Here is a 144,179-nt window from a genome sequence, read left to right as displayed (position 1 = left end):
AGACCAGGATTGTTGCTCCTACAAATATTGATCCAAATGTAATAGCTAATGCTATTTGAAAGCATTTTAGAGTGCAATTCAAGCCTATTGATGAGAATGTATACAAGAAGTTGTAAAAAAATGGTGCCTTTACCTCAAGGCTACAAGATCCCTGATTTTTCCATTTTGTCAAAGGATGATGGCAACTTAACTATGGAGCATATTAGCCGATTTACTGCTCAATGCGAGGGGGCTAGTCATAACAACTATTATCACCTACAATTATTTTTGTTGTCTTTGTCTGGGATGACCTTTACATGGTATTCTAGCCTATCCCCTAACTCTATTAATAGATGGGATGACTTGGAACATTTTTTCCATGACAGGTTTTACACTTCCCAACCATATGTATTAGTGGTTGATTTGATGAACAATTAGCAGTTAGCTAATGAAACAATCATTGATTTTCTAGAGAGATTCAAGAGAATGAGGAGCATGTGTAACATGTAGTTCCAAAAAGTAAAGTATGCCATAATAGCTATTAGCAATATCACTTCCCAATTATGAGAACGATTGATCACTCTGGACTTGGGAGGATTGCATCATCCCCTTCCTCTTGAAGAGGATTTGTCCTCAAATCTGCAGACCCTTCATCATTTGAATTAGCTACTCCTGCAAAAGGAACCAAATCAGTAATGTTAAAGGTGTTGCTAGCTCCATACTCCTCTGGGAGGTCTAGTCTATAAGCATTGTTGTTGATCCTCTCCAAGACCTGAAAAGGGCCATCACCTCTTGGGCTAAGTTTAGACTTTCTCTTAGTAGTAAATATATCCTTCCTAAGATGGATCCAAATCCAATCCCCTTCATTAAGCACCAACTCCTTACTTCCTTTATTGCCTTTAGCTGCATACATCTTTATTTGGTTCTCTATTTGGCTCCTAACCCTCTCATGTAATTTCTTCACAAACTCTGACCTAGATACCCCTTCTTTATATATAAAAGAAGTGTCAAGTGGAAGGGGAATTAGTTCCAAAGGTGTGAGAGGATTGAACCCATAGACAACCTCAAAAGGTGACTGCCTAGTAGTTCTATGAATCCCCCTATTATAGGCAAACTTCATATGAGGAAGGTACTTATCCCAAGACTTGTGATTGCCTTTTAGGAGAGCCCTTAACAATATGGATAGAGATCTATTCACTACCTCTGTCTACCCACCAGTCTATGAATGACAAGTGGTGGAGAAAAGGAGCTTAGTTCCTAGCTTAGCCCATAAAGTTTTCCAAAAATGGCTAAGGAACTTATCAGACACAATAATCTTAGGCAAACCATGAAGCCTCACAACTTCTCTAAAGAAGAGTCTTGAGATGTGACTGGCATCATCTACCTTGTGGCATGGTATGAAATGTGCCATCTTGCTAAACCTATCCACCACCACAAAGATAGAGTCTTCACCTCTTTGGGTCTTAGGAAGCCTAAGGACAAAATTGATACTAATATCTACCTAGGGTGTAGATGGAATGGGTAAGGGTGTGTATAGCCCATGAGGCATCACCCTAGACTTGGCTTGTAAACAAGCCACACACCTAGTGCAATACCTATGGACATCTTTTCTCATATGGGGCCAAAAGAATTTTTCCTTGAGGAAGACAAGAGTCTTATCAATTCCAAAATGCCCCATTAGCCCATCCTCATGGCTCTCTTTGACCAACTACTTTCTAATGGATCCTTGGGGTATACAAAGCCTTCCCTCATTGAACAAATACCCCTTAGCAATGTAGAATCAATCTTGGGTCTTGTGCCCATAGCTAGAATAAATGGGAGAGAAGTACTCATCAGAAACATACAATTCCCTTATGTTATCAAATCCTAAAATTTGAGCTCCAAGAGAAGAAAGTAATGTGTGTGTCCTAGAAAGAGCATCTGCAACCACATTGGTATTTCCCTTTTTGTATTTGATAACATATGGAAATTGCTCTAGGAACTCTATCCATTTTGCATGCCTCTTGTTTAACTTGCATTGCCTTCTAATGTACTTAAGTGATTCATGATCACTATGAATAACAAACTCCTTGAAAACAAGGTAATGTTTCCAAGTTTGGAGGGCTCTAACTAAGGCATAAAGCTCCTTATCATATATGGGGTAGTTGAGAGTGGCACCATGAAGTTTCTCACTAAAGTAAACAATAGGTGTCCACCCTGCAACAACACAGCTCCCACACCTACACCAGAGACATCACACTCTAGCTCAAAAGCTTTAGAAAAGTCAGGGAAAGCTAGAACGAGTGCCTTGGTGAGCTTTTCTTTGAGCAAAGCAAAGGCTTGCTCTTATTTCTCTCCCCATGTGAATGCCACATTCTTCTTCACCAACTCATTGAGTGGCGTAGCAAGTATAAAGAAATTAGGAACAAACCTTCTATAGAAACTTGCCAACCCATGGAATCCTAATATTTCCTACACTTTTTGGGGTAGTCCACTCTTGGATGGCCTTGATTTTCTCAGGGTACACATGGACCCCATTTTTGCTAACCACAAAACCTAAGAAGACTACACTATCGACACAAAAGGTGCATTTATCTATATTAGCAAAGAGAGTGTGTTTCCTAAGAACCAAAAGAACTTGCCTTAGATGTCCTAAGTGATCATCTAGGTCCCTACTATAGATTAAGATATCATCGAAATAAACAACTATAAACCTACCTATGAACTCCCTTAGGACATGATTCATTAGCCTCGTGAAGGTGCTTGGTGCATTAGTGAGCCCAAAAGGCATCACTAGCCACTCATACAACCCAAACTTGGTCTTGAAAGCGATTTTTCACTCATCACCTTCTTTCATCCTTATTTGGTGATAACCATTTTTAAGATTAATTTTGGAAAATATATTTGCACCATGCAACTCATCAAGCCTAGGAATGGGGTGCCTATACTTCACATTTATGTTGTTGATGGCCCTATAATTAGTACACATTCTCCACTTACCATCCTTCTTAGGCACCAACAACACAAGCATAACACAAGGACTTAGGCTCTCTTGGACCCAACCCTTCTCCAACAATTCCTTAACTTGGGATTCAATCTCTTTGGTCTCTTGAGGATTAGTCTTATAAGCTAGTCTATTAGGAAGGCTTGTTCCTGGGACTAAGTCTATTTGGAGTTCTATTCCCTAAGAGGAGGTAACCCAGGGGGTATCTCTTTGGGATACATCACCAAATTCCTGTAAGAGTTCTTCGACCTTTAGGGGAATGGTCTCAAGTGGGGGAATTGTTGAAGTGCTAAGGGAAGTCTCCCTTGTGAGGAAAAGGTAGAAAAATTGCTTGAGAAGAAGAGCTTTCTTAATATCTCATTTTGTTGAAAAATAACTCTTTTTCTTTACAACTTTCTTAGAGGAACACCTTCTCTCTTTTACCTTCTCATTGACCTTTGGAGCTAAGGCCTTACTATCCTTTTTTTTCTTTTGTTTTTCTAACTTTTCCTCATCCCTCTTGTTCTTCATTGTAAGTTGATCCTTAGCGACCTGTGAAGGTGTTTGAGGATGCAACACAAATTTAATGCTAAGATAGGTGAGGGTAATCTCATTAGTTAGGCCATTGTAAATGATCTTCCTATCAAATTTCCATGGCCTTCCTAAGAGAATATGCCTTGCCTCCATGGAAACTATACCACAATTAACTTCATCCTTATATGTCCCAATGGAGAAAGGTACCTTCACTTGTTGGTTAACTATCATTTCCCCTTGCTCATTGAACCATTGAAGTTAAGGTTTTGGGTGGGGAACGATAGTGAGGTTCAACTTGGAAACTAATCTTGTGCTACAACAATTGCAGCAAGATCCACTGTCCACATTGAGAGAACAAGTTTTATCTAAAATTTTACATCTTGTATGAAAGATATTCTCACTTTGGGATTGGGATAGATCACAAGATTGGCCTCTAAGGAGCCTTCTAACCATTAGGAGGTCACCTTCTTCATAGAGGTAGACTTCCTCCCAAGACTCTTCACCCCTTACTTCATCTTCACCTCCACTAGAGGAAGGGGAAGTAGTCTCCTCTTTACTACTATAAATGTCTTGACCACCTCATAATCATGGTTTTTTTTGGAGCATTGTGAGGCAATGTGACCTCTCCCAAGACATTTGAAGCATTTAATGTTGCTAGTCCTTGCTCGGGAACTAGTCTTAGGGGTGGATTTCTCTAAGGTCTTACCCTTATCTTCCTTGGGTTTTGAAGGTGCAGCCCCCAAAATTCCTTGGGCTTGGTCCTTCCTTGGATAAGAGTGAAAGCCATGATATTTTGAAGAAGGCTTTCTTTTAAGTTGTTGCTCCACTCTTATAAAAAGTTGGACTAGCTCATCTAGGTCAATATATGGAAGGAGTTCAACCTTGTCCCTCACTTCCATATTAAGCCCACTAAGGAACCTAGCTATGCTTGTTCTTTCCTCCTCCCTTAGTTCAGCTCTTAAAAGGATTAGTTCTATTTGTTGTCTATATTCTTCAACACTCATACTCCCTTTTCTAAGACTTTGGAGCTTGTCCATAAGCTCCCTTTCATAGTAGGAAGGAATGTGCCTCTTCCTAAGGGCACTCTTAAGATCATTCCAATATTCTACTGGAGGATCCCCATGAATCCTTCTTTCCCTAACAAGGGAAGTCCACCAATAAAGGGCATACCTTGAAAGCTAAGGATAGCCAATGGAACTTTTCTCTCTTCACTAATATGATGGCAAGAAAAGAGTTGTTCAACCTTCATTTCCCAATCTGGGTAGGCCTCAACATTATCTTTTCCATGGAAATATGGGAGGCTAATGTTAACCTCTTAAGGCCTTCTATCCTTTTCTCTTCTTTGGGAGTGATGTTTAGTATGTGACCTATGGCGCCCTCTATAATAGTCTCTAAGTTCTTCACTTAAACTCTTGCAAGAGTCATGACTACTATAGGAGACATGTTTTTCTCTTTTCATTTCTTTCTTCCTCTCTTATTTTCTCTCTTTCATCATGACTTATTTCTTCCACTTTTTTTTCCTTTTTCCTTTCTCTCTTGTTTTTCTTTCCACAATTTAAAGGATCTCAATTCATCTAATATCTTATACAAGGGGTCCTTAGGAGTAGAACCCTTACCATTAACACTAGATGAAGAATAAAGACTCGTGTTGGTTCCTAAGTTGTGGTTCTTTCTTGTTGTGGGTTTGAAAGCAAAAGATAAAAGAAACTATGGTTGAAACTAGCCAAAATAAACACTAAAAGAGGTGTGAAAAATAAGGTAAAAACTAATTGGTAAAAAGCAAGCTATTTAGGCAGTTTGACAATGGAAGGTAAAGGAAATTTAAAGCAAGCTAGACAGTTTCCTATGTGAAGGCTTGGATGACCCTTTGGAGGTCCCAACTGGCTCTTCACTTAGTCTACACCGTTTACACTAAGCTATTACACACAAATAAATGTTTGGGTGGTCTCTTGGAGACTCCCAATACGCCCCTAAAGAATGTCCAAATACATGGAATTGCAATAAAATAAAAAATTCAGCACTTAATTGTTCTATTACAACAAATTTAACAAAGCAATTAAGGTCTTCAATGCTTGTTTGTTTTCTCAAGTGTTTCACTCAAACTTTGGTGAGGCTTTGGTTTCTTCAAATCCAATGGTTCCCCTAGGATGGTTAACCTCCAAGACTCAAAAATATTCCTTCAAGCAATGCACAAATTTCCTCTTCCAATCCTTATTGTAGGCAACACTTAAACACAAAAAGAAAGAAGAAGACAAGCACGAAACCAAAAGATGAAATGAAAGCTAAACCAAAAGGAAATTTAACATCACATTAATTCAATGAGATTCAAGGAAAAATAAAGCAAAAGGACAGCACTGCAAGCCAAGGTGGAACACAAAGGAAGTCCTAGAATGGCACTAGATTAGATTAACAAATTAAAAACAAGACTCAAAGCAAAATTCTAGTTATGTCAATTTGGCAACACATCTAAAAGATAAAAAAAAATCCAAGAATTCAAATATGCTTGTAATACAACTCAAAATAAGGAACAATTTTCAAGCAAATCAAGAATCCACATTTTTTGTTGTTGTTCTGGACGTGTAATTTGACATTAATCTTTATCACCTTTTCTTGCACATTTCTTTTTCGTTTTTTATCATTATTTTTCCATTTTTTTCTTCCAGATGTCTATTTTATCCAGTTAAAATTTTAGCTCAAAACTCTAAGTATTCAAGCCATAGCGGAGTTAAGAAGACAGTGTGCCAGAACTGACAAAAACCAGAATTTCAAGCTAGAAATCAAGAGTAGTGTTTATGTTGCTTAAGGCTTGGATAGTTACAATTTCTATTTTCTTATGTGAAATTGTCTTGGATAAAACAATTCAAGAGAGCTTAAGACTTATTTTGATTCACAAATCCAGCCACAACTCAATTTCTTCATAGGCATCATATAGGAAACATAGAAAACAAAAAAAAATGTTCAACAACAAGACTACTTCTAGGAATTGATTTAGAACATATTATGAACTAAATAACATGCATGAATTAGACTCAAAATTAAAATGATAGGCTAAGAATTGCATGAATACATGAACAAATGTATCTAGAATTCAATCAACAAAATCAAAATTCAACACAAACTTAGAACATAATGTGACAATTATTATTACTAACATAACTCTAAGACAACATGAATGAAGTGATTTACACTTAGATTTTTGTGTTTTTCTTTTATAATCAATATTTTGCAATAAAATTGAGATCTAAAGGTTCAACACAAGAATATTATGACTAAAAAAAGATAGAACCTAAAATCAACACAAAAACATGATTCAAGAGTAGATCTATAAAATTTGAACCATAGAAATGCAAGAACAAGAGTAGATCTAAGATTTAATCAGTTTATTTTTTTTAATCTACTCTAAACAACACCAAACCAGCAGACAATGGAGGAGATACATGGAGAAGAAGATGAAGAACAAGGAATTAAAGTGAATTGACCGAAGAAAAAGATAGAGGAAGCAAAAGAACATCACTTAGATGAAGATGCTCTTGATACCACATGATGTAGCTCCATGTAGAGCTTGTAGGCCTTGGATCATCTTCATCAATAGAGTCCTTTGCTTCTTGAAGATCAATGGCAGTGGAATGGAGAAGGAGGAAAGGTGATTGGAGAAGCCACTTCAAGGAGAAGATGAGTCAAGAACAACCTCACCACCATAGGAAGCCATGGATAAGAGCTTGAAGGTAGTAGAAGATGAGTGGAGGGAGAGGGAGAGAAGGGGCATGACATTTATGCCTCAAATGAGGTCTGAACTTTGAAGTGTAATTTCTCAAATGATAAAAGTTGAAAAATTGCACACATAAGGCCTCTATTTATAGCCTAAGTGTCACACAAAATTGGAGAGAAATTTGAATTTCCAGTCAAATTTCACTTGAATTTGAATTTGAATTTGTGGAGTCAAATTTGGAGCCAAAATTTCACGAATTATGATTAGTGAATTTCAGCTATGGTTCAGCCCACTAATCCAAGATCAAGTCCAAGATTCTACACTAAGTGTGCTTAGGTGTCCTGAGTCATGTAAAGCATGAAGGACATGCACAAAGTATGACTATATGATGTGGCAATGGGGTGTAGCAAGCAAATGCTCACCTCCCCCTTAGCCTGGTGGAAAATTTAATTGGATTTTGCTCCTCCCAATTCAATTAAATTTCTCTCCCAACACACATATCAAATAATGCACTTAATGCATGTGAAATTACAAGACTACCCCTAATACAAAAACTAGTCTAGGTGCCCTATAATACAAGGGCTGAAAAATCCTACATTACTATGGTACCCTCCCTACACTATAGAGTCCTAAATACAAGGCCCAAAAATAATGAAACCCTAATCTAATATGTACAAAGATAAGTGGGCTCATACTTAGCTCATGGGCCCAAAATATACCCTATGACTCATGAGAATCCTAGGGTCTTCTCCTGCATCTCTGGCCCAGTCTTCTTAGAGTCTCCTAGCCATGGCTCTGGTGATGGGTCCTCCTTGGGAGGATTGCATCCCTAATGATGGTGATGGGTTAATTGAGATACTTTAGGAAGTGATAATTTAGATTTTAATTTGAATTTATAAATATTTTAATCTTAATCATCTATTATCTATTAATCTTGATTTGATGGTTGTTATTAGTTGTTCACATGTTCTCACATAAGAAAGTATTCTCATAGTAATCATAATATATATATATATATATATATATATATATATATATATATATATATATATATATATATATATATATATATATATATAGAGAGAGAGAGAGAGAGAGAGAAATGACGTATCATAATCTTATGTGAGAACGAAAATGGTTAATTTCAGTCATTAGATTAAAATGAAAGGCCAGAATTAAAACATTTTAATTTCAAATTGAAACCTCATTTAACGTTTAAATCTCTATAAGATTTACCAAAAAGAAAATAAAATATCTTAAATATTTAGTTTTTGACATCCTAAAATATGTCAAACCTATCGTCACCATGATCACCACCATCATCATGATTGTTTCCCCCATAATTTCCATGGCCCACATATAATTCTTCAAGATATTTGGTTTTTTGTTCAATAAATCTTATAGGGATTTTATGATTAAATGAGTTTCAAATTATTATCATTCTTACATAAGATGACCATTCTCACAAGTTATCTCATATGTACATGTGTGTGTGTGTGTGTGTGTGTGTATGGGATAGTATCCATTTACAAGTCTAAATATTTACACCAAATCTCATCCTTTGAGATGAATCAATCTAATGATTAGAATTATTCTACATAAAAATAAAACTTAAATATGTAAGCAACTCGTGTGACTTATTTTTCCCCTATGCCATTTAAGATCTAAACCCTATTCATTGAGCCAACATCATCCCTACCGTTGTTGGTGGCTGCCAAATGCAGCAGCGTGGCTCAATCAACAACTTTCAAAGAGATTAATGGCATATTGGAATATCAAGTAAATAAAGCATATCTTCCTTCCAGATTTGTACCACCCATGACTGTATCCCAACCAACTCTTACAAGGGTAACTACAGTTTCTCCCTCCAATCCAACCTATCTTCCTCATATGTCCCACCCATCGCATATTTCTCCAAGAAGCAATGAATGAAATTTCGTGTAACACTAATATACACACAAACATGTGCGCACACACACATATAAAAATGCTACTGCAATAACTACTCTTGGTTAAAAGATACTAACTAGTCATGGTCATGATGGTTTGAAATATTTCATAACATGATAAATTATATCTTTTAGATATTTAATTTTCTGTTTATTTAATGGTTGAGATTGACCATTCTCATTCTCATATGATATTTCTTCTCTCTCTCTCTCTCTCTCTCTCTCTCTCTTTGTGTGTGTGTGTATGAACATACAATAACTACTCTTAATTAAAAAATATCAATTATTTTCTATTTCGGGGTAAATTAGGGTGTTCACAAGTCCAAGTCTACCTTTGCCCCAACTCGGTCCAATTATATTGGATTGAATAACGCGTCGAACCAGACCCAACCCCATTAAGACTCAATCTTAAACGGGTTGGCAGGTTCTATTTTTTTGAACCAGGCCCAACTCATACCATATAATTAAATTTATTATTATATAAATTAATTATTAAATACAAAACACATTAATATTTATCTCACATAGTTTATTAAATTATTAAATCAAACCACTCATGATTTTTCTTTTTTAAAGTTGTTTTTATCTTTATCTTGATATTGTTTATGTTTTCTCATGCTAATACAAAACTTTATTTCTATCTAAAATAAAAATATCATATTGGCATTGAAATCATTAATTCTATTAATCAAATATTGTCACAATTTGATCTCTTTTGAGTGTATTTAATCATTATATACTTACAAAGCTTTAGGCAAAAATAAAGTATTGTTCCTAAACATTTATTTTAAAAAAAAATAAAAAATATTTTTCAAATATTTGTACTTGATTAACCCAACCCAACTCATAAAATTTGATCGGGTTGGGCAATAGGTTTAGCTAAACCTGACCCAACCCTGCCCATGAACACCCTTAGGGTAAACATGAACTTCGCACATCATGCGCACATGGCACGTAGCCTAATACATGACAAATGACTTAAAGATCATAAGTCGAGTATAAATTCAAGCATCCAACTGAAGCAAGAAGCACCCTAATGGCAAATCAACTTTAGACAAGCCTGATGTAACCTTCAAAATAGGATATTTAATGCAAATAGTGATAAGCCACATGGCTGATAACCCCATGTAGGTAAACACTATAAGTAGGCGTTTTGTAATTATGAAGAAACAAACCACAACATAATTCAACACTACAAGACTTCAAAGATCTCTCTCTCTCTCTAAATTCTCTCAAAAATCTCTAGATTCTCTCAAAACTCTCTAAATTCTCTCCTTTTCTCCAAACCTATTTCCTGCTACACAAGCCAAATCACATTGTGTCCTAGATAAGTGTCAATTTTACTTGATAATATTGTTTTCATGACACTTATTTGACTAGGTTTTAGTAGAAATTTCATTAGAAAACACCATGAATAAGTTATTTTGTAAAATATATTGTAAATATGTTATATTGTCAAGAGTTGTAGATATTTTATTTCAAATCAATTGTTTTGATGGCAGGTGAAAAGATTTGGTTAAGAGACTCATTTGAGGATTGGGAATGGAAGAATTCAAGCTGAATATCTCTTCATATACTCTTTGAAACATTGGATTGCTCTCATCACCATGAGTAGCTAATCTTCTGTATGTTGGGATTAGATGTAATCTATCAAACTCTTATGTAATCTTTTGATTTATTATATATATATATATATATATATATATATATATATATATATATATATATATATATATATATATATATATATATATAACCTTTGATTTTATCTGACGAATTTAGCATTGATAAGGAAACTCTTAGAAAAGACTTTTATTCTCCAGAGAATGAACCTCAAAGGAGATGGTTTTTGAGCATTTTAGGGGATAAAAAAGGAAACAAATTCGAGACAAATTTTATAAATTTTTTGAAAGAGTCAAAACTAATATCCCTTTCTTTGATTGGTTCCATGCGTATACTGTCAAAGAAAATATAGATTACCCTTGGCAACATGACATAATAGGTGATCCAACAACCAATGTTATTACCAACTGGCAGATCAAAGATGGTGAGGTAATCTAATCAAAATTACCTCCCACAACCCAATACCAACTGCCAAAGCTCAAGGACAGCAGTGATAAACCTGTCATGGCCACACCATTTAAGACAAAGGATGTCAACGAAGAAATAACCCCGAAGGATATTAGGAGCCTAATGGAACAGGCTAATTACACCAACAAATACCTTCAGGTGTTAGGGGAATCTATTAGTAAAGAAAAGGTCTTTACTAAACCAAAGGACCATGGGTCGTCATCATCAGCCATTCAAAAGGAAAAACCTTTGTTCAAACCTTTTAAGGTTAGCGAAAAAGCCAAACAGAGATTCAGGGAACTTAGAAAACAAAAATTACCTAATGAGGAGGTAGGTGATAGCAATAGTGAATTATTAAGCAAGATTAATAGTTTACTTAAAACCATCCCTGAAACCCCTTAACCTTCAGAGGAATGATCCAAAATAAGGACTAGGCATACCTCCAAACTAATTAATGCCATTAATAAGGATAGTGACAATAATTTAGAACAAGTGTCTGAAGAAGGTTCAGTATCTGAAAAGATAATTAATCCAATTAACACCAAACATTGGAAAACACCTTCCAAACTTTATTACCAAAGACCAAACACCCCTGATCTTCTACTAGAAGAAAAAGGCAAAAATAACTTTAAAAGTTTTAGTGAAAACAACATCTATGAATGGAATATAGATGCTCAAATAGAGTACAACATCATGAATACCCTTCAACATATGACCATGGTGGCTACGGCATACCAAACGTCCCATAAGTGTCTAGAAGAAACAATTGTAGACATTCTTGTGGCAGGATTCTCTGGTCAATTAAAAGGATGGTGGGATAATTATCTCACTAACGAAGAAAAGTCAAAAATCTACAACGCAATTAAAATGGATCCAAATGGGAAAGTCATTACAAATGACGATAATGAAGAAATCCCTCACACTGTCAATACCCTTATTTTTACAATCGCCCAACATTTTATTGGTGACCCATCACTTTGGAAAGATAGGTCAGCAGAATTACTATCCAACCTTAAGTGTAGGACTTTAGCAGACTTTAGGTGGTCCAAAGATACCTTCTTGACCAGAGTCTACGCCAGAGAAGATAGCCAACAACCTTTCTGGAAAGAGAAATTTCTAGCCGGTCTTCGAAGATCGTTAGGAGATAAGGTTAGAGATAAGATCCGTAGCCAAGATATTCCATAGGTAACCTTAAAAATTTGTCAAGATGACAAAATTCGGAGGCAACTGGCCAAGGAGAAAGCCTAGACTAAAAAAGATTTAGGGTCTTTCTGCGAACAATTTGGATTGCTAGCTTGCCAAAACAAAACCCCAAAAAGGAATTTCATGAGAACAAAAATTTCAATAAAAAGAGATTTCCAAACAAGAAATACTCGCACAAACTCTTAACCAGCAGAGACACCCATATGCCAAAACCGGTTATGAAACCTAGAACCAAAGTAGTATGCTACAATTATGGAAAACAAGGTCACATAAGCAAATATTGTAGGTTGAAAAAGAAATTAAGAAGCCTCAATCTAGACCCATCAATCAAAGAGCAGATTAATAATCTACTCATTGAAACATCAAAGGAAGAAACTGGGGAAGTATCTTTGGAGGAAAACCTAAACCAAATCCAACAGGATGATCAAGTATCATCCACGAAGGAGGAAGATATCCAAGAGATCAACACTTTAACAAAAGAACAGGATCTCTTGTTTGAAGCAATCAATTCCATACCTGACCCTCAGGAAAAGAAGGTTTTCCTGAATAAACTTAAAAAATCTTTGGAAGCGAAACCTAAACCAAAAGAATTTATTACTAACAACAAATTTGATGTTAGCAATATCCTCAAAATATTAGAAAATACTTCCGTTAAACCAACCACAATCCAAGATCTGCAGACGGAGATAAATAACCTTAAACAAGAAGTTAAAGAGCTTAAACAACAACAAGAAATTCATCAAATCATCCTTTCTCATTTTGAAGAACACAACAATTCGGATAATGAGGTCAAAGAAGAAAAGGATGAAGTTCAGGATGATGAGATGTTCATGGGATTAATCAACAAGATTAAAATCCAAAAGTTTTATATTAATATTAGAATCATTATAAATGCTTTTGTTTTAGATACAATGACTCTTTTTGACACAGGAGTTGATTCAAACTGTATTTTAGAAGGACTAATTCCAACAAACAAGCAAGGGATTGATTAGGAAGAGCAAAATCCCTTGGTCTTGTGTTGCTTTCTAAGTCAACAAACAAGCCGAACTTGAACGGGGAACACCTTGTCTAGTTATAAACTATAAACCTTTGAACCAAGCCTTACAATGGATCAGGTATCCTATCCCAAACAAAAAGGATTTACTCAATAGGTTAAACTCTGCAAAGATATTCTCAAAATTTGACATGAAGTCAGGATATTGGCAGATCTAGATAAAGGAAACTGATAGGTACAAGACTGCCTTCACAGTTCCCTTTGGGCAATATGAATGGAATGTTATGCCATTTTGTCTAAAGAATGCCCCTTCAGAATTCCAAAAAATTATGAATGATATTTTTAATCCATATTCAAAATTTACCATTGTTTATATTGACGATGTCTTAGTTTTTTCTCAAACCATTGAACAACATTTTAAACATCTGCATACCTTCATTAATATTATTAAACAGAATGGTCTTGCAGTCTCCTAAACCAAAATTAATCTTTTTCAAACAAAGATCTAATTCCTTGGTCATAATATCCACCAGGGAACAATAATACCAATTGACAGGTCAATTGAGTTTGCCAACAAATTCCCAAACCAAATCATAGACAAAACCCAGTTGCAAAGATTTCTAGGTTGTCTAAAATATGTCAGAGATTTTGTACCATACTTAAACAATATTGTCAAACCACTACATGATAGGTTAAGAAAAAATCCTCCTCCTTGGTCTGGTATTCATACCCAGGTAGTCAAAGAAATCAAACTCAAAGTCCAATCTATAAAATGTTTGTATCTCCCAATTCCGCAGGCATTTAAAATTGTTGAAACAGATGCATCTGACATAGGTTATGGTGGTATTCTCAAATAAAGATTCAATACCCAAGAAAATCTCATTGCATATACATCAAAACATTGGAATTCTTCGCAACAAAAATATTCAACTATTAAAAAGGAAGTTTTAGCAATTTTTTTGTGCATTTCCAAATTTCAATTTGATTTGTTAAATCAAAAGTTTCTAATCAGGGTTGATTTTAAATCAGCCAAAGATATTATACAAAAAGATGTTAAAAATCATACCTCAAAGCAGATATTTGCAAGATGGCAAGCAAAGTGTTTTTGATTTCGAAATAGAGTATCTCAAGGGCACTTCAAACTCTCTACCTGATTATCTTACCCGTGAATTCTTACAGAAAAGTTGCCATGCCACCTAAGGCATCCAGCACCTCCTTACGAGGAGGAAGGAGTTCCAGAAAAGGATTCAAGTTAGCTTTACCAGAGCCATCCTCAAAAAAGATTTCACCCTCAAAATCTGGGTCACCAACCCAATTTGGATCATCAACCCAGAAACCAAAACAACAAGATGGGTCATCTACCTAACTAGTTGCAATCAAAACTGAGCCATCCACTCAGGAACCCCTAAAAAATCAAACATTAAAATAGACCAAGGCCGACTATGTCTTCCCAATCAAGACACTTTTGGCCCTCTAAGAAATTGGCCTAACAAAGCTTCCAATGAAAACATGGGCTAACATAGCCTCAGAATCAGATGATGAATCTAAAATTGATTTAAAAACCCTTATCCAAAAAACCAAAGAATACAAAGTTGTCTGTAACATTTCAAAAGGGGAACAAACATTGACCCCAATAACCCAAAGGGCAACACCAGCCCCAAAATCCACTAACACTTATATTTACAAAAAATAAATTTTCAACTGTTTTGCAGATGGAGCCGGAGTATTGGGGATAAAATCCCTTCAAGGCCATAGCCAAGGTGTTTCCTTATGGATTCCATTTTAAACCAACGGTTATCAATAAAACCATAACATTTTATGAATTCATTTTAATAGATTCAAACTCAGTGTCTATTAAACACTTCAAAGACCCAAACGATCCTCTGTTAAGCACTCATTCCACAATCCAAATATTAAAAGTTCTGCAACCTAGACAATTTGGACCCAATTTACATGAAATCAAAAAATTTCATGTACCTTTTGATCCTAGAGGTTACACCTATTGGGATTATATGGATGCCTAAACCAAAGTGTTTTGGCATCAAAACAACAAATACAAGCATTCATGGCTCATTTACTTCAAGACTAACACAGTCTATAATTTTCCAAATTGGTTCCTTCAGTGGTGGAAATTTTTTGAGTCCAATTCCAAAAATATTCCCAGAGCAAGTTCAACATGGATTTTCTCAATTCAACAAGATGTTTAATTCTCAGGAATCACTAATTCCCGCGGATTTAAAATATTTTTCCAGTTTTTCTTTGTCTTGGATATTTTCCTAGCAATACAAATATAGCAAAATGGAAAACAACAAGCAATTTCCATCCCTTCAACGACATGCATTTGTCAAGTGGTGGAATCAGTTTGATGCATCAAAGGCAAAACCAGATAAGGTGAAAATCTGGTTTAAAGCCCATCCAAAGTTCTTGAAAGCTGCTAATCTGGAGACTTCTTTATGCCTCAATCAGAAGTCCCAACTAGATGCTTTCCTGGAGGGATCCAACTTCAAGGAACATCTCACCAAAAACTTAAAAGAAGTTTTGAAATTACTCCAAAGTCAAGAAGAAGGGAGCTCTTCCTCAAAGAAAGAAGACATCAATTCTTCAGAAAATGATGATGATTTATACCAAAATGAAGATGATTGTTTTGGTATTTCTTTGGATGATGTATAAATTTTACCAATTATTGTAGACATAGTTCCAGTTTTGTCACATGTACTCTAGCTATAGTACCCCAAAATTTTCTATAAAAGGAGTCCTCAAATCTATTGTGAGGCACCCTTTCAGATAGAGATAGTCGGATAGATTGTAAAGAGAGAAGCTCTTGGAAACACTCTTTGTAAGCTTTTCTTTCGTCGTTAGCAAATAAATTTTCAGGTTTCTTTGTTTATCTCCCTTCTCCCTCCTTACTGATTCAGTGTGGATTACCGTCGTTTCAGTTTTTTCTCTTCTTCCTCCTTAACTGATTCTGCGCAGGCTACCGCTGTTTCAGTTTTCTTTTATGGTTTTATTTACTCTTTAAGTTTTTATTTTTCTTTAACTTCATATTTTACCCGCATATCTTATCTGTTGTATATTAAATTGTTTCCTACTTCTTATATATATATATATATATATATATATATATATATATATATGTATATATATTACTTTCTGTTATTCAGTGTTAGTGATTTGATTTTTTCTCAATGCTCGAGATGACTTGATCAACCATTTCATGATCTTAGATTTAGATTTTGATTGGAAAATACTATCTAAATTTTTCCTAAATCAAATCACCTAATAGTTCTAATTGCTAGGAATAGAGTTAGAATCATTAGTTGGTAAAAATGCTAGATCTTAACACAAGGACTTTAATTGAGTAATCAAGGAATTGCTTATTAGATAGAAATCCTTAGGCTTTCCAGGATTAAGGAATTAACCTGGTATGCATCATAGAATTCAATAGCATTGAATAGCTTTGAACCATATGTGTATGATCTTTTAAGGTTATAGAAGTATAAGATAGATGAATTATAATCCTAACATCTATTCTCACTGAGTTTCAATAGACTTATTATTTTTTTATTTTAGTACTTACCAATTTCATCTTTATTGCAAACTATCAAATTATGAATTTTTGTACAAATATTAATAATTCATTGAGGAGTTTTAATTAGGATACTTGAAATTAGATAAATATCTGACTAGTCCCTCTGGATATGGCAACCCTACTTATATTGTCTACTTCGGTCAACTTGGTATGCTTGCCAAAAGACCAACAGTCCCACACCATAACAATGGCACCATTTGTGGGGAACATTGGTTCTCTAGGATGAAAGGATCCATAGTTTCTCGATCTTTGTTATGGTGAGCACGCAAAATAGAGAAGCTTCAGTAGCAGTAACGCACTCTTCACCTGTGACGGAACCCACAACCTTTCCAATGATGGAGGAGAATGTAATATTCACAAGCGTTTAATTAATTGAGCTCATAGAGATGCTGAGACAACAGAAAATAATGCTAAAAGAACATAAAAAAAACTTATCGCAAATCTGCGAACAAAAAAGGGTGATGCACAAAATGAACATTTGAAGGAATAGCGTGTAGAACACGAGCTCAACAAATTCAAATCATAAATTCCACCAAAGTCTAGAAAGAGAGAAACTTTCATTACCATCGCCACTGATATGGAGGAAGAGGTGGACTCTAACAAAGTTATTCATTTCAACATGCCATTTTCAAAACGCTTAGTGGAGCTTCAGATTCCAAAATAGTTTAGGAATTGTATGATGGATCGTCTGATCCAAACAATCACTTGTCGACATAGTCATATACAGGAGCTTCAGCCTCAATAATTTTTCACACAATCCTATTTCAGCTAAAATCTACAGCGTTGAAGTGGTTTCAATCTCTTAGGTCGAGAACCATTGATTCATGGTTGGATTTGAGGGAGAAATTTAGGTCTGTTTCTGTAACTTGTAAAGAATGACCAAAGATAGAGACTAACCTAAAGCTAATCTGGCAAGGGCCAGAGGAACCGCTCAGAGGATACATATTGCGATTTAATAAAGCAAGGAGATATGCAGACAACCTATAGCCGAGAGTCGTAGTGATGCTGGCTAAGGACAACATGAGGGAAGGATCTCCTTTCTTTGTATCCATCTTAAAAAACCCACCTAACACCTTAGAGGAGTTCCTAAAAAAGTAGAAAAGTACATCAACTATGAAAATTTCCTAGAGGCAGGAAAATTAAAAATGGTCGAAAATCTGAATGCACAAAAAGGTGCGACGTAGGCAAAAAGTGACAAATCGACTTACAAAGTCAGGTTTAAGTACGACAAACATAGTCCCTTGAATGTGTCTTGAGGAAGAACATTGAACAAAATCATGAATTTAGAATTGAAGGATGTCATTCTTCACATTCCTAAACCGTTGAGGGCCAAAAATGGCAAAAAATATCAGTCAAAATACTGTCGCTACCATCGAGCAACTGGACATGACACGAACGAGTGTAAGGTTTGATAGAGAACTAACCAAGGAGGAAGATTTTGGCTTGGGTGGGCTCAACATGGATGGACCAATCACTTGAGCAAGGAGTAAGAGATTTCAAGAAGAACTTGGCGAGAGACTAAATTCTCTCATAGAGGAAAGAGAAGAAGAAGTGAAGCTCATAAATTTTAACCAACCTTTAGAATAGGATTTATTTTATTTTTAATTGTATTTCAGGCATATTTTTGAACGTGTAATGGGCTACCATGACCTTTTATTGTTATTTTAAATTATTTTAATTGTTAGATAGGTTATTGGGCCTCAGGCCTAATTTAGGGTTATTAGTAAGAGTATAAATAGACTCCTTAAACACTTTGTTGGCAACTTCGGATGAAATTTTATATTAGACACAGTTAAGAGAGTGTCTCTCTTAGTTCTTGTGTGAAACCTTAGGTTCTTATCAAAGAATTCTATTATTTGTGGCGAATCATACTCAACTTATCTATTCTTTCTATCTCCTTTTCTAATTGTGTTTTTCCTTTTTATTTTCCCCAATTTCAAAGAGTCTCAAATAGGTTCCTTAGTTTGTTGATGCTAAAAATTAGATCCTCAAATTAGGTTTCCATTAATTAGTTCCAGAGCTTCGGTTCTTGAAATCATGTGTTATTTATCCTTTGTGTTTTCTTTTTCTTGTGTGTTTCCTCCTTCTTTTGTTCTTTCCCTTTTGTTTAACTCTATATTATTATTTCGTCTTCCATTGTTTTCTTTCTTTGAGTCTATTTTTCTTTTCTAAACTCTATCAAGTATCAATATCTTTTTATCTTCTTTTTTATATATATTATCAAAATTTCATGGAAAAAAAGGAAAGAAAGAAGTAAAAAAAGAAAAAAAATGCAGTTTTCAAATTTGGAGCCAAAATTTTGTTACAACCTAGATTTGGATCAGTCCAATCACAAGTTTACATTCAAATTTGAATTTTGTGCCAAAAAAAAAAGAAGCAAAAAAAGAAGTTTTGCATTTAGAGTCCTTTTAGTTTTCACATACCTATATTTCAAAAAAAATGTTCCTTCTAGGTTATTTACATCTTGTATAGTTCAATTCTTGGACAATTCGTTTTCTCGATTCTAGAGTCTTCTACTTTGTTGTCTTCCTTGGCATTCCTTTTGAGTATTCCTTTCGTTATTTTTTTGCTTGTCTTTAAATTCCTTAGTTTTGTCTTAGAGTATTTCTATTCTTGGCTTCTTGAGTTGAGTTTTGATTTATGACATATTTCACATTGAATACTTCTTGATTTTAAGCTTGAAGATTTTGCTTAAGAACTGAAGAGGAGCAAGAGTGGTAAAAGGCAAGAGTGCATATTATAAAAGAAAAATCCTTGAAAAAGTGATACACGAGTGAACTTGAGTGAAACACTAGGTTGAGTGGTGAGGTCCTATTTTTTTATTACTTGTGCACTAACTATCCTTGTAGGTATGGCTTCTACAAGTGGAGATGCTCCTCCACCATCTTCAAACACAGCAAGGCTCATGGCGAAGATGTTTAAACTTGGTGATCAAATCAGAAGAATGAGTTATGAAAATGAAGAAAGGATGGAGAGAATGAGGAGAGTTTGAGAAGAATACATAGGAGTAGTGAAGCTTTAAGTGTGAGGATTGAAAATATAGAGCGAAGAAGAGAGGACGGATAATCTAATTCTTCTCATGGAGAAAATGAAGGGTGTGAAAAGGATGAAGGAGGAAGGAGGAATAAGAGGTAAAGGGAGAGAAGAAATCATAGAAGATATGGAGGTAGGCAAAGAAAGGAAGGGATTGAGGCAGTGAAGGTGAAGATCCCTACTCTTAAAGGGACTTGTGATCCATAAGTGTATCTTGAGTGGGAGATAAAGGTTGAGCAAGTCTTTGCTTGCTAGAACTACAATTGTAGAAGCAAAGACTTTGAGATTGTAGAAGCAAAGACTTTGCCTTTTATGTTTTGATGATGCCATATGATCGTGATGATTTGATGCCTTATGAAAATGCGCTTCTCAAGTTTAATTCAAGACAAAAATTCAAGATACAACATCAAGAAGATCTCTAGTGTTTTAGGAAGGGAATTCAAAATTGAAACTGCAAAAGGTTTGGCCAAGAAATTTAAGCAAAAATGTCTTTTTCAATAGATTTACTCTCTGGTAATCGATTACCAGAGGATGTAATCGATTACCAGTGGCCAAAATGATTTATAACAGCTATCAGAAATTTGAATTCAAACTTTACACTGTGTAATCGATTACACATGGATGGTAATCGATTACCAGCAGTTACTGAACATTTTGATTCAAATTTTAAAGCCTGTAATCAATTACACAAGTCTTGTAATCGATTACCAGAGGATATTTTCATAAAATTATTTCCAAGGGTCATAACTTTTCAAATGGTTTTTACATGGCCATCAAAGGTCTATTTATATGTGACTCGGAACACGAATTTGCTTAGAGTTTTTCAAAACAAAAAGTCTTATCCTCTCAAAAAGCAAAATCATTTTATCCTCTTAAGAATTCCTTGGCCAATACACTTGCAATTCAATAAGGAATTAATTGAGTGTTCAATTGTACAATCTATCTCTTTCAAGAGAGATTTCTTCTTGTCTTCTTTATTTCTCAAAAGGGATTAAGAGACCGAGGGTCTCTTGTTGTAAAGAAATCTGAACACAAAGGAAGGGTTGTCCTTGTGTGGTTCAGAACTTGTAAAGGAATTTTGCAAGATAGTGGAACTCTCAAGCGGGTTGCTTGGGGACTGGACGTAGGCACAAGGGTGTGGCCGAACCAGTATAAATCTGAGTTTGGATTTTCTCTTCCCTTAAACTCCTTTATTTTTTATTGCTTATTATTTCTATTTAGTAAGATTAATTTGCATTATTATCTAGGAGTTCTTGTTTAAAAGGAATCTTTGGTTATTGGGTTAAATTAAAAGCATAATTTTTTTAATTGGGGAATAGTCTGTGATATCTTAGCCCATGGGCCCGAAATCCACCCTAAGACTCATGATAATCCTAGGGCCTTCCCTTGGATCTCTAGCCCAATCTACTTGGAGTCTTCTCTATCCAATGCATTTGCGAGGTAGGATTGCATCAGCAACTTACAAATTAATAGAGCTTTATGTGATTTGGGTGCTAGCATTAATCTGATGCCTTATTCTGTCTATAAAAAGATGGGGTTACAAGAATCCCAATCCACTTACATTTCTCTTTTGCTAGCATACATGACTTTTACGTATCCACGAGGAATAGTGGAAAATTCATTTTTCCAACTGATTTTTGTGATTATGAACATGGAGGACAATGAAGAAATCCCAATTATTTTCGGATGACCCTTCCTCTACATAAGAGGGGTTTTGATTGATCTCCAACAAGGGAAAATGATTTAGAGGTTGGGTGATGAGGAAGAAGTGTTTAAAGTATTTGATCCGTCAATTAACTCCTTTTCCCCTCCCTTACATGTAATTTTGTGAAAGCCATCAACAAGATGAAAACTATTGTGGCTAAACCTCTCCCAAGTGTGGGAAAGGAAGACCCTCCAAGGAAGAAAGTCATTCCAAAAGACCTCTGATGTAGTAAGAAAAAGGGAGATAGCATCACCATTCAAGCTCTTGGTTATGGAGTGGATGATTATACATGAGGATAAATGCAAAAAGGAAAGATCACCTTGTTTGAGGGTGGTTGATTTTCAACTCCATCACACACATCAATCTCATGACGTTAAATGAGCACTTTTCGAGAGGCAACCCGTGACTGGTATCCATTTAATAAGACAATTTGCCAGCCAGTACTATAGTCGTGGTCAACTAATGAAAACCCATGCCAAAATACATGGTCAATCTCGAGTCGTCAATGTGAATAATGGTCGTGGTCATTTTAAAAACAAAATAGTTTCAATTTCAATTTATTTTTATTTTTATTTTTATTTTAGTTTCAGCCTTTATTTTCAGTTGTATTTTATAACTTAGTTAGTTTATTTTAATTCAATCCTTCATTTTGTCTCTATTTTGTTCTTATTTAGATGCATTGAGGACATTGCATGTTTTAAGTGTGGGGAGGGGTATCATTGCTCCCCTAAATTTGAGTTGTCTATGACATATGTGAACTCTTGTATTATTCTAGTTCCATCATTGTGGTAAAATTTTCTTGTTCTTAGGTTTAGAATTTTGTGTTTTCGGTTATTTCCTTGATAAAAAAAAATTGTGTTTGTATTGGGGTTACTGGAGTTTTCTTCACGAGGGAACATTAGCATGCATGATTGTGAATTGTTCTTAGAGCTACTTTCAGAAATATGAGTATTGAGCCTTGATTCTTTTAATATGAGTGAATTGATCATTTCATTAGCATTGTTCTAATCTCTATTTTGACATGCATATCCTTGAATGAATTCTAAATTTTCTTAAAAGATGAAACTCTGGTAGGCTTTCTTGCGACCTGTGAATTATTTTGATTAGTTTTTGCCGTAGTTGATCACTTTGAGCCTGAATGATATTTCTTTGTTGGTCCTTGAACTATATTGAGTGAATATTGTGTATCTGAGGAAAAGGGGGGAACTAATGCATTCCAAGTTGTATAGTGAATAAATCCTAAGTCCTTTTCTCAAGTAAAATCAAAGACAAGAAGGGGTTGATGAAAAAAAAGGAGAAAAGAGAAAACAAAAATAAGAAAAGAAAGGAATATATATATATATATATATATATATATGAATTATTGTACCTCAAAACAAATAAAAAAAGAGAAGGGAAAAACGCATCAAAAGTTAACTGTAAAAAGAAAGGTGCGAAAATAGGTAAAAGTTCCCCTAATTTCTGAGCATTTTCATATAATTGAGTGAAGCCATTTGATTAGCCTGTTTCTTTCAGTACCTACCTTACATTACATGTGTAACGCCCTGAAATTTCGATAATTGAAAATAGATGTTTGATGTTTTTCTTGTGTTATTTGATTACTTAATTAATTTGGATGAGTTAAGGTATTGTGTGAATTATCCATATGTGATTTTCTTGATGTGGATGTTGAGTTATGTCGACATTTATTGATTTAGGTTGAAATTATGAGATTTCAAGTTTTACCTAAACCTGTTTCACTAAAACTACAATCTTGGATTCATTACCGCCTTCAAATTTGAACTCTATGCTTGCAACACAATTCTGCATATTCTGACCATTGGGATTTGCAACATAAGATGTTAAGTATGAGATATGATATTTCCACCAAAGCAATAAAATTTGTTAGAGCAGAATTTGCCTAGACGAGTGAAATTTTGCCCATGCAAATTTGAGTTGGATCAGCTCACCCAGGCAAGCCAAATTTCACTTGGGCGAGTCTTGCAAGCTACAAATACATCCAGCAGCGTAAAACAGCCATTTTCACCTGCATCTCTTCCCCTAAACCCTCGCCCAACACCCCCAACCTCCTCCTCCACCACCACTGACCACTGGTGACCACCACGAGCCGCCTTTGCTTATCGTTGGACCACCACACAGAGAAGAACAATTTAATCGGAGTAGAATATTCAAAACTCATCTCGAGGATTCGATAGAGAATGCAGTCTCCAATCCTTCCTTCACGGTTTCTTCGAGGTAACCGTGATTTCTAAGCCTTCTTCTTGTTAGTTTAAGCCTATCTTTGCATGTCTTCTGACTTAGGTACCATTATTTGATGTTTTACACTTCCTTTGAAAAAACCTTGAAACAGAGACATTGTAAAAGTTGCCTTTTTATAAAATAGAGTTTGTTTTTGTAACATTTGTTGAACCCTGGTCAAAGTGGCGTGATCAGAATTTCAAAATGACCTCTCTTTGATATGGATGTCAAAACACCCATTTAACCCTTTTTAAAATTGAATGGATATTTGACCCTAACAGTTAATATTAACCTTGTCTTTGAAATCTATACTAAATTATCTTTGATCTGGTGTATAGAGCTCTGCATTTGAATGAACGGACATGAACCTAAGAGATCTTAGAACAACACCGCAAGGAACTGACAGAGAGATATAGATAGGTGAAGGGAGTTTATTGTTTGTTTACAGCTTTTGATACCATAGTTGGGGTCAGGGAACCTAATTATGGGGATGTATGTGTTGGATCAAGTGGCCTCAGAATAATTAAGAAGGGGGGGTTGAATTAATTATTCCTAAACCTTTACTAATTAAAAAATTACTCTTCTAAGGCTTTTACTAAGTTGTTAAGAGAATAAGGAGTAGAAGAGAAATTTAACAGAAAGTAAAAGCGAAAATTAAATGCACAACGGAAATTAAAAGAGTAGGGAAGAAGGAGACAAACACACAAAAGTTTTTATACTGGTTCGACAACAACCCGCACCTACATCCAGTCCCCAAGCGACCTGCGGTCCTTGAGATTTCTTTCAACCTTGTAAAAATCCTTTTACAAGCAAAGATCCACAAGGGATGTACCCTCCCTTGTTCTCTTTGAAACCCTAGTGGATGTACCCTCCACTAGAACTGATCCACAAGAGATGTACCCTTTCTTGTTCTCAGTCAAACCCAAGTAGATGTACCCTCTACTTGTACCACAAAGGATGTACCCTCCAATGTGTTAAGACAAAGATCTCAGGCGGTTAAACCTTTGATTCTTTTCAGGAAGTTAGTCCTTTGAATACTTTTGTATAAGGGAAAGGGAAGAATCAAAAGAATTCTCAGACTGTATCGTTTTGAATTCTTTGACAAGGGAGAAGGGAGACACAAAAGAATTCAGGCGGTTAGTCCTTCGTTCTTTTGGAAAAGGGAGAAGAGAGACACAAAAAGAATTCAGGCGGTTAGTCCTTGGCGAATTCTTTTTGGCAAAGGGAGAAGAGATGAAAATAATGAATAGCACAAGTTTTCAAGGTTCAGAAAACCAGAAAACTTTGGAAAGCTTTTGGCACAAAGAAGAAGAAGAAGTTCAAAGAGATTCAAGGCTTGTAAAGGATTGTAATGAATTGATTGGATTGATTGAAAGATTGATTGATTGAATGAATGAATGAATACAAAACAAAGCCTTGCTTTTATAGACTCTTCATGTCTGGTCAAGAGGATCATTTTGAAGAGTTATAACTTTTAGAAAAACTTAAAACCAATTTGAAAAAGTCAAAAACCATTTTGAAGAGTTACATCTTTTGATTTATTTAGAAACAATCACTGGTAATCGATTACCAAATCAATGTAATCGATTACTCAAAGCTTTTATGTGAAAGGATGTGACTCTTCACATTTGAATTTGAATTTCAACATTCAAAGGCACTGGTAATCTATTACCAAAACATTGTAATCGATTACAGCTTTTTGAAATAAATTGGAACGTTGTAAATTCAGTTTGAAAACTTTTTCAAATCCATTTTGCTACTGGTAATCGATTACAATAATCTGGTAATCGATTACCAGAGAGTAAAAACTCTTTGGTAAACATGTTTTGAGAAAAATCCATGTGCTACTTAGTTTTTGAAAAACCCTTTTCATACTTATCTTGATTAAGCTTTTTCTTGATTCTTGAATAGCCTTTTCTTGATTCTTGAATCTTGAGTCTTGAACCTTGATCTCTTGAATCTTGATTCTTGAATTCAACTTTCCTCTTGAATCTTGAAGTGTTCTTTATTCTATCTTGAACATCTTGAACTCATTCTTTGATTGACCTTTGAGCTTTTTGTCATCACCTTTGTCATCATCTTTTGTTATCATCTTTGTTATCATCAAAACATCTTTGAATCACTCTTGATTCATCATGAATCTTTGCTTCTACAGTATGTTTGTCTCTGTTCATACTAGTTTTCAAGAAAAACTGTGTTTTTAACTAATAGGATGTGATATATTTGTTATTGATGTGCATGCTGGTTTTCAAGAAAAATGGTGTTTTTAACTAATGGGATGTGATATGTTTGTTATTGATGATTGAAATTATCAATGATGTTGTTGTTGCACTGATTGGAATTTTTGGGAAAAGTCTTAATTATAGAGGGGACTCTGCCCTAAATTTTATATTTGCTCTTCTATTTACTTCTTTATTAAATTCTAAATGGGCATAAGAGTTTGTTTTGAATACCATAGTTCTCCTCTTTAATTTAGAATTTTCCTTAAAAATATGAGTCTCGTGACATTATGGATTATTGTTGTATGAGGTTCATGTTGCCTGAAGACCTGGGGAATGTGAATCCCGGACATGAATTTATATGTATGTATGTGGAATGTGATTGCTTGTTATGTTGATGATGATGTTGATGTTGATAATGATACTAAGATAAGATGATGTTAATGTTGATAGTGATACTGAGATAAGATGATGTTGATGTTGATAATGATACTGAGATAAGATGATGTTGATGTTGATAATGATATTGAGATAAGATGGTGTTGATGTTCATAATGACATTGAGAGGAGATGATGTTTATGTTGATGATGTTATTGTGATGATGTATGTTGTGTCTGTACATAGGGGTTGTGGTGACCATGTTGGATATCCCTAGAGGGGGAAATAGAGTGTTTTAAAGAGTTTTAAGCATCTCTGGAGAAAGAATGGGATGGCTTAGAATCTTTAACTATCCATGGTCAGCGCATTAATGATGCTCATGTTTCATTCTTCATATTGCAAGGAAATAGTACAAACTTTGTCAGTAAGTACTCATAGTTTTTCATGAGGAAAAATACTTGTACTTAAGGGCATGTCATTCAGTTTGGAACTTCCTTGAGACTCAGGTTGATCACCATGGGGGGGTGAGTTACCTGTGCACGATAGGGTGACCTCGACATTTACTGCCTAGTTTTATTAAGTGAAAGTGTTGTCATGTGGACGCGCTTAGGCTATTTCCTAAGAAATGGTACCACATTGCATTTTAGAGTTGAGTGAGGTACATGCATCATTCTTAGCATAATTGATTTGAATTATGGAAAAGTTGATGACTAGTTTGTTAAGTGTACGTTAAACCGATGGGTTATTGAGAATTATTGTGGTTATTGTTATTGTATTCTTGTTAATCATTGTTTTTTGGTGTTTGTTGATCTTTTATAATAAACTCACTCTTGCAATTTTTGTTCCGTGTGATTGGTGTCTGTGATGATCTTGAACTTTCATTCGTGGGAGCAGATGAGCAGCAAAAGCTGACTTGGAGGGAAGTCTTTTGTTGGAGCCACCAAGCCGACGTGATAACATTAGAGTTTATTTTGTGGGAGAGTTGTGTTTTGTTATGAACTCTTCCTTAGTTGGTTCCTTGACTCTTTTTGATTGGGCATGTAAGTCCCAAATTTAGATATATGGAAAATTTGAATTATGTTCTGACATTTGAAAGATGTGTAGTGGTGTAATATATATGTATGTGTGTGTGTGTATGTGTGTGTGTGTATGTATGTATGTATGTATGTATGTGTGTATGTATTTGTTCACGTGTTTGTGTGTTGTTTGATTAATGTACATCACAAAAAATTTACCATCGTTTTCATAATCAAATTAATGGAGCTTTCACTTAAAAATTGAAATGTCACATTTTATAGTAAGTGATATCGTAGCGACGAGGCGGGTCGTTACAACATGTCTGGTCCCATTACAATATAACATGTTTGGTCCCATTACAATATAACATGTCTCACTTATTTTGAATTTTTGGATTTATTTAAGTTGAGTTGATTGATTTACAGAATTGCGGACTTGCTCATTAAATTGTGATCTTGAGTAGCTATTTTTCTATATAACATTATAAACACTGAGAGATGTTGAGAAGAATGAACTTGACACTTTTTAAGACTATTTGCATGTTAATTATAAGCCTAATGGATTTCTGAATAAATTTTTGATGCCCCATTGTGAGTTTTTACTTGTTAAATAAATGGGAATTTCTTTTGCATGAATTCTGACTTTAGAAAAATTGTTTTCATTAGGAACTAGAATAATTGCTTGAGGACAAGCAATGCTCAAGTATGGGGAGGTCTTTAAATGCATTGGGGAATGGAATTGGGGCAGTATTGATTTCCCCAAAAAATTGATTCATTCCGTTCACTGCTAGATTCGGTTTTGATTGCACAAATAATTTAGCAAAATATGAAGCATGCGCCATAGGGATTCAAGCAGCCTTGGAATCTAAAGCTAAAATCCTTAAAGTATATGGAGACTTTGTATTAGTCATCCACCAATTGAATGGAGAAGGAGAAAGTCGAGATTCAAAATTAATCCCTTATCATGCTTATATTAAAGAACTGGCAAAAAAGTTTGGCAAGATAACCTTTCATCGTATTCCTCACGAGGATAATCAGTTAGTTGATGCATTAGCCATGTTGTCCTCAATGTTCAAGATAATTCCTGATAGGCATATGTCACTTATCAGGATGCAAAGTCAGGATCATCTTGCTTATTGCCAAGTAATTGGAGAAGAACTTGATGGGAAGCCATGGTATCATGACATCAAGTGTTATATCAAGAATAAAGAATATCCTTCAGGTAGTTTCAATAACAAAAGAACTTTAAGGAGACTTGCAATGATTTTTTTCCTGAATGGAGATGTGCTTTATAAGAAAAATAATGACACGGTACTCCTTAAGTGTGTTGACTCAACTGAGGCAAAGAAGATTCTTAAAGAAATTCATGAAGAGTCCTATGGAACCCATGCAAATGGGCATGCAATGGCTCAAAAGATATTAAGAGCTGGATATTATTGGCTAACAATGGATAATGATTGTTGTGAACATGTGAGGAAATGCCATAAGTGTCAAACTTATGCCAACAATATTCATGCACCACTTATATCCTTGATAGCTCCATGGCCATTTTCAATGTGGGGAATAGATGTCATTGGACCCATTGAACTAAGGGCCTCAAATGGGCATCGCTTCATCCTTGTTACTATTTCACCAAGTGGGTGGAGGCTGCTTCATATGCTAATGTGACAGGAAATGTGGTGGTCAAATTCATAAAAAAAAGGAGTGGATTTGTCGATATGGCTTGCCCAGTAAGATTATCACTGATAATACGACAAATTTGAAAAATAAAATAATGAAAGAGCTATGTAATAATTTCAAAATTCAGCATCATAATTTGTCACCTTATCGCTAAAAAAAAACAGGGCAGTTGAAGCAGTAAATAAAAATATCAAAAAGATCATTCAAAAGATGGTAGTGACTTATAAAGATTGGCATGAAATGCTCCCTTTTGCACTACACAGTTATTGTACCTTTATCCGCACATCAACAGGGGCAACTCCATTCTCTCTTGTAAATGGAATGGAAGCAGTACTCCCAATCAAAGTGGAGATTCCTTCATTAAGAGTGTTGATGGAGAGAAAGCTAGAAAAGGTTGAATGGGTTCAAACTCGATATGACCAATTAAACCTAATCAAGGAAAAGAGATTGATCACCTTGTGTCATGGTCAGTTGTACCAAAAAAGGATGAAATGAGCTTATGATAAAAAAAGTATGTCCTTAGGAATTTCAAGAAAGAGATTATGTACTCAATAAAATCTTACCCATTCAGAAAGACCACAAAGGGAAATGGACTACAAATTATGAAGGACCCTATGTAAAAAAAAAAAGGCTTTTTCAAAAGGAGCTCTAATCCTCACAAATATGGATGGTGAAGATTTATCAATGCATGTAAACTCTATACAATTAAAAGGTATTATGCCTAGAGAGAGAGAGAGAGAGAGAGAAACAAACAAGCAAACAAACAAACAAACAAAAAGCTCGCTACACTGAAAACTTGAAAAGGTGACCTAAGCAAAAATTAGAGTAACCCGCTAGGTTGAAAACTCAAAAAGAGCAACCAAAGCAAAAGTTAGGGTTTAAAAAAAGCTCACTAGGCTAAAAACCTAGAAAGGTGGCCTAGGCAAAAATTAGAGCAACCTGCTAACTTGAAAACTCGAAAAAAAAATAACCTAGGAAAATGTTAGGGTTTAAAAAAGAGCTCACTAGGCTGAAAACCTAAAAAGGTGGCCTAGGCAAAAATTAGAGCTACCCGCTAGGGTGAAAACTCAAAAAAAGCAACCTAGGCAAAAGTTAAGGTTTAAAAAAAGCTCGCTAGGATGAAAACCTAAAAAGGCGATCAAGGCAATAATTAGAGAAACCCGCTAGGTTGGAAACTCGAAAAGAGAAACCGAGGCAAAAGTTAAGGTTAAAAAAATAGCGTGCTAGGTTGAAAACCTGAAAAAGGTGGCCTAGGCAAAAATTAGAGTAACCCACTAAAAGGAGGAACCTACATGGCACCGAAGGGACTACAAGGACCAAATCAAAAACCCCAATGCACAATAGAGAATCATAGGGGAATAATAATATAAGAAGAATACAAGGAAAGAATATAAAGAACGGAAATTTACCACACTGTCATGCACAATGGCACTCCATCACGCTCAACTGGTGAAGCAATTTTTGATGACCTATGTCTTCTCATTACGGAACCCCAAGAAGAAGAAGAGGAGCAACCTGGGTGGCATCAAAAGTATTGCAAGGAGCAAAACAAATATCCCAATGCACAGTAAAGAATCATAGGGGAATAAAAATATAAGAAGAAGACAAGGAAAGAATATAATGAATGGAAATTTACCACACCATCATGCACAGCGACACTCTACCACACTCAAATAGCGAAGCGATTTCCGATGACCTCTATCTTCTCATTACAGAACCCCTCTTCTCCCGGCTTCTTCACTCTTGTTCGACCCAAACAGCGATGGAGCCACTGACGTAGCCTCATACTGCCACAACAACTCCTTTCCCATTCCCTATCTCACATCTTCCTTGACAAGAACGATCCTCGCCACCACTACATCATGATGGCACAGCTTTTTCCTCCTTCACTTGTGCCTCATCACACCACCATGACGAGTCGTCATGACTACGTTGCCATTGTACAACTCTCCCACCTTTCTAATACCTTGTTCATCTCCCTTGCATGGCCCTTATTAACGGAATTCGTAATAGAAATGGACACTCGCCGCCACCACACTGCGCCACAATAGTGTGGCTTCTCGCATCTACCAGATGGAGAGTTGCTTCAATGTTTGTGATATTTAGGTTTAGCATTTAGGTTTTAGTTTATCTTGGATGGTTCCTTGTTTTATTCTCATGCATTTGATTTTTTTTGCAATAGGTCTAGCCCAATTGATTTTTTGCCCCAAGTGTAATTCGTGTGAAATCCATAAAAGAAATAGATATTCATTAATTAGAGCCGATTTATTAATAATAATGCTTTAAAAAGGAAAGAAAAATATAATGGTCGTATGAAACAAAATTCTAACATAAACTTATTGTAAAGGAGATTTTTTATAAGATAATTGTAAAACCTATTATAAAAACAAGGATTGTATTATAATCTTAAATAAAAGGTAATAAATATGTAAATGATCATCCTTTTTTTACGAGTAAATAATTAATCATACATTAAATAATCATTTAATATTAGAGTAATTCAATTTCAAGGATTAGTTTTTATTTTGATAATGGTGATTGATTTCAATTTCTATAATTAGAGTTATTTAAATTTAAAAAATTTCTTTCTTTAATTAAAAGGGGATAATTAGATGTGATATCTTTTTGTCCCTTAAACTCTTCAAGGACACAAGTTGACAGCTTGATGTGCTGAAAATTATTTCTCAGTTAATCTATGTTATCATAAATTTTTAAACACATATATTCCATAAAAAAAAAATAAGTTAGAACTATTAAAAGATATTGGTCATTTGGACCTATCCTTATAATCCTTAAAGCTCTGAGGCACAAGTTGTGACAATTTGATGTCTCATTTTTCTCCTCTAAAATAAACATGTTGAAACCATACTAACTTCCTTAAGGAATTAACTTTGGTTGACACCTCTATCCAGTCTATTTTTAGGGCGTATGAGTTGTGACAACTCAGAAACCCTAAAATAACAAAAATAAAATAACTACGCACATATCACAAAATCAAGAACTACATGGACTCTGATTCTCCATTGTATCAAGACATAAGTAGAACTAGGGAACCACCCCTGTTGAGTTTAATAAGATAAAACATAAAGTCTCGCCAAATATAAATATTGGAATAAATTAATTCTCATTTTTTATTATAGCTCTTAACTGCATTTCAGGTGAGATAAAATATTTTAAAAATTATTAATAAATTGATTAGTTAATTATAGGTAATCGTCTTAGGACCGACGTCATAGGGTGCTAACACCTTCCTTAAGCATAATTGACTACAAACCCAAATCTAGTTTTTGAAGATTGTTTTTCTTTTAAATGGATTTTCCAATGTTTTCCTTACAAAATATATTGGTGGTGACTCTACATTTTTTTAAACGCATGGTTTTGAATTTGCGTCCTATTCCCGTCGTGATCCCGGTTGCGACAAGCTACATGTAGGAACCCCGAGGAATGGGTTCCCAAACCGGGGTAAAATCTTAAAAAGTTTCACTTGCCCAGCTACATGTAGGCACACTAGGAAATGGGTTCCCAAACTAGGGTAACATCTTAAAAAGTTCTACTTGTTTAGCTACATGTAGGCGCCCCAGGAAATGGGTTTCCAAACCGGGGTAAAATCTTAAAAAGTCCTACCATTTCAGCTACATGTAGGCACCCCGAGAAATGGGTTCCTAAACCGAGGTATAATCTTAAAATGATCTACAAAATTTGTAGACTCCCTGAGAAATGGATTCCCAAAGTGAGGTAAGAACTTAAAAAATATGAACTTTGCGAAATTTACAGATACACCAAAAAATAGGTTTCCAAACCGAGATAAGTATTGCAAATACAAAAACAATCTACAAAGTTTGAAAACTCTATGGTAATCACATTCAGAAATCAATGAAAATCACTCTAAAGAGATTTGCACAAATGGACAAATGCCTATAAGCGAAAGGCAAAAACAAGGAAAATGCGTATGTCAAAACAATATTTAAAGTTGGCAAAACAAAGAAGTATAATGGAAAAAGCTCTCATTCATTCAATGTCAACAAATTACATCGGCTACAAATCAAGCCTTACATAAAATAATCCTATGTTTACAACAACAGCAACTAAAACACCTATCTAGTATAAAACTCAAAAGAAATTCACAAAGGGAAAGCAAAATATAGAGAGGATGAAGATCATCTCAAAAAACAGCAACCCACATAAGCTTTCCTAATGGGAGCAAGCCAAAGACTAAATTTGGAGGAGAGCTTTTGAGATGATTAAAGACACCAAAATTTGGTGAAGAGACCTCTGTTGGTGATTGAACGTTAAGTCACTCATGTCATTTTGAGAAGAATCAAGCAAACAACCTCCAACCTCACATTTGCCATTCTAGCACTTTGAAGGCAACAAACATGTGTGTCAAAATGACTAGAGTGACTAATGGAAGGAAAAAAAGGTTGAGCATCAAAAAGAGGGAGAAATGAACAAAAGGGTTTTTTAACAGAGAAAACCTGAGGAAAGGGATGATGCACAAAAGAGGAAAATAATATTGTATTTATTGAAGAAAAAGGAATAAAAGAGTCAAATTAATAAAAAAAAATGGACCCAAAGAATTGCGCCAGTTATGAAAACGAAGAGAGAACGTGGGAAAATGCAAAAAAAAAAACACGAAAAAAGATGATGGAACACAATAAACTAAGAAGGGGGTAAATTGGTTTTCAAAACAAAATGTACCTTTTAAAAAATAGTTGCAAAAAAAACTTTTGTATGGATCATATCACAAACACATATGAATCGAATGTAATCAATACTTAATCAATCATTCCTTAAACATGATCCTTCATTAACATCCTTTCTTTCACAATTATAAATCTTGAATCTTTATGAAAAAACTTGATTATTACTTGAATGAGAGAAAAAGATCAGATCAAGAGAAGAAAGATAGAGTCTTTTTATACTGATTCACTCTTTATTACTAGAGAAGTTAATCCAGTTATCTAATCCAAAACCAAAATTAGATTTTTACTATGCATCAAGAATCCTTAAAAGCAATCATAACCAATCTACAATTCCCACCCTGGAAAAAGAGACTAAGGCACCCAATGTGACATCCTGGAAATTTCTACCCGGAATTTTTGTAAACGGTGCATTTTGTATGATTTATATATATAAGTATTATTCAGTGTATATGCATATATGTTCCTGGTAGAAGTAGGAATAGTGGGGGCAAGATACGTGGGTTAGGCTGATTAAGGAAGAGAAATCCATAACTGGAAGGTTATAGGTTAATTCTCAATTAATTAGTCTAAAAATCATCGTTTTGCGTGTAACTTAAAATTTAACAAAACCAACCTCTGAACCACGCTCGGGGTTTTATTCTGAGCGTTTTGATATATATATTGCTTATTTTCGAAAACTGGCCTCGACGGGTGCAGAGAAACGCGAGGGACTGGGACCAAAGAAATGGCACGCAAACCGAGGCAAGATTTTGGCATTTCAAAAGGTCAGATTTTTCTCTTCATGTGGCTGAGCATGAGTCACATCAAGAGAAAAGTGGGCCTTTTGCTCCACTCAAATGGAGACATGTGGCATAGCTTAAAATAAAATAATAGGAAAAGAGAAAACCTTTTTTAAAACCAAAAAGCAACTCTCTCTCTCCTCACTCAGCCCACATTTCATAAGCTTTCTCCCTCTCCCTCACGTTGCTTTTTCTTTCTTCTTCATCCTCCATTGAAACTCCATTAAAGCTCCAACCTTTGGTGCCCATTTCTGCTCCAAATCGCGAAAGGAAGGCATTTTCGGAGTCGTGAAGCGCATCTCTACGTGTGGGACTTCGAAATTTCAGGTTTGGGTAGACTTCTTTCTCACTTGATTTTCGTGGGTATTGGGTTTTGGGAGATATGATAGGTAGTTTTGCTAGGTTTCTGCTTCATGATAGTTATTTGTGAAGAGATTTGTTGAAAGCATGTTGAACTTGCCATGTTTGGACGAGCTAAGCTTACCCATTCAGTTTTAGGGTTTTTATGATGATGCTTGTGATGTTTATGTGCTGAAATTGCTTATGGAAAACTGTTAGAGATGAAGGGTAGAGTTAACCTAGGGTTAAAAAGTGAGAATATGGTGTTATGAGTGGAAAAAGAGTGAGGCTTTGAGAGTTGGAAAGCTAAATCTGGATTCAGTGGTAAATAGAGGTTAAAATGAATTAATCCTAGTTTGAAATGTCATTTAGGACTTATGAGAAAGCTTGGGTTGTGCAAGAGAGAAAAACAAATGACCAAAGTGAAGGCAAGAGCCATTTCTAGGGTAAAATTGGGTGTTGAGGAGTCAAATTTTGATTCGGTGGAATTTTAGGTGTAAATCCAGTTTGAGCAAGTTTAAATTGATGTTATAGACTTGTGTGAGGTGAGAGTTTGCTCCAAATTTACCTCATTCTCAATTTCACTTATCAAACCTTGAAAATCCATTAAATTGAGGGGTTTTGGATACCTAGATTTTGTGTTGCTTGGGTCTGAAGCTTGTCCTTGGTTTAGACATGATTGGTGCATGATTTGGGACTTGTAGGATTCAATTTGGGCAAAATTGGATGAGGGAAAGAGTGGTTTTCGAAATCTGCACTTTATGCAGAATTTTGTTGTTGAAATGTGCAGCAGAATTTTGTATAAGTGCAGAAAAATGCTTATGTATGGCTGGTTGTGAAAAGGGTAGTACATATGGGGTTCTGGACATTTTCTAGCAGATCCCAACGGTCAAAATGTATACTTATGTACTAGAGACTTCCAGTAAAATATTTGAGTCGATCCAACGGTTAACGAATTGGAACGAAGGAAATGTTACTGGGGTATTTGTATGTGAAAAGCTATGATTTTGAGTTGTGTTTTGGGCAAAGTTTTCTGCCTTTGCCCTGTTTTGCTTGGTTTTGTTAGTCCATGATGATTGGATGTGGAATTACCTGGATGTTGTGGAAGCTTGGGAGGATTGATGGGGACCCGACGTTGAGAGGAACGAGGATAAGGGCTACGTGGGAGTACATGAGCTCAGTTGGAGGTGGGCAACAGGGGATGGTGGGTTATACGTGATTTGTGGATGTGGAGAATCGTTTTGCACCATCGCCCGACCGCCACCTAGTACCACATGTGATGGGTACCCCATGATCCTACAAGCTTGAAATGAGGAAGTGTAGAAGGGTGAAACTTCCTGCTTTTATTCGTTGACCACAGAGTGGTACCTGGAGATATGTCGCGGGGGTCAGGAGACCTTGGGGACGTCAGGTGGGGTGCTATTTCCCAAAACCAAGCTTGACCAATCCCAACCCAACCCGGGCATAGTCAGTCAGTGAGAACCTGTGATGTACCTAAACAGGCGAGCTCCTGGCAGTCAACAGATAAAAGGAACAAAGACCACAAAGCAAGGAGGCTTGTGTGGTGGCTGGCCAGCTGTGAACTTTGATTGATATATGGGATATGGCCTCTGGTAATCGATTACCAAGGGTGGGTAATCGATTACAAGGCTTAAAAATGAAGACAGGAGGCTAAGATGGTCTCTGGTAATCGATTACCAAGGGAGTGTAATCGATTACCAGGCTTGAAAACGAGGTCAGGAAGCTAGGAAGGCTTCTGGTAATCAATTACCAAGGGGTGTAATCGATTACCAGGCTTAGAAATGAAGGCAGCATGTTGTGGAGGCCTCTGGTAATCGATTACCAGGCTGTGTAATCGATTACACAAAGGAACATGCCACTGGTAATCGATTACCAGTTATGTGTAATCGATTACACAGTGCATTTTTGCAGGTTTCATGTCCTGAGGCTGTGTAATTCGAGTTTAGCCTCTGGTAATCGATTACCAAGGCTGTGTAATCGATTACCAGAGATGAAAAGCCTAAAGATACCCCTTTTACTTGCATGTAGTGGTTATGAGACACATTGTGTTGCGGCGTAGTTAGATTTTCGTGAAAGAGTCTACCCCTTTCTTTTCTTTCTTGTAGATCGTGATGGCGGCGCAGCTAATCCATGATCGAGTGGAGATGGAGTGCCTAGAGGGAGCTTGGGAGACCCTCGAAGGCAACACGAGGTGCCTATTTCGGGGCACGATTCGATTTACGGCTACTTCATTGGTGCATCCAGATGAACCCGCGCGCACGCTTCAGCGTACTGTGGAGTGGATACTACCCACGCCTACACCATACCGTCTCGTGGAGCCAGTCCAAGTGATCAAGGTGACGTCATCCTAGGAAGACCCTGAGGAGGATCCTGAGGAGCTACCTCCTGAGCCTGCTGTGGATGCTCTTGACTTTCTAGAGGGTGATGAGGACCCACTCCCTGAGGTGGATTCTCCCGAGGACGTCATGTCGGCATCTGAGGCAGACTCTACGGAGGATAGTGGCCCTGGAGAGATGGCGATCAGTGGAGGCTCTTCATCATAGTAGACAGCTCATTGGATTAGTTTTATATACTTTTGAGGGTGGGTGTATCTAGGACTGACTGTTAGGTTTACTCTTTTGTTTTTGTATGGGTAGACCTATTGTATAGGAATTTGATGATTGTATACATGTGGCTGAAGCCACCACTGTGGACACCTTTGCTCTGGATGACACTATGTATTTTGTAAAACTCCCATATTTTGGACAACTATTAAATGATGAATGTACTTATGTTTAACCTTGTTATTTGAAAAGAAAGCATTAGCAAACTTTATTTGCAAAAGAGTTTACCGACCGTATTTTATTTTATTATTTTCACGTGACGACCTAAAGTAATGGCTGGTATACTCTGCCTTTTGAAACAGCAAATAGTTTAGAGATTACGAGCGGTAAGAAAGAAATGATTCCGAATAGAGTTGTGAACTGGCCATTCAGGACTCTATAGTGAGGATTTTCCTTCTGAACCTAATTATTGTGAAAAGAGAAAGAAATGAAAAAGAAAAAGAAGAAAAAAAAAATTTACCATGGTTTCTGTTATTTAAATCATTACTATTAAACCAGTCATTATTTTGGGGATGCCACACCCAACACTAGGGTTCTTTGTGAATACTAAGAGAACCTTACTCTTAGCCCAAACTAGAAAACCCTATTCTAGCATGCCCTAAGTGATTCATGCATAACCAAAAAGATGTGTACAACTATACACAGAAAAGCAAGTAAAGAGAGATACAACCTGATCAATCTTTTCCACAAAACCCTTACTAGATTGAGGAGGTGTTCTTCTTCAACTCAAGAGACACAACTCACTTCCAAGAAAAGATCTTCATAATCAAACGATTAAGAAAAGCTCTTTTCTTCTCTTCTCATTCAGAGGCTAATGAGTTATTTTTGAGATATTAAGTATTCTCTTTATGTATTTTGGAGGGAACTCAAGCTAGCTATTTATAGAGAAAATAGTTATAACCTCTTGTAATCGATTAAATCTACAAAGTAATCGATTAGTTGAACAAAGTAATTGATTAAAGTGTTCTTCCCAACATCTAGAAATAACTCAAGAACAATGTATTCGATCAAATGCTCTAAGTAATCGATTAAAGTGTTCTTGTTCACTTCTCAACAACTAAACAAGAGAGAAGTAATTGATTAATCCACTTGGTAATCGATTAAAGCAGAGACTCCTGAATAAATTTTCATTGTCTCAAACAACAATGAAATTGATTAAACCGATACGAGACTCAACTCTTCAAGCTTCAGACAACATGTCATAATAGATTACGATGGACCTGTAATCAATTAAAACAAAGAGTTTTTGCCTCTTGAAGAAACTTTTCTTCACACTAACCATGATGATGAATGATGCAATATAGATATCATATGTACTAAGATGCAACATACAAGATAAAAACCAATACAAATGCCACTCAAGGGAATTAGGCATGTAAAAGTCAAAACATCTTCAAAACTTCTTCAAGCTTTTCCTTGAAAGGTTGTTTACCATGTGGCTCATATTGCTCCTTCTATCTCTAACAATGTCATCACAATAAATGGCATGGAAGTTTGGAAGGTAAAGCAACATACACATATGCATCGTACTACCACTCATTATGATATCAATATTACACACTTATTTTCCTCGTACGTCACTATCACCTTCATAGAGTATAATAATCATGTCTAGAGTTGTACTAATCCTATTAATTTGGTTCTTATCTCTTTAGAAATATAAGACCATTATCTACAACTTCAATTTTGACCTCAAAATCCTTTTCAATCATTTAGAAACCTAAAATTAGAAAATACACAAACTAATCGCATAATTCTGACAACTTAACCTTTACTCACTAAAATTTCAATATCTAGAGTTATATAAATCATTTTTGAGTGAAATAAAATCCCTTAACTAGAAAACATCCAAGGCTACAACTCTTATGAATAACACAAAGTATAATTATATCATTTAAGTACAAGTTTTTGTGTTCTAAGTTAAAATTTTCTATCAGAAAATCAGCATGTGTGTTCAACATCAATTATCAAATTTAATTTCAAGAATATCAAAATGACAAAACATACAACAATCAAATTATAACAAAACAAAGTGTTTCAGGGTATTCGAAACCCATCCAAGAAAATAAACTTGTTATAATCATAAACCTAAGATCATACAATCTACTTGTGGCTCATTACCACTCATACAACAAAAGAAAAAAAGAGAATCCACTCCTCCTAACCTCAAATGAAGCAATTCTTCAACAAGGAAAATGAAGACGATCTCGTGACCACTCCCAAGAATGCATTAACCCAATGGCTCTGTCCACCACGATTTCCATGACAATTGTTACTATGGCAAAAACCTGGTTGTGATTTAAAACACAATCTCAAGCCGTCTAAATTCCTTGAGTTTGAAAATTCAAAGGGAAATATAAAAATATTGACTGAAGGGCTTTGCACCTAATGCTAATCCCAATTAATTCTTTGGTGCATATAAGGCTTGTTCGTTTCCTTTATATATAATGGAAGAAAGGGCTTAATAAGGTTATTTTGTCCAATGTGGGACTTATAGCGTTTTTCATGATCAAATGACCTACTTTGGAGTTGATCTTCTCTAAGATAGAAGCTGATTTTGGTTTCTAAGGTGTATGAATGAATTGTAGCCTTTTTAGCAAGTTTTTCAACGATGCAAAAAACACGTCAAACGGATAAATATAAATTAAAGATATGACATGATCTATCTAGGGTTGTCTTCATAAAACTAACACTAGACTTAGACAACTTTTCAAGCATTTTAACTATAAGAAGTTAATATAATATTCTTCTAACACCAAATATAATATAATATAATAAAGACGACGACAACAACAACAACAACAACAACAATAATAATATAATAATATATACACAAAACACGCGTATATATGAACACACACACTATCACAACACCAGTACATGCTTAGGACAAAACAAATAATAATAACAAATATTTACAAAAAAATATAACAGAAGGGTTCTAATATGAGTTCTCCTTATGATATATTCTTAGTACTCAAAACTTGGGGTGTTACACATAGAACCAAATTCATACTCGATAAGCCGGCATTGCCTCTCTAAGACAATATTGACTTAGGGGCAACTGTTCCGGGGTAAATATCAATTTTATACTCGATAAGTCGACATTGCCTCTCTGAGACAATATCGAATCAAGGGAAATTGTTTCAGAGTAAATATCAACTTCACACATCATGAGCATGTGACACGTAGCCTACTACATGACAAACGACTTAAAGATCGTAAGTCAGAAATAAATCCAAGTAGCCGAGTGAAGCAAGAAGCGCCCTAGTGGCAAATTGACTTTGGACAAGCTCTATGTAACCTTCATAATAAGATATTTAACACAAATACTTGTGATAAGCCACATGGTCGATAACATCACGTAGGCAAATACTATAAATAGGTGTTATGTAATTACAAAAAAACAAAACACAACATAATTCAACACTACCAGACTTCAAAGATCTACCTATAAATTCTCTCAAAACTCTCTAAATTCTCTCTGATTCTCTCTTTTTCTCCAAACCTATTTCATGTTGCACAAGCCAAATCACACTTTGTGTCCCACACTATAACATTTTCATTTCGTTTTATCAAACTTAGAGTAGTCAAAATACCTAGGATGTTAGTTTAAATAAGTTTATCATAATTTCTATCTAATTCTAAATTTTAATACAATAATTTATTTGTACTTGAAACTGCCTAATTAAGACTTGATAAATTAATCCAATTTGTAAGTCTATACATGGTTAACTAATAAAATTATAGAAATACAAAATTAAATTAAAGCATATTTTAAGATATACGTTTCAAAATAAATAATATCAACATAAAAAAAATGTAATAAATATAAGAAAAATTACACAAACACCCATAAGATTTGACAAAATTACACAAACATTCCCTCTATTTTTAACTCCTACAAAAACACCCCTAAAACTTCAACAAATATTACATTAGGCTCCTCTTACTAGTTAACACCATTAAATGTTTTAACAGAAATGATTCATGTGTATCTCACGTGGTCTGTAATAAATTTTGTTTCCTAAAATGTCTTCTCCTTCAAATTGTTTCAAGAGCATGGAACCAAATTTTATTCAATCGTACACAACTCTCTTTCTTCAATTGTTCCAATGCATGTCCCAAAACCCATGGCACACAGTAGACATCAATGGTGGTGTGTCCCCTAATTTTGCGTTGGAATACTCTATGGAAGCATCATTGATTAGGACCTTTCTTTTTGCAATGTTTTTGTTTAATTTAATGGAACAAAATTTCTCATTGGAATCTAAACACCTACGCTAGTATCGATCAAGGTTAGGACTTAGAGTAGGGCACTTGGTGGGTACCACTTCAAGCATTGGCATCTGTTCTACTTCCCTCCCATGTTGTGCTTCTTCTCTTCCGCCCCCATGGCAAATGCATGACATACCGCCAACAGATCCGGCTACACCATGTCGTTTGAAGTTTGAAAGCGATAGTGAAAGAGTTAAATGAGAAGGGCATCATGGGAATAACATAAAAAGATAATGACTTTTTAAATTTTATTGGATAAATATTCATTTTCATCCTTAAATTTATTAGGCATTACAAATAGGTATCTGAAAGACAAGAAATTAAAATTTTGCTCTTAAATTTATAAAAAGTACGATAAATTATTTATACCATTAATTTTTTTCATTAATTCAAACGATTGTGTCTACGTGATATTTTCGATGATGATGATGTGACAATTCATAGTTGTCACATGTTATCTGTATGAATATCATGTGTCAAAAAATTAACTTTTAACTTTTTATTTGATCTGTGAACTTAATCATATTCTGTTATTTTAGCTCCTAAACGAGGTTTTAGGTTTGAAGTAATATGAATGAGATTTTAGGTTGGGACATCAGGATATGATATTTATAGATTAAAATATAAAAAAAGTAAAAATAAAAATCACAACTGTACGTTCTTCAGTTTGTCATAACTCATAACTCACTGCATCCACATCACACCACTTACTACTTAGCATATATATGGCTCGTATAAAATTAAAACCAATCCAAATTCATGACTCTGGCTTCTGCCATTTCACCTCTGACAACTCCACGAAGTGGTGCAAGGAAGAGTTCTTAAAGTTGTGGCCATAGCATAGCAGGGTCAGGGTGGGTTTAGCTTTAGCAGGGTTTCCCATGCCAGGCTGGCACAGTTTTGGTTATGCCAGCGCCACAACTTGCTCTTCCAAAATCTGCTTCATCACAGTCACATAGAACCATTATCTACAACTAGTTCAACCCACAAGCCAGAATCATTCATACATACAAACACCAAATCCTTCATTTTATATTATTATCAAAGCACCCACATAAGTAGACAAAATATATCCTATCATTATATATTTCTGACTTTGCGTAGATGCAAATCTTTTCCTATAATTCAATTTTTTTTTTTTTGAAGAAGCCTATAATTCAATGTTTTTATTTTAAATGCTACTTCTTTACATAACAATCTAGGATGAGATTTTGTTGAACTAGGCCCGGCATCCTACTTCAAATGTGTGGTTGTGCTTCAAACATGTGTTGAAACTTAGGATTGAAAAAAAAATATTCATAAGAATTGTATATATAAGCAGGTATCAAAAGTTTATAATACTCAGACTGCTCAACCAACTGAACTAATGAATTGAAAAGCCTTTGTTCAAATAAATAAAGTCTTTTTCAACAAAATATATATATATATATATATATATATATATATATATATATATATATATATGAATATCTAACTATTGGGGCTAGAAAATATCCATGATGTGAAAAAATTATGCTTAAGATCCATTTTGAAGTGGGTGGATGTGTGGAAGGATAATGAGTAATCTCACACTCTTCTTAACCTTAGACCTCCCCAAAGTGATGATGGGATACCTGATGAGAAAGACAAAGAGAATGATAAAGTCAATTGTAAAGTAAGTGTAGAAAAAAAAATTGAATTTATGTATATAAAATTTATAATAGTAAGTAATGATTAGCATTAATATATTATAATTTTATTGTGTAGTGAAATTCTATGTAAATTATTGTTGACTCCAAGATCATATAGATCTCTTATTTAATGAAAACAAACGTGAAAATGCATAGATGAATATATTTAAAAAGCTTATAATGTTTATTAAATTTGCAAAATGATCAGACAAGAAGAATATACAATTTTATGTAAAGGAAAATTATGTCTATTGTGTTAAAATCACATCATTCAATGAAAGATAGTGTTTTTGTTGTAATTTTATTAATAAACTTTATCAAACACTAAATAAGCACTAAATCACATTACGTCAGATTATCAAGAGGTTTTAAGAAATACCTGGATTCATAGAGCTTGATCAACACGCAGGAGAATCTTACAGCGATCACGAACAATTGATTTAATCACCTTCCTCAACCAAATCACCTTCTTTTTTATGGGACATTCGTTTTCTCTTCAAATGGGGAGAGGAGAAATTGTTTCTTGATTTGGTGTCTTGGGGACCATAACCATGTCTTAGGTTTTAACCTATTAGGGTTCTCATTATTCCCTAATGGGTCAAACTAGTTTTCGTTCATTAAGCCCATATCAATTTTCTGTTCGCAGTCTAATGGGCTCATTGAATTAGATCACTTTATATTGAACTCATCTAAATGTAAATAACTAATATAAATATTATAATATAATATGTAGCCCATATTAATTAATTAGGAATTATAAAATTCCTAACAATCTCCCACTTGGGCTTCATATTAACCTTAGACATTTATATCACAAAATTCTTTAGGCGTGCAACCGTATGTTATTTACTTTTAGACTCCTTTTATACAATCTGGTCCATCTTATATAGCAACAGGAAACCACTGCAGTTTTCATCACAATTCAGCGTGACTAAGTCACAACGATCATCACTGTTACTCATACTCAACGACATACATCAAATATGGATAAGCGGCATGAAAATTACATACAATGTGATCTTAATCATGTTTATTTCCAACTAGTCCAAACTTTATTCTTTTATAGAGATCAATCCAAGTGCAACACAAATATTGCACACAAAACAAGCTCAAAATAGAATGATAAACATCAACTTTATTTTTGCAGAAAATCCAAACAATACTAATATTTGGAAAACATAAGATATAAAATATAAATGAGACTCCCACTAAACTAAGGCATTGTTAGGAACTATACCCATATGAGCAGTGTGCTCATGAAAAACTCTAGGTACCAAACCAAACATACCATGGTACTATCACAAATTTATATCAACCACATGAATATCATAAACTATTAGCCTATCACCGATTCATGAAGAAAAAACAGTTGGCAAAAAAAACAATAAATTATTCTTATAAGACAAAAGACCATTGCCTTATTACTGATTCATATAAACAATAAATATATATATATATATATATATATATATATATATATATATGAAATTGTGTCACGTACAAAATACCAACGCTGAATACACAGAAGAGTTTTTGAAAACCTTATATGTATAAAAACAAAATACCAACGCTGAACACATACAAAATACCAACGTGGACACGTACAAAATGCCAACTTTGTATTCGACGTAAAGAGTTTTCGAAAATCTTATATGTACAAAACAAAAAACAAAAAAAACTTTCTTGCTCACGAAATATATAATGTTCAAGAAAAAAACAACGTTGGATATGTAGAACCTTTATCCCAAATAGAATAATATATAAGCACATGCAACACAAACAAAAATTGTGTACAAACCCGTAAATCAAATGCAGAGGCCTTTTATTCATTTGAAATAAAAAAACTTTACAATCATAACACAGAAATTTATGGATTTTACAATTTCATTGATCGAAATAGTTTCTTCCCTAAATAAAATTAGGGTTCGTATAACTAAAATGATCCAGATATAATACATATCAAACAACTTTAAATCCCAATAATCTAACAATAATGGTGGCTCTGGTACCACTTGTTGTAATTTTATTAATAAACCTTATCAAATACCAAATAAGCACCAAATCACATTACGTCAGATTATCGAGAGGTTTTAAGGAATACTTGGATCCATAGAGCTTGATCAACATGCAACAGAATCTTACAGCGGTCACGAACAATTGGTTTAATGACCCTCCTTAACCAAATCCCCTAATGGGTCAAACTGATTTCCGCTTATTAAGTCCATATCAATTTTCTGTTGGCAGTTTAATGGGCTCATTGAATTAGATCATTTTATATTGAATTCATCTAAATGTAAATAACTAATATAAATATTATAATATAATGTAACCCATATTAATTAATTAAGAATTATAAAATTTGTAAGAGTTTTAGCATAAGGATCCGAGTACAAATGGATGGTCACATAAATCTTTTTCTACTAATCCTTTGATCCTAGATAATCTGAATCAATGCTTCTTTGCATGCTTTAAGGGGGTAGAGCTTAAGTCTAACTCGGTTGAAAAGAAATTTCTTAAGTTACCTTGACAAATATTATCTCTTGTCATTTAGTTCAAGTATTCAATATCTTGAATGATAACTTAGAATTTATTGTTATACCTTATGTAAATCTTAGAGTGTGAAACTTGAAGAAACTTCTTTTTATTCATAACTAGAAAAAAAAATTAATTAAAAGAATACTCGAATTTTAAGTTTTGAGAGACTTTTAAAGAAACTGAGTCATGAGGATATTTTCTTGTTATGTAGAATAATTTGATACGGTAAAAATTTGATTGCATATTAAGAACTGAAAGTATAACTCTAATATTTTAGAATGGAACAAGATAAATATGCGTTTTTTTCCTCCTTAATCTTTTACTTATTCATTTATTAAGGGTTAAGTTGTGATGTTAATTATCTAAAATTAGCTAGAAATTGTTTTGTAGCAGTATTTTTTATTAAAAATTATCTAAAATTACTTATTTGTATTTTGAGACTGTTGATAAAATTTGAAGGCTTTTGTCCATCGTCTGGAGTCCGAACAGTAACAATTAACAAAAAGATTTTGTCATCACAAAAAAGTTTTTAAAAATACAATAAATTTTCCTTCTCCCATTATTCTGTTGCCATTTCAATTATTCTGATAAACAGGTAAATCAAAATTACATAATAAGATCAGTATGAAATTCCAGATAATTGAAAAAAGCATTAAAATGAGAGTATTAAAAATATGTAGATAACATTAACAGATAATTTTCCTTCTCCCATTATTCTGTTGCCATTTCAATTATACTGATAAACAGGTAAATCAAAATTACATAATAAGATCAGTATGAAATTCCAGATAATTGAAAAAAGCATTAAAATGAGAGTATAAAAAATATGTAGATAACATTAACCTTCAACATCAAAATTATTACCAAATTGTGTGTGCCGCTTTTGATTTTATTATTTTAATTATTGAAAATCATATATATTTGATTGTTTTGTTTTCGGTTAATCGTACAAATCACTGTACATATAGTTAAAATATTTTATTCTTGGAAACCAGAACGACTCAAGCTGGCCAGAAATTACAGCAACAGAAGGACAGCAGGTTCAGACAGAAAGCCTTTACTTTTTTTGTTCCTCTATTTTGGGTATTTTACTGTGGCTTTGATATCTTGGTAATATGACAAATTGTAATAATTTAAACAATTAGTTAAACTTTCAATTACTTAAATATATCAATGATAAATTTAAAATTAATGATAGAAATTTGGGTAAAAAAAATATTAGTAATAAAAATTTAATTCTAATTGACTACTTATCATATATGTAGTGCGAGTTTAATTTCGGTAGTCCTTCAAGTTCATAGTAAGTAACAAAAACCTGTCTTTTATCCTCTTAAAAAAGTAACAAAAACAGTTTGAATTTTTATTTTTTACAATCATCGTAATCAGAATATTGGATTTCTCAATTAGATCCCAAGACATTTAAAGAAACTTTAATCCTTTCAATTGTCTATAAACTAATTCTCAATTTAAAACTTAATTATATTCAAAATTGATCCTCTTAAGAATGCATTATGAAAAAAAAAATTAAACTTAAATCTTTCCTACATATATTTTCAATTGAACTACATTTATGATAAAAGCAGTACCTGAATTGTCTTGTCAATTATATTTGGGTTAACAATTTAATTCAGCTTTCCTAAAGACACTGTGTGACGACTTCTTCTGTTCTTCATGCCTCAACATCAACAAAACTGCCAAGTCTCATCTTCTATATAGCCATAGGTAGCAGCTATATGCGCAAGTTCTGCCGATTCTTTAAGTAAGAATGAAATCACAACACACTACTTTCCTAACATTTTTTTTAATGTTTTTATTATTTTATAAAATTCTATACTAATTTTTATTTTTTAAAAGAAGTGTATCTTTGAGTTTTTCCACTCTCAAAAGTCAAAAATATCCACAATAAGATGAGTAGCTGCTACTTTACTGTAGTTTAATTTTGGTTTTATTACCCTTTTTCTTTTAATTATAATAACTTTCCAATTGGTTCTTATAGGTTAAATATTTTTATTTTGATCTTTATAATTGCATTCGCATAAAATAAATCAATTTTATAAATTATCATGCAAATCAAAATTTAATTACTACTTCATTACACTATTTTATTTTAAAATATATATTATATTATTTAAAACATAAAGAAATGTTCATTGTCAAATACTCCCTACCTTATGAAATTTATGTACATAAAAATAAACCAAATAATTTAATAATTAATTTGATTAACTTCATATTCTAAAAAAATATATATTAACTTACCTACTATATCGCATATGTATATTAGACTTAATTATAAATTTAGTTCTTAAATTATTTTAAATCTATTAATTTGATCCCAGATTTTAAAATGCTTAAATTTGTCTTTAGTTTTTAAAATTGTCTCAAATTGGACCCTCTGTCAAATAGGTGTGGATGATATTAGGATGGAAATTTTGGCAGTTTCATTTATAAATAGTGGCGGTGTTGACAGTTTCATATACATATAGTGAGGGCTAAAAATGGCCACTATATTTTTTTTCTTATTTTTAAAAACCACGAAGAAAAAAAATCCAACTCCTCGCTCCTCTACCTGTGCTCCGAAGTGTCCTCCCCCTCCATCACAAATTGCGACGACGCCATCTCGCTGGACCTACAGCTCTCCATCAACATGCGTTCATTGACGGCGGTGATGATGTGTCGTGGCGATCATGAAGGCACAAAAACAACACAAGGAAGCATAAACAAAGAAGAGAAGAAACCCATATAGGATTTGAAATGAAAAGGGAAAAGGAAGTGGATCTAAGGAAAAGGGTTTCGAGACGCCTGCGCCCCCACCGTCGAGTCGATTTGATTTAGGATGTGCTTCTCCTCTGCTTGCCATGTGTTCCGATGCGACGCGACGATCTCCACCACGCACGTGTTCGCCTTCGAGTCTTCTTCCGCCGCGACTTCATTTTAATTAAGCATGTTGTTTGTAAATGAAACGGTCAGAATTTACGTATCGTACAACAATGTCAATTTGATTAAGGAACCAAAATGAGATAATTTTAATTAAAAATCAAAAGAATAAATGAAACATGTAAAAATTTAACAACCAAATTAATGCACTTAAAATAACTTTAAAATTGATAATTAAGTCTCACTTAACTTCTTGTAAGGTAAACTAGGGATTTCTTAATACGTGGGACCCAATTCATTGATTAAAAGTTTATTTCCTGTGATAAAGCCACGTGTACGGTCAGTATGGTTCAGGAGAGTACAGAGGCGGGGCAGGGTTAGCAGAGAGGTACCTCTGGCTTTGAGGGAACATGCTGAGTCACCTTTTTCATTGATTGCTTTTTAACTTTTTCTTTACTATTACACCGAAAATTGAAGGTCTTTTAATTTTTTTCGTCGCTACCAAACAACAGTTGCAACAAATGTAGGTAGAAAACTCCAATTATGCTGGGTCTCTGACACGTGTACTCCATCCAGTGTTACTCCCTATACTCAAACAAGATGGGAGAAATAGAGAGACATGGAAGAGATTTGTTTCTTTTAATGAAACACATTGATTTTGCAGAAATAATAATACGAAGTGTGAACAATGGGATGGGGAATTTGAGAGATTAAAGGGGATCATTCTCCTTTACAATCTTCTGTGTAAATCGAAAGAGGGGGACCATTTGGATTTTGGAGGATGCAATGCAATTTTGTTTACTAGACATCGACTTATGATGAGTTTTTGAATCAACTTGAATGGAATCTATGATACCTAGGATTTGCACATACCAAAGCACCTCCAAAAGGTTGATTATTAACAATGGACTTCATGATCTAATCAATCACGACTTTTTATTTTTTTGATGCTAATATCAACTTTTAAGATTAATTTTCAGCAAGAGTTTATTGAATAAATAATTTTTAATTAAATTTTTTATTTTCAATTATTTAAAAGTAGTTTTAAAAATAGTTAAATGTTAAAAAAACAAAGGATTTTTTTTTCAAAGAGTAATGTTATATCTTGTACAAATCCTCTTAGAAAATTTGTTATTACTCTAAAAAAAAATATTAGATGACAAAATAAACATATTTGATGTATTAAAAATATAAAACGCATTCAAGACTCAATAAACAAAGTAGAAGGACTAGTAAAGATTTAAAATTATTGTTCTCCAAATTATGATTTGTGGTTGATATACGGTTGTGTCACATTCGATCATATTTACATTTAATTTTTTCGTGACACTTTTTGTTTTATGTATATAACTTACATGTTCCTTCATTAGAAGTAGTTGTGTGGGGGGCTCATACCAATTTAAACCCTCTCCAAAAATTTAAATACACTTTTTTATGTTATTTTTATAAATTAAAAAGTCTAACTCTTTCTTTTCTCATTTTATTCATGAATCAAGAGGTTCGTTGTTGAATATATGTGAATAAATTAAGTAAGACTATATGAAACTTCATTAATAATTATAAATGAGTGAATATGAAGTGGATACATTAATTATGGTTATTAACTGGTCACCTCTAATTAGGGGTGAAAATGAGACAAGCCAAGCTTTACTAGATTTGAGCTCGGCTTAAGTTGAATACGTAAGGCTTGAGCTTGACTCATTACCTGTCATAGACTTTTTTTTAAGGCTCGGCTCGGCTTACATAAAAGTCTGGCTTGGGCCAAGAGTCTATTTAAAAGTTTGCTTAAAGACGTCTTTGATTAATTAATTATTTTAAAACCTAGTGAAATACTAACTAAAAAAAGAAACTTATAAAATTTCGTATAAGTAATGTATAAATCCAAAAATAATTGATAAACAAAATCATATTGAATTCAAGTCGTTAAAGTACCAAGTATATCAAAAGAAAATAAAAAAAGCATAATATTAAAAAATGTATGGATTAGAGATGATTTACACTAATATAGCCAAACAAAAATTATTATTAGTTACATTAACAATTTTTAATCCAATTTTTTGAATATATAATTATATTAAATATTTTTTTAAAAAATATATCTATAATAATTTCATCTTAGTCTACTCACGCCATATCTTATATACTATTGATCGATGTCGTACCGAATCAAATAAACATTAAAAATGCAGTATTTAGAAAGTGATCCTAGATCGTCTCCCAACGAGCAATGGTCAACCAAACGTTCATAACAGATAGTAATAAAACAATAACGAATTGGGGGGTTGTTTGTTTTTGTAAATTAAATAGCAAACAAATTTGAATTAGAAAATAACAGAATTAAAATATATTTCCCCTTGATTCACAAGCAATTCTCTTATCCTAGGTTACGAGAATTTATCCTTAATCAGTTCAACCACTTAATCCAACCCTAAATTAAATTACTAAGAGAAAATTAACATAAGGTTGTCATTATGTGATTAAACAACACATACACCAATTAATCATGAACGAAACTGATCATTAAACATGAACGTAAATTAAGCGCAGAGACAATTAATCAAGCACTAAGCATGCATGGATTAATAGCAACAAATACAAAGTAATTGGTGAAGAGAAAAAACTGATCAGTATTCAATAGTAATAACAAAACCTCAAAGAGAGCTGTGTTTGATCCTCAAGAGAAAACAATGTTGGAGACTTAGCCTTCCATTAATTAGTAGAAACAAAACTATAGATTGAAGCTAAAACGAAATTGTAGAAAATGAATTTTATTCTATGTGAACAGTGTGCATGAACAATAATAAAAACTGGAATTCTAAAATCCTAGAATTATTTTCCTCTCCGAAAAAAAAACTCCCTAAACTAAAACCTTGGTGTTATTATATAGGTCCTCAGCCCCAAAGCTCACAAATCTATTTTAAGTCCAAGCCCATAAACGAAATAAAATAAAATCTGGACAAGATAAGATAAGATTGGATGAAATAAAATCTGAACGAAATAAAATCTTGATGGAATAAAATCTGGATAAAATAAAATCTAGATAGAATAAAATTTGGATAAGATAAGATTTGATAAAATAAATTTATTATTATTATTATTATTATTATTAGTTAAACAAGCCGGCTTGTCAAGCTTAATAAGCTTCAGTTTGAGCTTGACCTTTTTATCTAAAAAGATTTTTTAAAAAGTTTGAGTTTGACCTTTATAGTAAACAAATCGAGCCGAGCCGAGCCTTACATAGACCGAGTCAAAGGCCATCGACAAATTACTCGGCTCATTTTCACCCCTATCTCTAATGTAGTAATATTCCATCAATACCACAAAAATAATTATAGGCTCAACTATTCTATAGATGATGTTTGCAATTGAAAATTAATTAAATGGAAGAACTATAGAAAAAAAATACTAATAAACACTCTTCATTTTTTTAATTACCATAATGGTAATAAAGTTAGAATTTGGAACCTTTTACAATATACTCAAAACTTTCCACTATTGAGCCAACCTTAATAGTTCATAGGCACTCCTTGTTTATAGGCACTCCTTGTTTAACTGAAATAATGATATATAACACATCGAGTAAGGAGAGATTAATTTATATATGACTTATGCTTATTTTTGCATTGACAATAATTTTATATAAAATATTGTTTTCATCAGTTCAACCATTAAATTTATTCTTTAAATTATTTGTATTAAATATTGTAAAAAAATTTAAAAAATAAGAAGATAATTAAATCTTGCATTATTTTATATGCGTAAAAAGGAATTGAGTATTTTTTTTATTAATCTATATTTTTTAATATATAACTTATATGATAATAACTTTTTAATCTAACAATTACTTTTAGTATAAAGTTATTCAATAAAAATTATTAAATAGTTTAAGATGGAGTATAACACAGAAAGGTAGGTGTTGTTTCCCTCACACTCCACGCCCATTCTCAAGAAGGTATTTTACAAGCATCAAATTCATATTTTTTCCTATAAATTCAGCGTGTTTTGTTTTCTGAGTTACACACACTAGTTCTTATGTAAAACATTTTATAGAAGTTATCACTTTATAATTTTCTCTTTATTTTGAATCATATGAATTAAAGACAGTATTAGAAAGTTTATAACATTCTCGCTTTCTGTTCAATCAGTTTCTTAATAATTTTCTCTAATCAGTTCCTTAATAATTTTCTCTTTATTTCACTATTGTGATGAAGATTTTATTTTTGTAGTTATTAAATAGAATTTTAAAAATTAAATTTATAATGTTAGTTCATTTAGAGCGTTTAGTTTTGGAGGAAATTTTAATTTGTATATTACATTTTATCGCGGTTCTATGATTTTGGAATATGATATTTTTTTTTATTTCAATAAGACTATGTTGCATAAAAGTGACTATTACTTTCTATATTATAAAGTAGTATTGTGTCTAAGTTTATGGAAATGAGTTTGTATAATTAAGTTAAGAAATTTGTTCGTCGTAATATATATATATATATATATATATATTAGGATGTCGTAAAATATATATTAAAACTAAGACATTTAACAATATTTCGATCTGTATATAATTACCTGAATGGAAACTATTTTGAAATAAAGAAAGTATTTGATAAAGGTTTACGTAGTTGATTTTTTTTTTTTTTTGAGGGACCTGTTGTGTTTAAGTAGTTAACTATTTAGTCTTTACAAATAAGTACAAATACTTGAAGCCTGAAGGGTTTTTTTTTTTTTTGTAATACAAATACTTGAAGGTTGAACTTGTTGCTCAAACTAATTTTACCTGCTTGAATAATTGTCTTCTAAAAACTACCTGTAGTTAAAAAATAAAAATAAAAGTTACAAATAATTTTTTGTAAGGTCATCATCATATTAAAGTCAGCTTTAATAAATAGTACAAAATGTTGTTGAATGATGTAAGTGATAAATCAATAATGATACCAATTGATCCTTACGCACATATCCATATGAATGTACGAGTGTGTTCTGCATCCTACTTTACCTTTTTAATCATTCAATGATTTGTACATACAATTGAACTAAAATTTAGTGTCCTAGTATTAGATTGTACGTATCTAATCAAATGACGAAACAAAATGTTAAATTTAAATTCACATTTAGTTACTTACATGGAGCTATATAGTGATATTTTAAAATTACCTTGTATCTATGTTCTATGTAACTATATATATGTTTAAAGTAGATATCTAACAGAAGAAAAAGGGAAAGGTTTAATTAGAGGTGTAGAGAAGTAAAGGATATTGAAAATGGTAGGATCGATTGGTACCATAACTAGTTCTGTTGTTTAAAATTATAATATACACCAGATCCCTTTGCAACGGCTGGTTCTCATGGCATTCGAATGAAGTCATGAGGTAAAGCTTTAATGATTAAGTCAGCATTTTAATACTTCTCACAGAAATTACTATGATTTATCTTTTCTATATAAGATGGCTATAGTCTATAGAAATGGTTGTTCAAAATGCGGTGCGTAAGACCCGTAAAATACACATTTACAATATAATGGCAATGTTAATTTGATGAGTATTGTTAAAAAAATTCTTATACAATAATTAGAACGAAATTTGAATTTATAACTTTATAATGAGATATTAGGAGTTGTAAAGTTAACTTTTGTAGTTAAAAAAGGAGGTTTAAGGATTGAAGGGAGAAGAAATGATAAGTGATGAATTTAAATTCTTTCCATTAATATTTTAACCAAAATTAACAAATAAAATTATAAAAAAATATTAATGCAATAGTATTTTTTAGTTTTTTTTTTAGTTTTTTGCAAATCTTTTAATATAATCTTAACATATAGGTAGATGCAACATAAATACATTTAATTGAAAAATTATTAAATATTTGAGATCACTACTTTATCTATTGTCATAACCAATAACCGCATTGTCATAACCAATAACCGCATGACATGTGAACTATCTCATAATTTCTCTTTTTAGAGAGGATTTAAACTTTATTTTGCCAATTAAGTCATGAAAGACTAACATTTTCTGGTGGAGACAACCCCATTAATAAATTGGCTAGCATTATGATATTATGAAGTTCTACATAGATGCTTTGAATGGGAAAGAAGACAAGGAAAAAAAGAAAAAGATAGAAAGCATAAAAATCAAGGACAGATCAAGGAGATGGGGGAAACTGGAGTTGAGATCAGCCACAAATATCCCACCAATCTTTTCATAGGGGAAACCAAACCAAAGAGAGAGAAAAAAAGAACAAGGGAGACAGCACAAATACTCTAGAAAGTATCAAAAAAAGATGAGGCAAAGCATAAGATGTTCCATCAAGCTGAGTCAAGATGGGGTCCCTTCCAAAAGAGAGAGAGGCCTCCCAATTGTCTAACCAAACTCGTGAAAATAACTCAGGCCACTCTGATCAACTTAGTTCATTTTTATTTTTTTTTAATGTAGTGGTGGATTGATCTGACTCTTATATACATTACATGGCTTCCTTTTTCAGACCTCATCAACCTTGTCCCCCACCCACCCACCCACCCCCCCCCTATTGAACTCATGTGTACCTCAACATTCGTAGAAGGATGGATTTCTATGCATAATATTTGGTGTCCAATAGTCAATTTTCCAAACTTCTATCCAACATAGGGGCCCACGTTCCACCATTATATTCTTTTAGAACAACCATTTTTTTTCTCATTTCCTAGCTCGGAGGAGTGAGGTGCAAACATTTTTATTTGATTGTTAACCTCAGCTAATCAACAAAAATATCTATTCATACTCATGGGCCAATTTATAAGAGAAAAAATTGAAAGAGAAAATTAGATATAATAGACGATACAATTTATTAAATAGAAAGAGATAGAAAAATGAAGAGTATTAATTAAGTGTATTAACTATATAAATATTCATATATGATCACTTTTTAATAACTTACGTACCAAGAATATATAGTATAGTTAAGATATAATTAGGCTCCTTAAACGTATAAACATATTAGGTTTGATATTTTATTTAGTGTATTAAAAAATACAATATTGAAAGAGACATATCGAAAAAAGAATACACTTGATTCACGCATAAGAATGTTTTTAAGGACACACAGGAAAATATATAAACTGAGCCATTGGTAAAATTAAATATTAATTTAAGGTTCTTTGTTTAGCTAAACAAATAAATTTAAGCATATAGTTAGACTTTCATGTGTGATCTTTATGGGTATAAAACTATTATTAGTTTTACAATTTTACTTTACTTTATATCGTGCGGGTATATTAAATATTAAATCAATAAATAAATTTTATTTAAGGAGAAATTTGATAAGAAATAAATAAATAAATTTGTAAATAAGGCAACAGGTCAAGTTCAAATTTTGAAATTTTTAACTAAGTCGTACTTTTTTGTAAGACAACTAAGTCATACCTAAGCTTTAAATTTGATTCATTTAAATAAATGAATTAAACTTAAGTAACCTCTTTTTTTTTTTCACAAGTACATCTAGTATTCTCCACTCAAATTAACTTATTTTCACCTTTATTCACGCCTAATAGAAACTAGATTTAAATATGATTTTAATTTATTTAAATATAATTAAATTTTAATTTATTATTACAAAAATATTTTTATAATTCTAATCATTATAAAATTTAGTTTTTTTTATGGTTAACTATGTCACTCGGGAATAATAACACTTTATTAAAAAAAAAATTTGATAACGTGTCAAATATTTTTTATTTATAAAAATGGAAGACATGTCATAAAATATTTAGAATAACTCACCTAATTTATTCGTCAATTTGAATTAGATCCCTTAATATTTCATGTATTTAATTATGTCAAATAAATAATTATTAAGAAGTGACATATAGTATCACATGTCTACCTCCATATTTAGATATATGTTACCTCACTAACAAATTAGTTATAGAAATCTAATAATTTTGTTGGTAAAGAATTAATTGAAGTAAAAAAATATTTAAATGGATTAAAAATATGTTTTATATGTGTGTAATCGAAGTAAAAAAAAATTATATTTATTAAAAATATTTTATAATTCCTTTAAAAATATATATTTTATAAGAATTTTTTGTGTGTGTAATATTTGCATAAATAATTATATTTAGCTCACAAAAAAATATAACTAACGATTCAAATTTGCAAATCATCATATGCGAGAATGACTTATTCCATTTCACCAATCTCTTTAGGTTAAATTTAAGTATTTTGGAAATTCTCAATAATTTTTTTAATTAGAAACTTTTAATTTTAAAACAAAATAATTCGAGTATGTCATTCTATGAAATTATATATACAAATAATTATTTAATCAATAATGATTTACATAACTTGATAATGATTTATGTTCTTTAATCAAATAATTTAGGGTTCGAATTTTGACATTAAATATGAAACATGTCATGTTAAAAGAAAATATATATCTTATGTATATTCGTAGTTCTTGACGAAGATTTCTTTTTGTTAAAGATTAATTTATTTTCGACGGAAATTACTTCGTAATCATGGTTAGAAAAAAATACAAATAAGTATTTATCTAACTAAATTAATTACATGATAAAAAAATTACTTTTTCCGGTTCTATAACGCTAGAAATTGGTCTACAAACAAAGAGGAAACAAAACCCAAAAGAAAAAAGAAAGAAAGAAGAAAATACAATGATAAGAAACAAATCACCGAGGATTCGTTTTAATCTTTGGGGTACCAAATATAAGGCTTCACCCTTACGACCCCGACATCCTACAAATGTGGAATTAGTCCGTACAACCAATCATGAATCCCTTTATTTACGAGCTAAATTCTAAATTAGTCCTCTAAGATTGCATGAAGATTAAAATTCTAAATTAATCCGTCCTGTCATTTTAGTCTTAGATTTTAAACTTTTTTTTTATTAATTTCTTACTTTATAAAAGTTATTTCTTTTAGTCTTTTTTTTATACATAAAATGACAGTACAAATATAACAAAGTAAAAGAAACTTTTCACAAAGTTAAATTTATTAAAAGATTCGTAAAATTAACAATAGCCGACTAATTTAAAGATTAATATTCATTCGGATCCTGAACTGGCTAGGCCTAGGCACGCACAAAACTTTGAAGGGGGTTACTAGGCACACCAAGCATAAATACTTGTGTACCCACCAATTATATGAAGTAACAAAAATGTCCTTCATTTAAATTTTAAAAACCTCACCTTCTCCCTCCTGTCCGTATGACATCGTACTGTGCCTCCTTTCTTTCTCCTTTGTTTTCTGCTTCCTGCCGCGCCATTGATGTTGTTTGCATTCATTCTTGCCATTAGTCGGTCACCACCACCGCCGTCGCGTGTTCGTTGTTGCCATAAGCACCTCTCATCCTTTATCTTGTAAAAAATGGGTGCGTGTGTGAGTTGTTTAGATTCGAAATTTGTATAACTCATACGGATTATCAATCCAAAAGAGTTATACTAATTGATAATTCGTATGCATTTTATGGATTGTTAATCCATATATTTATGTATTTAATTTTTTTATTTTAATAATTAATAATATAATAATAGAATTACTTTTTTATAAATAAAAAGAAATATTTTTTTTGGTAAATTTTCTTGATAATAAAAAAATATTGTTGTATATTTTTGTGTGTTTATATTTAATTAATTATATTTTTTTGAAATTGTTTTTAAGAAAATATTTAACTATTTTGTTTATTTAAAAATGAATGTATAAATATTATTCTTATTTCTTTATTTGTAAATTGTAAGTAGTTTATTTGTATTTGACATGTAACTAAATTATTTTTTTATTCATATAGTGGTGTATATTTTAGTACACTCATAGTATTAAATATTTATATAAATAGTGGTTGGAAGTATAAAAAAAAATTTGTTTAAGAAAACTAAAATTTGTTGTGATAGTAATTTGTTAAAAAATGAAATAGTGATTTGTTAGAAATCAAAACCAAAATTATACTTACATTTTGACCATTAATTTAAATTTACTTCATTAGTGTTGTGAAGTTTATATATTTTGGAAAAAAAATTTCCATATGCATTTAAAATTTATAAAAGTAATACAAAGGTAATTTTAAAAATAATTTTTTTTATTTAAGAATTATAAAATAGTAATTAATTGTAGTATTGTTTGAATCAAGACTTTAATTGTTATGATTATTTAAATATGCAGATTATAGTTAGAACAAAAGGTTTGGGTTGGACTTTAGGTAGGGTTATAGGAAGAGCTCTAGGGAGAGAAGTAAATCGTGATTTGGATGAAGCTCTCCAGCGGCGAAGGCCCACAACATCTGCATATAGGCAAAGGGAAGCTGCACCTGTTGCTGAGGATGTTCACCACGTGTATCATGCAGCTGATGAGGTTTATGAATAGCCTGAAGAAGCAGCTGTTGATGATGTAGTTCCTTATGTAGATGGTTTTCTGGGTGGAACCCATGACACATCAGTTCTGATTGGCTATGTTCATCATGTTGCAGTGACTATTTGGAAGGAGAGATATTTATATTTTTAAACAAATAATATTTTTATAAGTATTTGTTATTATTGTTGAAATGATTTAAATTTTGATTTTCAGGAACGTCCTGAGTTGAAGTTATCCTCTCATGGAAGGAAGGTTGAGAAATTTGGTAGGCCTACTCCAGAGATTGAAGGATTAGTAGCTGTCACAGGATTAAGTCCCATGATCGCATGTTCCTTGGGCACTGGCGATTGGGGACTTATATCAACTTTTGTGGAGAGGTGGCATAAGGAAACTAGTAGTTTTCATCTTCCAGTAGGAGAGGTGACTATCACCTTTGATGATGTGGCATCGTTGCTTCATCTGCCCATCATAGGCGCCTTTCATAGCTTCAAGGTTCTTCATATGGACGAAGTTGTGTTGCTGTTAGTTGAATTGCTTGAAGTTAGTGCAAATGAAGCAAACGTTGAGACAATACAATGTCATGGGGCATATGTTTGGCTATTATGGTTGTGAGACATCTATCGTAGCAAATGTGATACAACAAAGTGGATTATAGCAGCTGGAGCATATATGTTGCATCTGGTAGGTTGCACTCTCTTTGCTAACAAAAGTGTGGTATTCTTGGATGCCTTTCGTGACCTCACCCAGAGTGGAAGCTATGCATGGGGATCTGCCGCCCTAGTCCATATGTATGAAAATTTGAATGATGCATCTAAGAGCAGTGCCAAACAACTTGCAGGATATATCACACTTTTACAGGTAATTATAATTGAATTTAATTTCTAAGTTTTGTTATGTATTTTATGTTGACTATTGTTTTGAATTTTTTTTTTTGTTTTCAAAATATGTGTAGTGTTGGATCTACGAACATTTTTCTTTTGTTGTTGTGTATTGTTGCTGAAGATTATCATGAGAGGAAACCATGTGCCTGCCGTTGAAGTCTGGGAAGGCATTACCAGTGTTGACATATCAGGAGCGACTGAATAGATTGACGTCTGATGTTGAGTACTGGATTCCTTATGATGACCATCGTGCATATAGAGAATTCAAGCTGATTTCACTATTTTCCAGACGCATCCGATGGGGTCCATCTGTTGTCATACACCGACCAGAGAGGATTGTGCGACAGTTTGGGTATGTACAGACCATTCCTCCACTCCTTGCTTCATCAACATTTTGCATAGAAGATATTGGTGATAAATGGATTCAGTTTTCTTAATACCTTGCACCAGTGGGTCAGATATGTGTTGCGGCTGGACAGTGTGTAGCAAACTACATGGAGTGGTTCTACATTATTTCTCATCCGTTCATGAGTCTGACATAGGCTGGGGATCCACCTAGACATCCACCTGTGGTTCACGATGACACATTTATTGAAATATATATTCCTCAACACCTAATGACGGCAAAAGCTATGGAGGAAGCACCTGCAGATGCACTTGGTCATGTAGAGAAGCCTCGACATGCAGTGGTAAAATATATTTTCAATTGACTCTATTATTCATTTTATTTGAACATGCACTAAGTATAAACCTTTTCCATTGTTGTCAATGTCATAGGAGGCTTGCCAAACAATAGCTGAAAGGTTGGAATGGTTGCTCAACCTAAGGATAGTGACAAACGGTACAAAAGCATACATTGTCATGGAAGACTGCTTAAGGATCTCCCAATGTGTGATGCGGAACACAATGTATACGTGTAGTCACAATGAAGGCAGCATATGGAAGACGCATGAAGACCTTTAGAATTTATTAGGTTTTATATGATTTTTTATGCAATATAATTAGACAATGTTTGTTATTTTATTATTTGAGAACCTTTTTTTTATTTTCGTAACTACACAATGTTTATTATTTAATAACTCATGAAACCCTAGACCCTAGGTCATGAATTAAACTATAAATCCTATATTAGTTACGTAACAATAAACCATAAGTATTGAATCAACACTAAACCCTAACTTGTGACACAACACTAAACCCTCGGTATTCAAACATCCAAAAACCCTACTTAGTAACATACCATTAACCCTAAGTAGAGAGGTAACACTAACCCCTAATTAGTTACAGTACCACTAAACCTCACGTATTCAAGTAACACTAAACCCTAATAACACACGTAACACTAAACCTTAGGTATTATAGTAACCCTAAACCATTTGAAAGTTAAGTAAAATAGATAATTATATAAACGTCCAATGAAACATGTGTATATTATCTTATTACATGACAATTATATAAGTTACTAAATGTTCAATATTCACTTAAATCAACAAAGTCTATTTTCAACATCAACAAATTTTTGTACTGTTGCATTCTACTAATATATGGTGTTGACCACTGCTTTGCCTGAGGATGACAATGTATAGACCATAACAAAGCTATTGGCGATAAGGGACAAAAGTATCTTAGAAATACCTATTACATATGGACATACACATTCAAATTATTATAACACAATTTAATACATAAATTAAACAAATAGGATGATCATGCATTTACCTTAACAAAATGATTGTCATGCACATGACTGATACATATTACGCGATGTACAAAACAATTTGTTGGTGGTTGACTTCTAAGAGGAAAAAAATTTCATGCTTTGTTGGAGAGAAGAGAAAGAGAAACAAGGATGACATTATACCTTGATGCAATCACATATCCCATGTTGGTTATATTCATTCACTTATCCACGATAACCTGCATGTAACAGTTATGATTACATTTATTTAAACCAAATTTAATCCAATAAACATACAAAAATTATATACCATGGATAATCCATCAACAAGTAGGGACTGCTTTAATTCCTCAAATCTCTCTCTGTCACCAAGCAGGTTAATATACTCATCAGACCATTTGGCAAATTCTTTAAGCAAATGGTTATGCACCAAAGACCATGAATATTCACCTATACCTAATAAGGCATCAATGATATGATATCTACAGTTACCATCAGCTTTGACATCAATAATGTTTTCGATGGAATCATGAGTGCATGGATGAAATTGATCCAACATCGGCATAGTCCTTCTTGGAATTGCTTGCTTAGAGGATGATGCATTATGTTTGACTGAAGAATTACTATTTTGCACAAAATATAATGCATCAACATACTCCCAGTAAGACAGATCACACTTTGTTGATCTTTGATGTTTGGTCATCGTTTTTTTCCGAGCACCTTTTGTTTTTACCTTTTCTAGAGGAAGACACATAGAGTTTACATCAGGGTAGGTAATTTCCCAAAGTTTACTCTTTAGAGTAACTTTGCCACAAGCATCAAGTTGTTCAAACCGGTTGGATATGGTTTCCATCTCTTCGGTTATATTGACTTCGGGCTCAGATAACCCTTGGTTTGAAAACTTAGCCTTCACCAAAACATATGGATTACACCCAAAGGTATGCTACCGACAACATATCTAGCTAACTCGCATGCACAAGGAAGACCATGAGTAGTTCTCGTTACACATCCACAATAAGAACTGCCAATACCAGTATAACTCACACGCTCATACTCAGTAGTAATCTGGTTTAAAGCATACCTTGATACCATGCCAAGTAGTTTCTTGTATAAGGTAACTTTAAAAACATGCCCAACCACATGTGTACTTGTCTCAAAAGATGCCTTAATTTCAGTGTGTTGCAGCATGATCATGTTGTTCATGGCTTTCCAAACACTACATAGGTATCCAAGGCTATTATGTAGTAGTCTTTTTAAGACCCAATGAGCATATTCAACCCTGCATATGAAATACACAAAAAAATAAACAAAGACAACTATTTTTAACCATTAAGTCCTAAACAACCCTAAGCAAAAAAGAGTTTCAATTTTCATACTTGTTAGTTGTTTGTGTTTCCTAAGTGCATATCACTTTATTCGTCCAAGCTTTAACAAATCTTTCTTTGTGGGGAATTATCCATGTTTGGTTGACATAGTGTTAGTCGTCTTATACGACTAACTTTTGTATAGAAAACATTTTCTAAAACTTGTATAGTTCCCCAATTTATAGTTATTTTGTAGGAATTTGTATATAAATCTTGTTTTGTTTGAATAGTTGTCTTTAGAGTATCTCCTATGTGATTTAATGATAAAATTTGCACAATTTCAGGTCAAAAGGAGTTAAAAGGAGCAGTTGCGCTAAGCGGACACTGTTGGCTCAGCGCGCATCCACCACTAAGAGTAGCTTCAGCGCGCTTAGCGTGACAAGGGAATCTGGAAGAGCACGAAAATCAAGGTCGCCCGCTAAGCGCAAGATCAGCTTGCTAAGCGAGACGTTTGTCTCTTGCCAGGCTTAGCGCACGACTGGCGCCAAGCCCAAATCCAGTTACTCACGCTAAGCGCGAGGGTGGCGTTAAGCACGAAGTCGCGATTTCAGAGCCTATTTAAGCCTGATTTGTCAGAATTAGGGTACATCACACAGACACAACAAATTTGGAGACCAGAGCTACATACTTTTGCACAGAATCTGAGAGAGACTCTGGAGGCAACAAAGAGGAGCAGCTGTGCAAAGAAGCCTAGGGTTCTACATTTTTAGAGAGATTAGTGAGTGTTAGAGTGATTGTGAGGTGATAAGAAGAGGAGGAGGGATCCCCCTTCTTGTGTAAGCAACGATTATTCTGTGCTCTCTATCTCATTTGTGTTAGGGTTTCTGTGTATGGCTGGCTAACCACCCTAGTTGGGGATTTATAAGGAACAATTGATGTAATTATCTTTAATATCTAATTAATTGTGTTTTGTGTGTTCAATGCTTCTTTCAATGCTTAATTACTGCATGTTCTTGGCTTGATCACCCACTTGTGTGTACTATTAGGTGACTTTAGCATTGGAAAATGTACTGTTGCCTTAGAACTTGATAGAAGCAGGACTAAATAACTACATTACTAGGGATGGATTGTGGGGTTTTGGTTTTCTGAATATGCTGTGATGATAATGCTGTTTAAGTTAAGCCTAGTCTTACAAGAGGGATCTGCGGATGAAGCTTAGGTTAAATTAGTCTAAACTTACGAGGGATCGAAGTTTAGTACTTCAGGCTACAGTATAGAACACAAGAATATGATTAATTGGAGAAATATCCTCATATGCATCAACTCGTTTATTAGAAAGACCCAACACTTTTTACCTATTACTGTCAACTTTTACTTACTTGTATTTATTGTTTTTACCATAGAATTAGTTTATTTTTGTTTTTAACCATCAATTATCAATGTTTGTTCCAACAATGCCTTACTTCTGAATAAAACTCTGTCTAATAAGCAAGTTCCCTGAGTTCGATACTCGGATCACTCTATTTTAATTTTAAATACTTGACAACTCGGTGCGTTTTCCAGTATTTCATTTCCCTTGAATATATTTGTTAAAAATTGGAGAAAAAGAAACCATATGGGAAAATGAACACATAGTCAACAAACATTGGCCATGATGAACAAGCAATTTCAAACTTCTTAAGGCACTCATCAACTCTTCCTCAGAAGGACAATCAACCAAACTCCCCCAGACTTTCATGACATAATCCGATGCATTTTTTTGCCCAACTAGGGATTTACACTTTGCCTTCACATTCTTATCAACGTGAAACCAACACAACAAGTTGGTGCACTCAGGAAATACAGTTTTCATTGCATTCATTAATGCTAGATCTTTGTCGATAACATTAACTCCAAGGAGGGCATCATGTCTGAGAAAAAGACCTCGAAAATGTCCTAGAGCCCAAACAACATTATTTAGACTTTCTTCCTCCAAATAGGCAAAACCAATAGAGAATGTCATCCCAGTTGGTGTGACACCAACAAAATCAAGTAATGGGAGTTTGTACCTGTTTGTTTTGTAGGTACTATCTATCAAAAATACTAAATTACAGGCATTGCACAACTTCACTGCATCAGGATGACACCAAAAGATATCACGTTCAACATCTTCATCCTTCAATCTATGCCAATAAATATATTGATCCAATTCAAAAAGCTTAATTAGTTGTTGCATTTCAGTATTACTACCTCTTATGAAAGAACGGTATGCACTTCTTTCATCATATATTTGCTTAATTGTTGTATGACTATTGGCATTGTGCTCCTTTAACATTAGTAAAATATTTCTTGGTTTCACCATTGACTATTTTATATCAACAATAATAATTTTTTCATCCTTAGTCAATCGACCAACATATGGATGTCCAACTAATAACTTGGTCAATTCATGGTTGTGACTCCCACACATTAACTTCATCATACATCCTTGGCCTCCAACCACTAGTTTCCCACGCAACTAAAAGGACACCCACATTTTCTACTACCAGTATCTTTTCTTACCAAATCTTTCTTCCTAGCCATATACTGACTACTCCTTTCACAATCAATTAAGACAAATGATGCCCTTTCTCTCATATCAGTCTTTGTGTCTAACCTCATAATCACTGTCACAAAACCAATTTCATAAGCAACAGCTCGAGCCCAATTCAATACCTCATCACGGGTAACAAACACCTACAATGCAATCCAAACATCTTTATTCTTCAAGAGACATTCATTAACTTACTTTAACAATAAAAAATCATATTAATACATGAGAAGTATTTAAGGCATTAGAACAATCAATGTGTTCTGATTTCACACTAGCTTCATTTTTATTTTGTTCATTCATATCAACTTCTGCAGACATTATATTGTCATGCATCTACTGATCTTCGTCCATCTTAACAAAACACCGAAAAGTTTCAATGACAAACAAATGACTCCTAACCACAACATAGATATTCTATCACACAATTTTTTATATTTTTTAAATGCATTTAATAATATAAAATATTAAAATTGATAACCATATATATTAAAAAACCAATAACATCATGTTTTTCTACTTAAAATTCATAACCATATAATACATAAAAATTGATAACCTAACCATATATACTAAAATAAATAATATTATTGAACTTAATTGTAATTCATCAAATTATAAGCACTAAAAACAACCAATTTTAAAGTACAACGACTCAAATAAATTATAAGTCTAAATTATTTTACGATTAATACCACTTCCAAAATATAAAAACAAATACTTACGAATTAATTATCAAACTATACTTATTTAAAAATATTTAAATAACAATATTGATTACATTTAAAATAAACAATAATTTCTTTTTTAAAAAAACTAAAACAATAAAATAAATTAACTTACAGATTAACAACGTAAGTTACTTACGAATTGATAATCTGTAAGTACCATACAGATTGACAATTCGTAAGGTTCTTACGGATTAACTATCATACAGATTGACAATTTGTAAGGTTTTTACGAATTGATAATCTGTAAGTTATATAAAACTTACGAATTATTAATCCATAAATATTATATAACTTACAGATTCATAATTCGTAAGTTTTATACGCAAAAAAAAAAACTATCAAAGACAAGTTGCAACTTACCTCTTCCATTAACAACTACTCTAACCACCACCACAACCACCACTTATCTACATACCTCCGTTACACTTACCTCAACCAAAGCGAACACAATGGACCTCTCCTTTGACGAGAATGAATGAACACGACAAAACCAACAAAATGAATGAATGAACGAGTCAACAAGGTGAAAGAAAAAGCTAAAAGGAAGAACACACAAGGGTATTTTTGGAATATTATAATATTGCTAGGTGCACAAGCAATATGCTTGGTGCACAAAGCAACAATCAACTTTCAAACCAATTAGGGACATAATTTTGGTCTATTTCTAAAATGGCCTCATATCTATTCACACCCGTCTTTTGCTCTTACAACTCCTATTGTTTTGGTTTTTTTTTAATTCTCAAAATATCCCTCTTCTATTTTACCTTTTAAAGATTTTACATAAATTAGTTTCTATAGTAATGTTTTAATATACCTACCTTTGTTAGTAATGTACCAACCTATTCTATTTGTTTTGTTATTAAATTTACATAAACAACCTCACTTCTTACCTCCCTCCAATCCAAGTATTACAAATAGTAGATATTGAAGAGTTATAAAGTTAACTTGATAGTTGAATAGAGAAGGAGAGAGTTTGAGTTTCTCCCATAATTAACATTTACCGATAAAAATAACAAAAAATCAGTAGAATAGTATTTAAGTGATCATACACTCAAGGTAAACATAATGTGTTGTCATGAAAGAAGAGGGGCATGACGAATGATTAAGAATTTTAAATCAAGCCTTACATCCACCGGAGGTGTAATGCTTGATTTAAAATTTTTATGTTGTTGCACAACCTTGAAATCCACCATTGCACCCTTCAAAGAAAGGGAAATGGATTACTTGCATTCACACAATCGTAAATGTGGATTGTTTGATTTAATCCGATGGTTAATATTTTAAATATTTTTTTAAGTTGAATTTGCTAAAATAGTTTGTGAACCGTTGGATCTTCATCAGACGGTTCTTATCGCATGTGTGATTATGTGCTTCCCCCAACTGCAAGAAATCCGGATCCTAAAGCTACAACGCATGAAGAAATTAGAAAGCACCACCTATGTAGTTGCATGGCACCGTTAATTTTGGTCAGACATTAAGTTACTTCTACATTTCACTGCACCGTTTAGCTATACATCCATTAGGAGTTTTATTATATTTTATAAAGATCAATTGCCAGTAAAAGGCAGTAGCATGTATCAATTCAATTACGTGAATTAGTGAGTGAAATTAATTGATTGTGTAAAGCAATTTTTATTTTCTCTAGCGTATACGCTGTGCAAGTATGTACGATATTCATTATCTTGTCCCACTAATAAGCGAAGATGGAAACTAAGCCGTTAATGTCGGAGCACTGGATAAATTAGCACTTGTTTCCTTGATTGTCAATGGAATTTTTGTTTTATTGAGATTTGAGAGGCATGAGGGCAAAAATAAAAACTGCTATTTATAATAACTGGATAGGAGTGAGGGAGGGAGGGGAGAGATAAAATTATTTAAGTAAATTGAATAACAAAATAAGGTGGTATACTTAGTAATTAAGGCAGGTATGTTTAACAATTACCTAATTTTGCTCCATTTCTAATATACAAGCTAACACAATGAGATGAAATAGACAAGGAAACCGAAAATAGGAAGATGAGCATTAAGGGAACGAACAGAAGAATGAAATGAAATTTCCCCTGATTGTTTAAAAGAGTGAGATAAATAAATAAATGGTAGAAAAATAATTTATAATATTCATAAATTTCATTTAATCAACATTTAAAACATCAGACCCCGCCCTAAAGAAAAACATGAGAAAAAGGGTTTTTCCAGTTTCCGAATCTCCCCCCTCCAACCAAACAACCAACTTGCCACCACTAAAAACCAAATACGTAGTAGTTTGTTTAAGTACAAAATTCGTAGAATGTAATGGCATCGTAATGAACATAAAATTACATATCGAAGAGCTCTTAATCAACAATCTAAGAAGTCATCTTCATCGACAAATACGAACATGTGTAACTTACACAGGAGTTAGGACCCATAACCATTTAACTACCTGAGATATAAATAAATTATTCGTACACCATATTATCAAAATTACAGTAACTTTTATTTGTTTTCCAAAATTGGTTGACCCTCTAAAAAATGAATCAATTCAAGCCTATATCCTATATTATTGTCACAACTTTTTTTTCTTTTAGTAAGTGATTGTCATAAAATTTTTTTATCATGTACTTCGACAAAAGCTGATTATTCACCTTCCTTATTTCCCTTGTACGTGTTTATCAGTTGCGTCTGTACATCATGAGAAACTGGTAAATGTTCCTTGTATTCCATGGTGAATTCACCTTTGCCCTGCAGTTATTAAAGAACAACCAGGAAATTAAAAACCAAATACAAATTAACAGCAAAACACGAAATATTCTCGAGTGCATGACACTCACCTGTGTCATTGAGCGAAGAGCTGTAGAGTATCCAAACATATTGTTAAGAGGGACCTGAAATAATTAATAACGGCAACCTATTTAGCAATGACAAATAGACAGGTTATAGCTATAGGTTCACCGTTCACGCACTACATTAATACTTCAACATGATAGATCAAATAAAACCAATCTATAATCATTGCACAGGAGATTTCTAATCATCCAAAATAACAAATTTACAAGCAGGTTATAATCCCAATTAACCCCCATAATTGCACCTTAACATTAGAGCATGCTCTCATCTGTACTTTAAAGTTCTAGCAATAAATCAATTGTGTTTGCAGTTGCAGATCCAAACCCAAAATGTATTAGTGATTGTTGAGGCTTAATAGCAGAAACTATTAAGGCTAATTGACATATTTAGCTTTCACACAGGATCATCCAGCATCACATCAAGAACAAACTCGTATTTTCATGAAGCGAGCTTGCCTAATAGCATATTTACTGTCGAAAATGTAGTTTTTGACCAAGCCATTTAATAGCATTGTGTGATCCATATAACCACCAACCTCATCTAGTGGGATAAGGCTACTGTTGTTTCTCCATAGGTCAACCATAACTAACTACAAAAGTCGTTAAAAATTAAAATACTTTTAAGAGATTAGTTAGGTACTTACATGAGCAGTAATAACAGAATCATCTCCTTCCTGATCATTTCCAACAATCACACCTTTTCTCCTTTATATGAGTTATAAAACTATGTCAGAGAATTCTGAAAATTTACCACAATATCCAGTTAAAAAAGTAAAGAACTCTCACTTGTTGATGTCACCAGCAACAGCTCCCTGAAATTCTGTTGGTACTTTCAGCTCAACAAGCATAACAGGTTCTAATATAACCGGTCTGGAAGCTGCATAACACTGTTACAAAAGCACCACAAATTATCAAAGAATTATTAGTCAATCACTGAAGGAATCAATAGATGAAGACTGGGAGTGATGGGTATATGTGCGATGTCTTTATAAAATGAAATATGGATAACAGAAATGAAAAGGACCTGTCTAAAAGCATAGATAGAAGCCAACTTAAACGCAAGTTCACTGGAATCAACAGCATGGGCAGCACCATCTGTCAAGACAACTCGAAGATTTTCAACTGGATGTCCAATTAAGGCACCACTGTATGGAAGAGAGAAATTGAGTTTTTCATACCAAATATAAGTTTAATCATACAAGCAAGACCAAATTGTATAAACTAAAAAAAATAAAAAATCTAGATCATTACATTGATAGAGGACAAAAGTTAGAAGTAAAATATTAAGCAATGATTAATTTTTTACTCACGAGTTGGCAGCTTCTTTGAAACCTTTCTCAATTGCAGGGATAAAATTTGATGGAATAGCTTGACCCACAAGCAAGTTTTCAAATGCAAACTTAGTTGATGACCCTGCAGGAAGTGGTTCAATATACCTGCAAACACATTGAATACAATATATATCATTAAGAAATAAATGGGGATTAGGGAAGCAGTGCAACCACAACTATCTTCTTCCAAATCGAACAGTAAAAAAAATTTATGACATGATAACTGTTAGGAATCTCTTTCTGAGATTGGAAGACTGAAATCCTAACAAAGAAAACTTTTCCTCACAAAAGAATAGAATACTGAAACTTCCTGTTTATTGAACAAAGAACTAAGAACACAATAGAACCAAGGTAAACATGTTTACCCCCAAAAGGAGCACACTCTCCTTTTCTCACTGGAACTCTCAGTTAAAATGATTTTCCAAAAAGATCCCCTCCCATCTACAACAGAGGGACTATACAAAGGAATACATTCTTCCTAACAAACCTAATAACAAACTGTAACAGATTCCTATCAAAAGCTAAATAACAAACTAATAACAGATATAACACTCTTAATCAGTTACAAAAAAGACCTAGTCAATTATAAGTATTTGTCCCTTTATATCCTATATTGGACCCTTTCTTCCTTCTATAATAAACTTGTAGAGGTTTATCATAGTTAGAGTGCATCCCGAAACCATTCCCAACAATAACATATATATGATCATATGTTCATGAGTAAAACACCATAAACAAATGACTCAGTTGAGACTAAGATATATTTGATAATAATACTTGTGTGTCTCACCCACACAAAGCTGAAATGTATTTATATATTAAGAGTCAAAATACACACTGTCTCTAAATGACAGATAACTACAACAGAGAGAAAAGACATCAAAATATAAAAAACTACATACATAAATCTAACATTCCACCTCAAGCTGGAGCATACAAATTGTATGCTCCAAGCTTGGAACATATGAACTGGATCCAAGATCCTTTCACAGATTTGGTCAAATTATCTGCAAGCTGACAATTTGAGCCAACAAATTCAGTACTAATCTCCTTGGACAACAGTTTCTTCCTAACAAAGTGACAATCTATATGTTTGGTTCTTTCATGAAACACTCGATTGGAAGCAATGTGAAGAGCTCCATGGTTGTCACAATCAGTGTTGTCAACAGCGGATCACGAAAAGCTGAAAATCTGCTATAGATTATAGCGGATAGCGTCGCGGCCAAACAGCGGAAGTTGCATAGCGGTTGAAATAGAATATATATAACAATTAAATATGTATAAAAAAAAGCATGCTCTATGTAAGTTCATTCTCCTCTGCCCCTTTCCCATATAATCAAAAAATGCTATAAATAGCTGAAAGCTAATTAGCTAAACAAGTCCTAGTGAGGCAAATAATCAAAAAAGCTAAAAGCTAATTAGCTAAACAAGTCTCAATAAAGCATATAATAAAAAAAAGCTAAAACCATCAAGAAAACATCCATTCATTCTGCTCTGCCCCTGCCCCAGCATCAAGAAAACAGAGGAAGAAGTTAAAATGCTGGATGAAGAAGAAAGAAAAAACAGAGGAAGAGAAAGAACTATTAAACAAAAGAAAGAAAATTTTTTTGTTACCTTACCTGTAAAAAAACAGAGGCTGGATGAAGAAGGCTACGTGGAAATTAAGAATCAGAGGAAATGAGAGGTTCTAGAATGTTCTGGAAAAAACTTAGGTGAAGTAGAAGTAGACTGAAGTTAAAATGCTACTGTTCCCAAGTCCATAAGTAAAAGGTAAAAAGAATAGAGTAAAAAGTAAAATGAGTTTTAACTTTTAACAAAGTCAATAAGTGACTACTGTTGGGTCCTAGTGTGCATTTTGCAAGCCCAAAGCAACTGCAATCTACACTGACCCGATTCTGCATCCGCTCCGACCCAGTTTCCTCTTTCAGCAGTCAGCACGATGAACCCTAAACGCGCCGTCGCTGTCGCCGTTGATGCAGTTTCTCTCTGGATTCTTCCTCGTTGGTAATTGACGACTTAACAGCTGCAACCCAACGTGGTTCCACGACGCGTAAGGCGCCGGTGATTGTGATTTACATGGAGTTCGCAACGTGACACCGTTGCGATTGCGTTTTCTACAAAACCCGCTACACTATAGCGTGATAGTGCTGCGATAGCCACTATTTGACAACGGTGGTCACAATACAACTTCATTTGTTTAACTTTACAAAACTTCAACTCTTGAAGAAGTTGTTTGATCCAAACCAACTCACAAGTGCAATAGTGTTTAGTTTCTTGCCCTTCCAAGAGATAATATTGCTTCCAATGGATACACAATATCCAGTAGTGGACCTTCTGTTTATAGGGCATCCAACCCAATCAACATCACAATTCCCAAATATTTGGGTATTTCCTTTGTCCTCCTATAACAATCCTTGTCCTGGAGCCTTTTTTAATGTACTTGAGAATGCAAGTCACAGCCTTCCAATGATCAAGATGAGGAGCCAACATGAATTGACTAACCACAGTAACTGAAAAGGAGATGCCTGGTCTTGTAATTGCGAGATAAATGAGTTTTCCAACTAGTTTTCTGTATCTTCCTAGATCTGAGTGTGGTTCACCTTGGTCTGCCATTAACTTTTGATTCGGGTCCATAGGACTATCAATGGGTCTTCAATTTTATTAGATTTCAACTTAAAACCAATTGGCACTAAGTGAAGTTGTCCAACAGATATATAAGCTGCACCCTAAGAACTGAGGCAGGCGATATGGGACTTCCTAACAAATTTGTCATGCCTGTTTCTTCTAAAATATCAAGAGCATACATCCTTTGAAAAACCACAATACCTTCATTTGATTGAGCTACCTCAATACCCAGAAAGTATTTAAGACTCCCAAGGTCTTTAATCTGAAAATGACTAGACAAGTATTCATTCAGTTAGGAAATCTTAGCATTATCATTTCCTGTGATGACTATATCATCCACATAAACAAGATAGACACATTTTCCAGGAGATGTATGGCAATAAAAAATTGAATGACATGCTTCATTTTGTTTCAGCGCAAAACTGTGAACATAACTGAATTTTCCAAACCATGTTCGTGGAGATTGTTTGAGCTTGTAGAGGGACCAACGAAGCTTACAAACTAGACCAGATCCCCCCTGAGCAACAAACTCAAGAGGATGCTCCATGTAAATCTCCTCATCTAGTTCACCATGAAGAAAGGCCTTTTTAATATCTAGCTGATGTAAGGGCCAATGACTAATGGCAGCCATGGCACAAAAGAGCTGAATAGTAGTGATTTTGGTCATAGGAGAGAAAGTATCACCATAGTCAACACCATATATCTAGGTATATCCTTTGGCTACTAATCGAGCCTTAAGATGATCAACTTCACCATTAGGACCAACTTTAATAACATATACCCATCTACAACCAACTGTCTTCTTCCCAAGAGGAAGAGGAACCAATTGCCATGTACCACTGTGTTCAAGAGCCTCCATTTCAACAATCATGGCTTGTTGCCATTTAGGATGATCAAGTGCTTTATGAACAAGGGCCTGACAAGTCTATCAAACAGCTTGGCTCTTTGGATTATTTTCAGCATCTCACTTCTCAACTAAATTCAGCATCTCACTTCGGCATCTCCTGATGACAACTAATAATGCCTGAGAAGTGAGATGCTCTAATTCAGCATCTCACTTCTCAACTAAATTCCAAATTCTCTTTCAAACAGCTTGGCTCTTTGGATTATTTTCTTGGAATTGAAGTTAAAACAGTTCCTGACAAGTCTATATTACTCACTCAGAGTAAATATATTGGAGATTTGCTGCAGAAAACTTGCATGACAGAGGCACAATCTATCTCATCTCCTATGGCTTCCAGCTGCAAACTCACCAAAATTGGCTCGGATCTGTTTTCTGACCCCACTCTATACAGATCTGTGATAGGTGCTTTCCAATACTTAATTATCACTAGACCTGAATTAAGCTATTCAGTCAACAAGGTTTGCCAATTCATGGCCAATCTCTTAGAATCTCACTGGGTTGCTGTAAAAAGAATCCTAAGGTACTTAAAGGGAACTGTTTTACATGGTCTTCATCTCAGACCGGCTATCTTGGGTCAATCCTATTTTATTAGAGTTCTCTGTGATGCTGACTGGGAATCTCATGTTGATGACAGAAGATTAACTTCTGTGGCTGCAGTTTATCTTGGCCCTCATCTCATATCTTGGTGGTCCTGTAAGCAGCAAGTTGTTGCCAGATCCAGCACTGAGGCAGAATATCGTAGCTTAGCTCAGATCACTGCAAAAATCTCATGGACTCAGACACTCTTAACTGAACTAAAAGTTCCATTCAGCACTCCTATTGTATCCTGTGACAATCAAAGTGCAGTTGCCATTGCTCACAATCTAGTCTTCCATGCAAAAACAAAGCATATGGAGCTTGATCTTTTCTTTGTTCGTGCGAAGGTTTTGACCAAGCAGCTTATAGTTCAGCATGTCCAGGCTCTTGATCAACGGGCAGATGCACTTACCAAGCCACTGTCTCCCACCAGATCTGCTTTTCTGAGGACCAAACTAATGTTGAGGCTTCTTCAAAGTCTCAACCACCTTGAGTTTGAGGGGGGGTACTAGAGCAATGTACAGAGAGTTGCAGTATTCAACTGCACTCTTAGTTAATGGGAGTTACTTAGAAGTTAGTTATGAGTTAGTTAGTTGTTATAACTAACTTTTCAGGTCTATAAATACCAGACTGTACTACACTGTGAAGTGGCTTAATATCATTTTTCATTCTCTGTTGATTCTCTCTTTTCTCTCAAAATATCTTTCTTATGATTCTGTTAGAATTATAATAGCAGGGCAGTCGCTAGGCAAAGGAAAAGAAAAGATGGGAAATGGAAGCTGAAATGATTTTTATTTTTAACTGCAGAGTTATAGTTGTGTAATGGTGTTGTACAGCTGTGCAGCACTTTTCTTTCATTTACATATATAATTAAGATTTTAATTTAAAAAATGATAAAGTTACTCATACAAATAATTTAACTTATTTTTTTAGATAATTGTAAAATGAAACAATCCATTGATTAACAACTCAGGGGGTCTAGCTCAATTGGTTGACCAGTGTGTGAGTTGTTGTAAACCCCCCAATACATGTCTTCAATTCCGACTGATAAAAAAAATCCATTGATTAAGTTGTGATCGAAAAATTCTATTATTAACATATTTTTTAAGTTCTAGTATACCCCTTATGTACCAATACTTTGTAAGGTTGCATCCATACCGTGAACTAAAGAATATTGTGAACCCAGTAACTATGGCCGAAACAAATTGAAAGCATGCAATATTTTTAGTAGCCCTAAAACCTTACTAATTTACTGCTTCAGATAAACATCAGTTTAGAAAACCTATTTATACATGGCAAAGAAAGTACAAGAAATACGAGAGTGATCTGCATGTGTTAAAAAATATTCAGACACAAGAAAAATAGAAAATCAACATCAAGTGAGCACAGCTTGCCATTTTCCAAAAATCCAAACCAACAAATCCCTCAAAAATAGCGCAGCCATTAGACAAGCACCACAAAGAAGCTAAGAGGGCACTAATCAGTTTGAAACTTGGAATGTTTATACACAGGGACATATCTGTCAAGGGAAATAAGTAAAGGTTTCAAAGTACTCTATTCTAAAAAAAGAACATGAAAAAAGAATAACTTTTTTCTGATCTTAATGAGCACATGAAAAAAGAACAAAAAATAAGTAACGTTTCAAAGTCCTCTATTCTAAAAAAAAGAATAATACTCCCATAGTTTGTCAAGAAGAGTTCACAGTTCAAACATGTAAGATGTTAGAAGCTAAGTTCTCCAGAAGAGTTCACAGTTTGTCAAGAAGAGATCCACATAATCAGATAACTTGTAAGCTGGTCTGTGATATTGTCAACACAATATATATTTAAATTAGAGATGTGATGCACATACAACATTATTTTTTGGGTCTATCTCTCTCCCTAATTATGACCAAGGTAGTCAAAATCATGATTTTACTCAAGATCGGGAAGGGGAGTAAGGATCGTAATTGGGAAATCATAACACAGATAGTAAGATCCTACAAAATTATGAAATTCATATATATGCACCTAAAATCATATATGTGTGCATATATAAACTAAAATGAATCAGAATATGACACTTGAAAGACATAATTAAACTTCAATTCAACATCAGGTGCAAAAAAAAAACAGTACAATATGCATATATAATCATATATATGTAATCATATAGTAACCCCATCTAGTTACAAAACAGCAATCCCATTCCCATTCCCATCCTGGTTTCAAAACAATATGCCTTTCCTTTTTTTTTTGGAAGGCAGAAAATATATATTATTAATAAGAAACACAGCAGTACCAGAGGTACTGGTGAAATATAAACAAATACAAGACACCTATGGTGCCACCCTCCAAAAACAAAGAAAAAACCCAATCAGGACCCCACCACATAAGATAAAGATACCCAACCCAGATTAACCAAAAGACTTCGCAAGATTGGAAGACCAATGGTTAAAAGGAGTATTGAAATCTTTCTCTCTAACTTTTAGCCAGGACCATGCTAGGAGTAAAGCATCATCCATCACTTTGGATGAGTCAAAAGGATTGCCCTGGAAAATCACAATATGCCTTTCCTAGCTACAAACAGATGAGTGGGAACAGAAGAGTGCTGAAAGAGATGAGAGGAAGTGCTGAACTGAAAAAAAAAAGAAGAGAGAACTAGGAAGAGTATTGTGGGTGCTGATGCATGAAAGAGAAAACAGGGGAGAAAGTGAAAGGGATCGTGGGTGCTGAAATTGGAAAGAGAGAAACAGAGGAGTAAGTGAAGGGAGTCTCGTTTTTGTGAGAAGAAATTGAGAGGAGTAAAAGGAAATTAAGGGAAGAAATTGGGGGAATTGGAGCGGTAGTTTTTGTTTTAGGAAGGGAAAATGGAGCACAGTAAAATTTTGGGTAAAAGTGGGCAGTAATTTTTGTGTTTGGGTGGAGTGTTTGGTTTTAAGGGAAAAGGGGGCATAGTAAAAACCACTCAGAATAGGAGGAAGGAGGTGGGCCGCTAGGGTTTTTTGGGCTGCAAATTTCCGGGTTTTTATACCAGGTCACAATCCTGACCCACATTCAAGCCAAATAGGAATTTGCAAACAAGCACCGTGCAGCTGCAAGCATCGATCTTCCACAGCAATCCAGCACGATCTGGCAAAAATAAGATCTATACCAGACACGGATGCGTACGGGTTAAAGAAAATCGTAAAAGCGTACGATCTTACGCTCCAACTCGTGATTTTGACTACCATGATTATGACATGTAAGAAATGATGTGTAGGAGAGAGATAAACACAAAAAAGTATTGTTGTAAAAACTATTTTATGAATTATTGTACAAATAACATTTCTCTTTAAATTATACTTCTTGTGATTCAAGTCGTACAATTTGATCAGATACACAGGCAATGCCTGCCAGAACTATGGTGTTTTAGCAACTCAATGGTTTCTGGACAAATTTCATGATTCTAAACTATAACATGGGTAGCAATGCATTTTGGCTCAAATTTGTGCAACCCAACTGAAAAAACTGGGGTGCGTACATGCATGTATACATAAATTTATCTTGAAGGAAAGATAATATTTACAGCAAATAAAATAAGAATGACTAATCAATACTTACCCAATTACCCGTCCATATTGACCTTGTCCTCCACTTTGCTTCTTATGCAAATAGTCAAAATCAGCACGTTGAGTAACAGTTTCTCTGAAGTTAACACGGGGTTTTCCAACTGAAGCATCAACCTTAACAGGTAAAGACAACAGAATGAAACTCCAAATGAAGCAAACATTGGCCAGCTTCCAACAAGAAAGAAAATAAACATGTGGAGGATGAAAATGGTACCTTATACTCTCTCCTAATGCGTTCAACATAGATATCTAAATGCAGTTCCCCCATTCCAGAAATGATTGTCTAACCACAGAAATTACTAATCAAGATACAAACAATAATGTTTTACTTAAAAGAGAATGATAAAAAAATTAAAGATAACCTGCCCACTCTCCGGGTCCAAGCCAACACGAAATGTAGGATCTTCTTTTTGGAAGCGATTCAAAGCTTTTGAAAACTGTAAGCAATTCACAGAGAAATCCAATTAGGTGATACAACGTTTTTCAAATCTAGGGCAGGGGTTGACATGTTACATAAAATAAATTACTCACTTGCCCTCCAGAATCTTTAGAAACCGGCTGTACGGCTAATGACATCACTGGCTCAGGAACATTCATAGAAGTCATTGTGTATTTAACTGAACCGTCAGTAAAAGTATCTCCTGATGACCAAGACAAATGTTAAACAAATATGTATAATCAAAATGAAACAAAAATATGAGCAGAAATAAATAATGAATGAAAAGAGACTGCCCCAACAACACATCTTCAGCCTATATAACCCAGAAAGCACTAGAAGATTTAGTTAAAATCATAACACTAACTGGCATTACCTGATGTAGACAATAGATCCTTCCAAAAAGGAAAAGAAAACAAAAGAATAAATGAAACAACCTATAGTGAAGGAACATCCATTATTTAGAATTCGTAAACATGTAATTTGTCAGAATCCCACTGTATATTTTATTTCCTTTTATAGATAGGATTTAAATCCCATAATTAGGAGATTTGATTAGCTGCATATTTTGTATTTATGACCAGGAATCATTGACCCTTAATTATAGGAATCGACAGTGGGTACAATGATCAGCATTAGTTTAGGAGTTTCCTTTTTTAGATCACCTTGTATTCTATTTAAGAGCACATGCTCTTCTATCAATATAATCAGAAAATTATTCTTTGACATAATTCAATGTGTTTATCATTCTGCATTCTGACAGGGGGAGGCACCCTAAGTGATCGAACACCAAGCTCAAATTGAAAAATATTATCAAATTAAATATTTAACAATTTAATTATTAATAATTAATAATAGTAAACATTTCCAAGTTGTAGAGCAATATGGAATTTTCCAGCCATCTACAGCCAGAAACTACAGCTATTTGTTTGGTGTTCTTGGTGGAAAAACATTGCAAAGGCTATATGCCTACAACAAGAATAAGAAGCAGAATTAGCTTTTGCAGTGTGTGGTTTACAGGGTTCTACTGCACATTGTTGGAGAGGAATGCCTACATTTTAAGTACATCTCCTAGTCTTTACATGTCATGAGATTGGGTTATTTATGGGCATCCACTGGATATCTTTTCATGGTTGTTAAAGGGAATGAGGATGTGAAAGTTCATTAATTTCAGCATGCAAGCCAGAAAGGTTTCACAGTTTTTCAGCATTTTTTAGCCACTTTGCTCCTTTTCTTCTTTTACAATACATCTGTTGTATTTTCTTCTGTTTTCTTTTTCAGCCTCACAAGTGAAATTCTCCAATAAAAAATATAATCCCTCTTTTAATGATATATAAATCACCAGCAAAAGATTCTTGGCAAACACCTACCCACCCAAAATAAATTACAATACAGGAGCAATATCAAATTCAAAAAATGCATAGGTTCAAGAAAAGACAAAAGAATAACCTGATGCACATTCGACACCAAATACAGCAACTATTTGCCCAGCATGAGCCTCTTGAATGTCCTACAGATTGTGAGAGAACCCAATTAGAAATTGTAAGAAAATGGCAGACAATAACTGAATATATTCAAATTCTTCAGAATGTATTTAGTCAAGAAACAAAGCCATAGCAGTTTATGTTCAATAAAAATAATAGTATATGACCTACCTAAGTACCTCATTTTACCTCTAACTCCCTTCTAAAAATAAAAAAGCATCTTATTATACCTCTTACTACCTTTAAAAAATAATTAAAAACAAAAAAAAAACTGTTTCCAGGGGCATTCAACTTCATAGGAATACTGAAACTCAAAAAACAAACCTCCATCTCATCAGAATGCATCCGAACCAAACGAGGAACCTGCATACACAAGAAAGGATTCAGCCACAAATTCACTATAATAGTATAATCTTGGAATGCAATACAATAATAGACATGGCATGGCACCTGATCTTACTAGTGAAATACTGTACTGCATTTATTATGTATCCTGCCTCATACTTAGCTAATAAAAAACTTAAACTAGTACCAATCTTTGTTGCACTGTTTAGTTTTTCATAACACCTATTGTTTCCCTGTGTTTTGATATACATAAAATTTCAAGACGTATAATAAGTGATGTACAAAATGCCCTCCAGCAAGAACATGCAGCAAGCTTCATTGTGAGATATGTGGTTAAATTAAATAAGATACCTTTTTTGAGCAGGATGAGTTTCTTCAAAAATTAGTTCAAAATGCTAGTATGGCAGTATCTAGTAAAAGTTTGAATCCATGCACTTAGTCTTGAAGATTTAAATCTATGAACTAACAGGATTTTCCATGAAAAAGAGGCTATACTGATGTTGTTGAAACAACAAAAAATGCATATTTGGACTAACATTACCGTAGAATGCTCTTCAAGAAAATATCATGAATAAAATATTGAATGGAGTTATACCTAGCTTGGATTGAAAATGAACAAACGAAGAGTAAAAACAAAATAGGACTATAGAACATAGACACAGAATGAGGTCCACAAGGCCAAACATTCATATGAAAAAGACTAATACATTCAAGCTAGAACAGTTAAGAGCTACAGAAACTTACCTTGATCTTCTTGCCAGTGTTTACATTAATAATAAAATCACCCTTCCGAATCACACCCTCGTAAATTCTTCAGCCAAAAAACAGCCATTAGCTTATGTGTTTGTGTAATGTAGGTTAACATATTCAAAATAGAAGATCAACATATAAAAAAGATGAAAAATGGTTTCAAATGGGATTAACAGCCTCCTAAGGTGAGGATTACCTTAGATATGTTAACTGACCAAACCGCCCTTCCTCCAACTTGAAAGCCAATGCCACAAGTGGCCCATCAGGACTTCCACGCAACTCAACCTAGATAAGAATAGAATGTTACAATAACCCAAAATATAGCAAGACAAACAAGGGTAACTGAAACATACAAGCATATCACAAATCAATATGATTGTATCTCTCTGGATCATGAGTTTGCAAGAATCAACCTCATAATATCCACAAATATTATTTCATTCCAGCAGAGATTTTGGAAAGAATGCAGGCAGGTTGCATCAAACCCAGCTGAGATTTGGCACAACCTGAATGCAAAAGTTGCTTCTACTCTTTCTAAACTCATCCGAAGCTCATATGTATGCAACCAACCCACCTTGTTAGTTGTTACCATACCTTTGAATACCCAACTCTATCCTGAAATCATAAACCTTATTTTTTATATTGAGAAAGAATTTTTTTTAGCAAGAGAGGATCCTAAACATTTCTAATTTAGTCTTCTCTTAAAAAACATTTATTTATATTTTCAAATTTTAAAGCAATTTGACTATTACTGTGATTTAAATCTTGGTTATGTCAATTCGGATATTGGTGTTTCATTTTCTTCCCTGGCTAGTGACTTACAATAGTACAATGCATGTATTATTGTGTTTAATATTGATATTTTTCACTTTTTGAATGATTTATGCTTCATTATGTAGAACTCACATTCAAAGCAATTTTTATCATTTAAATAGGATATCTTATAACTCATGATTAAAAAATATGACCTTCAAATTCAAAACTTCAAATGCAATTTATGACAATCACAATAGCGATATACTATTAAAGCAAGACAGATAAACTTTCAAAGAATCACGTACCTTGTCCTCATTCTTAGCTTGGTCAAGGGCATAATTACTAACTTCTATTGGACATGGCAGATAACTAATTACACCATCCAGAAGCGGCTGTACCCCCTGTACCAGTAACAAAAGATTAAAAATATGAGATAGAAGGCAATGATGCAAACAACTGAACAAGATGAGTCTGATGAAATCTTGAAAGTTTAAGCTGGGATCATATTCAGATATTTGAGGGGTCGAGAATTGGGACTTAAGAGCAAGGTTGCTTTCCTAGATGCACAGATGATGAAAAGATTAATCATTTACACAATCAATACAAAATATCAATTTAAGAAAATTTCACTACATAACCACTGCAAGGGAATGAAAAAGCTTATACAATGGCTAATTTTAAAAATAGTATCACTATAGACAAATTATATCATAATCAGATTGTTCATATGTTTATTGTGTAAAGTAACTAGAATTTAAGTTAGGCCTAGAGATAAGTGGAACATATACAGTGCGGAATGCATATAGTTTGCTAGATAAGGGGTTGCCTAATGAGAATCAGGATGGAGTATTTAATATAATATGGAAGCTGAGAATCCCTACTGAGGCCTCAATCTTTGTTTGGAGATTAATCCGGGACAGATTACCAACAAAGTGCAATCTGAGAAGGAGAAATGTGGATATCAGCAACGTCACCTGCATCTCACTTATTTTTTAACTGCGCTAAAATTTTGCCATTATGGTGGGAATCCATGTCTTGGCTAAACAGTGTGGGTGTTTCCCCAGACACTCCGAGGGCACATTTCCTCCAACACTCATACTGTATTGTGGAGGACATTAACATACAGCGCTGGCAGACTTGGTGGATATCCTTGACATGGTGTATTTGGCACCACAGAAACAGAATCATCTTCTCAAATGACAGCTTTAATGCCTACAAATTGATGGGGGGCGCTTTACTCCTTTGCTGGACATGGTTTAAGAACTTGGAAAAAGGATTCCATACCCGATTCCACTCCTGGTCCAGTAATATTAGGGAAGGTTTTTGTGTTTAGGGGGGGATTAGCATATAGCCTTTCTGTGTTTGGGTGCCTAGCTTGCGGTCAAACCTATGGTTACCTAATTCTTGATGTATTGCTAGTATTAGGCCACCATAGCTTTGCAAAGCATGGTGCTAGGTTGTATATAACAGTACCACTTGCACTGATCTTCATATTATATATAATACTACTATATTTTTGCTGATAAAAAAAAAGAAGTTAGGCCTTGGTCCAAAATGTGAACGTGCCAAAAAGCCCAGTGTGGCATGACATTTATGATCTTTAGCATTATCACTTTTGAAAATCTTAATAAAAAACTTCGTACCCCATTGCCCAGAGGCTCTTCGCTATGCGAAGGTATGGGGGAGGGATATTGTACGCAGCCTTACCCTTGCATATGCAAAGAGGCTGTTTCCGGATTCGAACCCATGACCAACAAGTCACCAAGGCACAACTTTACCGCTGCACCAGGGCTCGCCCTCTTTTTTTGAAAATCTTAATAGTTTTTTCAAATTGGTTCTTAATCTCATTAAAGAAAGACATAAATATAAGCAAAAGTTCAGATCTGTCTTTCATTAAATAAACCCAAGTACATCTGGAGAATTCATCAATGAAGGTTACAAAGTATCTAAAACCAAAAGATGTGTCACGACTTGGTCCCCAAATGTCAGAATGAATGCTAGAGAAAGCCGAGTTACATCTTTTTTTAGTTTGAGAAAATGATGACCTAACATGTTTCCCTAATTGACAAGATTCACATTCTAAGACTTGAAGGTTCTTAAGACTAGGAGTCATCATTTTCAATTTTATTAAACTTGGGTGACCCAAACGATCATGCAAAAGCTTGGGCTTTGAAGTTGCAAAACAGGACACAGGAAGCTGGATTCTAAGTAATAAAGTCCTCGTGATTCACGTCCTTCTCCAATCAGACGACCCGTACCATGTTCCTGAATAACAAAAGAATTAGCATCAAAGGTTACTGAGCAATTTAACGAACGAGTCAACTGACTTAATGCGATTAAGTTGTAGGGACAATGAGGAATAAATAATACAGAGTTCAACTTTAATGAAGGAGACAAAGAAACTTGACCAATTCCTTGAGATGCAACTTTGGACCTATTGGCTACAGTAACAAAGTGATGAGTTTTTGGAAAAGAAATAGATGAAAAAGATGATTTGTTACCAGAGGCACCTGAGTCAAGTATCCAAGGACTAGAACTTTTCATAGATTAAGAAATACATACTGCTGAAACACATGGTAACGAAGAGGATTGAGCTTGGTTGCTGGATTTTTCAGATTTAAGCTTCAAATATTCTTGGTACTCCTCATCAGAAAACTTAGACTCTAATTTTTCAGATTTAGATGCATGTGGTACCTTGTCGGAAAGCCATGTAAGGAGTAACAATTTTCTTGAGTATGACCCATCCTCTTGCAATAGGTGCATTGAGGATGTCCACTCCTTTCACCACGACCTCCTCTGTTGTTACTTGTTATGACTTGCTCCTCTTCCACGAGGTGCTACCATGGCCGATGTTTCCACGACTTCAGCTAAGTTTTCATCTTTCAACACATGGGACACACGAAGAAGTCTAGTAACTAAAGAGTCCATTGACAGAATTTGATCATGCACATGATCAAAATCTGAATGTAAACTTCTCAAAATAAGAACCATGCAAAACTTATTCAGCTTCCTATTTACTTCCTCCAAAGAATCAGTCACAAGAAACCTTTTTAACTCTTCCACTGCCGCTCGAGCTTTACCTATATGTGCAAGCATATCATGGTTGGTCTATTTGAGTGCAGCAACCTTTTGGGTTGCATCAAAAAGACTTTGAATATCATTTGCAAATATCTCTTGGGCCTTCTTCCAAAAAGAACATGTTTTGAATGATCTAAGGATTTCCAAAACATCCGGCTCAACAGATTGCCACGGCACAGCACATAGTTGAAAGTCAAGTTTTTTCCACTCAGGTCTCTTGTCATTTGGAACAGCACTAGCTCCTTTTTCCAAGTGGTCTGATAGCCTTGGCCAAGAAACCACAACTCCACTGAGGTAGACCAAGACAAGTAGTTCTTCCAATTGAGTTTTGCAGTAGTGATGGTGGGAGTTCCAGAGAAGGAGAACGTAGGACTGGCAGATGCCATTTCCGATCAAGAAGAAGAAGCCCTAATGGAGAAGAAGGGGATGCAAGGGCTGGAACGGTCAAGCACGTCAATACTGAAAACAAGGACCGAATCGTGCCCAGAAGGAGACGACGAAGCTGTTGAGAGTTGAGACTGGTCCGGTGAGCTTCCAGTGACCAGAGGGCGGCGGCTGAGCTTCCAGTGATCAGATCTGGCGTGGAATGGTGGTGGCGCGTGGCTAAGATTCTGGCCACGCAACTTCCAGGGGTGAGTCGCGCTCTTCAAGGCGCACCTAACCCTGGGTTCGTTGGAAGAAAAGGCGGCGGCGATGTCGGAGACAATCAGAACGGTTACCCGCTCTGATCCCAACTTGAGATTTGAAATTTGTGTGTATACTCACACACTATTAAATATATATATATATATAGGGTACAAAGAGAGGGAGACAGCTATTTACACTTACACAATACAGCTGTCTCCACAATACAATTGTCTACATACAGCTGCATACAAAATACTTACACAATACTTTAACAACAACATTAAGCCAACAAATGAAAAAACAGCACTGCATCAACCAAATAAAGTGGAGGAATAAAGAAGGTAGTGCTATGCAGCAATTATAGAAAACTGAGTAATTCTATTCGTCATTGTACACGCAAAAAAGATATACGAATTGAAAGTAATTTAAATATGACTACCTTATTTTTGAAAGCACTACCCATGAATACTGGTATAAATTTCTGTGCTATGGTAGCCCTACGAACTGCTTCCTACACACAAAATAAAATTAACAATAATAAAACTCTATTCAAAAATAAAATGTTGAGGGAGGGATGTCAGGGATGGAGGCTAACAGGTGCTATTTGTACCACCCTATATTTTTCTGTAAGATATATATATATATATATATATATATATATATATATATATATATATATATATATATATATATATATAATTAAATGATAAGTCTAAAAAATTTTAATGTGTGAAACAATAATATTAATAAATTCTTGAACTATTACAGATTGATGTATTTATAATTAATGTCAAAATTAAATAATAAATTAAATGAAATAACAATACTTTATAAGATGAAAGTGAGGCATGGCCAAGCTTTGTAAGCACTGCTTAAGCCTTATCTCTAGTCAACGTTGGACTATATTCATCACTCCCTCACACCTATCACAATGAAGGTGCATGAGGCCGCAAATTAAGGTGGGCCAAGGGTGTCACAAATTAAGGCAGCTTAATACACGCCCTCACCCTAAGGCTACTAGTCTAGGGCGTGCCCATGTAGGTGGCCCAACAGAAATGGATATAAGATAAGCTCTGATACAATATTAGAATTTGAGCTTAGAGCGTAACTCAACTCCAAAAAATTAGCTTGTAAGGTGAGGATTGCCCAAGCTATATATGCATCACTTGAGCCTTATCCCTAGTCAATGTGGGATTATATCCACCCCCTAACACCTATCACAATTAAGGTGCATAAGTCTACAAATTAAGGGTGCCTACAGTAAGGCAGCTTAACACTAAAACCTTAACCTAATACATGGACATGCAGGCTTGTCTATGCAAATGATAAGAACCTTGGGAGAACTCAAGTCCCATACCTCGCAATTGAACTCTAATAATAAGCTTAAGAACTTGATTGCTAAAACTAATTCCCTTATGCACTTTGTTAATGATGCAAACAAATAATCAATGTCAAACATGTCTTCATGGTCAGTCTTTGTCCTTGATAATCTGCCCCTAAAACTTGACTAGGTCCATAATTGAATTTTCTCTACAGCATTTTATTTTAATCAAATGGTCATGTCTCAAAACAACTATCACATATCTCCAACCAGCAAATGTTTGTTCCACCCTTTGAACCTGTTGACACGTCTACAATGATTTCTTTGTCCAGTAACCATGGTGGACAGGGAGGAGGTTGTGGTGGAAACAATTCCTGTCCACATCGCATTTATGAGTTATGGCAAGAGATTTGGTCACACGAAGGACCAACGCCGAACCAAGGCCAACCAACAAGCTAAAACTGTGACTGTTGTTCGGGTGACCCCATTAAACTAAATTGACAAGGTTTCCCATGAGCCTCTGGGAATAATGAATATCTCTAACACCAAGCAGCCATGTAGTCCACTACACCTGTCACTTTTGTAGCTCAAATCAATAACCTGTTATTTTTTCCTAGAGTTCTCTTAAACCTTGGATTCTAGACTATGGGCTATTAGAGTAATGTCAGAGTGTTGCAGCATTCAATTGCACTCTCAGTTCAAGGGAGTTAGTTAGTTGTTATAACTGACTTTTCTGGTCTATATAATACTAGACTGTACTACACTGTTAAGTGGCTTAATATCATTTTTCATTCTCTCTAATTGATTATCTTTTTCTCTCAAAATATCTTTCTTATGATACTGTACTGTTAGAATTCTAATATGGTATCAAGAGCTTGGTGAGCCCTCCCATGGCGGCACATCAAAATTTGTCGCTTCTTCCTTTCCCAATTCAATTTCACACAAACTCAATAATTCTACCTTCCTTCTGATAGGGAACTAGTGCACAAGGGTGAATTTTCAAATAGTAAGGAGGGACATAAGGGTACTGTATGGAAAGTCTACACTAGGAGAAAAAAGATAGAATCAAGGGATGAGCCAGTACTGTGAGTTCTGTTTTTAGTACTGTGAGTTCTGTCACCTTCTCTGGCGTCAACAAGTTGAGCCAGTTATTAAGTCTCATTGTCTTCAACGATTCGTCATCAATCCGCAAAGTCGGTCAAGATTTCTCTCTGAAGAAGATCATGAAGCTGGCATTGAGAATCATGAGTATGAAATCATTAGAGCAACAGGATCAAGTACTTCTTACGTGGTTGCAATCGACGCTCTCCACGTCAATTCTTTCTCAAGTTCTCGGATCTGCTCATTCATATGAGGTCCGGGAACAAATCCATGAATATTTTCATAAGTAAACACGTCCTACTGCGTGTCAGCTTAGGACTCAGCTTCAATCCACGAGGCTTGCTGAAAAATCAATGCACGAGCATTTGTCACAGATCAAGGCTATCGTTGACTCTCTTGCTTCTGTTGGAAGCCCAATCATGCTTTAGGAACATATCAATTCTATTCTTGAAGGTTTATCATCAGATTATCATTCGATCATTGCAATAATCGAGAGTAAATTTGAACCGCTGCCTATCGCATAGGTTGAAGCGCTTCTACTTGATCATGAATCGCACTTGAATAAGTTCAAGCAATCTCTCGTGGATTCTCCTTCAGTGAACAATACGCACACTCAACCGGTGCCAAACAAGCAAGAACCGGAAAGATTTTTCAGTTTTCGTGGCAGATCTAGTCTCGGTGGTTGTTTCGGTAGTGGTTTCAACTGTAATGGTGGTCGGCAAGGCGGCGCCAACAGTGGTGCTAGCAATAGTGGTCGAGGACGTGAAAGCTTTGCCAACTATCAGTGTCAGGTCTGTTTTAAGTATGGACACACTGCATCTGTATGTCACTTTCAGTTTGATGCTAACTATCAATTCCTCCCTTGTTCTTCATGATTCTACTTCTCAGAATTATGGTCTTATGTCTTAGAACAATTCTATCTCTAGACAACAACATAGTGATAATCATGCATCTAATGTATGGATCAACAGCAACTATAAATCTGCTAGTTCTATCACTCAATCAAATCCCAGTGCTATGTTGACTAATGTTTCAAATCAGCCTAGTTTAAAAGATCCCTAACTCAGATGCATCATTTCATGTGACTGGAGAGTCACAAAACATTCAAAAGATTGAACCATTTGAAGCATCTGACCAGCTCTTCACTGGAAATGGTCAAGGTTTGCCTATTACCTCTACCGGTTCCTCCTCTTTTATTTCTCCTTTCAACACCAACATTTCTTTATCTCTTAAGCATCTTTTGCATGTTCCTAACATTACTAAAAATCTTACTAGTGTTAGTCAATTTGCTACAGATAATGGTGTTTTCTTTGAATTTCATTCTAATTATTGTGATGCCAAATCTCAGGTTACCAATGAAGTTCTGCTTCAAGGTAAGGTTGGTCCTGATGGTCTTTGCAGCTTCTCCAACATTCAATTTCAGAGTCCTGTTTCTGCTTCTTCTGGATTTGCTTGTATTTCTAGTTCTGATAAATCTTCTGCTACTTCATGTATTAGTTCTACCAAGTCCAATGTAAATCCATGTAATAGAATCACATTTCTGTGGCATGAAAGACTTGGACAATCCAATCATCACGTACTGCAATTAGTATTGCAACATTGTAAGATACCTACTTCACATAAGAATGTGATTGATTTTTGTTCAGCTTCCCTCCTCTTCTGAATCTGTCTACACTTCTCTTGAATTGGTTTATAGTGATCTATGGGGTCCTTCCCATGTCACTTCCACTAATGGACTTCTCTATCATATAACATTTGTTGATGCCTTTTCTAGGTTTACTTGGATTTATCTTCTTAAAAGCAAAGCTGAATCTCTCACTGTTTTTCAAAAGTTTAAGACTATTGCAGAATTACAGTTTAATTCTAAAATAGTCTTCAAACTGATTGAGGAGGTGAGTTTAGGTCTTTCACATCCTTTCTAGCTAATTGTGGTATTCAACATAGGTTGATTTGCCCTCAGACTCACCATCAAAATGGTGTTGTTGAAAGAAAGCACGGACATATTGTTGAACTTGGCCTTACATTACTACATCATGCTTCCTTTTTTTTGCACAGCAAAAATCAAGTAGTATTATATATAACTCAGTACTAGAGGTACTGAGGAGAACAGCATATGATTACAATGGCAAAACTATGCCAAACCCCACTACATTAGAACAAAATACCCAGCAGTTGAAGAAAAAGGACAACAATAACCCCTAGGACATTTCCTCCTGCAAGCTACTAGACCATTGATTAAAGGGAATAAGAAAGTCTTTGTCTATTCCTTTTAACCAAGACCAGATATGGAATAAAGCTTCGTCCATGACTTTTTCGGGATTGAAAATCTGGTTTTTAAAAACCAAGAGATTTCTATGCTTCCAAATCGTCATGGAGAGAGCTATCCAAAACACCTCCCATCTAATGTCTATAGAGCTTTTGCAATTCCAATGAGAGAATTGCATAAAATGATTTTTAGGATCAATGGGGAAAGGGCCCACTCTATTGACCCATCTCAAAGCCTCCCACCATAGAGACCTAGTGCTTCTGCATGAGAACATGATGTGGCAATATCTTCCTCTTCATGGTCACATAACGGGCATCTATAGGAGAGTAGAGTGATCTGGCGCTTCCTCAGGTTAGCCTTAGTAGGCAATCTGTTTCTAAGAAGTCTCCAAGAAAAAGCCGTTGCTCGTGGAGGGATTTTCAAGTTCCAAATAATCTTGAAGGCTCTGTCTTCATTATCAGTTCTGCCACCATTCTGTAATAAATTATATGCTGACTTTGTGGAATAGACTCCGCTAGGATCAGCCTTCCAAATAAGTGAGTCCAAAGTAGATGAATAGATCTGGACATCAACAATCTCATCCATAAAGGCTGCTACCATATCAATTTCATAGTCAAAAAAGTTTCTTCTCCATTGCATCCTCCATTCCCATTTATTATCAACAAGATTTCCCATTAGACTGATAGATGAATCCTGCTGGTAGCTCACTTGATACAGAGCAGGGTATTTTTCTTGTAGAGTTAAATCATCCTCCCTCCATTTATCTTTCCAGAACCTGATTTTGGCCCCATTACCTAACTTCCAACCCAAATTGCTGTTCAAACTATTAGGGTGCTGTTGCTGGAAAATGGATTTTAAGTCCTTCCACCAATTAGAGAAAGCTGTGGAATTTCTGCTATGAGTCAGAGCATTCCAGTCACCGTACTTGGATATCAGAATTCTGGCCCAAAGATGGTTCTGATTGTTCACCAACTCCCAGCCCCATTTGCCAAGCAAGGCCTCATTAAATTTCTTCAGGTCTTTAATACCTAGCCCCCCTTTATTCTTAGGAAGACAAACCGTGTCCCAATTAACCCAAGAGATCTTGGATGCTTCACTTCCTCCTCCCCAAAGAAAGTTTCTCTGGATGGAGATAATCTTGTGAGTCACTTTTAAAGGAATTCTGAAAAAGGACAGAAAGTAGATGGGTAAAGCTGTTAACACAGAGTTGATCAGAGTTATTCTTCCCCCCATAGAGAGGTATTTTTGCTTCCATTTGGTGAGTTTAGACTCAAACTTTCTGATGATAGGCTGCCACACTTCCCAGCTTTTAGAATTAGATCCCACTGGAATTCCAAGGTAAGAAAAAGGAAAGACCAGCTGGTTGCAATTAAGGAAATGAGCTGTTTGGCTACACCAAACCTCTGATTTACCCAAGCACCCAAATTGGCTCTTCGCATAGTTGATCTTGAGGCCAGAAACCATCTCAAAACATCTTAGAATAGCCTTTAAAACTCTAACATTATCCGATGTTGCAGTCCCAAAAAACAGGGTGTCATCTGCATATTGCAGAATGTTGACATCCTCCTTATGCCTTCCCACTTGGTAGCTGCTGTACAAGTTCTTAGAGATAGCATTTCTCATCAAACCTGTGAGGCCCTCAGCTACTATATTGAAAAGGAAAGGAGCAAGGGGATCTCCTTGCCTTAATCCTCTCTCTGGGGTGAATTCCTTAGTAGGACTACCATTAACTAAAATAGATATTGATGCACTAGACATACAACCATGAATCCATTTTCTCCACCTCTCACAAAAACCCATCCTCATCATCATGTAATCTAAAAAGCCCCAAGAGACCGAATCGTATGCTTTTTCAAAGTCCACCTTGAACACCATGCAAGGTTTGTTTTTTGATTTAGCTTCATGAATAACCTCATTAGCAATGAGCACCCCATGAAGGATGTGTCTTCCTTTCATGAAAGTTGTTTGTCTTTCATCAATGAGGTGAGGTAAAACAAGGGCCAATCTGTTAGCTAGAATCTTAGCTATCACTTTATAAACACATCCTATAAGAGAAATGGGTCTATAATCATTGAGAGATTGAGGATCTTTGAGCTTGGGTACAAGAGCTATAAAAGATGCATTGCTTCCTTTTGGAAAAGAGCCATTGATGTAGAACTCATCCAAAAATCTGAGGAAATCAGGTTTCAAAATCTGCCAGAACTGCTTGATAAAATTGAAATTGAATCCATCCGGACCAGGGCTTTTATCTCCAGCACAGTCCCAAACAGCTGCTGTAATTTCCTTATCAGAAAATCTAGCAATAAGATCTTGCTTCTGACCTTGATCAAGGGAGGGAAACTGAACACCTTCTAGAATTGGTCTGATATAAGACTGCTCAGAAAATCTGTTTTTAAAATGAGATAAAACTGCATTCTTGACCTTGCCAGGATCTTGAACCCATTCACCATCTATGATCAGACCTTGAATAGCATTATGTCTTCTTCTATAATTAATCAATTTATGGAAATAGGCAGAATTTTTGTCCCCTTCCTTAAGCCACTTCACCCTTGCCTTTTGCTTCAGCATAGATTCTAAAGCATTAGCTGCACACCAGAGCTGCTCCTGGAGGGATTTCTTGAGATCCACTTCTGCTGTTGACAAAATTCTATCATTACAACCTGCTTCCAAGGCATTCAACTCCTTCTTTAAACTTTGAACTTTTTTAGCATTAATATCTCCATGTGCTAAACTCCACTGTCTTATGCAATCCTTAAGGAATTTCAGCTTTGTTTTGAGGGCATAACCTCCCCAACCATGGGGGTGATAGTTTCCCCATTTGAGAGCCACCAAATTCTGGAAATCCTTGTCCTTCAACCACCAATCCATGATTCTGAAGGGCTTTGGCCCCCAATCAATGGTTTTAGACCTTAAAAGAATAGGCAGTGGTTTGAGAAATCTCTTTCCAACACAAACTGAGTGGTATCCGGCCATAGAGATAACCAATTATCAGAAAGGAGGAATCTATCCAACTTGCTCATGACACAACCATTGGGTCTGTACCAAGTGAATTTTCTCCCAATAGTTCTGACCTCCTCTAAGTTCATATCTGAAATCCAAGAATTAAACTCAGCCATGTTAGAGGAGTTTGCCGCTGTCTGAGATGAGCTCAATCTCTCCTGATGATGTCTTATCGAGTTGAAGTCACCAAGAACACACCAAAGATCATCTTGATGAGAACCTTTCAACTGCAGCAGCTCAAACCATTGGTCTCTCTTCCCCTGTAAATCACAGGGGGCATAGACGTTAATGATGAAAACCTTCTTATTTTCTTTAACCCAAACACCTTCTAGCATGATGAAACCCCTCCCCACTGTCCTTCTATCTACAGAAAAGGATTCATTGTTCCAAATACACAACAGGCCTCCAGCTGCATTAATAGATGGAACATATTCCCAAGTTACACTACTATCCCCCCATAAATATTGACAAAGCTTTCTATCAATAACTTCCTTTTTGGTTTCTTGGATGCAAAGGATGTCAACATTATTTGACAGGATCATCCTTCTAATAGCTGAACATTTGACTCCTGAACCCAGCCCTCTTGAATTAAATGACAAAATATTCATGGGTTTAATTGGTCCTTTCCCTTCTCAGATCGGATTGCTGTTGTTGTGGCTGTCTGTTTCAAATCAGTCTTCAATTTTACTATGTTGCCTGAGTTGTCATTAAAAGTCAGGCCCAAGTCTCTGGCTATTTCCAAAAAATCCTCCTCCTGGTTCTCCTCACGATTTTTATATGGGTTGTATGAAGGGCTGGAGATGAGCTGAGGTTGACATAGATGAGAGTCCTCCGTAGCTGTGTTTGGTTGAAGATGGGCATCATAAACAGTGTGGGCTATGAAGTCCTCCCCAAGGTCTCCTTTACTAGTTCTGGTGACTTCACTGATGGCACTGAAATTTGGGTCTAGGTTTGTTTGGCCCTTGTATTTTTCCTTGGCACCCTCCTTTCTTCTAGTATATACCTTCCCAAATTCTGTTACACCCCCTTTTGGAAATGGGCCTTTGAGAACGAGGCCCAAGTTCTGATTCACTTTCTCCTCCACCAAAGAGTGGTCTGTAATATCCACGGCCTTGTCAAGAAAAAGCTTGAAGTTTGAATCCCTGTTGACCACATGAAGGGACTGAGAGGTATTATCTGCAGGGTTATTTTGGTTGGTCCGAAAGCATTGCAGCTTTTCTGTGTCAGCTTTGTCCTTATCTTCAGGGAGAATTTCCTCATTCCTGTCGTATGAATGCCTAGAGCAGAAATCCCTAGGGTCAAACCTTCCGTTTGCATGCAAGTAAGGGAGAGGAGGGCCGTTGCATGCATCGTTATTGGGGCCGTCAGGTGTCAGAGCCGCAGGGTGGGATAGAGACATGCCGCACTGGTCAGATGACACGTCGTCTTCTGTCGGGTTTGCGTTTTCCGATCTCCAAAGGTTGAGGGCCGTGGCCCATTGTCGCCGCCGTCGATGAAGGAGTCCGGACGTAAGCCTTGGGGTGTCGTCGGAAAACCCAACAGAGGAACCATCGTCGGAGAGGCGAGTGGTTGGGTCTTCGTCGGATTCCAACAACGCCGTGGTGAAAGGCGACGGCGGGAAAGACTCTGAAACCACCGTCTGTGGCCTTCTCCTCCAAATCGACCCCATATCCTCCCTCAATTCCAGCTGCTGTGGCTCTCCGTCGATGATGGCAGTCAAGGACCGGATGATGTTCGGTTTCTCTGTCGTTCGGACTAACACCCGCGCGACATCCATCCTCTTTCTCTCCTCTGTTTCCTCATCTAGTTCAATGAACTCGCCTCAGCTCGAAACCAACATCGCAAAAAACTCTGCGTCCCATGCCTTCAGAGGGACACCCCAAATAAGGAGCCAAGTCAGGCGGTGGGACGGTTGTAAGTCCGACGACCACCTCTTGATAGAGGTAAAAGGCGTTCCACCACTTTCTTTTTCACGGCAAATAAGCTCCTGGGCTTTGGCTTCTTCCAGGTTATGAAGGAGTATCATGTCATCCCCCCAGTAAGTTGACTTCATCTCCTTTCCAAGTATCCCCTGTACCTCCTCGTCCACATTCTCGAAAATGGCTTTGTTTTTCAGACGTCCCACCCAAATGTTATCCAGCCAGCTCGTGTTTGTCTTTGAAGTCTGGAAAGTGATCAGGTCTTTTTTAGCTTCTGTAGCCACTTCCCCAGACGTTAGCTCTTTCGGAATCTTTCCTTCCTTCAGTTTGTTATCCTTCACCACTTCCACGTATGATTTGAGCCGGGGGAAGGAGATAGATTCGTATCTTCTATTTTCAAGTTCCCTACGCTCCATAATCTTCATCTCTGTTCCATTGGCTTTTCCTGCATAGGTGTTGTCATCCTTATTTCGTCCCCTCTGAAAACGTGGTTTATTGACAAACAGCTTCATTCCTTCTATAAAGATGTTGTTATCAAGCCGTCTCTCCAAGCTATCTGCATCCTCTACCCCTTTGAAGCGAACAAAACCAAATCTGAGGCCCTGTTTGTTCTTCATTTTGGGTATAAAAACCTCCCACACCTGTCCCCATTCCTGGAATATCTTCCAGATATCCTTCTCGCGTATATAGTCTGGGAAATGCGCAAAGTAGAACGAGGTTATGTCTGGTCGACTCCTCCAAGTTGAAGGTCTGAAGCTTCCACTACTTTTGCCATGTTAAAGCTCGTTCTTTCTTCGTTGGTCCCCTCCAGTGACGATTCTTGCCTCTGCTCGAACCTTTCTCCTGCTACGAACCTCGATCCATTGACCTTCCTGCAGATTGTTTTCGTCCCTTCTTTGAGTATCGTCTGTTCTGTGTCTTACTCCAACAGAGTGGCTATCAACAGTCCTCCTCTGTTGAACTCTGAACCTTGGGCGACCTCTCTGTCTCTCATACTCTCTCTCTCTCGCATCTCTCTCCCTGTTTCTCTCATTGTCTCTCCCTACATTTCTCTCTCTCTCTCCATCTCTCTCTCTGTCTCTCGCTCTAACCCTCACTCTCTCTCTCATCTCTTGTTTAGTCTCTTGTATACATAACATATCTAGCATTTATGAGCTTATTGAAGCCATTGTTGAGAAACCTCCTCCTAGTCCTCCATCTGAACAATTTTCTACAGAATTTTTACATCATGCTTCCTTACCTCTTAAATTTTGGGATTTTGCTTTTTGCACAGAGATCTATCTCATAAACAGACTACCCACAGCAGCTCTTAAATTTTCTGTACCCTATCACGAGTTGTTTCAGAAATTTCCGGACTATACTTTTCTCAAAACATTTGGGTGTGCTTGTTTTCCTTTACTTACCCTACAATAATCACAAGTTAGACTTGAGATCTGCTGAATGTCTTTTCTTGGGTTATTCAACTTCTCATAAAGGGTATAAATGAATGTCTTCTTCAGGGAGAGTCTATATTTCTAAGGATGGAATTTTCAATGAGTCCTGGAATTTTCAATGAGTCCAAGTTCCCCTATGTTGATATGTTTGAAAATTCTACTCCTGTCAGTCAGTCTACTTCCTCATCCATACCCTTTCAGTTTCCCTCCATTCCTATAGTTCAATCTCCAAATTTATCCCAACCTACTTCTACTCCCTCCCAACCTACTCAAACTCATATCTCATCCACTTCTGTCCATTCCCATTCTTCTGATGCTGATCACTCCCCTTCTGTGTCTGCACAATCATCTCCTATTCATCAGCCTGCTCAGTCTAAAATAGAAATACCTACCTCTAATCCAACACAGTTGTCTGAGCATAACACTACAGATCAGTCTCCTCCTATTACTGATGTTTCTGTTCCAGGTATCAGTTCAGAAGCTACTTCCTCATCTATGGATCCTACTTCTTCTCACAGACCTGTGAACACGCATCCTATGCAAACCAGATCTATGTCTGGCATTCATTTACCCAGAATAAATCCCACTCTTCTGCTAGCTCATTGTTTTTTTTTTTTTTGCTCAGCCAAAATATATATTATATTCATAAAATAGTACCAGAGGTACTGATCAAACAGATGTTAGAGTACAATTCATAGGTGTTTAGCAACAAGCATTGTGATTATGCAAGCTGAAAACTACTGCTGATATATGAAATTACAGAAAAGAAGCCTATATTCCTAAATTCTTGTCCAACAGAAACCATCTTTGAGATTTAAGGACCACTGGTTGAAGTGAGGTGTGAAGTTCTTTTCAAAACATCTTAGCCATGACCATAATAAAAATACTGCGTCATCCATTATTTTCTGGGCGTTGAATGAGCCATTGGAGAAAATGATACTGTTTCAGTGCTTCCAAGTAGTGTACGTCAGCGCTAACCACCATTGCTGCCATCTTTTCGCATGTAATCCTTCGAAGATTCCATAGAAATGCTGAAGAAAATGCAGACTCGGTTGATGTGGGAAAACCCCCACGAGATTCACCCAAGCCATTGATTCCCACCATAGAGGGATAATTTTTCTGCAATGAAAGAATAAATGACTTGCGCTCTCATCCTCCAATCTGCAAAAAGGGCATAAGTAATCCTGTAACTCTACCCGCTTCTTTTTCAAATTGTCCCTGGTTGGTAATCTATCTTTGATTAGCCTCCAAACAAACATGGCCACTTTTGTTGGTACCTAGAGCTTCCATAATTCCCTGAATCCTCCATCCTGACCCTCTGTTGGTATGCCTTCTCTAATGACTCGATATGCACTCCTAGCTGAATAGCAGCCGCTTGGTTCCGCCACCCAAATCCACTGGTCTTGCGAATCCGATCTGATTGTTGTCCGTTCGATGTCTTGCAAGAAAGCAACTGCTAGTTCAATCTCGTTATCAAACAATGTTCTCCTCCACTGAAATTGCCATTCCCAACCTTCTTCATTAAAGACTCCTAATTGCTGGATGAGATGATGTTATGGTGTACAATCTTGGATACTTTTCTGATAGCTTGGTCTCTCCAATTAACCACCTGTCCTCCCAAAATTTAATCTTGTCTCCGCATCCAACCTTCCATATAGTGGATCTGCCCAGCTGTTGTCCCTGTTGAGTGAGTTGATTTATTGTCTTGAGGTCCCTCCACCATAAGGATTCCGAATTAGCCCTTGGTGCTGCATCTAGATTCCTCCAACCTCCATACTTTGAGTCAAGTATTTTTGTCCATATCTCCCCCTGATTCTGTACCATATCCCATTTCCACTTTCCCAACAAAGATATATTGAACGAGGTGATATCTTTGACTCCCAATCCACCTTCTTCCTTTGGCCAGCAAACCTTATCCCATCGGACCCAAACAATCTTTTTTTGATCAGCCGTACTGTTAGATCTCAAGAGAGACCAGTTATCTAGAGGGTCTATTCTAGAAGGAAGAAAGCCCCTACACGGGAGATAGGATCAAATTAGTTATTAGTTTAATCTTTAAGGCCATCTATCTTTATTATTCTATCTTTATCTTTATTATTCTATCATCTAATCTTTATTATTCTATATTTTTATTATTCTATCTTTATCAATTAGTTGGATTAGGATATTATAAATAAGAGTATTCTCATTAGAGGAGGGGGGAGAGAAGAATTAGAAATTGTAAAGGGTTTTCCCTTGGAAGAAGGTTTCCTTCTTGAATAAATTCAGTTTGCTCCCAGTATTTTCCGTATATTCTTCTATTTTCTGTTTCTCTTGTTTTCTCTGCTGTTAGGGATATTCAATACCCTAACAATTGGTCCGACCTGCTCTTTCCTCTACCATTCCAGATGGATTCACGTCTAGACACCTTAGACCGCACCTTGATGACCCATGGAGAAGACATAGCTGATCTCAGAGGCGGCATCCAGAGGGTAGAAGGCATCATGAATCACGCACTGCAGCAGCTGGAACGACTACAGAAAGACCCCTCCGATACCAAGTCGGAGAGCAATACCGAATCTGAGGTGGCTTTTGAACCACGCTTTTGGACCAAGAAGGTGGAACTACCGGTCTTTGATGGAACAGATCCTCTGTCTTGGATAGCTAGAGCTGAAATTTTTTTCGAAGTACATCAAGTGAATGAAGAAGAGAAGATTCGATTGGCATTCATTAGCATGGAAGGGGAGGCGGTACACTGGTATCGTTTCATTCGAAAACGCAATCCATCTCTTTCTTGGCAATCTTTAACCCCACTCATGCTTCAGCGTTTTGGTGAAGGTAGTAAGGACAATGTTTTCGAGCGTTTAAAAACTCTCAAACAGGAGGAGTCCGTGGACGTTTATTTGAGGGAATTTGAAATTTTGGTGGCTGAAATCCATGATCAATCAGAAGAACAGATGCTGGGATACTTCTTGGGCGGTCTCCAGTCGGAGATTCGATGTAGGGTGCGATCTTTCCGACCGACAGAGGTCTTGCGTGCCATGGAAATTGCAAGAGATGTGGATGAAGAACTCCGCCTTTCTCGTGGTCAGCCTCCTTCTCAAAGGGTTTTTTTTCCTCCGCGTTTTCAACATAAGGGAAGCGTCGTGATTAGCAACCCAGCGAGTTCAGCAGCCAATACAGCAGGCAATTATAGCGCATCCCAGGCACGCCCAGCTACTACTGGAGCACGGAACATCATGACAGCTCCAAAAGGGGTTTCTTCGTGTGGATCAAATAACCCGCATTCCGGCAGTGCTGGCACCTTTTCAAGAAACAAGGGAGCTAGACAATTGCCATACGCTGAATTTTTAAAACGAAAAGAGGAGGGCCGCTGTTTTAGATGTGGTTTAGCCTTTGGTTTTGGACATAAGTGTCCAGAAGGGAGTATGCGGATCACTATCCTTGGGGAGGACGAAGGCGACAACATAGAAGAGAATGACAAACAGGAACCAGAGGAGACCAATGATGTAGTGGGGGATCAATACCACTGCCAATGGATGGAATTATCTCAACTGGTCCAGAGGAACATTACGCCTCCAAAAACCATGAAACTATGGGGAGAAATGGCTGGTGTTGGGGTTACCATTCTGATTGATAGTGGTGCTAGTCACAACTTTGTAGCAAGGGACCTAATCTCAAGGATGAACTGGCCGATTCAACCTACTAGAAGTTTTGGGGTTCAGCTGGGAAATGGACACCGACAGGAATCTCAGGGATATTGCCAGAATCTGATCCTAAAGATGCAGGGTTATGTTTACACTGGAGACTTTTTCTTGTTTGATCTTGGTGGTGTGGATGTCATCCTCGGGATGACCTGGTTGGCTTCATTAGGTGAGGTACACCACAAATGGAAGACTCTTACCATGTCTTTTCGCTATCAAGGGTCACCCACCCAAATCAAGGGAGACTATAGCATGCAGAAGAAGGGATTTTCAGCGAAGGTCTTTGGGAGGGCTTCAGATGTTGAGGCTGCTGCCATGATACTTTTCTATTCAGACCTGCTCCGAGATCAAGAGGGAGCAACTCAAGGTGAGGAGCAAAAACTTGACCATCTTCAGTTGACCCAATTACAACATGTGACAGAGTGTTTTCAAGCGGTTTTTTCCAAACCCATAAGCTTACCTCCGAACAGACTTGTAGATCACAAGATTGTCCTCAAAGATGGGACGGGTCCTATAAATGTCCGTCCTCATCGATATCCACACTTACAGAAGAATGAGATCGAGAAACAGGTTGTAGAAATGTTACAGGAAGGCATAATCCGGCCCAGTAATAGCCCGTATTCTAGCCCGGTAATTTTAGCAAAAAAGAAAGATGGCAGTTGGCGGTTCTGTATTGACTATAGAGCACTGAATAAAGTGACAATTCCGGACAAGTTTCCCATTCCTGTTATCGAAGAATTACTGGACGAACTATTTGGGGCTGCATACTTTTCCAAAATCGATTTGAAGTCGGGCTATCACCAAATTCGAATGAGTGAAGAAGACGTTCCCAAAACAGCCTTTCGGACTCATCAAGGTCATTATGAGTCCCTTGTGATGCCTTTTGGCCTCACCAACGCCCCTGCCACTTTCCAACGAGCTATGAATTCTGTGTTGCAGCCCTTTCTACGGAAATTTGTGTTGGTCTTCTTTGATGGCATCTTAGTATATAGCAGCGATTGGGTTTATCTAAAAATCAGACCACATTGCCAAGGATCAATGCCTCCGCGATTGCATCCCAAATTAACAGCTAGGTTCTACGGTCCGTATTTGGTAGTTAGACAGGTTGGGGCAGTAGCTTTTCAATTACAGCTTCCTTCGGAGGCACGAATACACCGTGTTCCATGTTTCACAATTGAAAAGAGCCCTCGAAAATCATCAAGCACAAGAAGAATTACCCCCTGACTTGGAACATCAGGCTGAACTATACTTTCCAGTTCAAATTTTGAAGATCAGAGAAGTTCAAAAACAGCATGAAGTCGAACGTCAAGTTTTGATTCGTTGGCATGGCAAATCTGAGGAAGAGGCAACTTGGGAGAATGTGGATGTGATTCAGAATCTATTTCCTGAATTTAACCTTGAGGACAAGGTTCATTCTTTGGAGGGGAGTATTGTTAGATCTCAAGAGAGACCAGTTATCTAGAGGGTCTATTCTAGAAGGAAGAAAGCCCCTACACGGGAGATAGGATCGAATTAGTTATTAGTTTAATCTTTAGGGCCATCTATCTTTATTATTCTATCTTTATCTTTATTATTCTATCATCTAATCTTTATTATTCTATCTTTATCAATTAGTTGGATTAGGATATTATAAATAAGAGTATTCTCATTAGAGGAGGGGGGAGAGAAGAATTAGAAATTGTAAAGGGTTTTCCCTTGGAAGAAGGTTTCCTTCTTGAATAAATTCAGTTTGCTCCTAGTATTTTCCGTATATTCTTCTATTTTCTGTTTCTCCTGTTTTCTCTGCTGTTAGGGATATTCAATACCCTAACACGTACCACCCCATAGGAAATTCCTCTGTAATTTAAGTAGCTTGTCAGCCACCCGTCTGGGTACCCTGAAAAAAGAGAAAAAATAGATGGGGATGGATGTTAACACTGAATTTATGAGAGTCACTCTCCCCCCAAAAGACAAATGTCTTTGTTTCCATCTCGCTAAGGTTCTCTCGCATTTAGTGATTATAGGTTCCCAAGTCTGACATCTTCTGGGATTGGCTCCAATAGGAATGCCTAGATATGAGAACGGGAAAGACATCAAGCTACATTTGAGGTAATTGGAAGCATCATGAGTCCACCGGTCCGACACACCAAAGGCCCCGCAACTACTTTTGGCAAAATTTATCTTTAGCCCCGATACTAGCTCAAAAGCATGAAGCATTGCTTTGATAGCTCTTACATTCTCCATAGTTGCCTCTCCCAAGAATATAGTATCGTCTGCATACTGGAGCAGGCTAACTTCAACTTTTTTTGAACCCACTAAAAATCCCCTGTAAAGCCCTCTGTCAATAGCTTTTGACATTAATCCACTCAATCCCTCGGCTACAATGTTGAATAGGAGAGGTGATAATGGGTCTCCTTGCCTGAACCCTTTCTGTGGTAAGAACTCAGATGAAGGACTTCCATTTACCAAGACCGAAATCGAAGATGATTTTAGACATGCGAGTATCCATTGAATCCACCTCGAGCCAAAGGCCAATCTCCCCATCATATAACTCAAGAACTCCCAAGACACCGAATCAAATGCCTTCTCGTAGTCAACCTTGAATACAATGCAAGGTTTTTGGCATCTTTTAGCCTCTTCGACTACCTCGTTTGCAATCAATACGCTGTGGAGCATGTGTCTGCCTTCTATGAATGCTGATTGTCGTTCGTTGATGATGCCATTCATTACCTTCTTCAGCCTGTTGGCCAGCACCTTAGCAAGAATCTTGTAAGTGCAGCCTATTAGTGAGATAGGCCTGTAATCATTCAGCACCTGAGGGTCCGATACCTTCGGGATTAGGGCTATAAAAGACGCATTTAAACCTCTCGGGATGATTCCGTTAACATGGAACTTATCAAAGAATCTGAGAAAGTCTGGTTTGATGACATCCTAGAATTGCTTGATGAATTTCAAGTTAAGCCCATCCGGGCCTGGGCTTTTATCGCTTCCGCAGCTCCACACGGCCCTTTTTATCTCCTCCTCTTGAAATCGCTCTGTTAGCAAGTCATTCTGTTGAGAGGTGATGGTTTTGAAAATAATTCCGTCTAGTTTTGGCCTATCATAATCAGCTTCCTGGAATCTCCGAGAAAAGAACCTCTTAACTTCCTCTTTAACTGCTGCCGGCTCATCCTTCCACACACCATCCACCAACACTCCATTTAGACCATTGGATCTCCGCCTGGAATTTATCAACAAGTGGAAATATCTCGAGTTACAGTCTCCTTCCTTAATCCACCTGGATCTGGCCTTTTGTCTCAATAATGACTCGTGAGATTGAGCGGTCTCCCATAATTGCTGTTGAAGCTGTTTTCTAAGTGCCCGTTCATTGTCATCTAATTGCCTGTCTGCTGTTGTTTCTTCCAATAAGTTCAATTCTCCCTCTATCTTCTTAAATTTGCTGAAGAAGTCTCCATAATGTTCTTTGTTCCAAATCTTTATCTTCTGCTTGAGAGCTTTAATTTTCTCTTTTATCGCGTATCCTCCCCACCCACTCTGAGGATTAGCCGACCAGCTATCAATAACGACTTTCTTGAAGGATTTATCGGATAGCCAGCAGTCTAGAATTCTGAATGGTTTTGGGCCCCAATCGACGTTTTTAGATCTGAGTAAGACAGGGCAATGATCTGAGAAATTCCTGACCAATGCAGATTGAACGGACCCAGGCCATTTAGCAAGCCATTCGGGAGAAACCAGGAATCTATCCAGCCTGCTTTTAGCCGAGTCATTTGGTCTGAACCAAGTGAACCTCTTTCCCACCCAAGGCGCTTCTTCTACCTCCAGCTCCTCGATCCAATTATTAAATTCTGCAATGCTGCCATCCACCGACCCCCTTTGAGAGGATCCTATTCTCTCTACAGGTGATCTGACACTGTTAAAGTCCCCTAAGATACACCAATATCCGCCCGGGATTTGGTTTTTCAACTGAGAGACATTGTCCCACAAGACCCTTTTTTCTTGAATATTGCATGGTAAGTAGATGTTAACAACATGAATAGTTTGCGACTCTTGGCCCCATTTTCCAGACAGCAATATGAATCCGGCTCCGACAAATCTGCTCTCCACCTTAAGAGATTTCTCATTCCAGACACAGAGAATTCCACCAGCAGAATTGGCTGCTGGATATGACTCCCAACTGAATTCAGAATTGCCCCATAGGGCATGGCATAAGGATTTATTAATATTCTCCATTTTTGTTTCTTGAATGCACAACAGATCAATATGATTCTCATTGACCAGCCTCCTGATTGCCGGCCATTTAATTCCCCTCCCTAACCCCCTTATGTTGTATGAGATGATGTTCATGGGGTCTGTGTCGTGACTCCCATCCTGGCCGCCTCTTCTACATCTCTATCTTCCATATCTATTAGCTGTTGAACAAAATTCCTGTGTGAAGGGCCTGTTGTCAACCCCAGTTCGGTGATCGTGTTCCATATATTTTCTGCATGGAGATCCTGATTTTGTGTTTGGTTGTGATTTTCAGATTCTTTGAGTGATGGGGACTGCTCTGATTGTGTTTGTTGATCAGCTGGTCCGCTACTGTCCTGAATCTGCAGATTTTGGTCAGTGCCATGGTGCATCGGGTTTAAGCTAGCTGGTTCCGGGGTGACCCCAGCTTTATGGGCTTTTCTGCTTTTTATACCCCTTTTACGTGAATATACCAGCCATGAAGTGCTTAGAGGTGATTGTGATGAAGTTGGGCATTTTTTGAGTGGAGAAACTGCCTTTGAGGGGGTGTTAATAGCGCAGCCCAAATCCATTAGGCCTATATCCTCCTTGTCACGTGCCAAGGGTTTGTTTAATTTAAAATTGCTCAGGTCAGCCTCATTCATTTCTCCTTCATCTTCAACGTTTGCTGTCCCCTTGCCATTTCCGTTTTGATGAAAGCTGTCTCGGATGACAGAGCTGATGCGCTTCCCGAAGTCCCTTTCATCTCCATTTTTGTGCTTCTCTGCTACCAGCTCCTCTACCTCTGCTGAGTTACACCTCTGCATGTGCTGTTTGGAGGTCTGCACAGTGTCCGAGGTTTTGACGACCCATTGGACAATAGCTTTGCCCTTTGGGTCGGGTCCGATGGTTTGCCCGGTACATCCGCTGCTGAGGCCTGGAACTTCCGCTACCGGTGACGGTTGTTGGGACCGATTTGCTTCCAAGAATAACCCTCTGCCGTCGTTGCGCGCCGTCGGGTCCTTTCCGCCAGAGACCACTGCTATGACGTCGGCAGTGTCTGGTATGGTACGAAACTCTCCTTGGAATTTTACTGGCGCGATACCACCTCCTCCATGAGTAGCGTCGCGTTCCGTTACGGCCGCCATGAGGTCGACCTGGCTTCCTTCTTCCTCTGAACTTGTATCTCCGCCCGCTGCTCCTCTATCTTCCACCTTGTCCGAAGCTCGACAAGTGTGCCTCCACGCCGGTGACACTCCTCCAGGCGGCAATATGTCTTCTTCATCTTCAGAGATAATTTCTTGGGATAAGCTGTAATCATCCCTTTGCCGTTGCTGCCACCTAGCTCCTGGAGGCCTACATTCCTCCGCTACTTGCATCGAGAATGTCTCCCCCTGTATTTGAACATTCACAGTATGTTGTATCAATGGCTTCCATGACGTTTTGATTAGGATCCGTGCGACATCTAGCCTCGTCAGCATCAACCACCTCACCGATACCAGAGAGTATCTTTTTGATATGATGCATGTCCCATGCTACCACTTGAAACTGAAGAGGAAATTCCCTCCTTTCTCTCACAGCTTTATTCATTTCAAAAAAAGAGATATATATGGAGTACAAGATGGAGAGAGAAGGGCAGTGACAGTGACAACTCACTGCTGCCCTTCTGAACAAGCATACTAACAAAGCTGCCTAATATTGATAAAATACAAGGATATCCAACACTCCCCCTCAAGCTGGAGCATATAAATCATATGCACCAAGCTTGGAACATACAATCTGAATTTTAGGTCCTCTTAAGGACTTAGTCAAAATATCTGCTGGCTGATCATTAGAACCAATGAACTCAGTGACAATCTCCTTGGACAGAAGCTTCTCTCGAATGAAATGACAATCAATCTCTATGTGCTTAGTTCTTTCATGAAAAACTGGATTTGAGGCAATATGAAGAGCAGCCTGATTATCACAATACAACTTCATTGACAGCTCTTCACAAAACCTCAATTCCTGCAGAAACTGTTTAATCCACATGAGCTCACAAGTAACCATAGCCATAGATCGATATTCAGCTTCTGCACTGGACCAAGTGGCAACTGTCTGTTTCTTGCTTTTCCAAGAAATAAGATTTCCTCCAATGAAGACACAATAGCCTGATGTAGACCTTCTATCCATGGGACAACCAGCCCAATCAGCATCACAATATCCCGATAGTTGTGTATTACCCTTGTCTTCATACAATAACCCTTGACCAGGAGCTTTTTTAACATATCTCAGAATACGCATGATAGCATTCCAATGGCCCAAATGAGGATTCTGCATAAACTGGCTAACCACTCCCACAGCAAAGGAGATATCAGGTCAGGTAATGGTAAGGTAAATGAGTTTTCCCACAAGCCTCCGATATCTCTCGGGATCAGGATAAACTTCACTTTGATCTGCCATGAGCTTCAGGTTTGGATCCATAGCACTTTCAACAGGTCTACAATTCTGCATACCTGTTTCTTCTAAAATGTCAAGAGCATACTTTCTCTGAGAGATCACAACACCATCTCCTGATTGAGCTACTTCAATACCAAGGAAATACTTCAAAGGACCCAAATCTTTGGTCTGAAAATGACTGAATAAGTGTTCTTTTAGCTAGGTGATCTTAGTAGTATCATTCCCTGTAATCACTATATCATCAACATAGACAATTAGATAAACACATTTTTCAGGGGATGTATGACAATAAAATACAGAATGATCAGCTTCACTTCATTTCAGTCCAAACATGCGGACAACATGACTAAATTTATCAAACCAAGCGCGAGGAGATTGCTTCAACCCATAGAGAGATCGGTGAAGCTTACAAACAAGACCATACTCCCCCTGAGCAACAAACCCAGGAGGTTGCTCCATATAAATATCCTCCTCAAGATCACCATGGAGAAAGGCATTCTTAATATCAAGCTGATTGAGGGGCCAGTGACGGATAGCAGCCATAGCAAGAAACAGACGAACAGTGGTGAGTTTGGCGACAGGAGAGAAAGTGTCACAGTAATCAATGCCATATACCTGTGTGTAGCCCTTAGCCACCAAGCGAGCCTTAAGCCGATCAACCTTACCATTGGGCCCAACTTTAACAATGTAGACCCATCTACAACCCACAGTGGTCTTACCAGGAGGAAGAGGAACAAGCTCCCAAGTACCATTATCTTTAAGAGCCTGCATCTCATCAATCATAGCTTGTCTCCAGCCAAGATGATCAAGTGCCTCACGGACAGTGGAAGGAATAGTAATGGAGGCCAATGAGAAAACAAAGGAACTATATGAAGGAGACAAACGATGGTAACTTAAGAAATTAAAAATAGGATGAGGATTACGAGTAGAGCGAATACCTTTCCTGATGGCAATGGGCCAATGTGTGTCAGAATGAGAAGAGGTGGAAGGAGCCATGAGTGGAGGACTGGCTGAAGAAGAACGAGAACCACGGGGAGAAGCTTCAGGTACTGTAAATCCAATCTGCGTTGTCCTGGGTTGATTTGTAATCAAAGGTGAAGATACAACTTCAGGTGAATCCGTTGAGGAAGAGGGACCAACAATGACATTTTGATCGGAGTCATCTAGAGGATAAGGAAAAGGAATAGGGAGAACTTCCTGAAGAGATGAAGAATGGTGTTCGGAAGGTGAGAAGAATGGTGTGTCTTCAAAGAAAGTTACATCTGCAGACATGTAGTATCTTCTCATGGTTGGAGAATAACATTTGTAACCTTTTTGAAGACGAGAATAACCCAAGAAGACGCATTTAACTGACCTAGCAGAGAGTTTGTCTAAACCATGAGACAAATCATGGACAAAACAAGTACAACCAAACACTTTAGGAGAGACATGAAATAGTGAATCATGAGGGAAGACGATTGAGTGAGGGATTTGGTTTTCAAGAGAAGAAGAGGGCATCCTATTGATTAGGAAACAAGCAGTAAGCACTGCATCTCCCCAATGATATGTAGGAACATTTGAATTTAACATTAGGGAGCGTGCAGTTTCAAGAAGATGACGATTCTTCCTTTCTGCTATGCCATTTTGTTGTGGTGTGTGAGGACATGAAGACTGATGTAAAATACCCTTGGAAGACAAAAAAGAAGAAAGATCATGAGAGAAATATTCTTTAGCATTGTCACTCCTGAAAATTTTAATTGTTTTTCCAAATTGATTCTCAATTTCATGATAAAAAGACACGAATATAGGCAAAAGTTCAGATCTGTCTTTCATTAAATAAATCCAAGTACATCTGGAGAATTCATCAATGAAGGTTACAAAATATCGAAAACCAAAAGATGTAACACGACTTGGTCCCCAAATGTCAGAATGAATGGTAGAGAAAGCCGAGTTACATCTTTGTACAGTTTGAGGAAATGACGACCTGACATGTTTTCCTAGTTGACAAGATTCACAATCTAAGACTCGAAGATTCTTGAGACTAGGAACCATCATCTTCAATTTTGGTAAACTTGGGTGACCTAGACGATCATGCAAAAGTTTGGGCTTTGAGATTGCAAAACAAGCCCCAGGTGGACTGGATTCCAAGTAGTAAAGTCCTCGTGATTCATGTCCTTCTCCAATCAGTCGCCCCGTCCCATGTTCCTGAATAACAAACGAATTAGCTGTAAAGGTTACTGAACAATTTAACGAACGCGTTAACTGACTTAATGAAATTAAATTATAGGGACACTGAGGAATGAATAACACAGAATTCAATTTCAGAGAAGGAGATAATGAAACTTGACCACTTCCTTGAGACACAACCTTGGAACCATTGGCTACAGTAACGTGGTGAGGAATTTTTGGAAAAGAGAAGGATGAAAAGGAGGATTTGTTACCAGAAATATGATCAGAGGCACCTGAGTCGAGTATCCAAGGACTAGAACCTTCAATGGATTGAGAGATACAGGCTGTTGAAACACATGGTACAGATGAGGATTGAGCTTGGTTGCTGGGTTTCTCGGATTTAAGCTTCAAATACTCCTGATACTCCTCATCAGAAAATCTAGACTTTGCTTTCTCTGAACGAGAGACCTGTGCGACCTTGTTGGGGAACCCATGCAACGAATAACAATTCTCTAGGGTGTGACCCATCCTCTTGCAATAAGTGCAATGAGGACGTCCACCCCTTCCACTGCGACCTCCTCTGTTGTTGCGGCTACTTCCTCTTCCTCGAGACGCAACCATGGCTGACGTCTCCACTCCATCAGTAGGATTCTCATCCTTCAATAAATGAGGCACGCGGAGAAGCCTAGTGATGAGGGAATCCATCGATGGAATCTGGTCTCCAGCAAGTACTTGATCACGCACATGATCAAAGTCTGAATGCAAGCTTCTCAAAATAAGAACCATGTAGAACTTGTCAAGTTTTCTTCTAATGAATCAGCTACAAGGAACTTTCTCAGTTCTTCCACGGCAGCTCGAGCCTTACCCACATGAGCGATCATGTCATGACTGGTTTGCTTGAGGGCTATAACTTTCATGGTTGCATCAAACAAACTTTGGATATCATTGACAAAGATTTCTTGGGCTTTCTTCCAAAAGGAACGACATGATTTAAATGATTGAAGGATTTCCAAGATATCCGGCTCAACTGATTGCCATAACACGACACACAGTTGATAATCAAGCTTCTCCCATTCAGATCTTTTATCATCTGAAACAGAATCTGAGGTTTTCTCCAAGTGGTCATGGTGTCCTTGACCAAGGAACCACAACTCCACGGAAGCAGACCACGAAGGGTAGTTTTTCCAGTTAAGCTTTGCAGTGGTGATGGTTGGGGTCCCGGAGAATGAAAAAACAGGTCCAGAGGAGGGCCATTTCAGAGCCAAACAGCAAACCCTAACACACAAGAGAGGAAAACACACAAGAGCTGACCTGAAACGCACCCAGGAGGCGACAACGAAGCTGCCGAGACCGGAAGGGGCAGCTTCCGACGCCGGCACGGCGGCGCGTGAGCTGCACGCGCCGGAAAGCGCGCGAGGAAGAAGCGGCGCGTGGGGCTTCCGACGGCGGCGCAAGTTCCAGGGGTGGATCGCACTTTTCGAGGTGATCCGAACCCTGGTCTCGCCGGAAAAATCCGCCAGAGATGACCGCGGCCGGCGGCGGAGGACGACGGTCGGAACCTGCTCTGATACCAACTTGAAACTGAAGGGAAATTCCCTCCTTTCTCTCACAGCTTTATTCATTTCAAAAAAAGACATATATATAGAGTACAAGATGAAGAGAGAAGGGCAGTGACAGTGACAACTCACTGCTGCCCTTCTGAACAAGCTTACTAACAAAGCTACCTAATATAGATAAAATACAAGGATATCCAACACTACCAAAGGTATACCCCAACATTGTAACCAAGTCATTCTAAATCCAGGGCAAAGTTTTGGATTCCACTTCTCGATGGAATAGAATAAGTCATCCAATCCTTCGTCTTCTTCAATCAGCATTCTTTTTGCTTTCTCTTCACTGAGGCCGAGGAGCAGAACCATGTCGTCGCCAATGTACTTTGGTGTTATGTTTTGTCCGTTATCCCACCATATGTCGTCTTCTATGCTATCAAAACCTGCTGGGTTTTTCAACCTGCCTACCCATGCCTCCTTGAGCCAATGCTGGCCCGACAGTGGTATGTCTAGGATAACGTCGGATGTCGAATTATATCGAGTATAATCGACTTTCTGCTAGCTCATTGTGATCCCAAGTCTGTTAAACAAGCTTTGCAAGATCCTAATTGGCTTTCAGCTATGCAGCAGGAGTATGATGCCTTAATAAAAAATCATACTTGCGATCTAGTTTCTTCAACTCCAGACAGAAAACCTATTGGCTGCAAATGGGTATTTAGAGTAAAAGAAAATGCAGATGGCTCTATAAATATGTAAAAAGCAAGAATTGTGGCAAAAGGTTTCAATCAAGTAGCTGGTTTGATTTTTCTGAAACTTTCTCTCCAGTAGTTAAACCTGTAACCATTAGACTTATTTTAACATTAGCTATCACTAATCAGTGATCTCTTGCCTCTAGTATGCAAACTGAACAGAGCTCTCTATGGCCTCAAACAGGCTCCTAGACTATGGTTTGAAAGACTTCAGTTCACATTACTTCAGTTTGGTTTTGTAGCAAACAAATGTGATCCTTCATTTTTCATTTACAAGACTGCCTCTCACACAGTTTACTTGTCTATGTGGATGATATCAAGAGCATACTTCCTTTGGAAAACCACAATACCTTCATTTGATTGAGCTACCTCAATACCAAGAAAGTATTTAAGACTCCCAAGGTCTTTAATCTGAAAATGACTAGACAAGTATTCATTCAGTTAGGAAATCTTAGCATTATCATTTCCTGTGATGACTATATCATCAACATAAACAACAAGATAGACACATTTTCCAGGAGATGTATGGCAATAAAAAATTGAATGACATGCTTCATTTTGTTTCAGCGCAAAACTCTGAACATAACTGAATTTTTCAAACCATGTTCGTGGAGATTGTTTGAGCCTGTAGAGGGACCAACGAAGCTTACAAACTAGACCAGATTCCCCCTGAGCAACAAACTCAAGAGGATGCTCCATGTAAATCTCCTCATCTAGTTCACCATGAAGAAAGGCCTTTTTAATATCCAGCTGATGCAGGGGCCAATGACTAATAGCAGCCATGGCACAAAAGAGCTGAATAGTAGTGATTTTGGTCATAGGAGAGAAAGTATCACCATAGTCAACACCATATATCTAGGTATATCCTTTGACTACTAATCGAGCCTTAAGACGATCAACTTCACCATTAGGACCAACTTTAATAACATATACCCATCTACAACCAACTGTCTTCTTCCCAAGAGGAAGAGGAACCAATTGCCATGTACCACTGTGTTCAAGAGCCTCCATTTCAACAATCATGGCTTGTTGCCATTTAGGATGATCAAGTGCTTTATGAACAAGGGCCTAACAAGTCTATCAATTCTTCTAAAAACAGACATGGTGGATTGGGGTCCCAAGCCATTTAGGGTGATGGATTGCTGGCTTAAAAATAAACAATACCAAGCTCTGGTCAAGGATGTGTGGTGTGGGGATCAGCAACCTGGATGGGGGAGTATTGTGTTGAAAAATAAATTGAAGGTCTTAAAATCCAGCATAAAAAAATGGAGTCTCGAGTTTGGGGATATTACTAGACATAAAATGCAACAATTGAAGCAGCAGCTACATCAAATTGATATTTCAGCCCAGGACAGACCCTTGGGGGATGATGAAATGCAGACCATGAAGTCTATACAGCAGGAATTGTGGGAGATTTCTTTTGCTCATGAATCAATCTTGAGACAAAAATCTAGAATCAAATGGCTCAGGGAAGGTGATAATAACACGGCCTTTTTCCATAAATCTATCAACTTCAGAAGACGCTATAATGCAATTCAAGGTATGCTCATTGAAGGTTCATGGGTTCAGAACCCAAAACTGATTAAGGATCAAGCTGTAAGCTTCTTTTCTGCCAGATTTACAGAAGAAAACCATGACAGACCTACCTTGGATGGGGTTATGTTTAATTCCATTACTCACACTCAGAGGGAGGAGCTGATTGCCCCGTTTTCAGATCGTGATCTTAGGGAGGCTGTGTGGAGTTGTAGTGGAGATAAATGCCCTGGGCCGGATGGTTTCAATTTTAATTTCATCAAAGAGTTTTGGGAGATTTTCAAACCAGATTTCAGGAGGTTTGCTGATGAGTTTCATGTCAATGGATGTTTTCCTAAGGGTAGTAATGCATCTTTCTTGGCTTTAATTCCTAAAATCAATCACCCACAGTCTTTTGATGATTATAGGCCCATCTCCCTCATTGGCTGTATGTATAAGATCATTGCTAAATTATTGGCTAATAGATTAAGAAAAATATTGCCTGGCCTCGTTGATGAGAGACAAACAGCTTTCATAAAGGATAGACACATCCTTCATGGAACTTTGATTCTCAATGAAGTTATAGAGGAAGCTAAAAGAAGTAAGAAACCAGCTTTGGTGTTTAAGGTGGATTTTGCAAAGGCTTATGACTCTGTTTCATGGAGCTTTCTGGATTATATGATGGTCAGAATGGGGTTTTGCCCAATTTGGAGGAAATGGATCAAGGCTTGCAATCAATCAGCTTCTATATCCATTCTTATAAATGGCAGTCCCTCAAATGAGTTTGTCCCCACTAGAGGTTTGAGGCAAGGGGACCCCTTAGCTCCTTTTCTTTTCAATATTGTGGCAGAAGGATTGACTGGCATGATGAGGACAGCTCTATCCAAAGGTCTGTACAGCAGCTATTTAGTAGGAAAGCAGAAGGTGCCAGTAAACATTCTGCAATATGCAGATGATACTGTCTTTGTGGGAGAAGCTTCATGGGATAATGTGTTGGTCATGAAGGCAATGCTTAGAGGCTTTGAGATGGCATCTGGGTTAAAGATTAATTTTTCCAAGAGCAGTGTGGGGATTTTTGGTGCTGATTCTAATTGGGTTCTTGATGTAGCTCACTTTCTCAAGTGTAGGCAGATGGAGATTCCCTTTCAGTTCTTGGGGATTCCTCTAGGGGCTAAGTCATCTAGCTGCTTGGTGTGGGAACCTTTGATTAAAATATTTGAATCAAAGCTGTCTAAGTCGAAGCAGAGAGCTCTATCAATGGCAGCGAAGGTCACACTGATAAATTCAGTGCTAACTGCTCTACCAATTTTTCTGCTGTCTTTTTTTAGAATTCCTCAAAAGGTGGCTCATAAAGTGAGATCCTTACAAAGGAATTTTTTGTGGGGGGGCTCCCAAGATCTCACCAAAATCGCCTGGGTGAAATGGAAAGATATTTGCCTTCCAAAGGAGTTGGGGGGTCTCGGGATTAAGGATATCTCTAGTTTTAATGTTGCCTTGTTGGGAAGATGGTTATGGGCTTTAGCCTCTAATCAAGATCAGTTGTGGGCTAGAATTCTTATCTCAAAATATGGTGGCTGGGCAGATCTTAATAATGGCAGGGATAGACCTTGGCACTCTTATTGGTGGAGGGATATTCGAAAAGTAAGTAAGCAACCTGATTTTAGTCCTATCCATCAACATCTGGTTTGGAAGGTAGGGGATGGAAGCATAGTCAACTTCTGGAAGGATAAATGGCTTGGGGCTGTTTCAAACCTTGAACAGCAGTTTAATCAGCTGTTTCTCATCAGTAAACAGCAGACCAGTTCTATTTCCAATATGGGTAACATGTCCCATGGTCATTGGTGCTGGGATTTAAAGTGGAGAAGAAACTTATTTGATCATGAACAGGGTGCAGCTGTGGCTTTTATGGAAACCATTAGTAATGTTCACATTCAGCCTCATATGAAGGACACCTTGAGCTGGACAGCTGAATCTTCGGGTTTATACTCAACTAGGTCAGCTTATAGATTGCTAATCACTGCTAACAGCAATCATCCTCAGTCCAATATTTACAAGACATTTTGGAGGCTTAACATTCCTCCAAGAGCTGCGATTTTCGCTTGGAGACTTATCAAAGATAGATTACCCACTAGACAGAATCTCCTAAGAAGAAACATCCTCATTCCGGAGCAGCACTGCCCCTTATGTGGATCTCATCAAGAGGAAGCTGGGCATATATTTTTTCACTGTAAATTGACTAATGGACTTTGGTGGGAATCAATGAGGTGGAAGCGAGTGGTTGGACCCCTAGCAACAATTCCAATAGCTCATTACACTCAATTCTGTGATGGCTTTGGTGCTGGGAAGAATCAAAACAGATGGCACAGATGGTGGATTGCTTTAACAAGCTCAATATGGAAGAATAGAAATCTCCTCATATTCCAAGGCAAAAGTTTTGAAACATCAAAAGTCATGGAGGATGCTTTATTCCTTTTGTGGTCATGGCTGAAATCTAGGGACAGAGACTTCTGCACTTCCTTTAACTTTTGGTTGTCTAATCTTGGAGACTTCTTTGGTTAATTTAGGTTTCTTGTATTTGTGGGGGGTTTGTTGTTTTAATTCTGTATTGGTGGGAGGTTTAGATGCTCTGCATCTATGTATTCACCAGCAGTACTTCTGGTGCTGCTGTGTCTCTTATGTTTAATATATATATATATTATCTTTTGCCTTTCAAAAAAAAAAAAAAAAAACAGCTTGGCTCTTTGGATTATTTTCAGCATCTCACTTCTCAACTAAATTCAGCATCTACTGATGACAACTAATAATGCCTGAGAAGTGAGATGCTCTAATTCAGCATCTCACTTCTCAACTAAATTCCAAATTCTCTCTCAAACAGCTTGGCTCTTTGGATTATTTTCTTGGAATTGAAGTTAAAACACTTCCTGACAAGTCTATATTACTCACTCAGAGTAAATATATTAGAGATTTGCTGCAGAAAACTTGCATGACAGAGGCACAATCTATCTCATCTCCTATGGCTTTCAGCTGCAAACTCACCAAAATTGGCTCGGATCTGTTTTCTGACCCCACTCTCTACAGATCTGTGATAGGTGCTTTCCAATACTTAATTATCACTAGACCTGAATTAAGCTATTCAGTCAACAAGGTTTGCCAATTCATGGCCAATCCCTTAGAATCTCACTGGGTTGCTGCAAAAAGAATCCTAAGGTACTTAAAGGGAACTGTTTTACATGGTCTTCATCTCAGACCAGCTATCTTGGGTCAATCCTATTCTATTAGAGTTCTTTGTGATGCTGACTGGGAATCTCACGTTGATGACAGAAGATTAACTTCTGTGGCTGCAGTTTATTTTGGCCCTCATCTCATATCTTGGTGGTCCTGTAAGCAGCAAGTTGTTGCCAGCTCCAGCACTGAGGCAGAATATTGTAGCTTAGCTCAGATCACTGCAAAAATCTCATGGACTCAGACACTCTTAACTGAACTAAAAGTTCCATTCAGCACTCCTATTGTATCCTGTGACAATCAAAGTGCAGTTGCCATTGCTCACAATCTAGTCCTCCATGCAAAAACAAAGCATATGGATCTTGATCTTTTCTTTGTTCATGTGAAGGTTTTGACCAAGCAGCTTATAGTTCAGCATGTCCAGGCTCTTGATCAATGGGCAGATGCACTTACCAAGCCACTGTCTCCCACCAGATTTGCTTTTCTGAGGACCAAACTAATGTTGTTGAGGCTTCTTCAAAGTCTCAACCACCTTGAGTTTGAGGGGGAATATTAGAGTAATGTGCAGAGAGTTGCAGTATTCAACTGCACTCTCAATTAAAGGGAATTAGTTAGAAGTTAGTTCGGAGTTAGTTAGTTGTTATGACAGACTTTTCTGGTCTATAAATACCAGACTGTACTACACTGCTAAGTGGCATAATATCATTTTTCATTCCCTCTAATTGATTCTCTTTTTCTCTCAATATATTTTTATGATACTGAGGGCGAGCCCTGGTGCAGCGGTAAAGTTGCGCCTTGGTGACTTGTTGGTCATGGGTTCGAATCCGGAAACAGCCTCTTTGCATATGCAAGGGTAAGGCTGCGTACAACATCCCTCCCCCATACCTTCGCATAGCGAAGAGCCTCTGGGCAATGGGGTACGAAGTTTATATTTTTATGATACTGTTGTGATACATTCCATAATTAGCACAGATTTTATTCTGTAATTAGTACAGATTTGATTTTTTTTATTATTTGTACAGATTTTGTTCCATTTTATTTCTTTCCTTAATTAGGTCGTTGGCAGCTTATAAATAAGTCTTGTATTCACTCTTTAAAAGACTGAATTACAATAATATTCAGATTATTATCTTTCAAGTTGGTATCAGAGCCTCCGATCCAAGGGGCTCTGCTTCTGCATTCTTCCGGGCAGCCTTCATTGTCGTAGTTGATACTGTTTCAGTGCCTAGCCACTACGTATACCATTGGTCGCCGTTCGATGCCGTCCTCCGCCGTCAGCCACTTTCCACCGTCGTCATTGGAACATCTACGAGCCTTTATGGATCCTTTCAATAAGACATCTAGCTCTTGCTCCTAACCATGGCTGGTAAGAGTTGTAGCCTCCTATCCTTTAATGATTCTGGTACTGAAAATATCTAGATTATAGACTCTGGTGCTATTGATCATATGACACCTCCCTCTTCCTATTTTTCATCCTACACCTTTTTAACTAGTAACCAACACATCACTGTTGCTAATGGTTCTCATACCCCCATTACTGGTTGTGGTAACATTCAAATTCAATCTTCCCTTCATTTGAACAATGTGCTCCATGTTCCCAAACTATCTAATAACCTCTTGTCTATTCATAAAATCACCCAGGACTTAAACTGTGTTGTGACATTTTTCCACTCCCATTGTGTTTTCCAAGATCTTGCCACAGGGAGGACGATTGGAATTGCTAAAGAGCAGGACGGGTTATACTACTTGCAGCATGAGGACAATAAAGAGTGTACCAGACAAAAGACTCTCACTTCCAATCATCAGACAAGTTCAGAATCTTAGTCATCCTCCCAAATATAGCTTCAGCACAAGCATCTGGGTCATCCTCTGTTTAGTGTCCTTAAGTCTTTATTTCCTTTTATGTTTACAAAAAGGTCAGTCGAGTCTTTTCATTGTGATGTATGTGAGTTTGCTAAACACCATCGAACAACTTTCCTTCCCAGTACTAATAAAAGTTTTAAACCTTTCGATCTTGTTCATTCGGATGTGTGGGGACCTACACCTATCAGTAATATTTCCGGTGCAAAGTAGTTTGTTTCTTTTATTGATGACTGCACTTGGGTTACCTGGATATTTCTCATGAAAGACAAATCCGAAGTTTTCCAATTGTTTGTAAACTTTTACGTATAATTCAAACACAATTTGGGAGCCCAATTAAAAGATTGCGTTTTGATAATGGGAGAGTATGTGAATCAAAACCTTTCCAATTTCCTCAAAGATAATGGTGTTGTTCATGAGTTAACTTGCGTGGACACCCCTCGGGGGTTGCAAAAAGGAAAAATTGACATCTCTTTGAGGTTGCCAAAGCTTTACTCTTCCAAATGTCTGTTCCTAAGTCTTACTGGGGGGAAGCTGTTCTAACCGCTACTTACTTGATAAATAGGTTACCTTCTCATGTTTTAAATGGTGTTAGTCCTACTCAACTAATGACCACATTTTATCCGTTTGTTCCCATTATGACTAGTCTTCAGAGTCATGTCTTTGGATGTTCTGTCTATGTTCATGTTCATGGTCCCCATCGGGAAAAGTTAGATCCTTGGACTATCAAATGTGTTTTCATAGGTTATGCGTCGAACAAAAAAGGGTACAAATGTTATCACCCTCAAAGTCGTCGTGTGTATGTTTCCAAAGACGTCACTTTTCATGAAACAGAGTGTTTCTTCACTAGTCCTCCACTTCAGGAGGAGAATAGTCTAGAAGTGGAGATCCCCGAATTGTCATGTTTTTCCTTGTTACAAGATTCCACTCCTACAGAGGATGACAAAGACCCTGAACTAGCATCATCATCAATTCAACATAAGGAGGACAGACGCTTAGAGAACCAGTACCAACGAAGAAAAAAACCTGACCTGGTCCAACAGCAACTTCAATCATCCAAACCGGAGGTAAGAACCCATACTCTTGAGGACACCTTAGATGCCTCTTGTGAATCTAACCTAGAAGATTTGCCAATTGCCTTAAGAAAAGGAAAAAGATCCTGTGCCAAATATCCTATATCCCAATTTGTGTCTACTAAAAATTTTTCTCTATAGCACCAGAGTTTTATTTCTGCTATTGATTCTATCAGAATCCCTACATCAATACAAGAAGTCTTAAAGGATGAGAACTGGGTTCGAGCCATGAATGAAGAAATGGGTGCATTGGAAAGGAATGAGACTTGGGAGATTGTAGAGAGACCGAAAGACAAAAAGACAGTGGGTTGTAGGTGGATATATACAGTTAAATATCAGGTTGATGGCACATTGGACCGGTATAAGGCAAGGTTGGTTGCAAAGGGATACACCTAGACCAATGGGATCGATTATGAGGAGACATTCGCTCCAGTGGCAAAAATGAATACAGTTAGGATCATCATCTCCTAAACACACTTTGGTTGGGAGATGCATCAATTTGATGTTAAAAATGCCTTCTTACATGGAAGCTTGGAAGAAGAAGTGTACATGGAGATTCCACTTGGATATAAAGTTTGCAGACTAAAGAAGGCCCTATATGGTCTCAAGCATTCTCCTCGTGCTTGGTTTGGTAGGTTCACTCAAGCTATGGCATCTTAGGGGTACAAGCAAAGCCAAGGTGACCATACTCTCTTTATAAAACACTTCCAAGAAGGTAAACTTACTTTGCTCTTGGTCTATGTCGATGATATAATTATTGCAGGCGATGATGAGCTTGAAAAACAAACCTTGAGGTAGAGGTTAGCTGCCCAATTTGAGATGAAGGATCTCGGGAAGCTAAAGTACTTTCTCGAAATAGAGGTTGCATACTCTAGGCAAGGTATCTTCATTTCTCAGTGAAAATATATACTTGATCTCCTCAAAGAAGTTGGCAAGTTGGGTTGTAAAACCACTGGAGCGCCCATAGAGCAAAATCACAGGATTCGAAATGATGAAGAAAGCCCAAAGGTAGAGAAGACACAATACCAGAGACTTGTGGGAAAACTTACCTACTTATCCCACACCAGGCCTAATATAGCCTATGCAGTTAGTGTGGTTAGTCAATTCATGCATGACCCAAGAGAGACATTGGCAGGCAGTAAATAGGATCATTCAGTACTTGAAGTCTTCTCCAGGAAAGGGATTGTTGTTTAAAAAGGAGAAAAATTTATCCATGAAAGTATATACTGATGCTAACTAAGCAGCATCAATTGTTGATAGGAGATCTAACACGGGATACTGCATGTTCTTGGGTGGAAATTTAGTAACGTGGAGGAGTAAAAAGCAAAATGTGGTTGCAAGATCAAGTGCAAAAGCAGAATTCGGAGCTATGGCTCAAGGTGTTTATGAGTTGTTATGGATGAAGATCATACATGATGACCTCAAAATAAAACATGAAGCTCCTATGGGACTGGTTTGTGATAATAAGTCCGCCATCAGAATTGCACACAATCCAGTTCAACATGATCGAACAAAGCACATAGAGATTGATCGACATTTCATTAAGGAGAAATTGGACAGTGGTCTTATAGCCACCGAATACATCCCTTCAAAGCTTCAATTGGCAGATATGTTCACCAAGGGACTTCCCACGGAGCAGCTTCAAGACCTTACTTGCAAGCTGGGAATGATAGATATACATTCACCAGCTTGAGGGGGAGTGTTGTGATGCATTCCATAATTGGCACAGATTTTATTTTGTAATTAGTAAAGATTTTATTTTTTTATTATTTGTACAGATTTTGTTCCATTTTATTTCTTTCCTTAATTAGGTCGTTGACAGCTTATAAATAAGTCTTGTATTCACTCTTTGAAAGACAGAATTACAATAATATTCAGATTATTATCTTTCAAGTGATACTGTTAGAATTCTAATATGGGTTTTTGATAGTATGTTTGGTAATAAATCCTTTTCCTCCTGTCTAGACTAGGGGCTTTTGCTCACTTCAGCTAATGGTTCACAAACCATAGTCCAAAGAACTAGTCAAGCCAAATCCCCTTCCCACACTTTCTTTAAATTATGTATTTCCGTGCCTATTTATCCTTTTAATTTGATTTCCTTAAGAAAACAGATTCTTATCCTTCCTTGCCCTGTTATCATGGTTAATGATGAAGGAGAAAGTACTGCTATGTTTACTGTAACAATATATGTTTCTAACTATTAACTAAGGGTAAAGCAAGTGACAAATCTAAAACATAAAATGTACTAACATTCTTATGATTTTTAGATGAAACCACACAAATAATTTCATGGATACATGAATGAAGGGAAAATAGGAACTGTGTGAATAGATCTTCTGTTAAAATAATTCCTTTCTCCCATCACAAACTGACAGATCTATGCCTTCTTTTCTTGATGCCTAGCTAGGATGCTCAAACCATAAGGTCCTCCATATTTTCAGACCACGGGCCAAGAAACTAATTGATAGAACTTACAAGTAGAATAAAATATTATGCATGCAACCCAATGAATCAAATAATTGCTACCTACACACCTCAAGATCAGCAGCTGATATGGTCTCATCACCAAGAAAAGCTTCAGCAAGTTTATCGTCAACCTCTGACACGGTTTCTATGAGTTCACGTCTTTTTTCTTCCACCAAGGCTTCCATGTCAGCAGGAACTTCTTCAGCAACAACATTTTCACTGCAATAAGAAACAATAGAGTAAGCAAAACAATAATGCCGGAGGAGACTTAATCTTAGGAACAAACAATGCAGAAGTTTTTGAAACAGACCCATTTGAACCATGAAAATAGAAGGCCTTCAACTGCACAAGATCAACCAGTCCCTTAAAATCATCTTCCAAACCTATTGGAACTTGTATTGCAGCACTATGATGCCGAAGCTTAGATCTAGCCTGAAAAATAAAATAAAAATGGTCTCAAAATGGAAACAATTTTAATTCAAAAATAAGACTGAGAGAATTTATAAAATGCACACGGTTAATATAAAATAAATAGAGGTCACTAAATCATAAACTAAAATTTTATAGTTTATGGGGCATAATGCAAAATCATTATTTATATGGTAGGCTCTGTGCATATAAAAATGGAGTCACAGATTATTTTTAATTGTGACCAGTTTTTTTATAAAGATACAGCTTTGAAGGAGGTTCAAAATCAAGTTTTTCAAAATAATCACTTTCTCAAATGCCACTGGACCAGTGATAGGGGAATAACCAAAACTGTGTACATGCCAAACAAACTATAAAACTGTTGTCTACAATGACTTCCATAAATCTCAAATTTACCTGATTTAAAACTTTCCATGGATCTGCTCCCATCCGATCAAGTTTGTTGATAAATGCAAGTCTTGGAACTTCATATCTTCTCATTTGCCGATCAACAGTAATGGACTGACTTTGCACCCCACCAACACTACAAAGAACGAGAATGGCACCATCAAGGACGCGCAAAGCCCTCTCAACCTCGATGGTAAAATCAACATGACCAGGCGTGTCAATAATGTTAATCTGCAACAACACATTTCCCATGATTTTTTTTTGGAAGGCAAAAGTATATATATTATTAATAAACTGAAACAGTACCAGAGGTACTGAAGGTTGATACAAAGCACAAAAGTGTGACCTTCCAAAAAGTAAAAGCACCCAAAAAACCCATCACAGGACCCCAATACAACTAAACAGAATTTAACCAAAGGCCATCATAAGATTGGCAGACCAATGGTTAAATGTTGTATTGAAACCTTTCTCTCCATATTTTAACCACGACCAGGCTAGGATTAAAGCATCATCCATCACCTTCTGAGGTTGAAAAGGAGTATCATGAAACAGCAAAGAATTCCTATGCTGCCAGATTGTGATAGATAAGGCAATCCACCACCCGGCCCTCCTACTAAGATATCTACTAAAATTTCTTCCTACACCAAAACCATCACAGAATTGGATGAAATGATTGACAGGATCAGCTGAGAAAGGTCCTATAGCGTGAATCCAACCCATAGATTCCCACCAAAGCCCCCTAGTTATACTGCAATGAAAGAAAAGGTGCCCAGCCTCCTCCTGCTGACATCCACAAAGAGGGCACATAGTATCCTGAATAGGGATATTTCTTCTGGACAAGTTGCCCCTAGTTGGAAGTCTATCCCAAAACAATCTCCAAGAAAAAACCGCAGCTCTTGGGGGAATTTTCAAATGCCATAGGATCTGGAAATTCCTCTTGCTAGGTAGAGGATTGCTAGAAGGCATCAACAAGCTATAGGCTGATTTAGTAGAATAGACACCACTAACATCAGCTTTCCAAATCAGCTTGTCCTGAACCTGATGCTGGATAGAAATATCAGAGATTTCTTCCATGAATGCAACTGCCATCTCATATTCATGGTCGAAAAGTCTCCTTCTCCACTTGAAGTCCCAACTCCACAAGTTATTAGAAAACTTTCCCATATGGGAAATAGGAAAGTTCTGTTGTCTACTAATGGTGAAGAGAGGATTAAATTTCTGCTGAAGATTGCAGTCCTCACTCAGCCAAGTATCTTGCCATGATATTAAATACAAATATATGTAAAAGAGTTTAGAGAATTAGAGAGAGAAGAGGAGATTGAGATTGAGAAAACCAATATTATTCAACCCAACTGTAAACTGATTACAAGGATGAATATATAGTTGGATAACTGCCAACTAACCTAAGTTAGTTGAAAGATGTTACAAAGCTGTTAGGCACTAACTGACTAAACTATCAACTGATAACAGACTAACTACCTACTACAGTAATTAAAATATCAGTTAAGTTTTTTTTTTATCAGCCAAAATAAATATATAATTATATTAGATGAGTACCAGAGGTACTAACAAGGTACATAAAAGATTACAATTATGACCTATATGAAATCAGCCCACTTTTTGTTCCACCCCAGGATGGGGCACAAAACAGGCCCTATTACAAATGATTCCCCTGCCCTCCTACTGAATACTACATCTAAAACCTTGTGACAGATTTGAAGACCACTGATTGTAATGAGTGGTGAAATCCTTCTCTAAGTTTTTCATCCAAGTCCATACCAAAAACAATGCATCCTCCATGAGTCTGTTTGCATTGAAACTGCTGTTAGAAAAAACTATAGCATTTCTGTGTTTCCATATGGTCCAAGTCAGTGCTATCCACCATCCTTTCCACCTAGATGCAGCCATTCCTTCCACGATATAGGACACATGCTGAATAAAATGTTGTCTTGGGTGCAAAGGGAAAACATTCACCAAATTCACCCAAGACAATGATTCTCTCCAAACTGGAATTATTCTCCTGCAGTGAAAAAACAGATGCGATGTGCTCTCTTCCTCATTTCTACAAAATGGACATGAGTAATCCTGCATGTCAATTTGCTTCTTCCTCAGGTTTTCTCTAGTCGGTAGCCTATCCATGAGCAGTCTCTAAACAAACACAGCCGCTTTAGATGGAACCTTGATCTTCCATAGTTCCTTAAACTCATCCCCCTGACCTTCCACAGTTACATGCTGTCTAAGTACATTGTATGCACTCTTAGCTGAGTACTGGCCAGATGGGTCAGCTGTCCACACCCACTGGTCATCAATTGTGGGTCTGATTCTGATTTGTTCCAGCTCTTGGATGAATGACACTGCCATCTCTATCTCGTTATCAAATACAGCTCTTCGCCACTTAAAATCCCATTCCCAGCCAGAATCTTTATGAGTTCCCATGTTCTGAATCAAAAGGTTTTGCTGTTCCGATATGGTGAATAACCGAGGGTACTTCTCTAGTAGCTTATTCCCACCTCCAGTCCATGCATCCTCCCAGAATTTAGCTTGGTCTCCACACCCAATCTGCCATCTTATTGAATTATTTAGAAGCTGTCCCTGCTGTGGATGTTGACATAATTTCTTCAAATCCCTCCACCATGTAGATTCTTTTACAGCTCTCGGTTCTTCATTCAAACTTCTCCAACCTCCATACTTTGAATTAAGTACTCTTGCCCATAACTCCCCCGGCCTTTGAAATAACTCCCATTTCCATTTGCCCATAAGTGAAACATTAAAGGATGTGATGCCTTTAACCCCAAATCCACCTTCCTCCTTTGGCAAGCATACCGTATCCCACTTGATCCAAGCAATTTTCATTTGCTCGGATGCACCACCCCATAGGAAATTTCTCTGAAGTCGCACTAGCTTGTTCACCACCTTTTTGGGTACCCTGAAAAAAGAGAAAAAGTAAATAGGCAATGACGTTAGCACCGAATTTATGAGAGTCACTCTCTCCCCGAAAGACAAATGTCTTTGTTTCCATCTCTCTAATTTTCTCTCGCATTTAGTGATGATAGGGTCCCACGTTTGGCATCTTCTCGGATTGGCCCCAATAGGGATACCAAGATATGTGAAAGGAAAGGCCATCAAGCTACAATGTAAATAATTGGCTGCCTCATTCATCCATTCTTCTGCCACACCGAACGCCCCACAACTACTTTTTGCAAAATTAATCTTTAAACCCAACGCAAGCTCAAACGCCCTCAAAATGGCTTTGATTGCTCTAACATTCTCCATGGTTGCCTCCCCGAAGAATATAGTATCGTCTGCGTACTGAAGGAGACTGATTTCCACAGTATTTGTGTCTGAGAGAAATCCCTTAAAGAACCTTTTCTCCATAGCATTGGTCATAAGGCCATTTAGACCTTCAGCAACTATGTTAAAAAGCAAAGGTGATAATGGATCCCCCTGCCTGAGTCCTCTTTGTGGCCTAAACTCAGATGAGGGGCTGCCATTAACGAGAACTAATACCGATGCTGATCTTAGACAGCCATCAATCCAATGAATCCACTTATCACAAAAACCCATTCTAGTCATCATGTACTTAAGGAAATCCCACGCCACCGAATCATACGCCTTCTCATAATCGACTTTGAAGATGAGACATGACTTTTGACCTCTTTTGACTTCTTCCACTACTTCATTTGCTATTAACACACTGTGGAGCATGTGTCTGCCTTCTATAAATGCTGATTGTCGTTCACTTATGAGGGAATTCATGACCTTCTTCAATCTATTTGCCAAAATCTTAGCCAATATCTTATAGGTACAACCTATCAGTGAGATAGGCCTATACTCGTTCAACAACTGAGGATCTGCTACCTTTGGAATTAAAGCGATGAAAGATGCATTAAGGCCCTTTGGCACCACTCCATTTACATGGAATTCATCTAGAAATCTTAGGAAATCTGGTTTTATGATATCCCAAAAGTTCTTGATGAATTTAAAATTGAGCCCATCCGGACCCGGACTCTTATCGCTACCACAACTCCACACCGCCCTCCTAACCTCCTCAGTAAAACGCTCCACCAGCATTTGGTTTTGCTGGAAATCAATGGACTGAAAATGAATACCATCAAGTCTGGGTCTTGCATGATCAGCTTCTTGAAATCTTTGCATGAAAAAATTCCGCACCTCCTCTTTGACTATTATGGGCTCCTCTCTCCACACGCCATCAATCAGCACCCCCTTCAAGCAATTGTTCCTCCTCGAATTTATCAGTAGGTGAAAAAATCTGGTATTACAATCTCCCTGTTTGATCCACTTTGCTCTTGCCTTTTGCCTCAATAAAGACTCATGTGCTTGAGCTGCCTCCCATAACTGCTGCTGCAGCTGCCTTCTAACTTCTAGCTCTTGCTGACTCAGCAACCTATCATCTGACTCCTCTTCCATCTTATTTAGGTCTGCTTCTATTTTCTTGAATCTACTGAAAGTGTCTCCATAGTGGGTCTTGTTCCACTCCTTGATGCTGACTTTGAGAGCTTTGATTTTCTGTTTTAGTACATATCCTCCCCACCCTCTTTGATTATTATTGGACCAGCTTTGTTGAACCAGCTGCTTGAAGGACTGATTTTTAAGCCAGCAGTCTAGAACACGAAAAGGCCTCGGACCCCAGTCAATACTCTGAGATTTGAGCATGATAGGGCAATGGTCTGAAAAGTTCCTCTTAAGTGTATATTGTGATGACGCAGACCACTTTGATAACCATTCTGGTGATATCAAAAACCTATCCAGCTTACTCTTAGCACTTCCGTTTGGTCTGAACCAGGTAAAACGCTTCCCCACCCAAGGTGCTTCTTCTACTTCCAGCTCCGCTATCCAATCATTAAATTCCCTGATATTTCCCTCATGCAGCCCCCTTTGACTTGAACCCATTCTATCTGCAGCATTCCTAATATTATTAAAATCTCCAACTATACACCAGTAGCCTTCAGGACTTTGATATTTCAACTGTCTAATGTTTTCCCACAACATCCTTTTATCTTGTAGATTACACGGTGAATATATATTAATTAAGTGTACTGGTTGTGCTTCCTGTTTCCATTTGCCTGTCAGCATAATGAATCCAGCTCCTGTACTTCTTCTTTCTACCTTGAATCTATTGTCATTCCATATACATAGAATGCCCCCAACCGAGTTGACCGCAGGGTGAGATTCCCAGCTAATTTCTGAATCCCCCCACAAGGCAATGCACATGGATTTGTCAACAGACTCCTTTTTTGTTTCCTGTAGGCATAGCATATCTATGTAATTCTCCCTGACCATCCTTCGAATTGTAGGCCACTTAACCCCCCTCCCCAACCCTCTTACATTATATGACATAATGTTCATTGGTTCTGTCTTCTGCTCCCCAACCTCTCAACCTCTTCAACATCTCTTCTCTCCAAATCCAACATCTGCTGAACATAGTCTTTATTGGGGTTGTGGGTAGTCAGCCCTAATTCTGTGACCATTCTCCAAGTGCTTTCTGCCTCTGGATAATTGTTTGCTGATTGGAAATCCCCATCAATCTTCAATTGTGATTGGGCTGTGTGTTGCTGCAATGGATTGCTTAGCTGTCGTTCTGCTTGGTTATCGGCCATTTTCTGGTGTTGGGATGAAATAGAGGTAATATCATATGCTATGGTATCCCGCAGGCTGTTACCGGCACTTCCATGGGCTAGTTTCTTTTTGCCCCTACCTTTTCGGGAGTACACTTGCCAGGAGCTGCATTGGGCTTGACTCGGGCTATTTAGATCTGATGTTTGGGGGTGAAATATATTAGTGGGGGTGTGAATATGAAAAGCCTCATCCACTTCCCATCCCATGCGCTTGTCATGTGGTTCTTCAATTTTAAAGCCCCTCTTCTTCTCTTCAACGTTCATATCTGTCCCCCCTTTTCCTCTTTCGTGATTATTTCCTGCTTTTTCCCCTGGAACACAGCTTCCCTTATGCATCAGACCTTCCTTTTGGTTCGAAGGTAGCTGTACTGTCCCCTGCTCCACCCTACCATGCCTCTGCACCGGAGCATCTTCTCTCTGCATGATGACAGACTTCGATATTACCTGACAGTCAACAGCTTTGTCCCCCAGTTCTGGTCCATCGCAAAGCCCAGTGGTTACCCGTAGTGGTTCGTCTCCTTCAGCTTCCCCTACCGAATTTTCCGGCGACGTTGGCTTCACGATATTCTCCATGGTCTGCGATGCGTCCCTAGTACCCTCCGGCGTGTCGATGTCGACTGGGATTTCCGCCGTCACCTGCGTCGCTCTGACATGCGTGTTTGCCACCGTGTTTGCCACCGCCATTCTGTCCTCCCCCTCCGCTCTTCCTTGTTTGGGACTTGGCCAAACTTCTTGTAGGTTATCGTCGCGAGGTGTGTTTCCTCCCAGCAACCTCCTCGGTTCCTCCAAAGACCCCAACGACGAAGCTCCTCCCTTGATCCCCCCGTAATCCGCCTCTTTATTTTGTTGTTGCATGCGAGTCCAGCGCGATGTCGGGATGTCTTCCCATATTTCTCCATCTTCGCTTTCGTCCGACAGTATTTCATCCGATGAGCTATGGTCACTCCATTGCCGGCGCTGACAGTTAGCACATGACTTCCCACTTTCCTCCACTATGTTCACCTCATATAACTCTCCTTGTATGTGGACGTTCACAGTGTGCTGTATGAGTGGCTTCCATGATGTCCTGATTAAAATCCTTGCGATGTCCAGCTTTTTGAGTTCTTCTACATCATCATCAGCGTCCATCATTAAGTTAACTGACAGAAACAAAAAGAAACACTGCGAGTAATGTATACTCTCTTATACTCCCCCGCAAGCTCATGAGGGGTTGGAAGAATGGCGTTCAACTACTCTGAGCTTGGACCTGAATGAAAGAAATGAAGGAGATAGAGCCTTGGTCAGAATATCAGCCAGTTGATACAAGGCAGGAACATGAACAACATTGAGTTGTTTGGTGAGAACTTTCTCTCTGTCAAAAAATAGATCAAGCTCCATATGCTTGGTTCTTGAGTGAAGAACAGGATTATGAGCTAATGAAACAGTGCTGATGTGGTCACACATAATAATAGGAGCAGTGTAAGCTACTTGGAGTTTAGAAAGAAGAGACTGAATCCAAGTAACTTCTGCTGCAATAAGTGCCATGCTTCTATATTCTGCCTCGGTACTAGACATTGCAACAACTGATTGCTTCTTAGACCACCAAGAGATGAGATTAGGTCCAAGAAAAATAGCAGCTCCGGAAGAGACCTCCTATCATCAAGATCAGAGGTCCAATCTGCATCACAATAGGCATGAAGAGGAAAGGGATGCCTAAGAGAAGCAGACTGAAAGTGTAGACCCCAAGAAACAGTACCCTTAAGATACCTTAGAATCCTTTTTACAACAAACCAATGTTGCTCAGAAGGTTTAGACATGAACTGACAAACCTTGTTGACAGAGAAACTAATCTCAGGTCTTGTAATAGTAGCATACTGCAAAGCACCAACTATGGACCTATATAAGGTAGGATTAGAAAATTCTTCAGAGCAAAACTTGGTCAATTTACAACCCCCAACCATAGGAGAAGAGATAGGATTTGATTCATCCATTTTAGTCTTGGCCAAGAGATCTTTGATATACTTTGATAAAGTTATAATGAGAGAACCATCATTCTGTCTTTGAACTTCAATACCCAAAAAATAGTCCAAGTCACCAAGATCTGAGGGAGAAAACAGAATTCAGTTTTGAAACAAGAGAATGAACCAAAGTGGTGTTGTTACCCATGATAATGACATCATTTACATTTTTTTTTTTGGGTCAGCAAAGATATATATATATATATCCAAGTATCAGAGGTACAATGATTACATAGAGATCTAGTCAATTGGTTCCATAAATCAGACTAACAACGGTCTCGATGGGAACCAAAAGCTGGGTAGTAACAGTGTGATATAGCTACCAGTAACCTATGGCTTCTACCCTCGGCTAATAAACAAAAGCAGCTGTAAGATTAGATGACCAATGATTATAATGAATTAGAAAATCTTTCTCGAAATTTCTATGCCATGTCCAAAGTAAGAATGTGGTGTCCTCCATGAATTTATTGCCATTGAAAGTGTCATTAGAGAAAATGATCTTGTTCCTCAGCTGCCATACAGACCATGTAAAGGCTAACCACCAACACCTCCATCTATTAGCCCGAATTCCCTTAGCCACAGCAGACACATGTTGTGAGAAATGTTGCCTTGGGTTTTGCAGAAAGGCACCAAGAATGTTCACCCAAGACATAGATTCCCACCATATAGGGAGAATTTTACTGCAGTGAAGGAATAAGTGTGCTGCATCCTCCTCTATGCTCCTACAAAATGGGCATCTTGAGTCATTAATTTCCACTTGTCGCCTTCGCAAGTTTGATTTAGTTGGCAGTCTATCTCTAAGTAATCTCCATGCAAAAACTGAAACTTTGGTTGGAATCCTTAGCTTCCATATTTCTTCGAAAACTTCAACATCATTCCCCTCTATTAAGTCTCCCCTCAACACATCATAGGCACTTTTTGCTGAATTTTGGCCACTTGGGTCTGGTTTCCAAGCCCAATCATCCCTTCTATTCGGTTGAATTTGGCTGCCTTCCACATCATTTAGGAAGCTAGCAGCCATAGTAATCTCACTGTCAAACAAGTGCCTCCCCCATTTGAAGTCCCACTCCCATCCTATGTCTTTATGAGCTCCCATCTGCTGAATGAGCTGATTCCGTTGGCAGGAATTGAGGTATAGCCTAGGGTATTTTCCTAACAATGTTGTCTCACCACCAATCCACCTATCCTTCGAGAACTTAATTTTATCACCACACCCCACCCTCCACACCATTCCATTAAGAAAAGCATTTTCCTGTTGTGGATGGTGAAGAGTCATTTTTAGATCCCTCCACCATATGGAATCATTAGTATCTCGTGATGCTTCATCTAGGCTCCTCCATCCACCATACTTTGACTCCAATACCCTAGCCCATAATTCTTGATAATGTTGGAATAGACTTCATTTCCATTTGCCAAGCAGTGCAAGGTTGAAGCTGTTGATGTCCTTGATTCCCAAACCCCCTTTTTCTTTTGGGAGACAAACTGTCTCCCATTTGATCCAAGCAATCTTGTTTTGGTCAGGTCCACCACCCCAAATAAATCTGCGTTGTATGCACTCCAGCCTGTCCACCAACCCTTCTAGGAATCCTGAAAAATGAGAAGAAATAAATGGGAATAGAAGTTAAGACTGACTGTATAAGAGTAACTCTCCCCCCAAAAGATATGTGTCTCTGCTTCCATTTTGCTAATTTCCTCTCATACTTATTGATGATGGGATCCCACAACTGACGCCGCCTTGGGTTTGCCCCAATGGGTATCCCCAAGTAGACAAAAAGGAATGGACAGCAGGCTACAATTCAAGAAATTAGCTGCATTTTGCTTCCACGATTCTGGCATACCAATTGCTCCAAAACTGCTTTTTGCAAAATTAATTTTGAGACCCGATGCAAGTTCAAAGGTCCTCAAAATTGATTTGATTGCCTTAGTATTCTCCATTGACGCCTCACCAAAGAATATTGTGTCATCCACATATTGTAAAATGCTAATGTCCACTTTGTTTCTCCCCACTGGAAACCCTCTAAAGAGATTTTTCTCCACAGATTGTCTCATCAGTCTATTTAGACCTTCAGCAACAATATTAAAAAGAAGGGGCGCAAGTGGATCCCCTTGCCTGAGGCCTCTTTGAGGGATAAATTCTGCCGAGGGACTCCATTCACCAGAATCAAAATAGACGCAGATGATAAGCACCCCTCAATCCATTGGATCCATTTGAGGCAAAACCCCATCATTCAAGATGGGATTTATCCCTCAAAGAGCCTGTTTGGGATTGTGGGAGTGAGAAAAATCATGGGTATACATAACCTATTAATGAAATAGGTCTATAATCATTCAAGACTTGTGGGTCAGCCACCTTAGGAATTAAGGCTATAAAAGATGCATTACAACCCCTTGGGAAACGTCTGTTAATGTAGAATTCATCCAAAAATCGAAGGATATCAGGCTTTATGATTTGCCAGAACTTCTTGATAAACTTGAAATTGAGACCATCTGGACCTGGATTTTTCTCACTCCCACAATCCCAAACAGACTCTTTTACTTCCACCTCCTGGAATCGCCCCAACAACATATCATTTTGTTGTTGATTAATTTTCTGAAAACGAATTTCGTCTAGTCTTGGTCTGTGTGGATCAGATTCTTGAAATCTTTGTAGGAAGAACAATCTAACTGCCTCCTTCACCTTTTGAGGTTCATCAACCCAGGACACATCAATCATGATTCCTTTCAATAGATTATTCCTGCGAGTCGCATTCGTCATCATATGAAAGTACCTTGAGTTGTAATCACCTTCTCTAATCCATCTTGATCTAGCTTCCTGCCTTAGTAAAGACTCATGTGATTGGGCAGCTATCCACAATGCTTCCTGTAACTGCTTCCTAGACATGGCATCCTGGGGAGATAATTGTTTGTCAATTGTATCCTCTTCCAACTTGCTTAACTCCTCTTGAACCTGCTTGATCTTCTTAGAGGTGTCCCCATATTGTTCCTTATTCCAATTCTTCAGTCTTATTTTGAGGCGTTTTATTTTTTCTTTAAGCACATAACCTCCCCACCCACTTTGCTGAGTGGATGTCCAGCAATCATGCACAGTCCTGTTGAATGAGCTGTCTAGAAGCCAACAATCAAGAACCCTAAAAGGTTTGGGTCCCCAATCTATGAACTTCGACCTTAGCAAAATTGGACAATGATCTGAGAAATTTCTATCCAAGGTGAATTGGGTGGTTGCAGGCCATTTAGCAATCCAATCATGAGATACTAAAAATTTGTCCAACTTGCTTCTAGCAGATCCATTCGAAGAAGGCAGAACCAAGTGAATTTTCTTCCCACCCATGGCGTGTCATCTACCTCCATCTCTTCAATCCAGTCATTAAACTCCTTAATGCTATTATCCCCCTCCCCCCTCTAACAATGACCCAACCTCTCTGATGGATTTCTAACATTGTTGAAGTCACCCAAAATGCACCATAGTCCTCCGTTGTGTGAATTTCTCAGCTGTTTTCCCATAAGATTCTTTTATTCTGAATGTCACATGGTGAGTAAATGCTGACAATATGGACTTGTTGAGCCTCCTTAAGCCATTGGCCTATCAGCAAAATGAAACCTCTGCCAATGACTTTGCTTTGTAATTTGAAAGTTTCTTCACTCCAAATGCATAAGATCCTTCCTGCTGTGTTAGATGCAGGCTGCGCTTCCCAACTTCAGTGTCCCCCCACAGTGCTTGACATATGTTCTTGTCAATGTTCTCCTTCTTCGACATCATCTACATAAACTAAGATGACAACAAACTGATTCTAAACAAAGAAAGAAGGATCACATTTGCTTGAAGAAAACTTGAAGCTGGTAAGAATAGTTTTTAGTTTGTCAAACCAGGCTCTAGGAGCCTGCTTTAGGCCATAAATAGATTTATGTAGTCTACATACTTGAGTCTTATTGGAAGACACACATCTAGGAGGTTGAGTCATGTAAACTTCTTCCTCAAGAATGCCATTAAGGAAGGCATTGTTAACATCAAGCTGTTGAAGGGGCCAGTTGTGAGAAATAGCAAGAGAAAGAATCAACCTAACAGTGATAGTTTGATTACAGGAGAAAAGGTCTCCTTATAATCAAATCCCAACTGTTGGTGAAAACCCTTAGCAACAAGCCTAACTTTATACTTGTTGGCTGAGCCATCCAGACTTTCCTTTACTCTAAACACCCACTTACACCAAATTGTTGTTCTAGTAGGAGGGAGATCAACTAAAGTCCAAGTACCACTCCTTATTAAAGCATCATATTCAGATTGCATAGCTGAATACCAAGAAGGATCAGCCAGAGCAGTTTTGGTTGATTTGGGTTCAAGATGAACTAGTAAAAGAGTAGGATTAATTCTGGGTTTAACAATACCCGACTTAGCACGGGTACACATAGGATGGGTATTCAGATGTCTGTTTGGTACAGTATCAGTAGGAGAAAAGGTGCAACTTTGGTCTTGTGGTATAGTAGTATTGGTTTGGTCTTGTGATAAGATGGGATTTTGGTCTGGAGGTAAGTCAATATCAGTGACATTCAAGGGTTGTGAATGAGAAGTGCTAGGAAGCTGCATGCTGTTCACTGTGATCAGGTGAAACAGATGATGAATGAGATGAAGTGAGGATAAGGTGTTATTTGTGTTACTAGATGATGATGCAAGCTGAGAGGAAGGTAACACAGTAAGGGTGGATGTAGAATTAGGAACCTCAAGTTACTGAAGATGGCTCAAGAAATAGGGTAGGATAAGGGAAGCTATTTTCATTGAAAATGACATCTTTAGAAATATACAATCTGTCATCAGCAGCTAGACACTTGTAACCTTTGTGTGAAGGAGAATAACCCAAGAATACACACTCTTGAGATCTGAATTGAAGCTTGTGCTTCAACCAGCTCCAAATCATCTATCCAATCATTGAACTCCTTGATGCCGTTAATCCCTGAGTCTCTTTGGCAGATTCCAAATCTTTCAGCTGGGTCCCTGATGCTGTTGAAATCACCCAAGATGCACCAAAGATCCCCCGATAGTGAATGTTTCAGCTGCTTTACCTGATCCCACAATGTCCTCTTATTTCGTATTTTGCATGGGGAATAGATTGTGAGTATATTGATTTGTTGTGCCTCCCTAATCCATTCTCCTCTCAGGAAAATAAAACCACTACTGATAACTTTCGTTTGAAGTTTAAATGTTTTTTCACTCCACAAGCATAAAATATCAACTGTTGTGTTATTAGCGGGTTGCATCTCCCAACTGACCTCAGCATCCCCCCACAGTGATTGACACATTGTTTTATCGATTGACTCTTTCTTTGTCTCCTGTAAACAAATCATGTCCACATTCTCCTTCTTGATCAGTCTTCGAATGGCTGCCCATTTTACCCCCCTCCCTAATCCCCTGACATTGTATGATATAATATTCATGGATAACCGCTACTGTTTCCCAACCTCTCTGCTTCCTTCTTATCTCTCTCCTCCATTTCCTTTATTTTCTCAATGATTATTTGCTGATCATCTCCTCCTGTAGCCCCTAATTGTTTAGCCCGATTCCACATGTTGGTTGCCTCTTGACAGTGTTGTAGCTCCACAATTTCCTCTGTACCTTCGTTGTGTGATGCTTTCTTTGTTGTGGAGTCATTATAGTTATTGGCAGCAGACCCATCTAGTACCACGTCCTGAAGGTGCTGGGTATGGAAGCTACACAGACCTATTTCTGTCTCATCAATAGGTGAAGGCTGGCCCATATGAGTTTTCTTTTGATACCTCCTCTGTCTTGAATATACCTTGCAGTTGCTATCAAGTCCTCCATTACTATTTTGCAAAATAAGGCCCAAAGGTTGTTTGTGCTGTATGGGGGTGCAAATAGAAAGCCCCACTCTATTAATGGGCCTTCCTCCCTTCACATGACTGGTATCCACTTCCTCACACGCTGCTTTTTCAAATGCTGCCACCTGTGTCTTCTTAATTTTGAAATTTTCAACCCCAGCCTTTTCAAATTCTACCACGTTGCTTGTTGCTGCCACGTCACCTATTGCTTTTGCTGATACCTTCCATGCCGCTGCTGCTCCGCTACTTTCCCCCATAACTCTTTTTCCTTTATCGTGAATCAAGTTCTCACTTCCAGCAGAGGTTGCGCCCCCGACACGCATCATCTCCCCTTGTTTGGATCGCGTATCCTGAGGGTAGGTGTCCGTTAGCTGTGGCCCTGCGTTCCTCGCCTGGTGATCTGATGTGACCTGACAGGTACTGCGTAGCGTCCACGGGCTAACGACGTTACCCAGTGGATAATTGCAGTCGCGATAACCACTGGATACTAGGATTGCTCCATGGTCGTCCTCACCGTCTGTCTTCGTTTCCGGCACCGGTATGACGCGCCCATCATGGTCGTCGTCACTGTTTGTCTTCAATTCCGGCACTAACTAACTAAACTAAACTGATAACAGACTAATAACTAACTACAGTAGTTAGAATATCAGTTAAGTTAACCGACAAAAACAAAAAGAAACACAGCAAGTAATGTATACTCTCTTAAATATGTAAGACAAAGAGGGAGATAAAAAATACTAGGAGCAAGTTTATGTCAGTTTACCTTCCCGTCATACTACAAGCAAGTAAAACAAGTAGTCTATCTAATTTTTCAACATTTCTGATTGACTTCTATTCAAGATACAATTTGCTTCATTTTAGCACATCTTTTTTTTTCACTTTTTCCCCACCCATTTCAGTTAAGCATGATCAGAGATAATCATAACCACATTGATAATGATAATAACACTCAAATTTTTTTATAATTTTTTTTTTGGATCGGCAAAAATAGATATATATATATATATATATATATATATATATAGGATTGAAGTACCAGAGGTACTTTGTACATAGATAGGATTCCATAAACATGGTTCCTCAGTGAAACTAATATAGTTTGATTAGGAACCATATTATGGTTACATAAGTAATATACAGCTGCTAAAAATCGAAGCAAAAACTACCCTCTACTGATACAAAAAGCCTTGTCGAATATGACTTGGCCATTGATTAAAGTGAAGTGTGAAATCTTTCTTGAAGTTTCTAAGCCAAGTCCAAATTAAGAACATTGCATCCTCGACCAACTTGTTGCCATTGAAAATTGCATTGGAGAATATAATTATGTTTCGCATCTGTCAAATGGACCATGCCACAGTCACCCACCAACATTGCCATCTCTTGACCCTTATGCCACCCACCAACATTCCCATCTCTTGACCCTTATGCCATCCACCTGAACAAATGAATGTTCGAGGAAATGACATTTTGGGTTAAATGGAAGAGCACTTTTAATATTCATCCACGACATGGTTTCCCACCAAATAGGCTGGATTTTTATGCAGTGAATGAATAAATGGGATGCCTCCTCCTCCACACTACCACAAAAAGGGCATAACTGATCCAAAATCTGCACTTGTCTCCTCTGCAAATTTTTCTTTGTTGGCAATCTATCTCTAAATAGTCTCCACGCAAATACCGCAGTTTTTCTAGGGATCCTTAATTTTCATATCTCCGCAAAACAATCCTCCTTACTTTCAACTGCTCCCCCCTCCCATAACAACTGATAAGCATTGTGTGTAGAGTATGTACCTGATGGGTGTCCTATCCACTCCCATTCATCATCTCCCTGTTGCTGTATGGGCCTGCCTTCAACCTCTCCAAGGAAACTGATAGCCAAGTCAATTTCACAATCAAATAGAAAAGAAATAGATAGGAATTGATGTTAGTACGGACTGTATTAATGTCACTCTCCCCCCAAACAAAATGTGTCTTCACTTCCATTTTGCTAGTTTTCTCTCACAATTTTGGATGATCAAGTCCCACATCTGACACCTCCTCGAGTTGACCCCTATGGGTATGTCAAGATAAACAAAAGGAAAAGCCAGCAAACCACAATTAAAGTAATTGGCCGCAGCTTGCTTCCATTGATTTGTTATTCCGAAAGCTCCAAAACAGCTCTTAGCAAAATTGATCTTTAAGCCAAAGACCAATTCAAAAGACCTTAGGATAACTTTTATGGCTTCAACATTCTCCTTAGACGCTTTCCCAAAAAAGATTGTGTCATCCGCATACTGTAGGATGCTGATGGGTACATTATTGGTACCAACTAGGAAGCCCTTATACAGATTTTCCTCCATAGCTCTTCTCACCAACCCAGTCAAAGCTTCAGCAACAATATTAAATAGGAAGGGTGCCAATGGATTCCCTTGCCTAAGACCCCTTTGAGGTAAGAACTCAGCTGTCGGGCTACCATTCACCAAAACTGAAATAGATGCAGATTTCATACACCCTTCAATCCACTTGATCCATTTCGGACTGAAACCTGTTCCCTTCAGCATATATAACAAAAAATTCCATAAAACCGAGTCATATGCCTTTTCATAATCCACTTTGAAGACAAGACATGATTTGTTACTCCTCTTGGCTTCATGTATCACCTCATTTGCTATGAGTGCACTATGAAGTAAATGTCTCCCTTCAATAAAAGCAGATTGGGTCTCATTTATGATAGATGGCATCACCTTCTTCATTCTTTTAGCCAACAGTTTTGCCACAATCTTATACATACAACCTATAAGGGAGATAGGTCAATAATCATTCAAGAGATGTGGACCAGACACCTTGGGGATTAATGCTAAGAAGGATGCATTACAACCCCTGGGGAAAACACCATTGGCATGGAATTCATCTAAAAAGCGAAGGATATCAGGTTTACACAGCTGCCAAAACTTCTTTATGAATTTGAAGTTCAAGCCATCAGGACCTAGGCATTTCTCACTCCCACAATCCCAAATAGCTTGCCTTACTTCCTCCTCCTGAAAAGGGGCCACCAACATATTATTCTGATGATGGTTGATTGTCTAAAAATTGATACCATCAAGCCTGGGCCTACAATAATGTGGTTCTTGAAATCTTTGTGAAAAGAAAGTCCTTACTTCCTCCTTCACCTTATGTGGCTCATCTATTCAAGTCCCATCAATCATGATTCCCTTTAGAGAATTATTCCTGCAATTAGCACTAATCATCAAGTGGAAGTAGCGTGAATTGCAATCACCCTCCTTGATCCATCTCGATCTCGCTTTCTGCCTCAACAGAGATTCATGAGCTTGGGCCGCTACCCATAGAGCTTCTTGTAATTGTTTCCTTTTCATGTCTTCTTGGAAAGATAGCTGTCTTTGGATTGTGTCTTCCTCCAATTTATTTAATTCGAACTCAATCTTTTTGACCTTTTTGAAGGTATCACCGAACTGCTCCTTGTTCCAAATCTTCATCCTCTGTTTTAATTTTTCTTTGAGCACGTATCCTCCCCAACCTGATTGTTGATGAGATGTCCAACATTGATGAACAAGTTCCTTGAAGGAATTATCTGATAGCCAACAGTCCAAAACCCTAAACGGTTTAGGACCCCAATAAACAACCTTAGATCGAAGCAAAATTGGACAATCATCTGAGAAATTCCTAACCAGAGTGGTTTGAAAGCTTTCAGGCCATCTGTCAAACCACTCCGGTACCAAAAACCTGTCCAACCTGCTCCTAGATGCACCATTTGGTCTGTATCAAGTGAACTTTCTACCCATCCATGGTGCTTCAAGAACCTCCAAATCATCTATCCATTCATTAAATTCTTTGATGTTGTTATTTGTGGATAACCTATGGCAATTGCCAAATCGTTCATCAGGGTCCCTGATGGAGCTAAAGTCACCCAGGATACACCAAAGTCCCCCTGTCATTGCATCTTTCAGCTGCTTTACGGTCTCCCAAAGAAGTCTCTTATTATGAATGTCACATGGTGAATAAATGGTAACTATATTAACCAGTTAACCTGCTGTGCTTCTTTGACCCATTCCTCCGCCAAGAGAATAAAACCATTTCCAATGATTTTCCTGTGAAGTCTAAATGATTTTTCACACCACATGCACAATATAACACCTGCTGTGTTATTAACTGACTGCATCGCCCAATTAACCTCTACATCCCCCATAGCGCCTGACACATAGCTTTGTCAATCATTTCTTTCTTTGTTTCTTGAAGGTAAATCATATTCGCAGCCTCCAACTTTCTCAATCTTCTAATGGCTGCCCACTTTACCCCCTCCCTAAACCCTTTTTTATAATAATAACATCGCTCAAATTACAAAACCTTAAAAAAGAGGGAGGCACTCATCATTCAACCCCCCCCCCCCCCCCCTTCATTTTTTCTGGATAGCTTTTACTTCAAAACCACACTACCACCACCTCAAAATTAGATACAACTTGATAATTAATCATAATTCACACTGATAATAAAAATAGTAACAGCAGTAGCATTCAAATCTCAATTCCCCCTTTATTTTTCTTGATTCCTATTAGTTCAAAATTCAATTCAATTTAAAATCAACCAACATCACAAACTCTTTATAACAAACTCTTTGACTCTTCCAACTTCATTTCACTTCAAAAAACATAGTAGTAATGATTTTTACACACTCTCAACCAAATCATTAAATCATACCAAGTGTAACTTTTGAAATAGTTATTATAAAAGTCAACATTATCATACAACCTGTAGTTGGATGACAGTCTAAAATGTTTTTCCACTGTCAAATGAAAATAGTAACAACAGTACTTACTACCTTACAGTCCCGATTCCTATTTCTTCAAAACCTCATTACCTCCATGTCTAAGGGCATGTTTGTTAAACTTATAAACAAAAAATAAATAAAATAAGCTTATCCAAAAGCTGAAATTAGCTTATGCATAAGCTAATTTCTAGAAGTTCTAATCATATTAGCTTACCTAAAAATTTATTCTCAACTTAAGCATAAGCTAACTGATGCTTTTGGAGAAATCTATTTCATTTATAGAGAAGTTTATCCAAACAGGGCATAAATTCAATTCAATTAGAACTGAACCGACACCAGAAACTCTCCCAAATCTATTTCACTGCTTCAATTCAACAAACAAAATCAAACCTTATAATCTTTCCAAGTGCAGTAGGTGGCAGCAGACTGAATGGTGATTCCCTTCTCCCTCTCCAAGTCCATGGAGTCCATCTTGGCGCCGACGCCGTCCCTGCCCCTGACCTCGTGGATTTCGTGGATCCGACCAGTGTAGTACAGAACCCGCTCCGTCAGAGTTGTCTTCCCGGAGTCGATGTGCGCCGAGATTCCGATGTTGCGGAGCCGCTCCATTGACTCCTTCCACCACGGCTCCTTGTCCGGCTTCGTGCGCGCCGCGTTCCCGGCTGAAAAGTGGCGGAGATGGAAGGCGCCGCCGATGAGGGACGACGCCGGTGACCGCGATGCAGTGGTGCAGCAGAGGGAGTAGAGGAGGCGCGGGGGGGAGGACCGGGATACGCGTGCCATGGCGGGGGGAAGGGTTTTGCCCTTGTGGCTACGTTCTCTGGGGTTTTGACTACGGAAATGGGTTCCAACTGGGGACGTGGATCGGATTCCGAGTGTTAAAAAAATTTCTCCTAAAATAAATAATATAATCATGTAGCAAAAAAAGATTATATATATGTAATTACAATTTTTAAATAGAGATTATAATGAAATATATTATATATATATATATAAGAGTAAAAATGGAAAAATAAATAAAAAAGATGAAAACATTCTCATATTCATAGTTTTAAAAATCGAATTGGTGATCAATCCGGTCAAGGCACAAGGTCATTGGATTATCGAACTAGTAAATTACTAATTGATTCGCATGACATGGTATGTATTAAAAAAATATATATTATCTTGTAAAAAAAACTAAAAAAAATACATGAAAAATTAATATAACTTCACAAGTTCATTAGTTAAGTTAAAATTCAGTGTTCTAAATTCAAAAATCGATTGAGTTTTAGCAGATCTCACCAGGTTAACTATATGTCCAATCTGATTGATCATCCGACTCGGCCAAACCTTCAGGTCAGTCCAGGTTTTAAAACATTATTTATAAGCCTTTTTAAATATTACATATACTAATAAAGGGTTTAAATACTTTTTTAGTCATTGCAATTTAACATTATTTTTTTGTTTTTCATCCTTGCAAAAGAAATTGTTTTTAGTCCTTGCATATTATGTTTATTTTGCTTTTAGTCTCTAAAGCACTTTAGATAGCACTTCGAGCTATGGAAAAAAATGTTATCTAAAGTGCTATAAGGATGAAAAATAAAACAAATATAATTTGCAATGACTAAAAAATAAAAAATAATTTTGCAAGGACATAAAACAAAAAAAAAATACTAAATTGTAAGGACTAAAAATATATTTAAGCCTTAATAAGGTTTAAAGATATTTTTAATATTTTAATTTAAGATGAATTAAACTAGAAAACATTAAAAATTATGATAAGTTTGGATATCATCACAGCAGTTCGACAACTAATGTCATGGTAGTCGAATTTGTGACCAGAATGATGTCCAAATGGAGTTAAGGGGCATATAGCAGTGTTAAGCTAATATTATGAGTCTACTTTCTACAAACTAGTAGAGGTGAAGCTAGCGGCAACTAATTGTGTTGTCTTAACATTGTAGGTCTACTTTTTGCAAGCTGGTTTAGGTGAAGCTAGGGGGTATATAGCAAGCGTTTAATAAAACATTGCAAGTCTATTTTTTGTAAAGCCCATTTAGTTGCAAAAGATCCAAGTTTTCACATGCAATAAAATCATATTAGCCTAGAATGAGCATTGATGCAGGTAATATAGCATTGATGATGACATCTTAATTCGACTAACATAATGCATCTTTCAACTTCCTCTTATTGTCATCAACTAAAAGATGCAAGGGGCATTTGTTGGTAACCGAATTTTGCAATTTCAATAACCTGCCTCATGTGATAATTGAATATTGTCCATTTGGTAGGTTTGGCTTTGAGTCATGTTGAATTTGCCCATAATCAACTTTCAGTTATCAAAATTGGTGTCGATTAATGGGAAATTGGTTTATTTTAGTGTTAGCCAAGTGAGGTTAAGGGCAAATTGATTGCTTACCGTGTTTGTCAAAATGATAGAAATCGACAATCAATTGCTTAAAATGTTTATCGATTTGAGAGAATCAATTACTTACAATGTCTACCAAAATGACAGAAATCGACAATCGGTTGCTTATATGATCTGCTGATTTGACAAAATCGATTGATAGGGAAAATCAGAAAATCAGCTGAAATAATTCATATTTAAATTAATAAATATAAGATAATATTCTCCATTAATTTGTTATATTAAAATTGTTTGTGGCAGTTAAAACTAATTGATGATAATGCTCCTTTAAAAATAGGAAGTGGTTTCTAGTTAGTTTAAAATTTAAAAAGCAAATCATTTGCTTTTTGGAAAAAGAGAACATGCCTAGAATATATGAGCATTTACCAGAAGGTGGATCAGTTCAATCTACAACTATCAATTGATTATTAGTAGCAAACAAGCAATTATCAGTTGTCAGCCTTCAGTAATTGCTAGCCAATTTCAACATTCAGAATTAGTTGAGTGATGCCCAAACCATGTTCTAGGTAGTTTTTAAGTGGGATAAAACGTGGTTTAGTGGTAGATTTGAGTTTTTAACTTATAAATAGGCTTTGTAATTCAAAATTAAGAACAAATTCAATTCAAAACACAAGCATATTTTATCTCTTTCCTTTATAGCTTTTCATTACAACTTCATTTAAAGTTTTCCTTTACAGTCTTTCCTTTATTGTTTGCATTTACCGCTTTCCATTACAGCCTTTCATTCCTATCTTCTCCCTTATTCTTCACTCACCTACACCAAGCGCTTTCTGGAGTAGCTTAGGAACCCATAGCCAAGGAGCAAATTCTCCTTCTTGGCTTAAATTGTTTGATCATTATTTGGGATCACATTGAAGCAATGTTGGCCAACACATATTACAACTAACTTTACATTTTCACAAGACAACAGTCGAT

At 36.7% G+C, this 144,179-nt stretch overlaps 1 protein-coding gene across 2 annotated transcripts; it reads right to left on the bottom strand.

The window, feature by feature from the left end:
- Positions 1 to 68,805: 68,805 nt before the first annotated feature.
- On the bottom strand, positions 68,806 to 141,739 carry LOC114412953 (elongation factor G-2, mitochondrial-like). 2 transcript variants are annotated; one of them, XM_028377076.1, is made up of 20 exons: positions 141,245 to 141,739; positions 122,643 to 122,864; positions 122,128 to 122,249; positions 121,886 to 122,036; positions 86,330 to 86,401; positions 82,491 to 82,586; positions 81,626 to 81,714; positions 81,424 to 81,490; positions 80,659 to 80,697; positions 80,300 to 80,360; positions 78,946 to 79,055; positions 78,777 to 78,851; positions 78,629 to 78,697; positions 78,407 to 78,528; positions 70,700 to 70,825; positions 70,414 to 70,534; positions 70,176 to 70,276; positions 70,034 to 70,094; positions 69,375 to 69,428; positions 68,806 to 69,285 (listed from the first exon to the last, which is right to left on the bottom strand). In XM_028377076.1, exons 1-20 carry the CDS (start codon positions 141,635 to 141,637, stop codon positions 69,181 to 69,183), a joined length of 2,256 nt encoding a protein of 751 aa, XP_028232877.1. In that variant the 5' UTR covers positions 141,638 to 141,739; the 3' UTR covers positions 68,806 to 69,180. The 2 variants fall into 2 exon arrangements, with proteins under 2 accessions (XP_028232877.1, XP_028232885.1); XM_028377084.1 differs by lacking the exon at positions 86,330 to 86,401.
- Between the last annotated feature and the right edge of the window lie 2,440 nt (positions 141,740 to 144,179).

The sequence above is a fragment of the Glycine soja genome, chromosome 1, assembly GCF_004193775.1.
Source record: "Glycine soja cultivar W05 chromosome 1, ASM419377v2, whole genome shotgun sequence".
Classification (NCBI taxonomy): Eukaryota; Viridiplantae; Streptophyta; class Magnoliopsida; order Fabales; family Fabaceae; genus Glycine; species Glycine soja.
The sequence above is the reverse complement of the archived record's forward strand: the minus strand, read 5'-3'. Positions and strand labels throughout refer to the sequence as shown.

Bases quoted from the DNA above. Each gene is read 5' to 3' on its own strand.
- LOC114412953 (XM_028377076.1), bottom strand. From the start codon at position 141,637: ATGGCACGCGTATCCCGGTCCTCCCCCCCGCGCCTCCTCTACTCCCTC. The intron at 122,865-141,244 runs GTTTGATTTTGT...GTGTTGTTGCAG, and splicing joins GCACTTGGAAAGATTATAAG to ATTAACATTATTGACACGCC. The intron at 82,587-86,329 runs GTAGTCATATTT...TTACTGGTACAG, and splicing joins GTAGTGCTTTCAAAAATAAG to GGGGTACAGCCGCTTCTGGA.